Source organism: Oncorhynchus nerka, linkage group LG28 (assembly GCF_034236695.1).
Source record: "Oncorhynchus nerka isolate Pitt River linkage group LG28, Oner_Uvic_2.0, whole genome shotgun sequence".
Classification (NCBI taxonomy): domain Eukaryota; kingdom Metazoa; phylum Chordata; class Actinopteri; order Salmoniformes; family Salmonidae; genus Oncorhynchus; species Oncorhynchus nerka.
In genome coordinates this window covers 50,345,265-50,466,896 of record NC_088423.1, presented here as the reverse complement: position 1 = coordinate 50,466,896, position 121,632 = coordinate 50,345,265, and the positions used below count along the sequence as shown (strand labels likewise).

General features: G+C 42.2%; 3 protein-coding genes, 1 long non-coding RNA gene and 2 pseudogenes across 6 annotated transcripts; 4 read left to right on the top strand and 2 right to left on the bottom strand.

Annotated features, from left to right (window-relative positions):
• Nucleotides 1-8,507: 8,507 nt before the first annotated feature.
• Nucleotides 8,508-40,097, bottom strand: fignl1 (fidgetin-like 1). 3 transcript variants are annotated; one of them, XM_029640926.2, is made up of 2 exons: nucleotides 40,011-40,097; nucleotides 8,508-10,775 (listed from the first exon to the last, which is right to left on the bottom strand). In XM_029640926.2, exon 2 carries the CDS (start codon nucleotides 10,756-10,758, stop codon nucleotides 8,815-8,817), a length of 1,944 nt encoding a protein of 647 aa, XP_029496786.1. In that variant the 5' UTR covers nucleotides 10,759-10,775; nucleotides 40,011-40,097; the 3' UTR covers nucleotides 8,508-8,814. The 3 variants fall into 3 exon arrangements, with proteins under 3 accessions (XP_029496786.1, XP_029496784.1, XP_064868942.1); XM_029640924.2 differs by lacking the exon at nucleotides 40,011-40,097 and adding an exon at nucleotides 17,785-17,861; XM_065012870.1 differs by lacking the exon at nucleotides 40,011-40,097 and adding an exon at nucleotides 15,655-15,840.
• Nucleotides 22,040-23,230, top strand: LOC135565580 (uncharacterized). Its single transcript, XR_010461704.1, has 2 exons — nucleotides 22,040-22,371; nucleotides 22,659-23,230. It is a non-coding gene; the product is annotated as an uncharacterized LOC135565580 (long non-coding RNA).
• A 102-nt stretch (nucleotides 40,098-40,199) lies between the features above and the next one.
• LOC115113367 (tubulin--tyrosine ligase-like) lies at nucleotides 40,200-53,522 on the top strand. The gene is made up of 7 exons (XM_029640928.2): nucleotides 40,200-40,903; nucleotides 41,502-41,580; nucleotides 41,702-41,934; nucleotides 42,191-42,326; nucleotides 42,520-42,789; nucleotides 42,974-43,117; nucleotides 49,117-53,522. Exons 1-7 carry the CDS (start codon nucleotides 40,735-40,737, stop codon nucleotides 49,319-49,321), a joined length of 1,236 nt encoding a protein of 411 aa, XP_029496788.1. The 5' UTR covers nucleotides 40,200-40,734; the 3' UTR covers nucleotides 49,322-53,522.
• Nucleotides 53,252-63,331, top strand: LOC115112728 (DNA-directed RNA polymerase I subunit RPA2-like; annotated as a pseudogene).
• A 735-nt stretch (nucleotides 63,332-64,066) lies between these two features.
• nanp (N-acetylneuraminic acid phosphatase) lies at nucleotides 64,067-65,753 on the bottom strand. The gene is made up of 2 exons (XM_029639742.1): nucleotides 65,559-65,753; nucleotides 64,067-65,403 (listed from the first exon to the last, which is right to left on the bottom strand). Exons 1-2 carry the CDS (start codon nucleotides 65,646-65,648, stop codon nucleotides 64,762-64,764), a joined length of 732 nt encoding a protein of 243 aa, XP_029495602.1. The 5' UTR covers nucleotides 65,649-65,753; the 3' UTR covers nucleotides 64,067-64,761.
• A 47,067-nt stretch (nucleotides 65,754-112,820) lies between these two features.
• The window catches only part of LOC115113365 (cytochrome P450 1B1-like), a 19,685-nt pseudogene continuing 10,873 nt past the window's right edge, over nucleotides 112,821-121,632 (top strand).

The window sequence follows — 121,632 nt, the reverse complement described above, 5'->3', positions numbered from 1 at the left end:
AGGGCTGTGAAGTGACAGGGGCATCCGTCCAGATGGCTGCAATGTGATCTGGCCAACAAACGCTCCCCCTGCCAGAATCTCAAATCTCACCTCCACTTTCGGACAGTTTGCTAAAATAGGATTACTCAACCACTTAAGAATCAGAGTGAACCATTCCATTAGGGAGGATCCTATTTGACAGATTATGTTCAGAGTAAAAGATTGGGCCTGTAACTGAAAGGTTACTAGTTGGAATCCGCGAGCCGACTACATGAAATCTGTCAATCTACCCTTGAGCAAGGCACTTAACCCTAAATGCTCCAGGGTCACCACCAATAATGGCTGATCCCTGGCTGTTACCCCACTCTCCGAGGGTGTCTCAGGGGGAGTTGGATATGCAAAAAAATCACATGACCATTTCACACCACACACTTGTACATGTGTGAAACAGGACAAATATAAGCACCTCCTATTTGACCTTTGAGATCAAGGAAAAAAAGCATCAAAGTTTGACACGCCCACAAGTCACATCTGTTAATCTTATGAATGGATGGAAAGGGGTCCGTCCATGGACTGCAAATGTTAGACTGGTGTTCACAGGTTTAGATTACCTTCATGGACGGTGGGCGGCTGTGATAGCTCAAACTGGGATGAGTTTAAGGACAAAAATACTGTGAAAGACGGATGTATGAGATTATTTGGCAGTCAGCAATACAAATAAAACTTAGAAAACATTTATTTAAAAAAAAAAAATCAGGCATACCTCAACAGGCAGACCAACAGGCAGTCCAGTTCGCGGTCAAATATTTTCAATTTACTGCTGTTGAGGTTTGTAAACGTAGAACGCACAAGGTGCAATTTTGAAATTTGGTAGTGCATGGGCAGTTTTCGTCTAATTATGTCATTCACTGACAGACGTTAGAGAGCTATGTATAACCTGTCAGAAATGTCCAGTTGACTACTAGCTAGATAAGTAAATTAGGCTAACCAGCTACCTAAATATTGTATCATGGCCAGATTACATGCCCAGGGGCTTTTATCCCAAATGTGCCCCGTCACTCAGGTATCATATGAACACTCATAAGACATGGCAGAATTGCAGGAATTTAGCTTTAACTGCTAAATAAATATCTCGGACCCATGGCAAAATGTGTCAAATTGCAGGAAATTAGCTTTCAAATGGAAAAATGCTCTCCGGCCAACAAGAAGGGTATGAGGTGGGCCCATTACTACACCGTTAAATGACAATATACATCCGGACCTTTTCCACCTAGGACATTAGTGTGACCGGACTTTCTCAAATAGCAGTCGAGTACCCCTGACCTATGTCATCTTCAATAAACAGTTAACCCACTGTTCCTAGGCCAGTTAACCCACTGTTCCTAGGCCAGTTAACCCACTGTTCCTAGGCCAGTTAACCCACTGTTCCTAGGCCAGTTAACCCACTGTTCCTAGGCCAGTTAACCCACTGTTCCTAGGCCAGTTAACCCACTGTTCCTAGGCCAGTTAACCCACTGTTCCTAGGCCAGTTAACCCACTGTTCCTAGGCCCCACTGTTCCTAAGTTAACCCACTGTTCCTAGGCCAGTTAACCCACTGTTCCTAGGCCAGTTAACCCACTGTTCCTAGGCCAGTTAACCCACTGTTCCTAGGCCAGTTAACCCACTGTTCCTAGGCCAGTTAACCCACTGTTCCTAGGCCAGTTAACCCACTGTTCCTAGGCCGTCATTGAAAATAAGAATTTGTTCTTAACTGACTTGCCTAGTAAAATAAAGGTAAAATAAAAAAATTAAAATTAAAAACTTGACAGGGGTCCTTTTCCTTTGTAATGTAGCCTAGTACTGTTTAACTTAAATTCAAAGCCAAAACTCAACCCAACATTCCTAGAATTAGAAGTTGTTAAAGCTACAGCGGCAAGAAAAGGTATGTGAACCCTTTGGAATTACCTGGATTTCTGCATAAATTGGTCATCAAATTTGATCTGATCTTCATCTAAGTCACAACAATAGACCAACGTAGTGTGCTTAAATTAATAACACACAAATTGTACTTTTCTTGTCTACATTGAATACATAATTCAAACATTCACATTGTAGGTTAGAAAAAGTATGTGAACCCCTAGGGTAATGACTTCTCCAAAAGCTAATTGGTCAGGAGTCAGCTATCCTTGGAGTCCAATCAAAGAGAAGAGATTGGAGATGTTGTTTAGAGCTGCCTTGCCCTATAAAAAAAACACTCACAAAATGTGAGTTTGCTATTCACAAGAAGCATTGCCTGATGTGAACCATGCCTCAAATAAAATAGATCTCAGAAGACCTAAGATTAAGAATTGTTGACTGGCATAAAGCTGGAAAGGGTTACAGAAGTATCTTTAAAAGCCTTGATGTCCGTTCATCAGTCCACGGTAAGACAAATTGTCTGTAAATGGAGAAAGTTCAGCACTGTTGCTACTCTCCCTAGGAGTGGCCGTCCTGCAAAGATGACTGCAAGAGCACAGCGCAGAATGCTCAATGACATTAAGAAGAATCCTAGAGTGTCAGCTAAAGATGTACAGATATCTCTGGAACATGCTAACATCTCTGTTGACGAGTCTACAATACGTAAAACACATAACAAGAAAGAACGGTGTTCATGGGAGGGCCCCACGGAAGAAGCCACTGCTGTCCATGAAAAACATTGCTGCACGTCTGAAGTTTGCAAAAGTGCACCTGGATGTTCCACAGTGCTACTGCCTAAATATTCTGCGGACAGATGAAACTACAGTTGAGTTGTTTGGAAGGAACACACAACACTATGTGTGGAGAACAAAAAAGGCACAGCACACCAACATCAAAACCTCATCCCAACTGTAAAGTATGGTGGATGGAGCATCATAGTTTGGGGCTGCCTCAGGGCTTGGACAGCTTGCAATCATCAATGGAGAAAATTAATTCCGAAGTTTATCAAGACATTTTGCAAGAATCTGTCTGCCCATGAAACTCATCAGAAGTTGGCTGATGCAACAGAACAACAACCCAAAACACAGAAGTAAATCAACAACAGAATGGCTTCAACAGAAGAAAATATGCCTTCTGGAGTGGCCCAGTCAGAATCCTGACCTCAACTCGATTGAGATTACCTCAAAAGAGCAGTTCACACCAGACATCCCAAGAATATTGCTGAACTGAAAGTTCTGTAAAGAGGAATGGTCCAAAATTCTTCCTGACCGTTGTGCAGGTCTGATCCGCAACTACAGAAAATGTTTGGTTGAGGTTATTGCTACCAAAGGAGGGTCAACCAGTTATTAAATCCAAGGGTTCACATACTTTTCCCACCCTGCACTGTGAAGGTTTAAACAGTGTGTTCAATAAAGACATAAAAAATTATAATTGTATGTGTTTTATTGGTTTAAGAAGACTGCATTTGTCTATTGTTGTGACCTAGATGAAGATCAGATCAAATTGTATGACTAATTTATGCAGAAATCCAGGTATTTCCAAAGGGTTCACATACTTTTTCTTGCCACTGTACATGATGGTAGAATATGACATTATTCTGGGTATCAAGTGTCTGGATCTGCCATCCCAGCACCAGAAGAATTCTGTGTATCTGTCCCAGTCCAGCTTTGGGGAGCCTTGCTGTTCTGACAGGCTTCCACCAACCCTCTGGCATGTGCGCACTACTTGCATTGCTGGCTGATTTTACAAAGTTTCAATACTGCAGCCAACCCCAGAACTCTGAAATATTAATCAGCGACTTGACAAAAATAATGAAAAATACATGAAACCTTTTCATGGTCTTCCAGTTTTTCAAAGATTGTTTTATGAAAATCGTGCGCACAATCTATAATCGTCTCCTTCTCAACCAGTGACAGTCTATTTACAGAAAGGCATTCAACTTAAAAGGAGATAAACTACATTCAAAATCTCTGTTGACTCCTTGTACATCTGGAGAACTAAGACTTGGCAGAGAGGGCAAGTTTCAGCTTTAAGGGGAGGACAGACAGTCTTTAATTTGGTGAAACACAACTGAATAGCTTAGTGAGAGGAGCAGGATACCAAAAGTACTTGTTTTGGGATCATTCAAATATGGATTCTTACAGAAACAATTCAATTACAGTTTTCCTGTCACATACCAGCTTAATAGCATATGGGCACTGTGACAGGCAGAGGCAATACAAGGCAGATCAGTGGGCGAGCCTCATCATGAGATCAGGATACTCCAATCAATTAATTAAGTCAATGTTTCAGGAACATTTTGGATTCTCTGTTTGAGAATTCGTTTTTATTTAAGTCAAATTCGTATTTACAATGACGGCCTCCTGCGGGGATGAGGGCTGGGATTTAAAAAAATATATATAGGACAACACGTCATGACAAGAGACACCACATAAAGAGAGACCTAAGACGACAACACAGCATGGCAGCAACACAACAACAACATGGTAGCAACACAACACATGGTACAAACAATAGGGCATAGACAACAGCACAAAGGGCAAGAAGTTAGAGACAACAACACATCAGGTGACGCAGCCACAACTGTCAGTAAGTGTCCATGATTGAATGAAGAGATGGAGATAAAACTGTCCAGTTTGGAGTGGTTTTTTGCAGCTCGTTCCAGTTGCTAGCTGCAGTGAACTGACAAGAGGAGCGACCCAGGGATGTGTGTTCTTTCAGGACCTTTAACAAAATGTGACTGGCAGAACAGATGTTGTATGTGGAGGAGGAGGGCTGCAGTAGGTATCTCAGATAGGGGGGAGTGAGGCCTAAGAGGGTTTTATAAATAAGCATCAACCAGTTGGTCTTGCGACGGGTGTACAGAGATGACAGATTTACAGAGGAGTATAGAGTGCAGTGATGTGTCCTATTAGGAGCATTAGTGGCAAATCTGATGGCCGAATGGTAAAGAACATCTAGCCGCTCGAGAGCACCCTTACCTGTCGATCTATAAATTACGTCTCCGTAATCTAGCATGGGTAGAATGGTCATCTGAATCAGGGTTAGTTTGGCAGCTGGGTGAAAGAGGAGTGATTATGAATGTGGAAACCAAGTCTAGATTTAACCTTAGCCTGCAGCTTTGATATGTGCTGAGAGGACAGTGTCTAGCCATACTCCCAAGAACTTGTATCAAGCTCTAAACCCTCAGAGGTAGCAATCACACCGGTGGTTCTTACCAAACCACATGACCTTTGTTTTGGAGGTGTTTAGAACAAAGTTAAGGGCAGATAAAGCCTGTTGGACACTAAGACAGCTTTGTTGTAGAGCGTTTAACACAAAATTCAGGGAGGGGCCAGCTGAGTATAAGATTATCATCAGTGTATAAATGGATGAGAGAGCTTCCGACTTCCTGAGGTATGTTGTTGAGAAGACAGTGGGGCCTTGGAGTACTCCCTTGGTGACAGGTAGTGGCTGAGACAACAGATGTTCTGAATTTATACACTGCACTCTTTGAGAGTGGTAGTTAGGAAACCAGGCCAAAGACCCTCAGACACCAATACTCCTTAGCCGGCCCACAAGAATGGTATGGTCTACCATATCAAAAAGCATTAGACTGGCCAATAACAATAGAAGCACAATATTGCTGAGAATAAAAGGCAATAGTGACATAATTTAGGACCTTTAACGATGCAGTGACACATCCATAACCTGAGCTGAAACCAAATTGCATACCAGAGAGAATACTAAACATGAAGAAAGCCAGTCAGTTGATTATTGACATGTTTTTCCAAAACTTTTGATAAACAGGGCAAAATAGAAATTGGCCTATAACAGTTAGGATCAGCTTGATCTCCCCCTTCAATAAAGGATGCACTGTGGCTGCCTTCCAAGCAATAGGAACCTCCCCAGAGAGGAAAGACAGGTTAAAAAAGGTCAGAGATAGGCTTGGTGATGATAGGGGCAGCAACCTTAAAGAAGAAAGGGTCTAAACCATCTGATCCAGATGTTTTTTGGGGGTCAAGTTTAAGGAGCTCCTTTAGCACCTTGGGCTCAGTGACCGCCTGCAGGGAGAAACTTTGTAATGGGACAGTGGGAAAAGATGGAGGAGCATCGGAGCTTGTCGCATTAGAAGGGGTGGGAGATGAGATGTTAGACTGGCAAGGAGGCATGGCTGAGTCAAATAGGAATCCTGAATTAATGAAGTGGTGATTAAAAGAGCTCAGCCATGTGCTCCTTGTCAGTAACAGCCACATCATCAACATTAAGGGACATGGGCAGCTGTGAGGAGGGTTTATTCTCCAGGTCTGTAACCATTTTCCAGAACTTCTTGGGATTGGATCCACAGAGAGAACTGTGCCTTAAAGTAACTAACTTTGGCCTTCTGGATAGCCTGAATGCACTTATTTGCCTGAACGAGAGCTAATTTGTCTGAGTATGCATGTGCCTTTTGCAGACCTGCCAACCCTGTCCAACTTTTTAGAGTACCAGACGCACGCGGAAAATTGGAGATGCAACTCACCTGCATGGCACGCGCTGAATTGGGGTTCTTTCCCCTGCAAGCTCGTGCGCATGCTGTTTGATAGTCTGATCGCAATTATAGAATTGTACCAAATCAAGTATTCTTGACAGCATTCCATTGACACAAAGTCACTAACAAGGCATAATTAGAAAGAAGACACAAAGGTCCTTTATTCTTGGAGATGTTTAATTTTACTAAACAAATAACTTATTATTTGTTTAGGTACAAAATGTACAAACGTCGCATCCACGATAAAACATTTTTAAAAACTCTGATATGATAAGAACGAATGTTTGAAGAGCATCAGTATGAAATAAACATGTTATCCATAATAAAACCGAAAAGGCTATGATAGGAAACAGTGGGTGAGAACAAATATTCGGGAGACCTTCAAATGTTCAGGAAATCATTTCCTAGACCGATTTGCCAGGTAGCTAGCAGATTTAGCCTTACGCAGCAGGGCATCAGGGTAGACTTCTCTGTGGCAAACAGTACCTTTGGCAATCGTTGAAACCGTCGGTAACGAGGGCACTCGGCATGTCTGTACTGAGGGAGGCTCTGTACTGGGTTTTGTTCTTGGAAACGAGACTGAATATTCGATCGCAGTCTGCATTGCTGTGGAATATGACCAATATCCCCAGCATCACAGCCGAAAGGTGGGAGTAGACAAGGCTGCCCCTCCCTTTTCATTGTGCCGATTTCTCTCGGTGCGCATGTTGACCAGACTCTGCTCAAAGGTTGTTGCCTGATAATAGTCTAAACTCCTCTTCCACCAGATCAAGAGAGGCTCCCTCAGGAATAATGAAGGGAAAGCATGCCATGAAAAAGTTGAGGGATGAGGACTTGTCAGTCTGCCTTTTGGCAATGTCAGCGACCACTGCATGCTGAAGGAGCACATCTCCAAATGTATATTTCAGCAACATGTAGTCTACTGCAAAATACATTTATTTTCTGACATCTGCATAGAAGGTCTTCAGATCCAGCTTGCCTTGGCCCCCAAGTTTAGTCTCTAAAGCAGAGGAACGCTTGTGACCTTACAAACAGGGCTAATCACTAGGGCCAGCTCAAAGGTTTTTAGACACGTTCTTAATCAACACTAAATAATTTAGAAAACATAAAAATAAAAACAAATGATCGCATCGACACAGAGCGCAGACTGGTTACCGCAAAGGGAATCGGAACGCTGTTCGCTAGACGTAGAGGTGCCTATTGTATTTCTTTGCAGCGCATACATCAATTCAGATTTTCGAAATTGTCAAAATCTAAAATCTAGTGCAAAGGCATTTTAGAAGCATAGCCTCTATAACTAATACCGGACACTCATTCATTAATCGCGCAGTCTTCTAAATTCCAGACTCCATTTAATGCCAATATATTTATATATATTTTTAAAAAACATTTATTATACTTTTGTAATGCTTTTTGTGACGTGGGTCATAATTACAGTTAGTCTACCAGGTTGTGTGATCCTCGTAATGTTACGTGGAAAATACAACTAATGGGACGCAGAATTAAATGTATATCACACTAGCACAAATGAAGTTATTTTTCGCATTTGCATTTTAATTTCCTTCACTGGCAAATGCGAGTGAACTGCTGGTACTTTAGAGCCCACTGAATGTTCATTTTATGTTCACTAACGTTCGCTTGAAACAATTAGTGTTTACCTTTCCACAACACACCGAGTCAAAAAAGGGATTTCTCCATGTATTTACTTACAGCTGACGTCGGCAAACTCAGCATCATAACAAACAGGAGGGACAGACACGGGGAAGCTACATCGAATAATGATGTTTTAATCTCCATGTCCATTGACACAAACTCCATACACGTCTGTGTGTTGCAGCTCGAGAATCAGGATGTTAGATTTACTCGGTGGATGTATTTTTTAAATTAAAATGTAAATAAAATTACAAAAATAAATAAATCAGGCCCCATTCATTTCTGTGTACTTTTAACTCGGATCTCGTACCTGCATACATGTACAGAGAATTGCGTAGTTGGTACGCAAAATGCGTGCGTGTTGGCAGGTCTGCTTTCGCCAAATGGAATTTTTGAGGTGGAGTAACTTTGCCAGATCACGGTCGAATGTAAACTGTAAATTAGAAAATTTATTAGGAACATATTACTTACACCAACATCTTATTTAGTGAATTAACAGTGTAGAAAAACAAATTGCCTATATTTGGAAATAAACATTGTGCCATGGATTAGTAAATGAAAAATCAAGTTAACATTGAGACAGATTATTAAAATAGTCTCATTTTATGGTGGAGTCTGTTGCAGGAAATCTAAAATGCAATTTTATTTACTCAACATAAACTAAATATATCCCCAACAGCAGTAAATGGCAAATATAGGCTAATATGTGTAATGCGAGTCCATACTGCTTCCCTGATCAACGACCACAACCAAAGGTATTGTTCCACTCCTCATAGAGCTCCAGGTCTTTGGCTGAGACGCTGGGCCTCACGATCCTCAGGGCCTCCTGGAAGTCACAGTGGAGGATGGGCCGCACCTGGTCGGGGGTGATGGTGGCAATGTCACTGAGCTGGATGCTCCGGATGGGGCCCAGCGCTGCCTCCCGGCACAGTCCTGTCATATCGGCCCCGGAAAAGCCCTCCGTCCCTGTGACCACGTTCTCCAGCTCTTCCTCTTCCAGCTGGGCTTTCTCGCAGGCCATGAGGTTAGAGACTATCTGCCGTCTTGCGGCTGCCTCGGGAAGGGGGATGTAGAGGCGTTTGGAAAGGCGGCGCCGAGCCGCCTCGTCTATCTCCTGAGGGCGGTTGGTGGCACCCACCACCAGGATGCGGTCGTCGGCTGAGGTGGCCGCCCCGTCCAACTGAACCAGGAACTCAGTCTTTATCCGCCGGGATGACTCGTGCTCCCCGTCCGTACGCTGGGACAGCAGAGAGTCTATCTCGTCGATGAAGATGACTGCTGGCTGGTGGCAGCGGGCAATGGCGAAGAGTGCTCTCACCATTTTCTCTCCCTCCCCCACCCACTTTGAGGTGAGAGATGAGGCGCTGATGCTGAAGAAGGTGGCGCCTGATTGGCAAGCAATGCACTTCCCAATCAGAGTTTTTCCTGTCCCCGGGGGCCCAAATAGGAGGATGCCTTTGGGTGGACCACGGAGGCCAGTGAAGATGTCAGGCCGGAGCATAGGCCACACAACAATCTCCTTGATGGTGGCTTTGGCAAACTCCAGGCCAGCAATGTCATCCCAGGCTACGGGCGGCCCGTGGTCCATAATTTCACTCATGATCAACTCGATCATCTTTGGCTCAAAGTTTTTCAGACGCTCGTCTACTGGCTGAGTCTCCTGGGCATTGTTGCTACCGACCCCACCCTCCTTGTCCTCTTGCCTTGGCAATGGGGACACAAATTTGGAAAATGTCCCCCGTGGCCTGTTGGCCCCCAGTGACTTCTTCGTGGCATTTCCCATGGCAACCACCATCCCAGGGGGCTGCTGAGCTCTCTGGGGCTGGTTGGAGTGCTTTTTCTGCTGATCAACAATAAACTGCTCCCTTGCACTTTTGAAGTTAGTGCCACCACCACGTGGGTCTTGCCCTCTAGATGCCCCCCCTCTGCCACTCTCTCCACAGGAGTTATAGAATGTCTTCCTTTTGGAGGGGTTAGAGTTGAAGAAGACAGATTGGTTCGCTTCAGGGCCTGGGTTTGGATGTGGTGGAGCTGAGGCGTGCTGGCCAAACAGAGACTGAGCACTTCCTGAGGGGCCAGCAGAGGAATTGTGGTGGCTGGGGAATCCCTCAGGGCCTCTTGGTCTCTCTGCAGTAATACTCTGTAAATTGCTGAAAGTGCTGTTGCCCGCAGCCTTGGGCCATGATGTGGGTCCCAGGGGTTTGAATGGAGGCTCTGCAGCTCTGAGTCCAGTGGAGGAAACAACAGGCAGGGAGCTGCCTCTGCTCTCTTGTCCAACAGTGACGTTAACATCTGCAGGTGCCACCAGGGACTTTCCACCCCCTGTCCCAGCCTGAATCATCTTCTGCACGCACGGCAGCTCCAGGACATTCACAGTCGTCAGGGACGACTCCCATTTGTCGCTGTGGTTCCTCTGACTGCGGGCCAGGTGCAGTGCGCTCTCTGCATAGTTGTTAAGCCCCGTGCGAGGGTCGTCCGAGTCCAGCACTGCGGCATAGCGTTCAGAGTAAGTCCTGAGCAGGCTGGCCGTGCCGGCCTGAGAGAGCTGGGAGCTCGCCCATGCATATTGAATGGCGAGGATGTGCGCCCGATAGGCGTCTGCCGTCTGCTCAGGTGCGCAGGTGCCAGATGAAATGTCAAAGGACCTCCTCTGCCACTCGCCTAGGTGTGCACCACTCATGCCTGGCGTGCTCCAACCTGTTTGAGAAATGAGGGACAGGACTCATTAAAAATGCATGACCCAAGAAGCAGCCAGGCAAACAATAACACACAGAGAGAGAAGACAGTCATTTTATAAATTCCATGAGCCTCAGTAAGTTGTGTTGATAGACTAGACTTAACATAGTAAATCTGGGACACTCAAATGTGTATGATATGTTACATTTGGTATGGTTACATTAAGACAGAAGGTTACTTAAGGCAAAAACGAAAGAGGGTGGTTGGTCAGGGTGGGTGTATAATGCTAATGTCTTGTAACCCAAAAGGTTTCCCGTTCAAATCTCATCGCAGACAACTTTAGCAACTTATTACTTTTCAGCTACTTTAAAACTACTAGCATGTCAGTTAACCCTCCCCCGAGCCTTAACCCTTTAACCAAATGCCTAACCTTAACCCCTAACCTAGCTAACATTATCCACCTAGCTAACGTTAGCATTAGCCAGCAAACCACCTAGCTAATGTTGGCTACAACAAATTGGACTTCGTAACATATTGTACGAATTGCAATTTGTAGTAACATATCATACGAAATCTATGATTGACATCCACAAATAAATACATACTCGCCATAAGGACGGAATTCCCCTCGACAAAAATTGGGGAAAAATAACATTATTTCCCATTGACCCACATTGTAAAAGAGCCATCTTTGTCATCGATTTTTATTTATACAGAAATCACAAAACATACCAAAAAGCTGCTGCGTTGTTCAATGTACAAATCAATACCTACGGTTCACAATGCTCCCAGGTAGGGAAATAGAACCTGTGAGAAGAGCCCTGTGACTTCAGGTTATTCAGCGTAGCAGAGTGGGACATTGTGGGAACCTGGTGTTCAACTAGGCTACACATTGCTATGCGTGTGGAAAACATTCCATCACAGGTAAGATATAGGGGTTAAAGCAACAACAAAAAAACATGGCTGAAACTTAAGTCCATCTCAGATCGATTGTTTGTGGCCAAATTAACCTCTCCCTTTCATGTAAGAAAGTCATGACCATCATGCTTTTAGCGAAAGAGGATCATTTTGTACATGTATTAAACTGCAAGTTTGACCAATTCCAGTCCCCTTGCTTAGAGGGTTCAGGCTCCTCACCAGGATCATTTGTATGTAGGACTGGAGTAGCTTAGTTCTGGTGACTTTTTAAAAATACATTATGTTCCAAAATTAATGAAAATAAAATAATGCTGGCACCATCTAAAATATCATTTGCATCTCCTGAAATGGGCACAATAATTTACTACTAGTAAACACTTTTAAATATTTTAACATATTCGACCATGCATAAGCTTATGCATGGTCTATATTTTCAGATGTGCTGTGAGCAATAGGCATGATCACCTGTAACCAACTGCTGAAGCATTGTTTGTCCATCTGCATTTACCCCATTGGACACAACATCCACATTTTTTATGATTATTATTATTTTTTTAAACATACATAAATACGTTATTATTAAATACTTTTCAGCCAAAAAATGTAAAGCTTTTTGTTTCGAATCAAATGTTATTGGTCACATACACTAGGTTAGCAGATGTTATTGCGAGGGTAGTGGAATGCTTATGCTTCTAGTTCCGACAGTGCAGCAATATCTAACATGTAATCTAACAATTCCACAACAACTACCTAATACACACAAATCTAAGTAAAGAAATGGAATAAGAATATATACATATAAATATATGGATGAGCAATGACAGAGCGGCATAGGGAAAATGCAATAGATGGTATAAAACACAGTATATACATATAGGAGTAATGCAAGATATGTAAGCATTATTAAAGTGACAAGTGATCCATTTATTAGCGGCCAATGATTTCAAATCTGAATGTAGGCAGCAGTCTCTCTGTGTTAGTGATGGCCTTGAGATCGAAAAATAGCTTCCGTCTCTCGGTCCCAGCTTTGATGCACCTGTACTGTCCTCACTTTCTGGATGGTAGTGGGGTGAACAGGCAGTGGTTCAGGTGGTTGTTGTCCTTGATGATCTTTTTGGCCTTCCTGTGACATCAGGTGTCCTGGAGGGTATGTAGTTTGCCCCCGGTGATGCGTTGTGCAGACCGCACCACCCTCTGGAGAGCCATGCGGTTTGGGGCGGTGCAGGTGCCATACTATACGGTGATGCAGCCCGACAGGATGCTCTCAATTGTGCATCTGTAAAATTTTGTAAGGGTTATAGGTGACAAGCCATATTTCTTCAGCCTCCTGAGGTTGAAGAGGCACTGTTGTCTGTGTGGGTGGACCATTTCAGTTTGTCCGTGATGTGTACGCAGAGGAACTTACAGTGGGGCAAAAAAGTATTTAGTCAGCCACCAATTGTGCAAGTTCTCCCACTTACAAATATGAGAGAGGCCTGTAATTTTCCTCATAGGTACACTTAAATTATGACAGACAAAATGAGAAGAAAAAAAATCCAGAAAATCACATTGTAGGATTTTTTATGAATTTGTTTGCAAATTATGGTGGAAAATAAGTCAATAACAAAAGTTTCTCTATACTTTGTTATATACCCTTTGTTGGCAATGACAGATGTCAAACGTTTTCTGTAAGTCTTCACAAGGTTTTCACACACTGTTGCTGGTATTTTGGCCCATTCCTTCATGCAGATCTCCTCCAGAGCAGTGATGTTTTGGGGCTGTTGCTGGGCAACACGGACTTTCAACTCCCTCCAACGATTTTCTATGGGGTTGAGATCTGGAGACTGGCTAGGCCACTCCTGGACCTTGAAATGCTTCTTACGAAGCCACTCCATTGCCCGGGCGGTGTGTTTGGGATCATTGTCATGCTGAAAGACCCAGCCACGTTTCATCTTCAATGCCCTTGCTGATGGAAGGAGGTTCACTCAAAATCTCACAATACATGGCCCCATTCATTCTTTCCTTTACACGGATCAGTCATCCTGGTCCCTTTGCAGAAAAACAGCCCCAAAGTATGATGTTTCCACCCCCATGCTTCACAGTAGGTATGGTGTTCTTTGGATGCAACTCAGCATTCTTTGTCCTCCAAACACGATGAGTTGAGTTTTTACCAAAAAGTTATATTTTGGTTTCATCTGACCATATGACATTCTCCCAATCTTCTTCTGGATCATCCAAATGCTCTCTAGCAAACATCAGACGGGCCTGGACATGTACTGGCTTAAGCAGGGGGACACGTCTGGCACTGCAGGATTTGAGTCCCTGGCGGCGTAGTGTGTTACTGATGGTAGGCTTTGTTACTTTGGTCCCAGCTCTCTGCAGGTCATTCACTAGGTCCCCCCTTGTGGTTCTGGGATTTTTGCTCCCCGTTCTTGTGATCATTTTGACCCCACGGGGTGAGATCTTGCATGGAGCCCCAGAACGAGGGAGATTATCAGTGGTCTTGTATGTCTTCCATTTCCTAATAATTGCTCCCACAGTTGATTTCTTCAAACCAAGCTGCTTACCTATTGCAGATTCAGTCTTCCCAGCCTGGTGCAGGTCTACAATTTTGTTTCTGGTGTCCTTTGACAGCTCTTTGGTCTTGGCCATAGTGGAGTTTGGAGTGTGACTGTTTGAGGTTGTGGACAGGTGTCTTTTATACTGATAACAAGTTCAAACAGGTGCTATTAATACAGGAAGAAGTTACAGGTCTGTGAGAGCCAGAAATCTTGCTTGTTTATAGGTGACCAAATACTTATTTTCCACCATAATTTTCAAATAAATTCATTAAAAAATCCTACCATGTGATTTTATGGATTTTTTTTCTAATTTTGTCTATCATAGTTGAAGTGTATCTATGATGAAAATTACAGGCCTCTCTCATCTTTTTAAGTGGGAGAACTTGCACAATTGGTGGCTGACTAAATACTTTTTTGCCCCACTGTAAAACGTTCTATTACAATGTACAGTGCTTTCAGAAAGTATTCACACCCATTGAATTTTTCCACATTTTGTTGCGTTAAAGCCTGAATTTAAAATCGATTAAATTGAGATTTGTATTTGTCACTGGCCTACACAAAATACCACATAATGTCAAAGTGGAATTATGTTTTTAAAATGTTTTACTAATTAAATGAAAAGCTGAAATGTCTTGAGTCAAAAGTGCCTTCCACAACATTTTAAATTAAGCATGCCCCATTCAAAAAAATGTAGAACCAGGAACATATATAGCCCTTGGTTCGCTCCAGACCTGACTGCCCTTGACAAGCACAAAAACATCCTGTGGCGTACTGCATTAGTATTGAATAGCCCCTGTGATATGCAACTTTTTAAGGAAATTAGGAACCAATATACACAGGCAGTTTGAAAAAGCTAGCCTTAGCTTTCCTAACAGAAATTTGCATCCTGTAGCACAAACTCAAAAAAGTTCTGGGACACTGTATAGTCCATGGAGAATAAGAGCACCTCCTCCCAGCTGCCCACTGCACTGAGGCTAAGAAACATTGTCACCACCGATAAATAGACTATAATTGAGAATTTCAATAAGCATTTTTCTACAGCTGGCCATGCTTTCCACCTGGCTACCCCTACCCCGGTCAACTCTCCTGCAATCCCCACAGCAACTCGCCCAAGCCTCCCCCATTTCTCCTTCACCCAAATCCAGACAGCTGATGTTCTGAAAGAGCGGCAAAATCTGGACCCCTAGAAATCAGCCGGGCTAGACAATCTGGACCCTCTCTTTCTAAAATTATCTGCCAAAATTGTTGCAACCCCTATTACTAGCCTGCTCAACCTCTCTTTCGTATCGTCTGAGATTCCCAAAGATTGGAATGCTGCCGCGATCATCCCCTCTTCAAAGGGGAGACGCTCTAGACCCAAACTGCTACAGACCTATATCTAACCTACCCTTCGAAAGCAAAGTTAACAAACAGATTACCGACCATTTCGAATCCCAACGTACCTTCTCTGCTATGCAATCTGGTTTCAGAGCTGGTCATGGGTGCACCTCAGCCAAGCTCAAGGTCCTAAACGATATCATAACCGCCATCGATAAGACATTACTGTGCAGCCGTATTCATCGACCTGGCAAAGGCTTTCGACTGTCAATCACCGCATTCTTATCGGCAGACTCAATAGCCTTGGTTTCTCAAATGACTGCCTCGCCTGGTTCACCAACTACTTCTCAGACAGAGTTCAGTGTGTCAAATCGGAGGGCCTGTTGTCCGGGCCTCTGGCAGTCTATGGGGGTGCCACAGTGTTCAATTATCGTGCCGCCTTTTCTCTGTATACATCAATGATGTCGCTCTTGCTGCTGGTGATTCTCTGATCCACCTCTACGCAGACAACACCATTCTGTATACTTCTGGCCCTTCCTTGGACACTGTGTTAACTAACCTCCAGACGAGCTTCAATGCCATACAACTCTCCTTCCGTGGCATCCAACTGCTGTTAAATGCAAGTGAAACTAAATGCATGCTCTTCAACCGATCGCTGGCCGCACGTCCAGCATCACTACTCTGGACGGTTCTGACTTAAAACATGTGGACAACTATAAATACCTAGGTGTCTGGCTAGACTGTAAACTCTCCTTCCAGACTCACATTAAGCATCTCCAATCCAAAATTAAATCGGCTTCCTATTTCGCAACAAGCATCCTTCACTCATGCTGCCAAATATACCCTCGTAAAACTGACCATCCTACCGATGGAAAACAAATGATCGCCCCCTTCTCGTCTTGAGTAGTAATAGCAGTACAAGCTCTAGCAAATGAAATTCACATTTGAGACATGTTTGCTTCTATGGCTAAAAGGTAGTGTCATTAAGCATAGAACACCAGACTAGCCTGGCATGCAACTAGCAATATTTATCTCGCATAGCACACACACAAGCCGACTAGGTAAATATGTAAACTATTTTACTATGGGGTTGTCTGATTTTGTTTTAGTAACATTACATTCCAGTAGCACTGGAAGGTTACATCCTGAGTGACAAAGTATAGGCTTTGAATTACTTTGCCAGAAGCTACAGTAGCCTACACGCAGCTGTCTGAGTTGAGCGCATTATTAGACTATTTAATTCCCTTCATCGGAACATCAGTGTCATCAACAATCATGCGGTGAAAATAAAAGATTTGATTATATATTTCATGTAACAGACATGCTTCTGTCTGTATTAGGCAATGCAATTTCCAAAACAGCATAGAACAAGAAAATTGTGTTTGAAAAAGTTAACGTTAAAGGCGTGCGGGGCGCAGACGTTGTGTCTATTATCTGACTGTAAATATACCAAACATAACAGATCATACTAATCTGAGTGTCCTGGATCTACCCCAGAGTCCAGTTGGTGTTGAAGAGATCGTCACATAACTTCACTTATTCAATGTGTCATGTCAAGTAGCTAACTTCACATTTTAGCCATATGGCACATTTCCGAACTCCAGTTGGAATTATGAATATAACGTCCGAAAGTGGAAGATAATGTTTTTGGAAAATATTTACCCAAAACGGGTCCCCTAAATTACTATTGTCATTTCTGTTCAAGGTTGTCTTTATTTTTTTTTACTCGCTCCGAGCATATTTTCGTAACACCTGGCGGGATATCGAGGTGCAGCGCGACTGAAACAAGATGAACTGTAAATTTAGCGGGTACATTTTGCAGGCGACCAGGCTATGCAAATGGACAGCTTTATCAAAAAATAACTGCTTATTCTGTTCACATAGTGGCTAGCAGTATTTCACACTTCTCGATGGAGCAGTGTGGATAAAGATAACATTTGGAATACAGTGGTATTTCCCATCCCTGCATTGACGTACGCGTCGGATCCACGGTGTCTTAATGTAATGTAACCATGATTGCGTTCCGACCCAGTGCACGTCGTAAACAAGCGCGGTAGGGTCGGTATCTTCTAGCTAGCTAGCTAGTTGGCTTAGCTAGCTAATTTATCAATTTAACGGGCGTGTTAGACAGATCTCGACTTACCACAGATACGTAACAAACAGTTGTAGCTGGAAAAATAGTGAATAACTTTTTTGCACCATGGAAAAGTGGTTATATCCCATTCACAGGCCCAGCTGGTACAAAAAATGCTTACCGTCCATAGGAAGAGGAGAAGCGAGAGGTTTTACTCCGCCCACGAAGTGACGAAATGTTGTATGGAGGTAAATGAGTGTCGAATTTGGTCAACAATAAAAGATATTGCTACGTGAGGTTTATTTGTTCGAATATAAGTTTCGTAATGGTTAGGTTGTTACGAATCCACTGATATAAGTGGACGCACGAGGCATTTTGGCAACTTTGGAGAGAAAAAACGACTTTATAGCCTGTTGTCATAGCAACAGATAGAGGACTCGTCAAAGATATTTCAATGTGGAGTGCCAGAGGGCGTAAATTCAGATAATTATCAGATTGTCCGTTCGTAAATTCAGAGCGTTTTTGCTCTGAGCGTTCAGAGTGCACACTGGACGCTCTGGCTGAGGAGAAGCGTTGATCCGAGTGTTCTGACATCACAACTGCAGTCAAGCACCCAAGCTAACTGGCTAAAGTTAGCTAGCTTGTTAGCTACATCCAGACATAAATGAGAGAACACCTCACTCTGACCATTTTACTTGCCCTAGCAGAGCTGGTTGGGCTGTTTTCATGTCATCCAGAGTGTTGGTGACTGTAACTGTGCTGCCGGCAACCATTTAATTATGCCTCTTTGCCGATGTTTACTGACACCAGCCATGTTCAACTCATCAGTTATTCTGCGCTCTGGCACACTCCGATTAGAGTGCTCAGAAATCGGAGTAGATAGCCAGAGGGAATTTACGAATGCACCCTTAAGCAAGAAGGCCAGAGGAGGTGTGGTACATGGCCAATATACAATGGCTAAGGGCTGTTCTTATTCACAAAGCAATGCAGGGTGCCTGGACACAGCCCCTAGCCGTGATATATTGGCCATATATCACAAACCCCTTATTGCTATTATAAACTGGTTACCAATGTAATTAGAGCAGTGAAAGGAAATGTTTTGTCATACCCATGGTACACGGCTGTCTGACAATCAGCATTCAGGGCTCGACCCACCCAGTTTATAAAACACATTTTAGCATGGACATTGCCATTGAGGGCTTCCACTATTTTAAAGTAGTCAACTGGGTGGGGATTCCTATGAGTTGGGAGCAATCAGCCAATTCAAGAATAATACAATTGACTATTTTTAAATCGAGATAGCCTCAATGCTGTCACAGATGCTATAATGGCACAGATACAAAGATGAGTCCTCTATCTGATGTTCTGAAAGGGTTGCAAAATCAGGACCCCTACAAATCAGCTGGGCTAGACAATCTGGACCCTCTCTTTCTAAAATTATCCGCCACAATTGTTGCAACCCCTCTGAGATCCCCCAAAGATTGGAAACCTGCCGCGGTCATCTTCCTCTTCAAAGGGGGAGACACTCTAGACCCAAACTGTTACAGACCTATATCTATCCCAACCTGTCTTTCAATGGTCTTCGAAAGCCAAGTTAACAAACAGATCACCAACCATTTCAAATCCCAGCATACCTTGCTATGCAATCTGGTTTCCGAGCTGGTCATGGGCGCACTTCAGCCACGCTCAAGGTCTTAAACGATATCATATCTGCCATCGATAAAAGACAATACTGTGCAGCCGTATTCATTGATCTGGCCAAGGCTTTCGACTCTGTCAATCACTACATTCTTATCGGCAGACTCAACAGCCTTGGTTTCTCAAATGACTGCCTCGCCTGGTTCACCAACTACTTCTCAGACAGAGTTCAGTGTGTCAAATTGGAGGGCCTGTTGTCCGGACCTCTGGCAGTCTCTACGGGGGTGCCACAGGGTTCAATTCTCTGTAAACATCAATGATGTCGCTGTTGCTGCTGATTATTCTCTGATCCACCTCTACGCAGAGGTATACTTCTGGCCCTTCTTCTGGCCCTTCTTTGGACACTGTGTTAAACCTGTTGCGACTCTAGGGGCAGTATTTTCATTTTTTCTTTAAAAAAACGTTCCCGTTTTAAACGGGATATTTCGTCAGGACAAGATGCTAGAATATGCATATAATTGACAGCTTTGGATAGAAAACACTCTAACGTTTCCAAAACTGTAAAGATATTGTCTGTGAGTATAACAAAACTGATGTTGCAGGCGAAAGCCTGAGAACAATCCAATCCGGAAGTGCCCCATATTTCGAAAGCGCTGCGTTCCAATGAGTCCCTATTGAGCTGTGAATGTGCCATCAACCAGCTTACGCTTTCTACGTATTCCCCAGGGTGTCTACAGCATTGTGACGTAGTTTTACGCATTTATGTTGAAGAATAGCCGTAGGCGGCTACATTGCGTAAGTGGTCACCTGATGACTCCCAGGGTGACTCTCGTGTAAAATACAGAGGTAGCCATTACTCCAATCGGTCCTACTGAAAAACGAATTGTCCCGACGGATATATTATCGAATAGATATTAGAAAAACACCTTGAGGTTTGATTATAAACAAGGTTTGCCATGTTTCTGTCGATATTATGGAGCTAATTTGGAATATTTTTAGCTGTTTTCGTGACTGCAATTTCCGGGCGATTTCTCAGCCAAACATGAAGAACAAACGGATCTATTTCGCCTACAAAAATAATCTTTCGGGAACAAATGAACTTTGGCTATCTACCTGGGAGTCTCATGAGTGAAAACATTCGAAGCTCATCAAAGGCAAACTATTTAATTTGATTGCTTTTCTGATTTCCGTGACCAAGTTACCTGCTGCTAGCTGGACAAAATGCTATGCTAGGCTATCAATAAACTTACACAAATGCTTGTCTAGCTTTGGCTGTAAAGCATATTTTGAAAATCTGAGATGACAGGGTGATTAACAAAAGGCTAAGTCGTGTCTCAACATATTTCATTTGTGATTTTCATGAATAGGAATATTTTCTATGGATATTTATGTCCGTTGCATTATGCTAATTAGTTTCAGGCGATGATTACGCTCCCGCATGCGGGATGGGGAGTCAGTAGAGGTTCTTAACAAACCTCCAGACGAGCTTCAATGCCATACAACTCTCCTTCCGTGGCCTCCAACTGCTCTTAAATGCAAGGAAAACTAAATACATGCTCTTCAACCGATCGCTGCCCACACCTGCCCGCCCGTCCAGCATCACTACTCTGGATGGTTCCGACTTAGAATATGTGGACAACTACAAATACCTAGGTGTCTGGTTAGACTGCAAACTCTCCTTCCAGACTCACATTAAGCATCTCCAATCCAAAATTAAATCTTGAATTGGCTTCCTATTTCGCAACAAAGCATCCTTCACTCATGCTGCCAAACATACCCTCATAAAACTGACTATCCTACCGATCCTTGACTTCGGCGATGTCATTTATGAAAAAAACTCCAACACTCTAATCAGGAAATTGGATGCAGTCTATCACAGTGCCATCCGTTTTGTCACCAAAGCCCACCACTGTGACCTGTATGCTCTCGTTGGCTGGCCCTTGCTTCATATTCGTCGCCTAACCCACTGGCTCCAGGTCATCTATAAGTCTTTGCTTGGTAAAGCCCCGCCTTATCTCAGCTCACTGGTCACCATAGCAGCACCCACCCGTAGCACGTGCTGCAGCAGGTACTGGTCACCCCCAAATCCTATTCCTCATTTGGCCGCCTTTCCTTCCAGTTCTCTGCTGCCAATGACTGGAACTAATTGCAAAAATCACTGAAGCTGGAGACTCATATCTCCCTCACTAACTTTAAGCATCAGCTGTCAGAGCAGCTCACAGATCACTGCAACTGTACATAGCCCATCTGTAAATAGCCCATCCAACTACTTCATCCCCATATTGTTTTTTTGTTGTTGTTGCTCCATTGCACCCCAGTATCTCTACTTGCACATTCATCTATCACTCCAGGGTTTAATTGCTAAATTTGAATGATTTCACCACTATGACCTATTTATTGGCTTACCTCCCTAAACGTACCTAATTTGCACACACTCTATATAGATTTTTTTCTATTGTGTTATTGACTATACAGTGGGGAGAACAAATATTTGATACACTGCCGATTTTGCAGGTTTTCCTACTTACAAAGCATGTAGAGGTATGCCATTTTTATCAAAGGTACACTTCAACTGTGAGAGACGGAATCTAAAACAAAAACCCAGGAAATCACATTGTATGATTTTTAAGTAATTAATTTGCATTTTATTAAGTATTCTCATTTTGTCTGTCATAGTTGAAGTGTACCTATGATGAAAATTACAGGCCTCTCTCATCTTTTTAAGTGGGAGAACTTGCACAATTGGTGGCTGACTAAATACTTTTTTGCCCCACTGTAGATCAAGTTTTAATGGGGTAGGGTGTTGGGGAGGTTTTTTGGGGGGGAGGGGGAGCGTGTGGTAGAAGTTAGTAGGGATTTATTTGGTTCCTATTTTATTTTCATGGTAGTACAGAATTGGGAAGATCATGAGTGATCGTACATTCCAGCACAGTAGTTGGGGAAATACACTTAAACGATTGTTTGCAGACCTCCATGATATCAGAGAAGAAGAAGATAGCTAGCTAGTGACCGTAGACGGAAGTCGAGGAGTAAAGTCGGGCGAGGTGCATCTGTGACAGCCGGAAGTCGGACACTAATGTGGTTTTCTAACAGCAAGGCTCAGATCAACATGGCAGTGTTGGTTGATTTAGTGAGTTTTTTATGTTTTTATTGCAGAATTATAGATAATTTTTAGTCAATGTTTTGTTGATATAAAACTTCTGTTGATTTCAGCTTTATTGAAAATTGCCCTCCCTGGAATCCTGTGTTTCAGACATAAGGAAGTGGATGGCAGCAAATGTTCTACTTTTAAATTGGGACAAAACAGAGATGTTAGTTCTAGGTCCCAAGAAACAAAGAGATATTCAAAGAGATATTGTGAATTAAATATGCTCTCTCTAATTCTTTATCTTTTTCTCTCTCTCTTTTTCTCTGAAGACCTGAGCCCTAGGACCATGCCTTAGGACTACTTGGCCTGATGACTCCTTGCTGTCTCCAGTCCACCTGGTCGTGCTGCTGCTCCAGTTTCAACTGTTCTGCCTGTGGCTATGAAACCCTGACCTTTTCACCGGACATGCTACCTTGTCCCAGACCTGCTGTTTTCAACTCTCTAGAGGCAGCAGGAGCTGTAAAGATACTCTGAATGATTGGCTATGAAATGCCAACTGACATTTATTCCTGAGGTGTTGACCTGTTGCACCCACTACAACCACTGTGATAATTATTATTTGACCCTGCTGGTCATCTATGAACATTTGAACATCTTGGCCATGTTCTGTTATAATCTCCACCCGGCACAGCAAGAAGAGGACTGGCCACCCCTCATAGCATGGTTTCTCTCTAGGTTTATTGCTAGGTTCTGGCCTTTCTAGGGAGTATTTCCTAGCCACCATGCTTCTACACCTACATTGCTTGCTGTTTGGGGTTTTAGGCTGGGTTTCTGTGTAACAATTTGTGACATCAGCTGATGTAAGAAGGGCTTTATAAATACCTTTGATTGATTGAGTGTTGCCATTGTTTATAAAAGTTATTTTTCTATAATGTCGAAATAAACACGTAGCTAACCTCCATATCACACACACAAACAGAAATCATAATACAATAATATGTGTGTACACATAGTACGATCACATTTATTCATATAAATCCATTGTAATCATAAATCACAGCAAATTGGTTCGTGTTTCAAATCCAATCCAATGTTATTTGTCACATGCTTTGTAAATAACAGGTGTAGACTAACAGTGAAGTGGTTACATGTCCTTTTTCAACAATGACGAGTTAAAGATAATTAAAAAAAAACATTATATATACAGTACCAGTCAAAAGTTTGGACACACCTGCTCATTCAAGGGTTTTTCTTTATTTTTTACTATTTTCTACATTGTAGAATAATAGTGAAGACATCAAAACTATGAAATAACACATGGAATTATGTAGTAAACAAAAAAGAAGTGTTAAACAAATCAAAATATATTTTAGATTCTTCAAAGTAGCCACCCTTTGCATTGATGACAGCTTTGCACACTCTTGGCATTCTCTCAACCAGCTTCATGACGTAGTCACCTGGAATGCATTTAAATTAACAGGTGTGCCTTGTTAAAGTTCATTTGTGGAATTTCTTTCCTTAATGCATTTGAGCCAATCAGTTATGTATGACAAGGTAGGGGTGGTATACAGAAGGTAGCCATATTTGGTCAAATACCAAGTCCGTATTATGGCAAGAACAGCTCAAATAAGCAAAGAGAAACAATAGTCCATCATTACTTTAAGACATGAAGGTCAGTCAATTGGAAAAATTTCAACAACTTTGAAAGTTTCTTCAAGTGCAGTCGCAAAAACCATCAAGCACTATGATAAAACTGCCTCTCATGAGGACTGCCACAGGAAAGGAAGACTCAGAATTACCTCTGCTGCAGAGGATAAGTTAATTCGAGTTACCAGCCTCAGAAATTGCAGCGCAAATAAATGCTTCACAGAGTTCAAATAACATACACATCTGAACATCAACTGTTCAGAGGAGACTGCATGAATCAGGCCTTCGTGGTCTAATTGCTGCAAAGAAACCACTACTAAAGGACACCAATAATAAGAGACTTGCTTGGGCCAAGAAACACAAGCAATGGACATTAGACCGGTGGAAATCTGTTCTTTCGTCTGATGAGGCCAAATTGTAGATTTTTGGTTCTAACCTCTGTGTCTTTGTGAGATGCAGAAAAGGTTGAACGGATTATCTCTGCATGTGTAGTTCCAACCGTGAAGCATGGGGGAAGAGGTGTGATGGTGTGGGGGTGCTTTGCTGGTTTTTATTTATTTATTCTATTTACCCTTTATTTAACTAGGCAAGCCAGTTAAGAACAAATTCTTATTTACAATGACGCCCTACCCCGGCCAAGCCTGGACGATGCTGGGCCAATTGTGCGCTGCCCTATGGGACTCTCAATCATGGTCGGATGTGATACAGCCTGGATGACACTGTCTGTGATTTATTTAGAATTCAAGGCACACTTAACCAGCATGTATACCACAGCATTCTGCAGCGATACGCCATAGCATCTGGTTTGTGATTAGTGGGACTATCATTTGTTTTCAACAGGACAATGACACAACACAAACCAAGGCTAAGTAAGGGCTATTTGAGCAAGAAGGAGAGTGATGGAGTGCTGCATCAGATAACCTGGCCTCCACAATCACCCAACCTCAACCCAATTGAGATGGCTTGGGATGAGTTGGACCGCAGAATGAAGGAAAAGTAGCCAACAAGTGCTCAGCATATGTGGGAATTCCTTCAATACTGTTGGAAAAGCATTCCAAGTGAAGGTGGTTGAGAGAATGCCAAGAGTGTGCAACGCTGTCATTAAGGCAAAGGGTGGCTACTTTGAAGAATCTAAAATCTAAAATAGATTTTGATTTGTTTAACACCTTTTTGGTTACTACATGATTCCATATGTGCTCTTTCATAGTTTTGATATATTCACTATTATTATATAATGTAGAAAATACTAAAAATAAAGAAAAACCCTTGAATGAGTAGATGTGTCCAAACTTTTGACAGGTATTGTATATATACATACAGCGCCTTTGGAAACTATTCAGACCCCTTAACATTATCCACATTTTGTTACGTTACAGCCTTATTCGAAAATGTATTAAATAGTTTCCCCCCTCATCAATCTACACACAATACCGCATAATGATAAAGCTTTTTTTTTATCTACTGAAATATCACATTTACATAAGTATTCAGACACTTTACTCAGTATTTTGTTGAAATTCTTTTGGCAGCGATTACAGCCTCAAGTCTTCTTGGGCATGACGCTACAAGCTTGGGTTCTTGGTCACCTCCCTGACCAAGGCCATTCTCCCCCGATTGCTCAGTTTGGCCGGGTGGCCAGCTCTAGGAAGAGACTTGGTGGTTCCAAACTTCTTCCATTTAAGAATGATGGGGGCCACTGTGTTCTTGGGAACCTTCAATGCTGCATAAATGTTTTAGTACCGTTCCCAAGATCTGTGCATCAAAACAATCCTGTCTCAGAGCTCTACGGACAATTCCTTTGACCTCATGGCTTGGTTTTTGCTCTGACATGGACTGTTAACTGTGGGATCTTATATAGACAGGTGTGTGCCTTTCCAAATAATTTCCAATCAATTTGATTTACCACAGGTGGACTCCAATCAAGTTGTAGAAACATCTCAATGAGGATCAATGGAAAGGATGCACCGGAGCTAAAATTTTGAGTCTCATAGCAAAGGGTCTGAATACTTACATATGTAAATAAGGTATTTCATTATTTTAATATCTTTTTATTTGCTAAAATTTCTAAAAACATGTTTCGCTTCCTCATTATGGGATATTGTGTATAGATTGCTGAGGATGTTTTTATTTATTTAAATCAAATCCATTTTAGAATAAGGCTATAACATAACAAAATATTGCAAAAGTCAAAGGGTCTGAATACTTCCCAAAGGCACTGTATGGTTGAATCGTCAGCATACATGGACACGCATGCTTTGTTTAATGCCAGTGGCAGGTCATTGGTAAAAATAGAAGAGTACAGGGCCTAGAGAGCTTCCCTGTGGTACACCACACTTTACTTGTTTGACATTAGAGAAGCTTTCATTAAAGAAAACCCTCTGAGTTCTATAAGATAGATAGCTCTGAATCCATGATATACATTTACATTTACATTTAAGTCATTTAGCAGACGCTCTTATCCAGAGCGACTTACAAATTGGTGCGTTCACCTTAAGACATCCAGTGGAACAGCCACTTTACAATAGTGCATCTAAATCTTTTAAGGGGGTGAGAAGGATTACTTTATCCTATCCTAGGTATTCCTGAAAGAGGTGGGGTTTCAGGTGTCTCCGGAAGGTGGTGATTGACTCCGCTGTCCTGGCGTCGTGAGGGAGTTTGTTCCACCATTGGGGGGCCAGAGCAGCGAACAGTTTTGACTGGGCTGCGCGGGAACTGTACTTCCTCAGTGGTAGGGAGGCGAGCAGGCCAGAGGTGGATGAACGCAGTGCCCTTGTTTGGGTGTAGGGCCTGATCAGAGCCTGGAGGTACTGAGGTGCCGTTCCCCTCACAGCTCCGTAGGCAAGCACCATGGTCTTGTAGCGGATGCGAGCTTCAACTGGAAGCCAGTGGAGAGAGCGGAGGAGCAGGGTGACGTGAGAGAACTTGGGAAGGTTGAACACCAGACGGGCTGCGGCGTTCTGGATGAGTTGTAGGGGTTTAATGGCACAGGCAGGGAGCCCAGCCAACAGCGAGTTGCAGTAATCCAGACGGGAGATGACAAGTGCGTGGATTAGGACCTGCGCTGCTTCCTGTGTGAGGCAGGGTCGTACTCTGCGGATGTTGTAGAGCATGAACCTACAAGAACGGGCCACCGCCTTGATGTTAGTTGAGAACGACAGGGTGTTGTCCAGGATCACGCCAAGGTTCTTAGCGCTCTGGGAGGAGGACACAATGGAGTTGTCAACCGTGATGGCGAGATCATGGAACGGGCAGTCCTTCCCGGGAGGAAGAGCAGCTCCGTCTTGCCGAGGTTCAGCTTGAGGTGGTGATCCGTCATCCACACTGATATGTCTGCCAGACATGCAGAGATGCGATTCGCCACCTGGTCATCAGAAGGGGAAAGGAGAAGATTAATTGTGTGTCGTCTGCATAGCAATGATAGGAGAGACCATGTGAGGTTATGACAGAGCCAAGTGACTTGGTGTATAGCGAGAATAGGAGAGGGCCTAGAACAGAGCCCTGGGGGATGCCAGTGGTGAGAGCGCGTGGTGAGGAGACAGATTCTCGCCACGCCACCTGGTAGGAGCGACCTGTCAGGTAGGACGCAATCCAAGCGTGGGCCGCGCCGGAGATGCCCAACTCGGAGAGGGTGGAGAGGAGGATCTGATGGTTCACAGTATCGAAGGCAGCCGATAGGTCTAGAAGGATGAGAGCAGAGGAGAGAGAGTTAGCTTTAGCAGTGCGGAGGGCCTCCGTGATACAGAGAAGAGCAGTCTCAGTTGAATGACTAGTCTTGAAACCTGACTGATTTGGATCAAGAAGGTCATTCTGAGAGAGATAGCGGGAGAGCTGGCCAAGGACGGCACGTTCAAGAGTTTTGGAGAGAAAAGAAAGAAGGGATACTGGTCTGTAGTTGTTGACATCAGAGGGATCGAGTGTAGGTTTTTTCAGAAGGGGTGCAACTCTCGCTCTCTTGAAGACAGAAGGGACGTAGCCAGCGGTCAGGGATGAGTTGATGAGCGAGGTGAGGTAAGGGAGAAGGTCTCCGGAAATGGTCTGGAGAAGAGAGGAGGGAATAGGGTCAAGCGGGCAGGTTGTTGGGCGGCCGGCCGTCACAAGACGCGAGATTTCATCTGGAGAGAGAGGGGAGAAAGAGGTCAGAGCACAGGGTAGGGCAGTGTGAGCAGAACCAGCGGTGTCGTTTGACTTAGCAAACGAGGATCGGATGTCGTTGACCTTCTTTTCAAAATGGTTGACGAAGTCATCTGCAGAGAGGGAGGAGGGGGAGGGGAGGAGGATTCAGGAGGGAGGAGAAGGTGGCAAAGAGCTTCCTAGGGTTAGAGGCAGATGCTTGGACTTTAGAGTGGTAGAAAGTGGCTTTAGCAGCAGAGACAGAAGAGGAAAATGTAGAGAGGAGGGAGTGAAAGGATGCCAGGTCCGCAGGGGAGGCGAGTTTTCCTCCATTTCCGCTCGGCTGCCCGGAGCCCTGTTCTGTGAGCTCGCAATGAGTCGTCGAGCCACGGAGCAGGAGGGGAGGACCGAGCCGGCCTGGAGGATAGGGGACATAGAGAATCAAGGGATGCAGAAAGGGAGGAGAGGAGGGTTGAGGAGGCAGAATCAGGAGATAGGTTGGAGAAGGTTTGAGCAGAGGGAAGAGATGATAGGATGGAAGAGGAGAGAGTAGCGGGGAGAGAGAGCGAAGATTGGGACGGCGCGATACCATCCGAGTAGGGGCAGTGTGGGAAGTGTTGGATGAGAGCAAGAGGGAAAAGGATACAAGGTAGTGGTCGGAGACTTGGAGGGGAGTTGCAGTGAGGTTAGTGGAAGAACAGCATCTAGTAAAGATGAGGTCGAGCGTATTGCCTGCCTTGTGAGTAGAGGGGGAAGGTGAGAGGGTGAGGTCAAAAGAGGAGAGGAGTGGAAAGAAGGAGGCAGAGAGGAATGAGTCAAAGGTAGACGTGGGGAGGTTAAAGTCGCCAGAACTGTGAGAGGTGAGCCGTCCTCAGGAAAGGAGCTTATCAAGGCATCAAGCTCATTGATGAACTCTCCGAGGGAACCTGGAGGGCGATAAATGATAAGGATGTTAAGCTTGAAAGGGCTGGTAACTGTGACAGCATGGAATTCAAAGGAGGCGATAGACAGATGGGTAAGGGGAGAAAGAGAGAATGACCACTTGGGAGAGATGAGGATCCCGGTGCCACCACCCCGCTGACCAGAAGCTCTCGGGGTGTGCGAGAACACGTGGGCGGACGAAGAGAGAGCAGTAGGAGTAGCAGTGTTATCTGTGGTGATCCATGTTTCCGTCAGTGCCAAGAAGTCGAGGGACTGGAGGGAGGCATAGGCTGAGATGAACTCTGCCTTGTTGGCCGCAGATCGGCAGTTCCAGAGGCTACCGGAGACCTGGAACTCCATGTGGGTCGTGCGCGCTGGGACCACCAGATTAGAGTGGCCGCGGCCACGCGGTGTGGAGCGTTTGTATGGTCTGTGCAGAGAGGAGAGAACAGGGATAGACAGACACATAGTTGACAGGCTACAGAAGAGGCTACGCTAATGCAAAGGAGATTGGAATGACAAATGGACTACACGTCTCAAATGTTATATGGCAGAGGTTGAAAAGCCATAACACATATGTTTTCTCAACAACAGGTTATGGTCAATAATATCAAAGGCTATACTGAAATCTAACAGTACAGCTCCCACAATCTTCTTATTATCAATTTCTTTCAACCAATCATCAGTAATTTGTGTCAGTGCAGTACATGTTGAGTGCCCTTCTCTATAAACATGCTGAAAGTCTGTTAAGTTGTTTACAGAGAAATAGCATTGGTATTTGGTCAAACACAATTTTTTCCCATCAGTTTGCTAAGAGCTGTTAGCAAGCTAATAGGTCTGTTGTTAGAACCAGCTTTACTACTCTTGGCTTCCCTCCAGGTCTGAGGACAAAGACTTTCCAATAGGCTCAGATTAAAGATATGACAGATAGGAGTGGCTATAAAGTCAGCTACCATCCTCAGTAGCTTTCCATCTAGGTTGTTAATGGCAAGAGTTTTTTCATTATTGATTGATAGCAATACATTTTCCATCTCTCCCACACTAACTTTACAAAATTCAAACTTGCAATGGTTTTCTTTCATTATTTACATTTTTATGCATGAGTAAGATGGCTCACTGTTCGTAGTTGGCATTTCCTGCCTAAGTTTGCCCATTTTGCCAATTAAGTAATCATTAAAATAATTGGAAATATCAAATGTTTTTGTGACGAATAAGCCATCTGATTTGATGAAAAATGGAGTTGAATTTGTCTTTCTGCCCATAATTTCATTTAAAGTACTCCAATGTTTTTTTTCCCATCATTCTTTATATCATTGATCTTGGTTTCATAATACAGTTTCTTCTTTTTTTTGTTGAGTTAAGTCACATAAGTCAGCCAGGCAGATGTGCAGCCAGACTTATTAGTAAACTCCTTTTGCCACATCTCTTTCAACCATACAGTTTTTCAATTCCTCATCAATCCACGGAGCCTTAACAGTTCTACAAGTCAGTTTCTTAACAGGTGCCTGTTTATCAATAATTGAAAGAATACATTTCATAAATTCATCAAGTACAGCGTCTGGATGGTCCTTATTAATCACATTAGACCAACAAATAGTTTTTACATCATCCACATCCACATCTTTTGTATGATCTTATACATTATTTTAGGCCCAGCTTTTGGAACTTTGGCTTTCCTGGATATAGCCACTATATTGTGATCACTGCATCCAATGGGCATGGATACAGCTTTAGAACAAAGTTCTACAGTATTAGTAAAAATGTGATCAATACATGTGGATGATCAGATTACAGGCACTGGTTACAGTGAGAAACTTCCTCTTGAGTGGACAGTTTGATGAAAACCCGTCAATATGCTGGTCCACAAGAAAGTACACCTCTCTGTTTACATCACACACACTATCAAGCATTTCACACATTATTTACATACTGACTGTTAGCACTTGGTGGCCTATAGCAACACCCCGAAAGAAAAGGCAACCACAACACTTCACTAACACTTGACATAATATATTCTCTAAGCATTACAGGGACATGGCTCTGAATATATACAGCAACACATCCCCCATAAGCATTTCTGTCTCTTCTATAGATGTTATATCCTTGTATTGCTACTGCTGTATCATCAAATTAATTATCTAAGTGAGTCTCAAAAATGGATAATATATAAATGTTATCTGGTGTTAGCAAGTTATTGATTTCATGAACCTTATTTCTAAGGCTACATATATTAATATGGGCTATGTTCAGCCCTTTCCTGGGTAGTTTATCAGAGAGACATAATATGGAAAAGAGCAAACAAAGCAAGAGAAAAAAATATACATTCGGCAGTCCATTAATCAGTTGGTGTGTGGTTTTAATTTAATTTGGCTGATTAGGGGGCTTGTGCACATTAGTGTTTTGTTAAGTACTTAGCTAAGTTACTGACTAAGCTAATTATTATTAATGTTTTTGTTGTTGTTGCATTTCAAGTGGGCATTGCTGACAGGCCAGGGCCCATATTCCCAAAGAATCCCAGAGTAGTACTGACTTTAGGATAAGTTTAGCCTTCACACCAAGTAAAATTACATTGACAAGGGGGAAGTTATCCTAGATCATTATTCTTACTCTAAGACACTTTGTGAATATGGGCCCTGGAAGAAAGCTGTTGCCCAATACCTTGCACAGCAGTCTGTTCACCACAGGACCCTGGAGCAGGGGTAGGCAACCTTTTTTTCCAACTAGGCACCACACCATAGGTGCGTTCAGTTAGCTTGAACGTTTGTAACGTTGCAGACTGGTTTGTACTAAACGCAACGTTCTCTTAAAACATTATTGTACTTTTTTATAGGAGTGCAACTTTCACTGGGGATGGGGGATCATGTCCCCCCCAATCTGAAATTGCTTTTTTGTCCCCCCCAGTTTTATCATCGCAATGTGATACAAAAAGCGGCAATGGTGTGCTTAAGTACCATGCGGATGCCTTCGAAGTGGTTGGTTGGGCTGTTTAAAGTGTTCAGCCGGCTAGATTTAGGTCTGCATGGACACTACAGAGCAGGCTGACAGGCTGTTTGAAGGCAAAGCTTCTGGAAGGCAAGCAGAGCAGAAACTGGCTACTCTTTAGTTGACTGATGTAGCTGGCAAGGTAACTGCTGTTTAACTTAACAGAATAAACTAAACCACTGTTTATTCGCAGTGCTGGGCTAGTATTGTAACGTTAGCTAATGTTTCATCACCTCTCAACTGAGGTGAATGAATTAGCTATACTAGCTAGTAGCTACAACAGCCAGGTCAGCTCTATCCTCTAGCTCTCTGTCAGATAGTGATATGAAGTGGCTATTATTACTATATTACAGCAGTTGTTTGTATGGAAATGTTTTTTAGCCTTAGTTTTTTCCAGTTTCAACAGAAGTAAATTAACTTGGCTAGCTTTCGCCAGACGATTTACCGTTAGAGAGAAAGAGCTGGCCAAATGTTGGCTAACGTTAGCTATTATTTTTGCCTCACTCACACTAGACCTGAATCAAATGATAAATCAGCCAAATGATTAAATATTGATATTCTGATGTTTTTTCAGTGCAATGTGAATTTTTATTAGACAGTATGGCAATGTAATGTTATTGATCTGTCAGTTTCCCAGCTAATTCCCTACTTTTCACACTAACATAGTAATAAACAGCTCTAACGTTACAGGCTTCACTGTCATGGTGCACAGTAGAGGTCTTCGTGGGACCAATCTCTTCATTCTGCTCCCGCCAGCCTGCATCTACAGCTTTTCATACCACACTCCGTCTAACTCCCACCCGCTACCGCAAGAACTGGTCCCAAACACAACCGCAGTCCCACCATGTTATTTTAGTGATGCAGCTCACTTGCCAGCCATGGTCCCAGCAATTTTGCGCCCTATAGCCAATATCATATGCGCAAAAATAACTTTTTCACCTGGCCCTTACATGGCCCGAACTTCCACCTTGTGTATTCTACTATTCTAACTCAGTAAGTTGAGACCCCGACTGAGTTCCTCCAAAATGTTTTATATATTTTTCAGTTTTAAAGCAAGTTTTCTGCAGTTCCACACATTTTGCCATGGGGCGGAGAGAACATTTAGCAATTTTATAACAAATTTCATGCAATTCTACCATTTTGCCATGGGGTGGAGATAACGTTTTGAAGCTCATTTCCCGCAATTCTACACATTTTGCTGTGACTTAAGCCATGTTAATGATATCTGAGTGAGAGTAACTAACAAAATCAAAAGGGGCCCCCTGGAGGTCAGGGCCCCTGGGCAAGTGCAATGCGTGACCGGTCGGTATTCGGACATGATAGCTGTCTAGACTAATTTACAAATAAAAAAAATAGTTAGCTGAGATGGCTAATTGAGTGACTGTCATTGACTGACATAACCAAATTTAGAACTTGCACCTTGTGCATTCTACTATTCCGCTTATGTCGCTTATGCCTGGAGCCAGCCCTGACTGTACCTGTTTTTTTTGTGTCATTAATTTATTGTGGCCACCAACAATTGGAATGTGCATGCCACCACCTACTGTGCGGGAGTGTGTAGTCCACAGGAGGTTGGTGGCACCTTAATTGGGGAGGACAGGCTTGTGGTAATGGCTGGAGCGGATTTAGTGGAACAGTATCATTCCATTTGTTCCCGTTCCAGACATTATTATGAGCAGTCCTCCCCTCAGCAGCCTCCACTGTTGTAGTCGATCACGTTACACTTACTTTGTGATACAAAAAACAGTGTGCTGGCTGTGGTGAAAAGGGAAGTTAAAAAGGGGGTGGGGGGGATTGCACCACTAACTAACCCTGCACCTATATCCCACCCTTCTATAAAAACATGATGCTAAGAAGCCAACCGTACTGAATGACATATTATTCAGATCACTTTGTATTGGCCTACTACTCACAGGGAACTGATCTCTTATCCTTGGCCATCATCCTCTCCTCTCCTCCATGCATCAGCATACGACACCTTCTGCACTATGACCCTGACAACCTCTACCTGTCTCTCTTGTACCTGACACTTCTGATCCCCAGAGAACCCCCACAGTTGACATACAGCTTTTTCCAACATTCTACACACACTTTTGTCTCCTGCCCTCCTGACCTACACACTTCTTACATCTTGGAATCAGTCCTTACTACACACTGCTGCAACATGTACATAAGCTTGGCATACATCAGGTGGCGTCACTCCTCCCGATTCTCGTCCTTCAACAAAGCAGTGATTTGTAGATCTATGTAGCTATGCGGAGGGCTAGATTGGACTTATGTTTAACACTTATGTAGGATAGGTGTAAAGCACTATACTCAAATTGGGCCGAATCCTGTGCTCTCCCATTTTACAAAGCTCAATGATAGTCCATGGTGCCATCTGGTGGTGAAGATATACTGTGGCAAGAAAAAGTCTGTGAACCCCTTGGAATTACTTGGATTTCTGCATAAATTAGTCTTAAAATTTGACCTGATCTTCATTTTAGTCACAACAAAAGACAAACACACTGTGCTTAAACTAATAACACACAAATTATTTTATTTTTCTAGTCTATATTGAATACATCATTTAAACATTCAGTGTAGGTTGGAAAAAGTATGTGAACCACAAGGTTAATGACTTTTCCAAAAGCTAATTGGAGACAGGAGTCAGCTAACCTGGAGTCCAATCAATGAGACGAGATTGTAAATGTTGGTTAGAGCTGCCCTGCCCTATAAAAAAAACTCACAAAATTTGAGTTTGCTATTTACAAGAAGTATTGCCTGATTGTGAACCATGCATTGAACAAAAGATATCTCAGAAGACCTAAGATTAAGAATTGTTGACTTGCATAAAGCTGGAATGGGTTACAAAAGTATCTATAAAAGCCTTGATGTTCATCAGTCCATGGTAAGACAAATTGTCTGGAAATGGAGAAAGTTCAGCACTGTTGCTACTCTCCCTAGGAGTGGCCGTCTTGCAAAGATGACTGCAGGAGCACAGCACAGAATGCTCAATGAGGTTAAGAGGAATCGTAGAGTGTCAGCTAAAGACTGAAAGAAATCTCTGGAACATGCTAACACCTCTGTTGACGAGTCTATGATACGTCAAACACTAAACAAGAATGGTGTTCATGAGAAGAAGCCACTGCTTTCCAAAAACAAAACAATGCTGCACGTCTGAAGTTCGCAAAGGAACACTTGGATGTTCCACAGCGCTTCTGGCAAAATATTCTGTGGACAGATTAAACTAAATTTGAGTTGTTTGGAAGGAACACACAACAATATGTGTGTGTATGTGTGTGTGTGTGTGTGTGGGGGGGGGGGGGGGGGTACAGCACTCCAACCTCAAAACCTCACCCCAACTGTAAAGTATGGTGGAGGGAGCATCATAGTTTGGGGATGCCTCAGGGCCTGGACAGCTTGCAATCATCAATGGAAAAAATTAATTCCAAAGTTTATCGAGACACTTTGCAGGAGAATGTTAGGTTATCTGTCTGCCATTTGAAGCTCAACAGAAGTTGGGTGATGCAACAGGACAACGACCCAAAACACAGAAGTAAATCAACAACAGAATGGCTTCAGGAGAAAATACGCCTACAGAGTCCTGACCGCAACCCGATATAAAATGCTGTGGCGTGGTCTCGAGGGGTTCACACCAGACATCCCAAGATTATTGCTGAATTGAAACAGTTTTGTACAGATGAATGGTCCAAAATTCCTACTGACCATTGTGCAGGTCTGATCCACAACTACAGAAAACGTTTGGTTAAGTTTATTGCTGGCAAAGGAGGGTCAACCAGTTAATCACATACTTTTCCCAACCTGCACTGCGAATGTGTACACAGTGTGTTCAATAAAGACATGAAGATGTAATTGTTTGTTATTAGTTTAAGCAGACTCTTTGTCTATTGTTGTGACCTAGATGAAGATCAGATCCAATTTTATGACCAATTTATGCAGAAATCCAGGTAATTCCAAAGGGTTCACATACTTTGTCTTGCCACTGTAGCTAATAGCACACCAACCTCAAAACCTCATCCCAACTGTAAAGTATGGTGGAGGGAGCATCATAGTTTGGAGCTGCCTCAGGGCCTGGACAGCTTGCAATCATCAATGGAAAAAAATGAATTCCGAAGTTCATCAAGACATTTTGCAGGAGAATGTTAGGTTATCTGTCTGCCATTTGAAGCTCAACAGAAGTTGTTTGTTATTAGTTTAAGCAGACTGTTTGTCTATTGTTGTGACTTAGACGAAGATCAGATCCAATTTTATGACCAATTTATGCAGAAATCCAAGTAATTCCAAAGGGTTCACATACTTTGTATTGCCACTGTAGCTAATAGCAGAAAAATTATAGTGTACTGTGGGAATTCAAATATACTTTGTTTAATTGGGGATAATCCGGACCAGTCCAGTATGTTCAAGTCTAATTAGTCCAGTCAAGTGTAGTATTTCACTTCATGTCTCATAATTTAATTTATAAGATCTGCTGGGTATTGATTGAATAGGAGGCAAACTCAACTGACCATTATTAGGCCATACTCTCAAGAGAAAAGATACATTAAATCTGCACATTCATTCAGAGATTTCATCTGTATCCATTTCAAACAACCAAAATAGAGGTTTCTTTTAGACAAAACAAAATACTCTCTATCAAAACCTTTTGACCCTTAGAGTTTCTAAACCCAGAGGCGCAACATCGCGAGACTTCCAGGAACGCTTGCGAAAGAGACGATGCAGACTGGTTTGGGGTTTGAGAAGTCAATGGCCATGTTCGAGAAGATCAAAAACTGCAGTGTATCATGGGTATATTGTGACTGACTGATCAACAAATGGAGTAGTTATTTATGATGCAAAGTTATTTGTAGATCAGTCAGTCGGCAGCCAATTGAGAGAAGATAAACATTATTCCTTAGTTGTAAATTGTCATAAGTAGCTGAACATGTAATTTCTCCAACCTCATAAAATTGACAAACTGACACGTTTTTCTTTTCGTAAACAACTTCATATTGGAGTGCCTTTCATTTGACGGCCTTTACATGCGCAGTTCGGGGCGATGACGTATTTCTGCGCATGAGTTTACAAGTAAAAAAAGGAAAAAAGAAGGCCTGTCTACACGACCTACCAGCTGAGGGAGTGTAATAACACGTTTACCGGTTTCGGTATATTTTGAGTTCAAGTTTGAGGTTCAATGGTGCTTTCAAGACAATTGCGAACTTTGGAAAAAAAAATAGGTAAAGTCACGACGGCAATGATCTTTAGGTCGGAAAGTCTGAGTTCTAGAAAGATGCAAGAGTTACCGATTTGGAATTCCAAGTTGGATGACCGTTAAAAACTATTTTTCCCAGTCGGAGCTAGTTTTTTCCCCCGAGTTCCCAGGTGTCTTGAATGCACTGAAATCAGAAGTCGGAGATTTGTAATGTTTACTGTTAATTTTTGTTGTTTTTCACTTTATATATTCACTTTGTATGTTGTCTACCTCACTTGCTTTGGCAATGTTAACACATGTTTCCCATGCCAATAAAGCCCTTGAATTGAATTGATTTCCGAGATCCAAGTTGGTTTGATAGCGACACACGTAACTAAATATGCCAGGTTCAAAACAACTGGGAACCACCAATACATTCGGCAAGGCCACTGAAGTTCATAACATTGAGAAAGGACAAAAGGGTAAGTTGTCTTTTTCTTTTTTAGTTAACTATTATACTAGATATAGCTAACTTGTAACTCTCATCTAAAATGAGCTAGCTAACTAGCACAATGGATTCCATTCCAACCACAGAGTTATTCTATTTGATAGAGCAACATTGTTAGTTTTTAGTTTCTCTACAATACTTTCATTATAATAGTAATATAGCCTATCATATTCTTTCTATATATATTTTTTTTTTTGGGGGGGGGGTACAGATCAGTTTTGATATTGCAGATAGATTGTGGCTTCCATCAATGTAATTGTCTGCATCAATCCCCCATATAATGTATATATATTTTAAAATATATTTTCCTTTATTATTTCCCCCTAATCCTACCATCCCTCCCAATCCCTCGCCTAGAATATTCTTTACCTTCAACAGATGCACAGCCTTTCGAAGGAAACACTGCAAAGAGCTTTGGGTGTTTAGAAAAGTGCCATGCAATTCCAATCAATTATTATAATAAAATGTTTTGCCATCTTCCATAGCCTGAAGACCATGCCTTTGCACAGAGATGGAAACTGGTAAAAAAGAAGAAAAAAAAGACTGCAAGGTGATAATAAACATCTCCCACATTATCTGCTTTACTTTCCTGGTTTTAAGGTAGATATGAAAAAGTATATCTACCTACTGTAAGGAAAAGTCTATAGCTGCATTTATTTAAGATGTAAAACAAATAAATGATCTTAGTAAGTGCCAAATAAATCAACTGGGTTGAAATCATCTTAAATTGGCCAAAAACCAACAAAGAAAAAAATTAATCTGTGAACATTTATGTGAAAGTGTATGTTTTACTTGTGAATTACTTGTCCGTTTGTTTAAATGCCATTTTAAAAACAATGCAGCTGTAGTCAGACACAGCGGCCAAACACAGCAAAGGTTCCAATTGTCTTTCCACCATTCATTTTTTAGATGGTGAATTTTACAAACACTTCAAATTAAGTACAGTATGTGTTTGGTGTAATTCTTTCTCAGACAAGGTGAGTTTTATCAATATATTTGTCTCAATTTACCCTAAAAAAAATCTAAATGCTAATTAGCAACCTCAGCAAGACTACAAATTCCTGCAGGAAGCTCATGCTCAAGCTCAGATACCTGTGCCTAATCCATGTTGAATCCATGTGCTGTATTGAAATAAATACTTTTAGATTTGTGTAGATTGTTGTGAATTGTTAGATACTACTGCACTGTTGCGTCTAGGAACACAAGCATTTCTCTAGACTCGCAATAACATCTTCTAAATATGTGTATGTGACAAATAAAATTTGATTTTGAATTGAATAAAGTGTTTAATTTCTCTGTCTTGGCTAGTCACTGACTACACTTGAACTAGTTAGAAGAGCAGTAGATAAATAATATTTTTGTATTACTTAGCCTAGATAATTGTTTGTACAGTATGTTGACTCTGGTGTCTGTTTCAGACCTTATGACATTTTTCAAGAATGAGCATTAACAGGGGAAAAGACTGCTATAAGTCTGGCCATGTGAAGAAGTGCAGCTATAGTTAGGGGGCAATTTACCGGTTTGGTGAAGGCCAGCATGAGGGATAGTGTATCCTGTGTCGGTGAGTGTAGCTATTAATTTTGCGCATTTTAGCAATACAATGTGTTCTATGCAGCTGTTAACATTCTACAAGGAAAGAGACACTTAATATTGCACTACAATGTTTTGGGTTAAGACAAGTTACTATGAGTAAGGGCAAACATCATGATAAACTTGCAAACTGGGTTTGAATAAGACATCCGATTATCACTTTGCATGTAGAATATTTGTTTTTATTATATGGATCACGCGTTATCAAACATCACACTCCCTCGTCTGATTGGTCGAATTTGTGGCCGTGGTAACTAGTGACGACTGCTAATGTGCTAGTCGGAACTAGGAAGTTCTGAAATATGCGACTTGCTAACTGGTTGTAGTTATACACGTGCCACGTTCAAAAATGAGGCTGATATTTAATCGGATGTATAAATATGACACCCTTTTAAATAATCGAACAACCTAGAAAAGCACTCATCGCTCAGCATTATTTACAAAAATGTAACAGACGTTAATGCCGTAGTAGTACATTTTCTGTGAAAATCACTACAATACATGTGCTTTAGCTAAAACCCTGGCCTGGCTAAACTATCTAGTTACAAAAAATAAAATAACAAATATACACAAAAATGAGTAATAAAAAACAACATATCTAGCAATTTACCTCTCTAAAATGGGGGTCCTCACCGGGATATGCACTTTATAAACATTTCCGTTATAAATTGCTGTTGTTATGAGGAAATATACCGTTGAAATGTAAATATAACTGTTGATTTTGAATCTGCAGAATGTATTTCATTTAATTACCTTAAGTGAGGTACCAGAATATAAAGACTACAATAACCACAACTGGTTATTCCGCCTGGGAACAATCGTTTGAACCGTCATCGAAGTCGAAATTCCAAGTCGGAAACTCTGGCATCTTTCAAGAGCGCAGTCTTTCCGGCCTGATCATCATCGACGTCATGATTTGAGCTCTTATTTTTCGATTTCCCAGTTGTCTTGAAAGCTCCTTAAATAACCTTTACTGGAAAATGTGAATCTCTTTTCATTGGTCGTTGTTTTGTCTCCAAGTTAAACAGCTAAAATCTTAGTAAAGTACCAATTTACATAGATAACGATTTATTTAAACAACACTTAAGAAATATATTCAGCTACGTAACATTAGCAAAGTAAGCCAGATAGGAGAAGCCAGAGGATCTCAGCCAGACGTGGGACCAAGTAACGTTAACGTCGTTAGTCAGGCACACCCTAAATCTGGGCACCCATGACTGAAACGTAACGTCAGGCGAGAGTCATGCAACATGAAGTAGTTTGGACTTTTGTGATTTTGAAAGACATTCACTAGCAACAAGAACATGCGAATCACTTTTTTCAGAACCTGGATATGACTGTCTCATCATGCCACAGACACATCCGTCCGCGAGATAGCGTTTGCCAGCCAGTCTGCTAAATGCAATAGCTACACCTGGGCTAGCTAGCTAATAATTCGTTTTGTTGTGTGCTTTTGCACATATACTATTGTTGTAATATGAATGTACCGATGTATACATTTGTCGCAAGAGACGAGAACAGCACCATTTATGCTGAAGTCTCCAAAATTCTCGTCGCAACTGGACAATGGAAGAGACTGAAAAGGGATAATCCCAGATTCAATTTGATGTTGGGCGAACGGAACAGACTGCCATTTGGACGGCTTGGTAAGAGTAGCACTTTTGGCATACTCAGTAAATGGTATTGCATGGCTTTGAATACCTTTAGTTGGAGTGTCAGTATTCTTGTTCTCACCCTCAAATTGAACCCATGAATTGTGTCGCATGAAACAGCTAATGTAGATATCTATAATGTAGGGCCATAGTAGATGCACACACACCACCAGTACTATTATGGCACTCACTGCATCGTTCCCAGCCTCCTTGTGAGTCTAACCAGGACTGCTGCATTTTCTGCATTATGCAAAGTACAAGAAAGTTATTCCCTTATACCACTAATAATGTTCCTTAATTTTTTTTTTTGTTGCCCACCCGTTTCACGTTACGATTCATATTTTGGGCTTGACTATCCTGGAGCCCATAGTCTAGACTATATTGGCTACTATGTTACGAAATTTAAACCTTATCCTGGTGACGTCACTGAATCACATCCTCTGCGGATAAGTAAGAGAATGCCTCAAGTAGGACACATTGAAGTTTGACTACAGAGAGGGAAAAGGACCAGACACGTGCAAAATGCTTTCCTGTGTTTGCACCGCCCTATTGTCATCACTTTTTTCGTCATGTGTTTGTATATCCTCCATAGGTCATGAGCCAGGACTGATGCAACAGGTGAATTATTACAGAGGGGCAGACAAGTTGTGCCGCAAAGCATCTTTAGTCAAGTAGGTATTTGAACTTTGGTATTGAAAAGGTTTGTGTAATCATTTTCACTCTGATACTGTAACTTACACTCAAATTCACACTGTAAATATCATCAATATCCTCTTTCTTTACATTATTCAGGTTAATCAAGACTAGCCCAGAGCTTCCAGACCCTAGCAACTGGTTGCCTGAATCCTACATCATCTATCCTACTAACCTAAATACCCCCGTCGCTCCTGTAAAGAATGGCATCAGCCACCTGAAAAGTAACCCCAAGACAGATGAAAGAGAAGTTTTCCTGGCCTCTTATCACTCAAGAAAGGAAAGCGGAGAGGGAACAGTGTGGATCGCCAAGTCATCTGCTGGAGCAAAAGGTACATCCCAGTCATCTTGTCTGAAGGCTCGGGTTTCTATTGATAGCTAGTACTGCTAGATACTGTAGTCGTTGGGCACTATGGGGAAAATATGATATTGTTGCCTAAAGAATCTCTTTTTTTTAAGTTAATACTTGCCTCATTTTTTTGGATGTTTTCTTGGACTGCCCAGTGAGTTACAAACTCTTCATTGGCAAAATATGTATTCCAAGGATTGTATACAAAGATTAGGCTTGGGTTGGTTTTCTTGTTCCAGGTGCTGGAATTTTGATATCCTACGATGCAAATCAATTGCTGGAGTTCATTGATAATCAAGGGCAGGTTCATGTCATTCAGAAGTACCTAGAAAGACCACTACTGCTGCAACCTGGCAACCGTAAATTTGACATCAGGTAAGCAGCTGATACTAATATTTTTGTGAGTGATAGCACATCTGTGTGTTTATTACATATTTCTTACCAACAAAATACCATATAGCCTTATAAATACACAATTCGGGCTGTCTGAGGAACAGTAACAGAAGCAATGTTATTGCTGGCGTTTTGCCCAGTAGTCTTTAACTCTGCGGGTTTGTATTGTTCTTAGGAGCTGGGTGCTCGTGGACCATCAGTACAACATCTACCTTTACCGGGAGGGTGTGCTGCGGACGGCCTCGGAGCCCTATGACAGCTCCAACTTCCAGGACATGACCAGCCACCTGACTAACCACTGCATCCAGAAAGAGCACTCCCAGAACTACGGCCGCTACGAGGAGGGCAATGAGATGTTCTTCGACGAGTTCCGGCAGTACCTGCTGAGCACCCACAACATAGCACTGGAGACCAGCATTTTACCTCAGATCAAGCAGATCATAAGGTAGCTAGCTACTTTTCATCCTGTGCTGTGATGTTTGTGTTTTACTTAATTGAAGATGGAAAAATACCCTTTTTTGTCAGATGACCTTGCCCTAACATGCATAGTTCTACAAATAGCTATGTACAGGTATTTGCTACACCACTACTCAGACTCCTGACAATGGTTGTTCTGTCTGGTCTCCTAGGAGCTGTTTGACATGCATTGAGCCAGCCATCAACACTAAGCACCTGTCCTATCAGAGTTTCCAGCTCTTTGGCTTTGACTTCATGGTGGACGAAAGCTTCAAGGTGTGGCTGATCGAGATCAATGGAGCTCCGGCCTGCGCACAGTCAGTATTATTTTTATATCCTTTTCCTCGTAGTGGTCATATACACATATTTTTATTTTATTTTACCTTTATTTTACTAGGCAAGTCAGTTAAGAACAAATTCTTATTTTCAATGACGGCCTAGGAACAGTGGGTTAACTGCCTGTTCAGGGGCAGAACGACAGATTTGTACCTTGTCAGCTCGGGGATTCGAACTTGCAACCTTTCGGTTACTAGTCCAACGCTCTAACCACTAGGCTACCCTGCCGCCCCGCATTCAGAAAGTTTTCAGACCCTTCCCGTTTTCCACATTTTGTTACATTAGAGCATTATTCTAAAATTGATTTTACATTTTTTTTTAACTCATCGATCTACACACAATACCCCCTAACGGCAAAGTGAAAACAGGTTGTTAGACATGTTTGCACATTTATTAAAAATAAACAACAGAAATACCTTGTTTACATAAGGTTCAGACCCTTTGCTATGAGACTGGAAATTGAGCTCAGGTGCATCTTGTTTCCATGGATCATCCTTGAGATGTTTCTACAACTTGATTGGAGTCCACCTGTGGTAAATTCAATTGTTTGGACATGATTTGGAAAGGCACATACCTGTCTATATACAGTTGACAAGTGCATGTCAGAGCAAAAACCAAGCCATGAGGTCAAAGGAATTGTCCGTAGAGCTCCAAGACAGAATTGTGCCGAGGCACAAATCTGGGAAAGGGTACCAAAAAATGTGCAGCATTGAAGGTCCCCAAGAACACAGTGGCCTCCATCATTCTTAAAAGGAAGACATTTGGAACCACCAAGCCTCTTCCTACAGCAGGCCACCCGGACAAACTGAGCAATCGGGGCCTTGGTCGGGAAGGTGAACAAGAACCCGATGGTCCCTCTGACAGAGCTCCAGAGTTCCTCTGTGGAGTTGGGAGAACCTTCCAGATGATCCAAGATGGCGTTTCAGTAGGACGTGTGTATTTGTTGTTTTGTTTCCGTGTCTTATCCCGTGTAAATAGCCAGTCGTTTTCGTATATCTCTTAATCTCACTTTCTATCTACGAACTAAATATACTTTCCTGCAACCCCCCTCACCCAATTTGGTACGGATCTGCTATTTTTATTCCTTATAACTGGAACTTCCATCCGGAGCTAACTAGCTACTAGTCTTTGTTAGCCACGGGCTAGCGGTCTTCACCTTTTTGCCGGTCATCAGCCAGCCTTAGCTCAGACAACACCTGCCAGTCTGCACAGCGCGATATCAACTCGGAACATATTGGACTGCTTCTCTCTACCATATTACCAGATTCCTGCCGCTCTGGATCATTACGCCGGATCATCGCAGCTAGCTAGCTGCAAACGAGGGGCTACTGTTAGCTAACGCCTCTGTCCCGAAGCAAGCACCAGCTAGCCTCAAGCTAGGACCATATACCAGCTAATTCTAGGGCTACAATACCTCCTTTGCTAATTGGCCTGGACCCTTTATTGTCGACATGGAGCCACGCTGATCCATCACGACTGGACTGCCGACGTGATTGCCCGATGTGGTCTCAACAGGTTATTCTGTTATGATGTCACCGAAGTAGAGGTCGACCGATTAATCGATATGGCCGATTTAATTGGGGGCGATTTCAAGTTTTCATAACAATGGGGAATCGGTATTTTAGGACACCGATTTGGCAGATTTTTATATATATTTATTATTATTATTATTATTTACACCTTTATTTAACTAGGCAAGTCAGTTAAGAACACATTCTTATTTTCAATTAGGGCCTAGGAACGGTGGGTTAACTGCCTCGCTCAGGGGCAGAACGACATATTTTCACCTTGTCAGCTCGGGCGATTAAATCTTGCAACCTTAGAGTTAACTAGTCCAACGCTATAACCACCTGCCTCTCGTTGCACTCCACAAGGAGACTGCCTGTTACGCGAATGCAGTAAGCCAAGGTAAGTTGCTAGCTAGCATTAATCTTGTCTTATAAAAAAACAATCAATCATAATCACTAGTTAATTACACATGGTTGATGATATTACTAGTTTATCTAGCGTGTCCTGCGTTGCATATAATCTGACTGAGCATACATGTATCTGACTGAGCGGTGGTAGGCAGCAGCAGGCTCGTAAGCATTCATTCAAACAGCACTTTCGTGCGTTTTGCCAGCAGCTCTTCGTTGTGCGTCAAGCATTGCGCGGTTTATGACTTCAAGCCTATCAACTCCCGAGATGAGGCTAGTGTAACCGATGTGAAATGGCTAGCTAGTTAGCGGGATGCGCACAAATAGCGTTTCAAACGTCACTCGCTTTTACACCATAATTTGCAAATAAATTCATTAAAAATCCTAGAATGTGATTTTCTGGATTTTTTTTTCTCCATTTTGTCTGTCATAGTTGAAGTGTACCTATGATGAAAATTACAGGCCCCTCTCATCTTTTTAAGTGGGAGAACTAGCACAATTGGTGGCTGACTAAATACTTTTTTGCCCCACTGTATTAAGTAAAAATAAGTGTTCATTGTCATTGTCATTTTCACGTAATTGTCATTATTACAAATACATTTAAACAATCGTCCGATTAATCGGTATCGGCTTTTTTGGTCCTCCAATAATCGGTATCGGCGTTGGAAAATCATAATCAGTCGACCTCTACACCGAAGAGCCATCTACTAGCCCCAGCCCGCTAGCTTTTCTGAACGATGTGTCCCCTGCTCGCCTAGCATAGTAGTGACTTGCGAACGGCCCATGGCTCACCTATTGCTGCTCTTTGGACCCTATGATCACTCTGCTACACAGCTGATGCCCCCTGGACTGTTTCAATAACACAGTACCTCATTTTGTTTACCTGTCGGCCCCAGCCTCGAACTCAGGTCCGGTATGTACCTACCTGACCCACTCTGCCCATTCATTGCCAATGACCCGTTGTCTTAGCACTCCTGATTATTATTATTTATTTAATTTGTCCATTATTTTACCAGGTAAGTTGACTGAAAACACGTTCTCATTTACAGCAACGACCTGGGAAATAGTTACAGGGGAGAGGAGGGGGATGAAAGAGCCAATTGTTCAACACCTGTGATTGCTTTATGCCTCTCTCTAATGTCAATACGCCTTGTCTTCTGCTGTCTTGGCTAGTTCTAATTGTTTTATTTCCACTCCTATTCCCCAGCCGCTATCGTTTGTTGACTTCTGTAACTGTAAAAGCCTTAGTTTCATGCATGTTAACATTAGAAGCCTCCTCCCTAAGTTTGTTTTATTCACTGCTTTAGCACACTCCGCCAACCCTGATGTCCTAGCCATGTCTGAATCCTGGTTTAGGAAGGCCACCAAAAATTCTGAAATTTCCAACTACAACATTTTCTGCCAAGATAGAACTGCCAAAGGGGGTGAAGTTGCAATCTACTGCAAAGATAGCCAGGTCTCTGCCCAAACAGTTTGTGCTTCTACTTTTAAAAATCCACCTTTCCAGAAATAAGTCTCACTGTTGCCGCTTGTTATAGACCCCCTCAGGCCCCAGCTGTGCCCTGGACACTATGTGAATTAATTGCCCCCCCAATTTATCTTCAGAGTTTGTACTGTTAGATGACCTAAACTGGGATATGCTTAACACCCCGGCCGTCCTACAATCTAAGCTAGATGCCTTCAATCTCACACAAATTATCATGGAACCTACCAGGTACAACCCTAAATCCAAATAAACAGGGGCACCCTCATAGATATCATCCTGACCAACCTGCCCTGTAAATACACCCCTGCTGTCTTCAACCAGGATCTCAGCGACCACAGCCCTATTGCCTGCGTCCGTAATGGGTCCGCGGTTAAACGACCACCCCTCATCACTCTCCCTAAAACACTTCAGCGAGCAGGCCTTTCTAATCGACCTGGCCCGGGTATCCTGGAAGGATATTGACCTCATTCCGTCAGTAGAGGATGCCTGGTTATTCTTTTAAAAGTACTTTCCTCACCATCTTAAATAAGCATGCCCCATTCAAAAAATGTAGAATTAAGAACAGATATAGCCCTTGGTTCACTCCAGACTTGACTGCCCTTGACAAGCACAAAAACATCCTGTGGCATACTGCATTAGCATCGAATAGCCCCCGTGATATGCAACTTTTCAGGGAAGGAACCAATATACACAGGCAGTTAGGAAAGCAAAGGCTAGCTTTTTCAAACATAAATTTGCATCCTGTAGCACAAACTCAAAGTTCTGGTACACTGTAAAGTACATGGAGATTAAGAGCACCTCCTCCCAGCTGCTCATTGCACTGAGGCTAGGAAACACTGTCACCACCGACAAATCCACGATAATCGAGGATTTCAAGAAGCATTTTTGAAAATCTGGACCCCTTTAAATCAGCTGGGCTAAACAATCTGGACCCTCTCTTTCGTAAATTATCCGCCACAATTGTTGCAACCCCTATTACTAACCTGTTCAACCTCTTTTGTATTGTCTGAGATCCCTAATGATTGGAAAGCTGCTGCGGTCATCCCCCTATTCAAAGGGGGGAGACACTCTAGACCCAAACTGTTACAGACCTATATCTATCCTACCCTGCCTTTCTAAAGTCTTCGAAAGCCAAGTTAACAAACAGATCACCGACCATTTTGAATCACACCGTACCTTCTCCGCTATGCAATCTGGTATTTGAGCTGGCCATGGGTGCACCTCAGCCACACTCAAGGTCCTAAACGGTATCATAACCGCCATCGATAAAAGACAATACTGTGCAGCCGTCTTCATCGACCTAGCCAAGGCTTTCGACTCCGTCAATCACCGCATTCTTATTGGCAGACTCAACAGCCTGGTTCACAAACTACTTCTCAGAATTCAGTGTGTCAAATCGGAGGGCCTGTTGTCCGGGCCTCTGGCAGTCTCTATGGGGGTGCCACAGGGTTCAATTCTCAAGCAGACTTTTTTTTCTCTGTATATATCAATGATGTTGCTCTTGCTGCTGGTGATTCTCTAATCCACCTCTACGCAGACGACACCATTCTGTATACATCTGGCTCTTCTTTGGACACTGTTAAACTTACCTCCAGATGAGCTTCAATGCCATACAACACTCCTTCCGTGGCCTACAGCTGCTCTTAAACGCAAGTAAAACTAAATGCATGCTCTTCAACCGATTTCTGCCCGCACCCGCCCATCTAGCATCACTACTCTGGACGGTTCTTACTTAGAATATGTGGACAACTACAAATAACTAGGTGTCTGGTTAGACTGTAAACCCTCCTTCCAGACTCACATTAAGCATCTCCAATCCAAAATTAAATCTAGAATTTGCTTCCTATTTCGCAAACAAAGCCGCCTTCACTCATGCTGCCAAACACCCTCGTAAAGCTGACTATCCTACTGATCCTTGACTTCGGCGATGTCATTTTACAAAATAGCCTCCAACACTCTACTCAGCAAATTGGTTGCAGTCTATCATAGTGCCATCCGTTTTGTCACCAAAGCCCCATATACTACCCACCACTGCGACCTGTATGCTCTCGTTGGCTGGCCCTTGCTTAATATTCGTCGCCAAATCCACTGGCTCCAGGTCATCTATAAGTCTTTGCTAGGTAAAGCTCCACCTTATCTCAGCTCACTGGTCACCATAGCAGCACCCACCCATAGCACGCGCTCCAGCAAGTATATTTCACTGGTCATCCCCATAGATAACTCCTCATTTGCCTGCCTTTCCTTCCAGTTCTCTGCTGCCAATGACTGGAACGAATTGCAAAAATCACTGACGCTGGAGACTTATATCTCCCTCACTAACTTTAAGCATTCTGTCCAACCGAGAGGTTTGGGTAGAGTAATTATTTTGAAAATGTTTGTTCCATTGTTCAAAGCTTAGAGGGCTATGTTAACCTCCCATGTTAGGTTTAATTCATGTTGTGTCTTTTGATCACTGGCGTCCAAGTGAACCTAAATGTGCTTGTAAAATTGTCCTTTGAATCATTCATTTGTCCAGGTATAATCTCACTAAGCCTGATTTAAGGGGTATCTTATTAATTGCACTCTCTCCATCCTCTAGGAAACTCTACCCGGAGCTATGCCAAGGTATCGTGGACATAGCCATCTCCAGTGTCTTCCCACTGAACATTGACTCCGAACCACGATCATCTTCCTCCTCCCCCGCTCCTTATTCCTCCTCCCCCTCCTTTTCCACTCTCAACTCATCCTGTTCCTCTCCGAAACTGAGAGGACCCCTCCACGTGGGCCCATTCACCCGGTTGTAAGTCCCTCCTCTGCTTCAGAAGTTCCAACCTCTGCTCTCTGCTCCTCACTCCTACGCTTTTCCCGAGATGTCCCACAGGCCAGGAAGCTTTGCCATCTCATTGGTTCTTGCATGGCAAGTTGTCTCGAATGGGAATACCCTTGTGATTGACTGAAGATTGTGTGACTTTCTCGTATGTGCTACCACATTCTCCTCCCCATACCCCCACAGTGGAAGCGCATTTCAGAGGAAAGCCTGGACAGGCATGCAGAAAATGAATGTGTGTAGACTTGGTGAATGTTCGGATGGTGATGAGGATTAAGATTAATTGGCGACAGACTGACAGATTTGGGGGTCCCAGAACAAGAAGATTCCCTTGTGAACCAGTGCTGCCACTGAGGCGACCCTAGACTGTGTATGGACGACCTCTGAAGATGGAGGGGACGCTTCACTTATTATACAGACTTTAGTGCCTTACATCTCCACCCATACCCCCTTAAAGATGCAGCCTGTCGATTTTAGCATAGCGCCTCTGCTACTGCGTGTGTTATGTGAGCCTGTGTATTGTCGGTCAGGCAAGTGTGTATGTCTGTGTGGTCTAGTCTTTTTTTTCTGGGTTTGGAGATCTTTGTATTTTATCCACAAAAGTTAGCATTATGAGGGGAGGGAAAAAAACTTTCCTGCGTCTTGATATGAATACCTGACATTGCCTATAAATCATTCTTCATATCATGGTTATTGACAAAGCCCCAGAGTTTTTTTTTTGTTGTACTGTATTTTAAGAGGATTAAAGCAGAAAATAGGCTATATTTTATTGCTACTGTAATTGTATTATAGCTATTTGATAGCTGTTATTCCATGCTCGCTGTGTAGTGTTAGCTCTACCATTTTGACAGACTTTTATTCAAGTTCATTTAGTCAGTGTTGTTCATTCAGTGTACAAAAGATTCCTAGACAGACTACTCCTTTTTCCTCTGTCAACAAAGAGCATTTGTGGAAGGACTAGAGATAAACCTCCCTTGTTTAATTTGAGACTAGCTTTGCAACTTCTGAACATTTCAACCCATTTGAACCTTCTAAAGGTTCTACCAGTCAAACCGTTACACGGTTATGCATGAGGATCTCCACTACAGCTGTAGATCTGTTTTTGTTTGTGATTTTAATAGAGATTGCATGCCGGTGTGGAAGCATGTTACTGTGTCTGTTGTGTGTCATAATGCAAGTAGGCCGGCTCTCCCTTTTGCCTCTAATACTGATAGTTCTTAGCCAAGAGCTGCCTTTTTAAAATGGTCTTTCATAGAAAGTGAGTTTCTTGTTAGTTTTTGCTTGCTTCCTTGAAAACCTGTAGTAAACATAGTAGCTTCAACCCCACAAACTACTTTGTCAACGCAAGTATAATTTTTATTTTTTAAAGGATTTCTAGACTACTAGCGCTGTTGGTTATGGTGTTGCATAGCTTCCATAATATTACGTGGAGTTGTAATGCATGCATGCTAACAAGTAGTTTTTCCTGCCCTTGTCTGTCAAACTGTAATATTCAGTGTAGACAACCTGACCACGTTCAGTTTACAGAGGCTTTAGCATTATTGCCCACAGTTAACTCTTAGATTAAGTTACTTTGTCCTCTGTTAAAATGTATTTTAAGTATTAGTTAGTCCCTTAAAAGGAGCAATCCGTAGTTGAAACAATAACAAAGTGCATCTGTTTCGGTAAAAGGCTAAAGGAATGCGGCTGGGAAAAATGTAACCACTCTCAAATTCATAGACCGAGCTATGGATGCAAGGACTGACCATCCATGATATCAACATTATAGTTTTAACCATGTTTTTAGGCTATTGTTTGTTTACATGTACTTTGTTTACAAACATTGGAGTAAACCAAGCTTATACACTACATGACAAAGTATGTGGACACCTGCTCGTTGAACATCTCATAAAAAAATCATTGGCATTAACATGGACTTGGTCCCCCCCCTTTGCTGCTATAACAGCCTCCACTCTTCTGGGATGGCTTTCCACTAGATGTTTGAACATTGCTGCTGGGATTTGCTTCCATTCAGCCACAAGAGTATTAGTGAGGTTGGGCACTGATGTTGGGCGATTAGGCCTGGCTCGCAGTTGGCGTACCAATTCATCCTAAAGGTGTTCGATGGGGTTGATGTCAGGGCTCTGTACAGGCCAGTCAAGTTCTTCCACACAGATGTCAACAAAACATTTCTGTATGAACCTTGCTTTGTGCACAGGGGCATTGTCATGCTAAAACAGGAAAGGGCCTTCCCCAAAGTTGGAAGCACAGAATTGTCTACAATGTATTTTATGCTGTAGCATTAAGATTTCCCTTCACTGGAACTAAGGGGCCTAGCTCGAACCATGGAAAACAGCCCCAGAACATTATTCCTTAGACGATTATTCCTCCAAACTATGGATTTTGGCAGGTAGCGTTCTCCTGGCATCTGCCAAACCAAGATTTGTCCGTTGGACTGCCAGTTGGTGAAGCGTGATTCGTCGCTCCAGAGTCCAATGGCGGCAAGCTTTACACCACGCCAGTCAGCGCTTGGCATTGCGCATGGAGATCTTAGGCTTGTGTGCTGCTGCTCGACCATGGAAACCCATTTCATGAAGCTCCCGACGAACAGTTCTTGTGCTGACGTTGCTTCCAGATACAGTTTGGAACTCTGTAGTATGTGTTGCAACCAAGGACAGACAATTTTTACACGCTTCAGCACTTGGCGGTCCAGTTCTGTGTGCTTGTGTGGCCTACCATTTCAAGGCTGAGCCATTGTTGCTCTTAAACATTTCCACTTCACAATAGCAGAACTTACAGTTGACCGGGGCAGCTCTAACAGGGCAAAAAATGTACGAACTGACTTATTGGAAAGGTGGCATCCTATGACTGTGCCATGTTGAAACTCACTGAGCTCTTCAGTAAGGCCATTCTACTGCCAAGGTTTATGTATGGAGATTGCATGGCTGTGTGCTCGATTTTATATACCCGTCAGCAAGGGTGAGGCTGAAATAGCTAAGTCAACTAATTTGAAGGGGTGTCCACATACCTTTGACTATATAGTGTATTTTGGGTTCTGATGGGATACGACAGTTGAACTTAACTCATGAGGCATGTGCAAGTTATATTCTTCAAGAACCAATGGGTACAACTGCAGACTGCCCCTTTAACCACTACCTCTTCATTATCACACATTTTCAAATATTTTAGTTGAGGTCATGCTTCAACATGTTTTGAGTCAAACACCGCTTAAGGGACAACATTGGCACATATTTATATTTTAATCCTTATCTTATGTTTACAAGATTGCTATGGGGAATGATGTACGGACAAGTGAATGACTGCTAAAATCGAATCTATTTGATATGTGCATGGTCAAAACATACAATGGCTATGAATTATATTATATAGTAGTTGCTGTTGAATGTTCAGTTAGATTGTATATCATAGGGGCAAAAAAAATAAAGGTTTGTTTCTAGATTAAACATTTTTTTGGCAAGAGCTAAACTTTATTATTCAACATATTGGAAAATATCCAAAGACAATTATCAGTATTATCAAAATTAGGGAAATGTCTTTCAAGCCAAGGGAAGGGGTGTCAGTGGGAATTGCCTCTTGATGTTTGGAAGATGCAATAAACCTCCTGCATATTTCATTTGTTTGATTGTAAAAAGATACATTTGGCTATTGCTATCTGGTCTGTGTGACTGTTAATTGTTCAATCTCTTGTAATGTCTGGTTCTCTTCAGTTTATTTGCACTGAACTTTTCCCATTTTTAATTACTTGCATTATCATCGTATTTTAGTTGAAAAAGTTGAAAAATTGCTTTTATGTCTAAAATGAATGTCATTATTTTCCCCCATAGTATTACTTATCTAGCTATGAATGTGAGTTTTAGGTATTTCAAGGCCTTTAAAGAGCAATGTGTAACTTCCTTTGAGTACCGCCATGGGAGACAAAGAAGTGACTTAAATCTGTCATTATCAAACATTTTCACTAAACCAAGGCAGCCAAGAAGAAAGATATAAGATATAAGACATAACAGCAACATTGGCACATTTGAAATGTTAATCTCTCCTCCAGTCAACAAGGTTTTACTGTACTGTATGTAGTCAGAGGAATGCCTATGATGTTTTTTTCTTCAGCTAATGTTTCTCAAACTCTTGCATGAAAACTTGATTGGATAAAAAAATGTATGTAGAATAAAATGTATTGTTGAGCTGAGTCTCCTGACTTCTCTTGTGGTGTAAAGGTGATATAAGTGGTGATATAAGACCCAGGGATGTACACTAGATATAACATGAAACAAAATAATATACAGTACTAGTCTAAAGTTTTAGAAAACCTACTCGCTATCATCCAGAAGACTTATCGGCTGCCTTCGATACTGTGAACCATCAGATCCTCCTCTCCACCCTCTCCGAGTTGGGCATCTCCGGCGCGGCCCACGCTTGGATTGAGTCCTACCTGACAGGTCGCTCCTACCAGGTGGCGTGGCGAGAATCTGTCTCCTCAACGCGCTCTCACCACTGGCGTCCCCAGGGCTCTGTTCTAGGCCCTCTCCTATTCTCGCTATACACCAAGTCACTTGGCTCTGTCATAACCTCACATGGTCTCTCCTATCATTGCTATGCAGATGACAACAATTAATCTTCTCCTTTCCCCTTCTGATGACCAGGTGGCGAATCGCATCTCTGCATGTCTGGCAGACATATCAGTGTGGATGACGGATCACCACCTCAAGCTGAACCTAAGACGGAGCTGCTCTTCCTCCCGGGAAGGACTGCCCATTCCATGATCTCGCCATCACGGTTGACAACTCCATTGTGTCCTCCTCCCAGAGCGCTAAGAACCTTGGCGTGATCCTGGACAACACCCTGTCGTTCTCAACTAACATCAAGGCGGTGGCACCTGGTAGGTTCATGCTCTACAACATCCGCAGAGTACGACCCTGCCTCACACAGGAAGCAGCGCAGGTCCTAATCCAGGCACTTGTCATCTCCCGTCTGGATTACTGCAACTCGCTGTTGGCTGGGCTCCCTGCCTGTGCCATTAAACCCCTACAACTCATCCAGAACGCCGCAGCCCGTCTGGTGTTCAACCTTCCCAAGTTCTCTCACGTCACCCCGCTCCTCCGCTCTCTCCACTGGCTTCCAGTTGAAGCTCGCATCCGCTACAAGACCATGGTGCTTGCCTACGGAGCTGTGAGGGGAACGGCACCTCAGTACCTCCAGGCTCTGATCAGGCCCTACACCCAAACAAGGGCACTGCGTTCATCCACCTCTGGCCTGCTCGCCTCCCTACCACTGAGGAAGTTTCCCGGCAGCCCAGTCAAAACTGTTCGCTGCTCTGGCCCCCAATGGTGGAACAAACTCCCTCACGACGCCAAGACAGCGGAGTCAATCACCACCTTCCGGAGACACCTGAAACCCCACCTCTTTCAGGAATACCTAGGATAGGATAAAGTAATCCTTCTCACCCCCTTAAAATATTTAGATGCACTATTGTAAAGTGGCTGTTCCACTGGATGTCTTAAGGTGAACGCACCAATTTGTAAGTCGCTCTGGATAAGAGCGTCTGCTAAATGACTTAAATGTAAATGTAATGTCATTCAAAGGTTTTTTTAAATGTTTACTGTTTTCTACATTGTAGAATAATAGTGTAGACATCAAATCTATGAAATCATGTAGTAACCAAAAAGGTGTTAAACAAATCCAACTATACTTTATATTCTTCAAAGTAGCTACCCTTTGGTTTGCACACTCTCAACCAGCTTCACCTGGAATGTTTTTCCAATATTCTTGAAGGAGTTCCCATATATGAGCTTTTTCTTCACTCTGCGGTCCAACTCATCCCAAACCATCTCAATTGGGTTGAGGTCGGGTGATTGTGGAGGCCAGGTCATCTGATGCAGCACTCCATCACTCTCCTTGGTCAAATTTATACTCATCAGATGAAAGGACAGATTTCCACCAGTCTACTGTCCATTGCTTGTGTTTCTTGGCCCAAGCGAGTCTTCTTATTGCTGTCCTTTTAGTAGTGGTTTCTTTGCAGCAATTTGACCATGAAGGCCTGATTCATGCAATCTATCTGATCTGAATCTGATTCACGCAATTTATTTACTAACTCTATTTTATCAATGTACCAATCGGGCTTCAGGAAGAAGCATAGCACAATTATAGCAGCCATGAAGGTTTTAAATTATATCACTGAAGCCATTGACAAAAAACAGCACTGTGTCTCATTTTTTATTGATATCTCTTTTGATACAGTTGATCATGCTATACTAAGGCAGAGATTGTCGAGTGTAGGTTTTTCAGAGCATGCAGTTGCATGGTTTGCTAACTATCTGTCTGATGGAACTCAGTGCACTCAATTTGATGGGCTTATGTCTGTTAAATTGTCTGCCTTGAATGGTGTGCCCCAAGGCTCTGCACTTGGTCCTCTCTTATTCACTATTTAAATGATTTAAACAAAAATGTCCAAAATGCACAACTTCATTTTTATGCTGATGATACTGTTATTTACTGTTGTGCCTCGTCTCTTACAAAAGCTTTGCAGAACATGCAAACTGCTTTCTATACTGTTCAGCAAAAGGACCTTGTGAAGATGCTGCAGGAAACAGGTACAAAAGTATCTATATCCACAGTAAAACGCGTCCTATATCGACATAACCTGAAAGGCCGCTCAGCAAGGAAGAAGCCACTGCTTTTAAACCGCCATTTAAAAAGCCAGACTACGGTTTGCAACTGCACGAGGGGACAAAGATAGTACTTTTTGGAGAAATGTCTTCTGGTCTGATGAAACAAAAATATAACTGTTTGGCCATGATGACCATCTTTATGTTTGGAGGAAAAAGGGAGATGCTTGCAAGCCGAAGAACACCATTCCAACTGTGAAGCACGGGGGTAGCAGCATCATGTTCTGGGGGTGCTTTGCTGCAGGAAGGACTGGTGCACTTCACAAAATAGATGGCATGAGGAAGAAAAATTATGTGGATATATTGAAGCAACATCTCAAGACATCAGTCAGGAAGTTAAAACTTGGTCGCAAATGGGTCTTCCAAATGGGCAATAACCCCAAGCATACTTCCAAAGTTGTGGAAAATGGCTTAAGGACAACAAAGTCAAGGTATTGGAGTGGCCATCACAAAGCCGTGACCTCATCCTATAGAAATTTTGTGGGCAGAACTGAAAAAGCATGTGCATAATAAAGTGGTGATCCTAACTGACATAAGACAGGGAATTTTTTACTAGGATGAAATGTCAGGAATTGTGAAAAACTGAGTTTAAATGTATTTGGCTAAGGTGTATGTAAACTTCCAACTTCAACTGTGTGTGTGTGTATATATATTTAGTGGGGCAAAAAAAGTATTTAGTCAGCCACCAATTGTGCAAGTTCTCCCACTTAAAAAGATGAGAGAGGCCTGTAATTTACATCATAGGTACACTTCAAATATGACAGACAAAATGAGAAAAATAAATCCAGAAAATCACATTCTAGGATTTTTAATGAATTTATTTGCAAATTATAGTTAGACCTATTGATATAAGTGTTCTGCAGCAACGTAAGAAAACACGATTTTGTTTGAGGAAGTTACTGATATGTATTTGCGAGAAAGTGACCCAGTTAATTGTTACCTGATTGTCTTAAAAAAAACATTATTATTTTTTAAAGGCTTCAATTCAATTTGATGTCATTCTCCCCAGTACGCCACAAAATCTGACCCAAATACTGTTACCTTCCAACTTTGAGCTGATGTTCACTGTGTTCAAGTTAGCTTAGCTAACGCAGGAACTTGGTTGTAGTTATCGTCTGCCATTTAAAACCATGTGGTTAGATGTTTTAGACTCAGTTTGTGAAATGTGGGTTTTCTATTTTCCTTTTCAGGCCATTCCTCCCTTGGAGTTTATGCTTAGAAATGACCGGATCAGCTTGGCGTTAGCGGAGGCCACCATCTATAAACGAGTGGTGGGCAAAGGGAGCATCTGCCGGGACCTGATGGTGTTCCCATCAGAGTGCAGAGGGAGACGCTGCTCATACCGGGAAACGCTTGTGGTTAGCTTGCCAGTAGACCCAACCATACCATATGCGGATCTACCCCATTCATAGACGTTAACCGCTTTAGCCCCTATAGACGATAGTGTCTTCTGGTCGGGCGCTCGTTTTGACCATTAAAACGCATCTTTTGAGAAATTATTGAAGAAAAAAGTAGGTTAAATTACTACACACATTTTTATAGGTTTAGTGTTCCCACACGTCCATATCTCCATGTTACAGTGATTGTTTATTGAAGACAGGCTACCTGTGTGAATTAGCTATATAGCGTGCTACGAACACCTGTGTGGAACGTTAAGTATAACTGCGGACCTGTAGTTATTCAACTGGAGGAATACAGTTGATCTTTCCAAAACTGCTACAGTAAGTGTATATATATTTTTTTGAAATATTATTTATGCTGAAATGAAAGATAAGCGGCATAAGAGCATAGGTTTCAAAAAACATTTCCCAAGCGATAATTATTGACGTTTTTAAACGTTAAATCGCAGCGTCGGACAGATGTCAACTGGTCCGTGAATGGGATTACCAAAGGCATCATCAAGCAGTCCCTGGGCCAGGTGTCCATCATGGTGAAGTCTAGGCTGTGTAACCTGAATGGGCTCCCTCCCAAAGAGCATCACAAGGAGGCGGAGGTAGGAGAATGGCATGCTTCCTACCCCACAGCACATCTGTGGGAACTATTCAATCTAATAATTTGTGCTTCAAAGCAGAAATAAAGGCACTTTTTAGGTCTTACTTCACATTCTAATATCTCTCCTTTTCTCTGCCACACTCTCTATCCTCATTGAAACAGGAAATGGGTGGTTATTTTGTGAATGGGATCTAGAAGGTTATTCGCATGCTGATCATGCCAAGGAGGAACTACCCTATTGCTATGTCAAGACCCAAGTGGAAGAACAGAGGCTAGGGATACACTCCGTATGGTAAGCAAGGCAGTTAATGTACAGTATGTGGAGGGTGTTTATGTACAAGCTGAACATTGCAGTGTTGGAGTATTTAAGACGTACGTAGCCGAACATTGATTTTACATTTGAGTCATTCAGCAGACACTCTTACAGGAGTAATTAGGGCTAGGTGCCTTGATCAAGGACGCATCGACAGACTTTTCACCTAGTCGGCTCTGGGATTCGAACCAGCGACATTTCAGTTACTGGGCCCAACACTTAACCGCTAGGCTACCTGCCGCCCTCATTATCACCTTGATCCAGACAGAAGATCAAGCTATGCTTTGTGTGAAGGAGGAGTGCACAGCTATCAATATGAACCTGCATTACCTGGATAACGGGACTGCGATGCTCAAATTCATCTACCAGAAAGAGCTCTTCTTCCTGCCCCTAGATTTTGCACTGAAGGTGAAATGAAGCAGTGATATTTGGAACAGGAACATGCATGTGACTAGAGCAGGGCGATATATCGAATTAATTTGATTAATTCAAATGTATTTTTGCACAATATTCCCAATGCCTGTATCGCAAGAATTTGTTTTTATGAGCGTTCATGTCTGCTTGTTCTCATGTCTTTTTGGTCTCGTCTCTTTCATTCCTTCTGTGCTGTGTGCATCTTCCATTTACATCAGCGATCTGAATATAATGACGAGATGCTCATGTCGCTGCCCTAACAATTAGAGCTGTTGACCCAAATGGCGCGAAGGGAGGCGACAAGCTTAGGTCCAAAATAAGCTCGTAGAAACGCATTGGGCTTATTTTGGACATATGTTTGCAAGAGTGAAGCCTCGCACTTCTCCTCTTCCTCTGTTTACACACACACACCAAGCCCCTCCCCCTGCCACTCACACCAACACAGTTGAGAGATCACTTCATCTCTGACAAGCGGTTTCAACTCACTATTTGCATTTGAGGTTTGGTTCAATAGAATCGGTCATATGGATACAAACACATTGAGACATTATTTTCTCTAATAGAGAAGTTAACTTCTCTAACAATATCCTTCTTATGTCTCAGCTGCTCAAATTGCACGCAGAGCAGACACTACTAAATCAGGAGTATTAAAGAACGTTGATTCTGGAAAATGTATGCTAGCAGCATTTTAGCCAAAGACTGTTCTACTTGCTGTCTAGTCTGTATTTTATAAATGTGCAATAAGCATAAAACACCATTTATACAAGTAATTGGCAACTCATTCTGAGAAATGAGGTAGGTCACTTGATTTCAACATCTGAACAAAGTGGAAAGGTTAGCATGCTGTTCAAACAGTTGGAGATGGACAGAAAGGTGTGTTCATAACAATTCAAATGTTCTCCCTTGTTAGCTAATCAATACATACAAGTTGGCTAAACTTGAAATATAAAGCACGTGGGCTTGTGCTTGAAAGATTGAGACCTGTGTTAATTTTCTAATGGCTGCTACAAGAAGTTAGTCATTATTAGTGAATTTTCATTATGCATAGTTCTGGTCATTTTTTATATATACAGACTTGAAAGCCAGATCATGATTATTGAAAATAAGCAATGCCTGGGCATGCTCCTGATGAGGTGGCGGATGGTCTCCTGAGGGATCTCCTCCCAGACCTGGACTAAAGCATCCGCCAACTCCTGGACAGTCTGTGGTGCAACGTGGCGTTGGTGGATGGAGCGAGACATGATGTCCCAGATGTGCTCAATTGGATTCAGGTCTGGGGAACGGGCGGGCCAGTCCATAGCATCAATGCCTTCCTCTTGCAGGAACTGCTGACACACTCCAGACACATGAGGTCCTACATTGTCTTGCATTAGGAGGAACCTGCATATGGTCTCACAAGGGGTCTGAGGATCTCATCTCGGTACCTAATGGCAGTCAGGCTACCTCTGGCGAGTACATGGAGAATTTGCCAATCTTGGTGTTCTCTGGCAAATGCCAAACGTCCTGCACGGTGTTGGGCTGTAAGCACAACCCCCACCTGTGGACGTCGGGCCCTCATGGAGTCTGTTTCAGACCGTTTGAGCAGACACATGCACATTTGTGGTCTGCTGGAGGTCATTTTGCAGGGCTCTGGCAGTGCTCCTCCTGCTCCTCCTTGCACAAAGGCGGAGGTAGCGGTCCTGCTGCTGGGTTGTTGCCCTCCTACGGCCTCCTCCACATCTCCTGATGTACTGGCCTGTCTCTTGGTAGCACCTCCATGCTCTGGACACTACGCTGACAGACACCGCAAACCTTCTTGCCACAGCTCGCATTGATGTGCCATCCTGGATGAGCTGCACTACCTGAGCCACTTGTGTGGGTTGTAGACTCCGTCTCATGCTACCACTAGAGTGAAAGCACCGCCAGCATTCAAAAGTGACCAAAACATCAGCCAGGAAGCATAGGAACTGAGAAGTGGTCTGTGGTTATCACCTGCAGAACCACTCCTTTATTGGGGGTGTCTTGCTAATTGCCTATAATTTCCACCTGTTGTCTATTCCATTTGCACAACAGCATGTAAAATTTATTGTCAATCAGTGTTGCTTCCTAAGTGGACAGTTTGATTTCACAGAAGTGTGATTGACTTGGAGTTACATTGTGTTGTTTAAGTGTTCCCTTTCTTTTTTTGAGCAGTGTATTATTAGTGGGGCTTAAATTTAGCCTAATTACACACACCCTGAATTGCTTAGATTATTGCTGACTGTTTGAAATGCAGTGTATTTGAACTTTAATTGTACAACAGCTTCAAACATATATCGTGAATCGGCCATGAATTTGAAAAAAATCGATATGATTTTCAGGCCATATCGCCCAGCCCTACATGTAACATTTTATTAAAAACCTCTAGAGTCGATGTCCGCACCCCTGCATAAACCAAATTAGCATAATACAAAAGTTCTCAAAAATATTACAGTTCATATAAGGAAATCAGTCAATTGAAATAATTTCATTAGGCCCTAATCTAAGGATTTCAAATGACTGGTAACACAGATATGCCTCTATTGGTCACATATGCCGTAAAAATTAAATAAAAATGGGCCTCAGGATCTCGTCATGTTATCTCTGTGCATTCAAATTGCCATGGACTAAAATGCAATTTTGTTTGTTGTCCGCAGGTTATGCCTGTCTATACTATAACCCCACCGCCACCATGGGCCACTCTGTTCACAACGTTAAAATCAGCAAACCGCTTGCCCACATGACACCATACACGTGGTCTGCGATTTGAGGCTGGTTAGACGTACTGCCAAATTCTCTAAAACGACGTTGGAGGTGGCTTATGATAAAATTAACATTAAAATCTGTGGCAAAAGCTCAGGTGGACATTCCTGCAGTCAGCATTCCAATTGCACATTCCCTCAATTTCTGACATCTAGCATTGTGTTGTGACAACTGCACATTTTAGTGGCCTTTTATTTATTAACATTTCAAGGATGATCAATGGAAACAGGATGCACCTGAGCTCAATTTCAAGTCTCATAGCAAAGGATCTGAATACTCATGTTTTAAGGTATGTTTTTAATTTTAATACATTTGCAAACCTGTTTTTTCTTTGTCATTATGTGGTATTGTGTGTAGATTGAGGACATCTAATTTAATCAATTTTAGAAAAAGGCTGTAACGTTACAAAATGTGGAAAAGGGAAAGGGGTCTAAATACTTTCCGAATGGACTGTATATATTAAAATGAACAAGTGTTTTGTTTAATTCTGTGTTTGCATGTTTAGAAGGAATGTGTAGATGAATGCTCATGGTTTCTGTCTTTTCCTACCAGATCCTGAACAAGTCATCATGAGAGAGGAACTTTGGTCGTGGCCGTGTTTACAAGACAGAGCTGGTTGAGAAGAAGGGTGAGGACAACCTGGTGTTTGGGGTCAAACCTGGTGGTCCCAAGGTAATGAGGTAATGGACAAACTGGATGCTGATGGTCTGCCCTCCCACTCCCCCGTCGGCACCATGCTACAGTACTGAGACACCTTCTACAGCCACCTCAACACCGGACAGAGCTTTGTCAACTTCTATACTTGAGCCTGTCTCTGCTCTATGATAATAATGAGTCGGCCAGATGCAGCTGCTAATGCAATTTATAACCTGCTGTTTTCTCTCGCTTGCGTAGGAGTCAAGAAAACTGGTAGACAACATCAAGGTGTACAGCAACAACGCTGGTTTAACCGCATCTGCAATACGGTGCGATGGCCCTGTAAACCCACCATCGGGGACAAGTTCGCCATCCAGAAGGGCATCCTGAACCGCCTGTGGCCTGCCGAGGACATGCCCTTCACAGAGAGCGGCATGACCACCGACATCCTGTCCAATCCCCACGGCTTCCCCTCCCCCATGACCATTGGCATGCTCATCGAGAGCACGGCTAGCAAGTCAGGCGCCCTCCACGGCCTGTGCCAATATGCCACGCCCTTCACCTTTTCTGAGGAGAACTCGGCACTGGAGCATTTCAGCAACATGCTACGCCAGCTACAGCCACTGTAGCACCGAGCGCCTCTCCAGCTGGCCTCAGCGGCCTTGAGCTGGATGGGGACATCTTCATCGGCGTGGTCTATTACCAGCGGCTACGTCACATGGTCTCGGACAACTTCCAGGTTCGGCCGCGGGACAAGGTGACCAACCAGCCGGTGGGCGGGAGGAACATCCAGGGGGGCATCCACTTTGGGGATATGGAGCGTGACGACCCCTGCTGGCGCACGGGATCTCATTGCTGCTCCACGACCACCTATTCAACTGCTCTGACTGCCTCAATCCTCAGGCCGACTCTTTTTCTCTGTATATATCAATGATGTTGCTCTTGCTGCTGGTGATTCTCTAATCCACCTCTACGCAGATGACACCATTCTGGAAACAGCATCTCCAATCCCAAATTTGATCTAGAATCAGCTTCCTATTTCGCAACAAAGCCTCCTTCACTCATGCTGCTGAACATACCCTCGTAAAGCTGACTATCCTACCGATCCTTGACTTCGGCAATGTCATTTACAAAATAGCCTCCAACACTCTACTAAGCAAACTGGATGTAGTCTATCATAGTGCCATCCGTTTTGTCACCAAAACCCCATGTACTACCCACCACTGCGACCTGTATGCTCTCGTTGGCTGGCCCTCGCTACATATTCGTCGCCAAACCCACTGGCTCCAGGTCATCTTTAAGTCTTTGCAAGGTAAAGCCCCGCCTTATCTCAGCTCACTGGTCACCATAGTAGCACCCGCTTCAGCAGGTATATTTCACTGGTCATCCCCAAAGCCAACTCCTCTTTTGGCCGCCTTTCCTTCCAGTTCTCTGCTGCCAATGACTGGAACAAATTGCAAAAATCACTGAAGCTGGAGACTTATATCTCCCGCACTGCCTTTAAGCATCAGCTGTCAGAGCAGCTTACTGAGCATTGCACCTGTACACAGCCCATCTGTAAATAGCCCACCCAACTACCTCATCCTCATATTGTTATTTATTTTTGCACCCCAGTATCTCTACTTGCACAGCTTCATCTGCACATCTATCACTCCAGTGCTAATGCTAAATTGTAATTATTTCGCCATTATGGTCTATTTATTGCCTCCATAATCTTACTACATTTGCACACACTGTATATAGATTTTTCTATTGTGTTATTGACTGTACGTTTGTTTATCCCATGTGTAACTCTGTGTTGTTGTTTTTGTCGCACTGCTTTGCTTTATCTTGGCCAGGTCACAGTTGTAAATGAGAACTCGTTCTCAACTGGGCCTACCTGGTTAAATAAAGGTGAAAAATAAAAAATGGTCTCTGACCTATCATAAATAATGGCTGAGTTAAGAGATAAGTCAAAGGATAGTTGGAATCTACCATTTTTTTTTAAAGATATTGCACAGTAACTGTAATATATAAATAACATTTGTCATTTTGCAGACGCTCTATACACAGAGACTTATAATTAGTACATTCATCTTAAGGGGGCTAGGTGAGACAACACATCACAATCATATCAAGTACATTTTCCCTCAGAGTATTTATCAGCATACAATACTGTCAATCAGTCTATTTAGAGTGACATTCTGTAAGAAAATACACTTTGATGGTGTATTTTAAGCATTAGACAAAGTTGATTCATGTGACCACTAGGGAAAGTGAGTTTTGACATTTACTTTTCAGAATGACAATCACGACACATTCAAGTGGCTCAGTTGTTTCGGACCTGTGCACAGGCTTCAGCTTCATATTTCCAGTAAACTATATGTAATACCTACCTCCACCAACAGATAACATAAATTGACAGAATTATACATTAGCTGCATTAGAGAGTAGAGACAATGAACAATGAAACAGAATTTTGATAGGTAAGCAAATAATTGTTGCTGTAAAGTAATTTTGTCTTTCATCCAGATTGAATATGAAAGAAAATAAGATGATTTTGATTTTGACAATCCCTTTTACAAAAAAAAAAAGTGTTTTCATTAACTCAGGCCTTTGGAAACAATCTTCATGTGATTGGTTTAGACATTGTTCCCCGTACTTTCACTTAAACTTGGCCAGCACCTCAGGTAAATCCAGCACAGAGGGAATGGTGTAGTCTGGATTGACAGATCCCTCAGGTGGACACACCCCTCCGTTATTAATCCACACTGTGGCTCTAACCCCTGCATTAAACCCCCCGACAATGTCTGTGTCCAGGGAGTCTCCCACCATAACACAGTCGTGAGCCTGCACCGCGAGCAGGCCAAAGCAATGGTTGAAGATGGAGCGGGCTGGCTTCTCTTCTGCATGCTCTCCCCCCACCACCACAGCATCAAACAGCCCCTGACACCCCAACGCCACTACCTTCTCCCTCTGTGTCTGGGTCTCTCCATTGGTCAGCAGCAGCAGTTTGTGGCTGGTCCTCAGCTGCTTCAGCAGGGTAAGTACTGGAGGTGTTATGGTTAGAAGCTCCAGGCGAGTGTTCTTCCATTGGTAGTAGCACTCACTGGCAAGGGTGGGGTTAGAGCTGGGACTCCCATCCATAACCTCCTGGATGCTCTCCTCCCAGTGGCTGATCCGCACCTCATCTATTGTCCTACCACCAGCTGGGTCAAAGGTCTCGTGATGGAGCTTGTGCTTAAATCTGTCACAAATGGCAATGGTGTGTTCATGGTCTAATGTTGTCTTCAAGAGCTCCGTGACCTAGGAAACAAGGAAATCAATGCTGATCGTAATATGTGTACATAAACAACCCAGGGAATGTTTTGATCAAGCAAATGACAATCGAATCAAGTACCTGTAAGCCTACTTTACTCGAGGGGAAAAATGGAATGTCATGAAACGGCCGTGCTACTCACTTTTTGAATGGCCACTCCACCGGCACCCGCTGTATCAATGAGCGTGTTATCCAAGTCGAGCAATATCGCCTTGATACCTTCACTGTTCATTGCCGCTATCAACAGGTTACAAATAAATGTAATGTTAGTATAGCTTTTATACGGCGAAACAAGTTAATAGCTAGCTACTGTAAATGCATGCCTTCAATGCGGAAATGTTGGCAATAAAGAAACGCATTATGGGAGCTGTAGGTTTTCAGATCTATTTTTTTCCCGTTTTGGCCACTAGAGAGCGTCAATATATCACGTAAAACAGTATAAATTCCAGATAAATAGGCCTATTTGCAAGTAATTTCAAGGACATCTGCAACCCCAATCTAAAAGCCTTTTAAAGCTACAATATGTAACTTTTTGGGTGACCCGATCCAGTTATGGATCTATGATTCTCATTGAAAGCAAGTTAAGAAGCGGTAGATTGTTCAATGTGCGATATTTTTATTCTTCCAGTTCTTAAATTTAGTTTTTGTTTATTTTTGTACACCAGCAAACAGCTGAAAATACAATATTTTTGGTTATGGAAAATATATCTCACAGCAGTTTAGATGGTACAATGACTCCTTGTTTTGTCACAAACTGAAATTAGGCGAGTATTCGAATTTTAGCAACCAGGAAATGGCAGAGCGATTTATGCATATTGCACCTTTTAAGATTTACACATACATTACTTTCACAAATGTATATAATTTATGATGCATGAGTTGCAATTGTTTTCAAGTTAAACCATTTGTTTTATTTTTATGAAACTCTGCTTGAGTGATCAATTAAAATCTAAGTATACAGTGCTTTGCAGAGTATTCATACCCCTTTTATCTCTTCAAATTGTGTTAAGTGTGATTTAAAATGTATTTAATTGTAATTTATTGTCAACAATGAACTCAATACTCTGTCAGTGGAAAGAAAATAGAGATTAATTAGATATGTTAACTAATATATAGTTATTGCATAAGTATTCAGCCCTTTTGTTAAGGCAAGCTGAAATAATTAGCTCAGGAGTAAAATTTGGTTTAACAAATCACAGAATATGTAACATGGACTCTGTGGGAAATAATAGGGGTTAACATGACTAACCCTTCCTCTGTCCCCATACAGTACATACATCTGTAAGGTCCCTCAGTAAGTTTTGAATTTCAAGCACAGATTCAACTACAAAGACCAGGGAGCCTATCAAAGCCTCATAAAATGCCAGTGATTGGTCGGTAACAATATCAAATCAGACATTGAATATCTCTTTAAGCATAGTGAAGTTAATAATTATGCTGTGGATTATGTATTAAACCACCCAGACACAAAGATACATGGGTCCTTCTGAACTAAGTTGCAGGACAGGAATGAAACTGCTCAGGAATGTTACCATGAGGCCATTGGTGATTGTAAAACCGTTACAGACTTCAATGGCTGTAATGGGAGAAAACTGAGGATGGATCAACAAGATTGTAGTGACTCCACGAGAATTATTTAAATGACAGAGTGAAAAGAATAATATAAATATACAGAATGCCGAAATGCAATGTTGGGGCAAATCCAACACAAGACATCACTGAGTAACTGCCGCCTTATTTTCAAGCAGTGGTGGCTGCATCATGGTATGGGTATGCTTGACATCGGCAAATACTGAAGAGATTTTTAGGATTAAAATAAACGGTGTGGAGCTAAGCACAGGCAAAATTCTAGAGGAAAACCTGCTTCAGTCTGCTTTACAACAGACACTGGGGGATGAATTCACCTTTCAGCAGGACAATAGCCTACAACGCAAGGCCAAATCTACACGTGTTGCTTACTAAGAATACAGAATGTTCCTGAGTGGCCAAGTTACAGTTGACTTAAATATGCTTGAAAATCTATGGCAAGATTTGAAAATTGCTTTGTAGTGATGAGCACCAACATCTTGACAGAGATTGAAGAATTGTGAATATAATAAAGGGCTAATATTGCACAATCCAGGTGTGCAAAGCTCTTCGAGACTTACTCAAGAAGTCTCACAGCTGTAGTCTCTGCCAAAGGTGTTTCTAACATGTATTGACTCAGGGGGTTGAATACTTATGCAACGACTATATTTTGTTATTTAATATCTATTAATCTTTATATATAATAGCCACCCTTTGCCTTGATTACAGCTTTGCACACTATTGGCTTTCTCTCAACCAGCTTCATGAGGAATGCTTTTCCAACAGTCTTGAAGGAATTCCCACATATGCTGAGCACTTGTTGGCTACTTTTCCTTCATTCTGCGGTCCAACTCATCCCAAGCCATCTCAATTGGGTTGAGGTTGGGTGATTGTGGAGGCCAGGTCATCTAATGCAGGACTCCATCACTCTTCTTCTTGGTCAAATAGCCTTTACATGACCTGGATGTGTGTTTGAGGTCATTGTCCTGTTGAAAAACAAATTATAGTCCCACTAAGCGCAAACCAGATGGGATGGCATATCACTGCAGAATGCTGTTGTAGCCATACTGGTTAAGTGTACCTTGAATTCTAAATAAATCAATGACAGTGTCACCAGCAAAGCACCCACACACCATCACACCACCTGCTTCATGGTGGGACCCACACATGTGGATATAATCCATTCACCTACTCTGCGTCTCACAAAGGCACAGCAGTTGGAACCAAACATCTCAAATATAGACTCAAAGGACAGATTTCCACTGGTCTAATGTCCGTTGCTCGTGTTTCTTGGCCCAGGCAAGTCTCTTCTTATTAGTGTTGTTGTGAAGTGACTATCATTCATTTGATGACATGGTATTTATTGAATAATTTGCCATGTTTAATTATTACGTGTTTCAGTTAATAATGTAACAATTAACACATTAGTAACCTGGGGCACCACAGGAAAAGTTTGTTTTAATGAGTTACCGTTTCCAGAATTAAGTCAAGAATATATCAGAATTTCTATCATAGCAGTCAATAATTTCCTTATCAGCAGACATGCCTACATGCACGTATTTTGCATACCAACTACGCAATTCTCTGTCCATGTACGCAGGTACGAGATCCGAGTTAAAAGTACTCAGAAATTAATAGGGCCCAATTTTTTTATTTCATTAAAAATTTATTAAAAAATGAATCCACTCACTAATTGTTTCAAGCTAGCGTTAGCATACATAAGGACATTGTGGGCTCTAAAGTGCCAGCAGGTCACTCGTATTTGCCAGTGAAAGGAATTAAATGCAAATACGAAAAATAACTGGTCGCATTTGTGCGAGTGTGATTATACATGTAATTCTGCATCCCGTTAGTTGTATTTTCCATGTAACATTACGAGGATCACGCAACCTGAGACTGTAACTGTAATTATGATCCACGTCACACAAAGCATTACAAAAGTATAATAAAAAATAAATAGAAACATCTTGGCATTAAATGTTGGGAGTTTAGAAGATTGCGCGATGAAGAATGAATGAGTGTATTAGCTATAGAGGCAATGCTTCTAAAATGCCTTTGCATTAGATTTGAGATTTGATCAATATCGAAAATCTGAAATGATGTATGCGCTGTAAAGAAATACAATAAGCACCTTTACATAGACTGAAACACTGGACTCTTCTAGCGAACAGCATTCAGATTCCCTTTTCGGTAACCTACTTAAGCTTTGCGGTAACCAGTTTGCGGTCTGTGTTGAAGCGATCATTTGTTTTTGTTTTTATGTTTTCAAAGTGATTTTGCTTTTAGTGTTGATTAGGAACGGTGTCTAAAAAGCTCAAACTTGTGAGCTGGCCCTAGTGATTGGCCCTGTTTGAGAGGTGACAAGCGTTCCTCTGCTATAGAGACTAAACTTGGGGGCATGTGCTAAGAAAAACGTTTACAGATAAGTATCTCCATTCTGCACTGTCTGTATGTCTATTCCATTACATGTACAATCTTAGATAATTCCACAAAACATATTTATTTTATGTGTTCTGTACTTATCAGTATGAATCTCTTATGTTTTGTAAATACCTTTTCAGAGGATTGAACTGAACCAGGTGTGATCCATAATGTTTGTCTAAGCACACGAATCTTCAATTTGCCGCCTGCGTCTGGTACTCTAAAAAGTCCGCATAATCCTTTAAATCTGCACAAACCCGGGTCTCACTAAACATTCTGTACCACACAAATTTTTAAGAAGCTAAATGATAACATAAGATAAATACACACACAGTCTAGGTTATTGATTAGAACTTAATACAATGACAACAGGTCCATGGCTGACCAACAAAATATGACAAGTGTTACACAAGATGGAGATTTAAAGAAAGAGAGCAAAAGAGAAAACAACATTAGTAAACTATGCTTAGTTTAGCCCTAATACCTTGCCCTGAACAGCCACCCTCATGGTAAGAAGTGCAATGCATGCATTTATGTGTTGAAGATCTCTGTTGGAGATCTCCGTTGGATGTCTCTGGATTGGCCTGGTCTTTTTTTTCTCTTTCTTTTTTTATCCCTCTTTTCTCCCCAATTTTGTGGTATCCAATTGGTAGTAGTTAGTCTTGTCTCATCGCTGCAACTCCTGTACGGACTCAGGAGAGGCGAAGGTAGAGAGCCATGCATCCTCCGAAACACAACCCCACCAAGCCGCAATGCTTCTTGACACAATGCCCATCCAACCTATAAGCCAGCCACACCAATGTGTCAGAGGAAACACCATACACCTGGCAACCTGGTCAACGTGCACTGTGCCCGGCCCGCCACAAGAGTCGCTAGTGCACGATGAGACAAGGATATCCCAAACCCTCCCTAACCCGGAAAACGCTGGGCCAATTGTGCGCCGCCTCATGGGCCTCCCGGTTGCGGCCGGCTGCGACAGAGCCTGGGCTCGAACCCAGAATCTCTGGTGGCACAGCTAGCACTGCGATGCAGTGCCTTAGACCACTGCAACACCCAGGAGGCCACATTGTTCTGGTCTTTTGTCCTCAGGTGTAAGTCTCTGATTGTTCACAATGTCCTTTCTCTTAGTTGTCTGTTTCCTTGCACTCGTTCTGTAAGAGTGGTCGTCTCAGGACGGCTAATCAGACGTGTAGATGATCCCAGCATGGCAATGAGAGCAGTGTAGACAAACGATGACCTGAAGGGAATAACGGGGTGGTCCTGCTTGAATTCACCTTCCTAGATACAGTACTTAGGACAGCTACGTTGATTGTTAAGAGGTTCCTTTGTCTTCTTCAGCCTGGTGTTGCGTTTGGGTTTGTGACTTATCAGTAGACCTCGGCTGCAGGGCGCGTTCATCTGGTCTAGTATGTTAAGTCTTAACTCGCATGCTTTATACCCTTGGGTAAAAAGGCGTGTTTCCGTCTTCATGACACGCTCTCTGGGTTCCCTTGGGCGTAGCTAGTTACGAGGCAAGGTATTAGACTTTACTATGATCTCGTTTAGACAAATAAAATCACTTACCGTCACAAAAACATTCTCTTTAATCTGGATATTTTCTACACTACGTAAAGTATGTAAACAAGTACACAAACTCTTCAAGTTAAAATGTTTTCATTATAACATCTTCATTGAACTTTTAATAACATCATAAAATAGACATTTAATTTTCATATTCCATCCATCATTATTCCCACCCATTCAGATGATGAAATATATTGTCCCAGGCTCATTTATTTGATCTTGTTTTGGGCTGTAAACTCTTCATAATCCACAAAGACATTCCAAACACCAATACTAGGTGTCATAAAAGCCCCACATTCATCCCTCCCCCCTCTGCGTGAGGGAGAGATCTCTATCGAGCTGATCCACCGTACCCTGATCCTTTGACCCTCCCAGGATTAATGACAGTGTCCTTTAGTAGTGGTTTCTTTGCAGCAATTTGACCTCTGAACAGTTGATGTTGAGATGTGTCTGTTACTTGAACTCAGTGAAGCATTTATTTGGGCTGCAATCTAAGGTGCAGTTAACTCTAATGAACTTATCCTCTGCAGCAGAGGTAACTCTGGGTCTTTCTTTCCTGTGGCAGTCCTCATGAGAGCCAGTTTCATCATAGCGCTTGATGGTTTTTGCGACTGCACTTCAAGAAACATTCAATGTTCCGGATTGACTGACCTTCATGTCTTAAAGTAATGATGGACTGGCGTTTGCCTTTGTTTATTTGAGCTGTTCTTGCCATAATATGGTCTTGGTCTTTTACCAAATAGGGATATATTCTGTACACCACCCCTACCTTGTCACAACACAACTGATTGGCTCAAACGCATTAATAAAAAGGAAAAAACTCCACAAATTAACTTTAACAAGGCACACCTGTTAATTGAAATGCATTCCAGGTGACTTCCTCGTGAAGCTGGTTGAGAGAATGCCAAGATAGTACAAAACTGTGGCTACTTTGAAGAATCACAAATATAAAATATATTTAGATTTGTTTAAAACTTTTTTGGTTACTACATGATTCCATATGTGTTATTTCATAGTTTTGATGTCTTCACTATTATTCTACAATGTAGAAAATAGTAAAAATAAAGAAAAACCCTTGAATGAGTAGGTATGTCCAAACTTTTAACTGGTACTGTATATTTAACCTAAATGTCCACAAAATGTATAAGTATACTTTCAAAAACACAGGTGAACAAAAAATTGCATATTACACAGTATCCTTTTATGCAACTGAAGTTTTGATTTATAATCTGATACAGGTCATACTCATTTAGTTTATTCAAATGTTTTGATGTTATTTTTCATACTGAACACACCAACATCAAAACCTCATCCCAACTGTAAAGTATGGTGGAGACAGCATCATAGTTTGGGGCTGCTTTGCTGCCTCAGGGCCTGGACAGCTTGCTATCATTGACGGAAACATGTATTCCCAAGTTTATGAAGACATTTTGCAGGAGAATGTTAGGTTATCTGTCTTCCAATTGGAGCTCAACAGAAGTTGGGAGATGCAACAGGACAATGACCTAAAACACAGAAGTAAATCAACAACAGAATGGCTTCAACAGAGAAAATAAACCTTCTGAAATGTCCCAGTCAGAGTTCTGACCTCATCCCGATTGAGATGCAGTGGCATGACCTCAAGAGACCAGTTCACACTAGACATCCCAAGAATATTGCTGAACTGAAACAGTTTTGTAAAGAGGAATGGTTCAAAATTCCTCCTGACAGTTGTGCAGGTCCAATCCGCAACTACAGAAAATGTTTGGTTGAGGTTATTGCTGCCAAAGGAGGGTCAACCAGATATTAAATCCAAGGGTAAAAAGTATGTTTACATGGTGTGTTCAATGAAGACATGATAACGTGTAATTGTTTGTGTGTTATTAGTTTAAGCAGACTGTTTCTCTAATGTTGTGACCTAGATGAAGATCAGATCAAATTTAATGACCAATTTACGCAGAAGTCCAGGTATTTCCAAAGGGTTCACATACTTTTTTCTTTCCACTGTACATATTTATATTCCGGACTATGACATTGCTCATTCTTTCTTAATTCCTTTCTTTTTGTTTTGGTGATTTGCATGTATTACTGCACAGATGGTGCTAGGAGTCATTTCGCTACACCCATGATAACATCTGCAAAATATGTGTACGCGACCAATACAATTGTATTTGATTTATATGAAGTGTGAAGGTATGAATAGGAAATTGCATTTCCCCTTTGATAGCAAAAACATAGGACTTCATAAAGAGATCTAAGAAAGTACTAGCATCTAAAAGAATCATGGGACATTCTTTGTCTCCTCTGCTTGCAGACAGACACCTTCATTCCCATTTTATCTCGGTGGGTGTTCATGGCTGCACCAGTCACACACTCGCTTCTCTCTGCTATCCACTCCCCTCTCCCAAACTGATAATGCGGTGTCCCATCACATCCTAGACAGAACATTTAGATAAAACCGGGACATCGGCCACTTTTTTCCACACTCAGATAACTGACAGAGAAAAGGCAGCTAGTCTCAAAGATATCAGGCCTTATTTTCTGTCTGGAGAACTGACCTCTAGGCCCTCACCAGAAAGGGTTAGCTACACAGGCAGGGTTAAAGGGGTTGAGGTGCATACACTTTCAGGCGCTTTTGTAATATACGATCGTATGATATCACCTATAGCATCAATATATAATTGTGAACTTTGTTGGAGGCACCATGAGCCTACAGTAGCATTTCACTCTACATTATTGATATCACATGGGGAAGCATATCACGTTATTGTGTTTATATTTGCCACTATGTGTGTGTATGTGTGTGTGTGTGTAACTTGTTTCTGTAAACTCATAAAAGCAGAATGTTCTCTAAGTGCATCCTGTACATTAGAATCCTTGCCAAGTCAAACAGCACAGCAAGGTTTTTTAGGAACGCACTCACAGAAGAGGTATGGGTAACCAAACACATCTAGATATGGAGAAGCAGGTTTCCAAGAGCTTCACTAAGAGGTGGAGCATCAACTGTCAATTATTGTATGCACATTTTAGAATGGTATGCTAGTTTTGTTGGGTTTGAAAGCAATCCAAAAGTATAATATAGTGGTAGACTGGTAACAGCATAAATTGCAGCTGCTGGGGCAAGGGCGTGTGGAACCCTGGTTTATCAAGAGCATAAATATGGGGGCCACCTCGGGCCTTTCTGTTCTCTCTGTCTGCGTGTAAATATAGGTCTCCACACCCTAGGGCTGACTATGGTTTACAATGGACATTTCTATGGTTCTTTACTCAAGGATCGGGAAAACAAGCCAAGTAAAGTTCCTATTGCTTACGGCCTTTGATTGGATCAAGGTGAGTACAAGTCGTTTCAATACAGAAATCCTTGAGATATAGGAGTGGAGGATGAATGGACGAATGGAACAGATGCTTTACGTATACAGCGGTGAAATTGCGTTCCGATCCAATCCTTTTCCCCTTCATTAGAGAAGGAAAGAAACGTGTGGTGATTTTAGGAGCTCTCCAGATGGATGGTCTGGATGTTGACGTGGAGCAGACGTGACGCCATGTGGATGCTGTGTGTCACTCATCTAGTCATGCTCAGAGCTAACGCTCCACTATGACATCACCAAGTCCTCACCTCTGACATATGACTTAGTGTAGTGAGTCCATCAACAAAAGAGTGGGAGGTTGCAATTTTTTTTCTCAATTTCCACCTGAATGACGACCCAAAGTAAACTGCCTGTTGCTCAGGCCCTGAAGCCAGGATATGCATATACTTGGTACCATTGGAAAGAAAACACTTTGAAATTTGTGGAAATGTTAAAATAATGTAGGAGAATATACCACAATAGATATGGTAGGAGAAAATCCAAAGAAAAACCAACCGGAAATTTTCTTTTTTTGAGAGCCCATGCTCTTACAATGGAAAGTATAGGGGCATACTGAATTCTAGCTCCCATGATGCAATTCCTGTGGCTTCCACAGGGTGTCAGCAGTCTATGTTCAAGGTTTCAGGCTTGTAACTTCCAAAACGATTAATAAATATCAGTTTTAGGACAGGGACACAGTCTTGGAAATCCGTGTATGCGCGCATGATGAAGACAGAACGTACCTGCTAAAATCGGTTTCCTATTAAACATTACTTCTTTCCATAAGAAATATTATAGTTTGATTACATTTTAGGGTACCTGATGAATAAATAGAAATGTATTTTGACTTGTTGAAACAAAGTTTTGGGGTAGATTTTCGGATTCCTTTCTCTGCGAGAAACGAGTGGATTACTCAAATCGATGGCGCCAACTAAACAGACTTTTTGGGATATAAAGAAGGATTTTTTTCTAACAAAATGACACTACATGTTATAGCTGGAACCCTTTAGATGACAAATCATAGGAAGATTTTCAAAAAGTAAGTGAATATTTAATCGCTATTTGTGAATTTATGAAACCTGTTCCGGTTGAAAAATATTTTGATGTGGGGCGTCGTCCTCAAACAATCACATAGCATGCTTTCCCTGTAATGGCTACTGTAAATCAGGCAGTGCAGTTAGATTAACAAGAATGTATGCTTTCAACTGATATAAGACACTTATATGTACCTAAATGTTTAATATCCATAATTTGTATGATTATTTATTTGAATTGTGCACCCTCTAGTTTCACCGGAAGTTGTCCCGCTAGTGGGACACCTAGCCCGAAGAAGATATCAGGATCTAGGGAAAGGGAAAGGGGATACCATGTCAGTTGCACAACTAAATGCATTTTATGGGTAGGAAGTTAGCCTAGTGGTAAGAGCGTTGGGCCAGTAACTGAAAGGTTGCTAGATTGAATCTCCGAGTTGACAAGGTACAAATCTGTTGTGCTACCCCCGAATAAGGTAGTTAACCCACTGTTCCCAAGCCGTCATTGTCAATAAGAATTTGTTCTTAACTGACTTGCCTAGTCAAATAAAGGTTAAATAAAAATTATTCAGAAGTGTTTCTTCCGCATTTAACCCAACAACTCTGAATCAGAGAGGTGTTGCCTTAATCGACGTCTATGTCATTGGCGCCCGGAGAGCAGTTGTTGTTAACTGCCTTACTTGTGCCTTTGGAAAGTATTCAGACCCCTTGACTTTTACCACATTTTGTTATGTTACATCCTTTTTCAAAAATGGATTCAATTATTTCCCCCCCCCTCATCAATCAACACACAATACCCCACAATGACAAAGCAAAAACAGGTTTTTAGAAAGTGTTGCAAATTTATAAAAAATAAACTGAAATTTCACATTTGCACAAGTATACCAACCCTTTACTCAGTACTTTGTTGAATCACCTTTGGCAGCGATTACAGGCTCAAGTCTTTTGGGGTATGATGCTACAATCTTGACACACCTGTATTTGGGATGGTTCTCCCATACTTCTCTGAAGATCCTCTCAAGCTCTGTCTGGTTGGATGGGAAGCATCGCTGCACAGCTATTTTCAGGTGTCTAAAGAGATGTTCGATCGGGTTCAAGTTCGGGCTCTGGCTGGGCCACTGAAGGACATTCAGAGACTTGTCCTTAAGCCACTCCTGCGTTGTCTTGGGTGTGTGCTTAGGGTTGTTCTCCTGTTGGAAGGTGAACCTTGGTTCCAGTCTGAGGACCTGAGCACTCTGGAGCAGGTTTTCATAAAAGATCTCTCTGTACTTTGCTCTGTTCATCTTTCCCTCGATCCTGACTAGTCGACCGGTCCCTGCCGCTGAAAAACATCCTCGTAACATGATGCTTCCAACACCATACTACACCATAGGGATGGTGCCAGGTTTCCTCAAGACGTGACGCTTGGCATTCAGGCCAAAGAGTCCAATCTTGGTTTCATCAGACCAGAGAATCTTGTTTCTCATGGTCTGAGAGTCTTTAGGTGCCTTTTGGCAAACTCCAAGCGGGCTGTTGTGTGCCTTTTACTGAGGAGTCTCTTCCGCCTGACCACTCTACCATAAAGGCCTTATTGGTGGAGTGCTGCAGAGATTGTTGTCCTTCTGGAAGGCTCTCCTATCTCCACAGAGGAACCCTGGAGCTCTGTCAGAGTGAACATCGGGTTCTTGGCCACCTTCCTGACCAAGGCCATTCTCCCCCGATTGCTCAGTTTGGCCAGGCGGACAGCTCTGGGAAGAGTCTTGGTGGTTCCAAACTTCTTCCATTTAAGAATGATGGAGGCCACTGTGTTCTTGGGTACCTTCAATGCTGAAGAAATGTTTTGGTACCCTTACCTGGACCTGAGCCTCGACACAATCCTGTCTCTGAGCTCCTAGGACAATTCCTTTAACATCATGGCTTGTTTTTTTTCTTTGACATGCACTGTCAACTGTGGATACTTATATAGACAGGTGTGTGCCTTTCCAAATCATGTCCAATCAATTGAATTTACCACAGGTGGACTCCAATCAAGTTGTAGAAACAACTCAAAGATGATCAATGGAAACAGGATGCACCTGAGCTCAATTTCGAGTCTCATAGCAAAGGGTCTGAATACTTATGTAAATGAGGTATTTCTGTTTTTTATTTGTAATACATTTGCAAAAATGTCTACAAATCTGTTTTCACTTTGTCATTATGGGGTATTGTGTAGATTGATGAGGATTTTTATTTATTTAATCCATTTTAGAATAAGGCTGTAACATAATAAAATATGGAAAAAGTCATGGGGTCTTAATACTTTCCGAATACATTTTAGTCACTCTAGCTTCGTGTAAAACCAGTGCCAAATATTTTGTAAAATAGAGATGAGTAACGACCCAAGGCAACTTCCCTGAGAGACACCACACTACATATCTGATGTTAGAGAAGCTTCCATTGAAGAACCCACTCCGGGTTTCTATTGGATGTGACGGCAGGTGATGTGAATTCATAGCAAATGATTAGGGTTGCAAAGGGTCAGAAACTTTCCAGTATATTTCCTGAATTTTTCTGGACATTTTCCATGGGAAGTTAAGCCTGTGAATTCCTAGAATTCTGCTTAAATTCATCAAAAAAGTTACTCAAAAAAGCAACTCTAGGTCTTGTGGTATATTTTGGTTAAACTATCCCCAATTCAATGGAATTGCAACCCTCTGCATGCACAGTGCATTCTTCCATCACATGTGCAGCTGATTCTCAAGATCTTGCACACTAGTGAGATGCTATTAAGCCCACACAACTACACTGTCTGAGCCAAGGACTACATACTTTCTGGTAAATTTTGATTATAATACTGGGTGGGGTGAATAGATTTTATATGACATACATTATTTTTTTGTTAACTAGTAATAGCAGTCTACAGCAAAGGGTGTTTAAATAATGTCTAACTTGTTAACAATTTCTGCTAGTTAGTTTTTGCTACCATGTGGGTTTTTAGCTTGCTTGAGCCTGCTAACTGAGGAGTGTCAATTCACCTGTTCCCATACATTTTAAAACATTTATCTTACAAATGCGTTGTTTAATCTAACTGCTTAACTATTTATCTGTACATGGAATTGTATTTTTTATTTATTTTTATTAAACATTTTCTAATCTTTACAGGAAAATGTCACAGGCACTATCTGATGTGTGGAGACATTTCACTGCAGCTAATGTAAAAGGAAAAGCTGTGTACATTTGCAAATACTGTATCAAATCATATGTGAAGAATGCAACAAGGGTGCAGAATCATCTGGCCAAGTACATAAAGTTCCCTCATGGCTCACAACAAGCAACCTCTGACAAAAGTTCCTCTACTTCTATTCGAGGTGAAAATTATGAATCAGACACCTTATCGATAGCAACAGCTCATGGTCCTCCTCGAATCAGAAGTTTTTTGACTCAATGAGAAATGCTGATGAATGTCTTGCTAGAACTGTCTATGCAACTGGTTCCCCTCTGATGCTCACAGGCAATGTGTATTGGAAGAGATTTATGAATGTTCTTTGCCCAGCATACACCCCTCCAACCAGACGTGGTTTATCTACTCATTTGCTGGATGCTGAGTTCAATAGAGTTCAAGTGAAGGTTAAGCAAATCATAGAGAAAGTAGACTGTATTGCAATCATCATGGGTGGTCGAATGTTTGTGGACAATGAATAATTAACAACATAATCTCCACCCCTCAACCAGTATTCTACAAGAGCACAGACACAAGGGACAACAGACACACCAGTCTCTACATTGCAGATGAGCTGAAGGCAGTCATCAATGACCTTGGACCACAGAAGGTATTTGCACTGGTGACAGACAATGCTGCGAACATGAAGGCTGCTTGGTCTAAAGTGGAGGAGTCCTACCCTCACTTCACACCCATTGGCTGTGCTGCTCATGCATTGAATCTGCTCCTCAAGGACATCATGGCACTGAAAACAATGGATACACTACAAGAGAGCCAAGGAAATGGTTAAGTATGTGATGCGTCATCAAGTTATAGCAGCAATCTACCTCACCAAGCAAAGTGAGAAGAATAAGAGAACCACATTGAAGCTGCACCAGCAACACCTGAAGTAGTCTCTCCAATAAATGGCCATATCACAGTCTACCGATATGGACAACCCCATCAAGAGGATCCTCCTGGATGATGTATTTTGGGAAAGAGCGGTAAGCAGCCTGAAACTCCTGAAACCTATAGCAGTAGCCATTGCACGGATTGAGGGAGACAATGCCATCCTGTCTGATGTTCAGACTGCTTGCAGATGTAAGAGAAGAAATCTGTACTGCCCTGCCCACTTCACTGTCACTCCAAGCAGAGGAAACTGCAGTTCTGAAATACATCAAAAAGCGTGAAGACTTCTGCCTGAAGCCCATACTCGCAGCAGCGTACAATGTTGGACCCCAAGTATGCTGGCAAGAGCATCCTGTCTGGTGCAGAGATCAACAAGGCCTATCGTGTCTCGCCAATTTGGCCTGGATGAGGGCAAGGTTCTTGGCAGTCTGGCGAAGTACACTTCCAAGCAAGGGCTTTGGGATGGAGATGCAATATGGCAGTTGTGCCAGCATATCTCATCAGCCACCTGGTGGAAGGGACTTTGTGGATCTGAGGCTCTTTCCCCTGTTGCCTCCATCATCCTCCAAATCCCACCAACATCAGCTGCCTCAGAGCTCAACAAATCACACAATAGGCTGACCAATACAAGGGTTGAAAAATTGGTGGCCAACTGGGCAAATTTGAAGCTTTTTGAGCCTGACAACGAGCCATTCTCATCAAGGTTGGAAAGTGACAGTGAAGATGAGCCTCATAGTCTGATGCTCAAGAGATGGACATTGAGGAGGTCCAGGGAGAAGACATGGAAGCATGAGAGGAAGACAACCAAAGCTTTAGTTTCTAGACTGTCATTTTACAGATGTATGTTGAAAATGTTTTTGGGAAATGTGATGGATCATTAAAGTTCAATTCGTAACTAAATAGTTTTTAAAATTTCTATTGGAAGAATTGAATCATTTGCAATTATGTCTACTTATGATAAGGTAAAAGGTTTATGTTTCTGTCTCCATATGATATGGTAAATATATCCAATGCAAAAAACCTCTACAAATAAATGGTATTAATATGAATTTGCATATATTTCCGTTAATTCCCATATATTCCCGTTAATTCCCACGGAAAGTTTCCACCTCTGAATATTCCCCAAAATGTGCAACCCTACTTATGATCAATAACATCAAAGGGTGCACTGAAATCTAATAATATAGCTCCAACTATCATTATATTACCCATTTATTTTAACCAATCATGAGTCAAATGAGTCAGTGCCGTAAGAGTTGAGTGCCCTTCGCTATGCCTGCTGAAAATCAGTAGTTGACTTGTTCTCTGAAAAATAGCATTGTATTTGGTCAAACACAATCCTCCCTATCAATTTACTAAGAACAGGCAGCAAACTGATTGGGTGGCTGTTAGAGCCAGAAAAGGGTTCTTAACTTTTTTTTGGCACTGGAATGACTTTAGTTTCCTTCCATGCCCGTGGATACACACACTCCTTTAGGTATGGTTAAAGATATATCAAATATATCAAATAGGGGGCGCAATAAAGTCTGCTACCATTCTCAATAGTTTCCCATCAAGGTTGTCTATACCTGGTGGCGTATCATTATTGATAGATAACAATACATTTTCCACCTCTCCCACACTGACTTGACCAAATTCAAATCCTTCTCTTTCATTAAAATATGATGGTTCACAATTCAATGTTGTCATTTCATGTCTTTTTTTAAAAAACTAGGCAAGTCAGTTAAGAACAATTTCTTATTTACAATGACGCCCTATACCCCGGCCAAACCCTCCCCTAACCCGGATGACACTGGGCCAATTGTGCGTCGCCCTATGGGACTCCCGATCACGGCCGGTTGTGATACAGCCAGGGATTGAACTTTAGTCGTGAAATAGTCATTGACAGGCTGCCAATATCGAAAGGTTTTGTTATAAATTACCCGTCAACTTCAATGAACAATGAAGATGAATTGGGCATTCTGCTCAATATGTAATTTAAGATACTCCAAAGTATTTTTCCATTGTGTTTTATGTAATTTTTATTTGCTTGGTAATATAATTTATTCTTATTTTTGTTAAATTTAGTCACAGCATTTCTCAATGTACAGCCTGTCAACCATTCAGTTTGCAACCTCTGCATCATTTCTTTGAATCGTACAATTTTTTAATGAATCATCAATCCAGTGGACTCTAACAGTTCCCACAGTTAGTTTCTTAACAGGTGCTTGCTTGTCAACAATTCTCTTCTTTTAATTTTTTTTTTTTTACAAATACTTAGAATGCTGCATCTGGATTCACTTCCTCATACACATCAGACCAACATACATGTTTTACATCTTCAACATCCCAAACGAAGAGGCTTTAGATGAGGCAGGTAAACTTGCAACCACAGCACTTCAACAACATTTGACATGAGAGCCTCTCTAAGCTTTTTCAGCTAGGGTATTTTTCCACACAGCTAAACCAAATACCAGGAAGTTGTAAATCATTTGGTGAAAGGGACAGACAAAATGGCACCAGTGTTCTTTACCTGCCTAGATGGCTGGTCATGTTTTTTTTTTACTCTGTCCCAAACACTAAGGCAACAAAAACAAAACAGGCACGCCCAGCTCTGTCCCATTACAAAGGGCTCTATTCAATCTGTAAAGCTGAAGCGTTACCGATTCCACGATAGAAATGTGGAGGTAATGCAGCATTTACCATGCACCGTGAATGCAGTCTCTCTCTCTCTCTCTCTCTCTCACCTCCACAGACTGGATATTGACGCATAGAACTCAATACATTGTATTCAATTATCCCTTACTGATGTCAGTTGTTAGATCCACTTCAATTAGTGTATTCGAAGGGGAGGAGAATGGTTAATGAAGGATTTTTAAGCCTTGAGACATGGATTCTGTATGTTTGTCATACGGAGGGTGAGTGGGCAAGACAAAGATTTAAGTGCATTTGAATGGGGTATGGTAGTAGGTGCCAATAACTGCAATACTTCTGGGTTTTTCAAGCTCAACAGTTTCTCCTGTGTATCAAGAATGGTCCACCACCCAAAGGATATCCAGCCAACTTGACACAACTGAGTTACGGATTGGAGTCAACATGGGACAGCATCCCTGTGTAAAGTTTTCGATACCTAGTAGAGCCCATGCCCCGACAAATTGAGACTGTTCTGTGGGCAAAAGGGGGGTGCAAGTCAATATTAGAAAGGTGTTCCTAATGTTTTGTACACTCAGTGAATATTCTCACATTGGATATTGGTGGCGATGACATCAGTGCTATACTCTAGCATGTTTCTAACATGACTAATAACATTGTGATGGACTGAGCTGCCACCAATGTGAAGGATACAAAAACAAAACTTTATTGGATTATTGAAACACATCCTCCTGAGATGTTTTGAAACATTACATGGTGTCTTGCAACCACTTAATCAAGTGTTCTGTAACACCAGTAGTGGTGTATCGGTAAAATCACCAGGGAAGCCAAGCCAGGAAAAAAAATGTTTGGATCAAGATACGCCGTTATAATCATTGGCCAGTACGGAGAATTAAGTAAAACCACAAGTCCAAATCCCTATCTTCATTCATGGCTAATCTCCGGTGAGATACAGCCAAAATAACATTTTGATTTAGAGCAAATTTAAAGAAATTGAATAATTTATCTGAGCAAACCAGAAACCTTTCAATATATACATTTAAAAACTACTTTAAAACCATGTAAATATAATACATAGGACAGTTGTGCTGGAATATGGTAGATGAAGAATCAATCCATTTTTTTTAGACTGTTAGAGTATTATGGTCAATATGTTAGTGTATTATGTCTGTTTGTAACGTCCGTTATATGTGAAAATGTGTTCGTATTACAATTTGTATTTGAATGTTTAAGGACTCTTGGAAGATTAGTCCAAATGAAGACTAAAACAGGTCCTAATAAAATAAAATAAAATCCATGGTTAATTTAGGAAAGGGACGATTTTAGATTTTAGCTAGCTAGCTAGCCACCGGAGGACAACGACACAACAAGATGCAACTATTCAAGTTTCTGTCAATGATATTTGGCTTCTAATGTGATGTGATTGGTGTGAAGACAAATCCAAACTGGCTACACTTGACACTTTTATTTGGTGCGCCAGGACCATTCACAGCTAAGCTCACTCAGTTAAGCTCAATGCTGATTGGCTCTTTTTTAAATTATGTTTTTATCAAGGGAAGCCAAATGCTTGCTGGCTTCCCTTGCATTCAATTCTACGGGCTGCAACAAAGTCATGCTCTTTTTGACCAGACAGCATAGATGGGCTTCACATACAGAGACAAAGCGTCACATATTCGTTCACTTGGATACTTTTTCCGGTGAGATACATTCAGCTTCTTGCGAATTTAAGAACATTTATGAAAAACAGAGAGAGAAAATATAAATAATTTAGAACTTTTTTTCCTAGGCCATTTTTTTGCAGGAAACTTGGCTTCCCTTGGCATCCATGAATACACGTTTTAAACAATTTCATGGTTTTAAAATCCTGTTTACTCCACTTCTTCTGGAGTATTTTAATGTTTAACAATGATTCATATACCAAACAAAAATATAAACTGAATATGCAACAGTTTCAAAGATTTTACAGAGTTAGAGTTCATATAACGAAATCAGTCAATTAAATTAATTCAATTGGCCCAAATCTATGGATTTCACATGACTGGGAATACAGATATGCATCTGTTGGTCACATATACACTATATATACACAAAAGTATGTGGACACCCCTTCAAGGGCTACCAAGTGGTGCAGAAGTCTAAGGCACTGCAATTGCAGTGCTAGAGGTGTCACAACAGACATACCCTGGTTCGATCCCAGGCTGTATCACAACCGGCCGTGATTGGGAGTCTTATAGTGCGGCGCACAATTGGCCCAGCATTGTCTGGATTAGGGAAGGGTTTGCCCGGGTAGGCCGTCATTGTAAATAAGAATTTGTTCTGAACTGACTTGCCTAGTTTAATAAAGGTTAATTAAATTGATTTTGAATTAGGCTACTTCCGCCACACCCCTTGCTGACAGGTGTATAAAATCAAGCACACAGCCATGCAAGTTTCAAGTTCCTTGGTGTCCATATCACCAACAAAGTACCATTGTCCAAACACACTAATTCTCGGGCCGACTCTTTTCTCTGTATATATCAGTGATGTCACTCTTGCTGCTGGTGATTCACTAATCCACCTCTACGCAGATGACACCATTCTGGAAACAGCATCTCCAATCCAAAATTTGATCTAGAATCGGCTTCCTATTTCGCAACAAAGCCTCCTTCACTCATGCTGCCAAACATACCCTCGGAAAACTGACTATCCTACAGAACCTTGACTACAGCGATGTATTTTACAAAATAGCCTCCAACACTCTAGTCAGCAAATTGGATGCAGTCTATCACAGTGCCATCCGTTTTGTCACCAAAGCCCCATATACTGCCCACCACTACGACCTGTATACTCTCGTTGGCTGGCCCTCACTGCATATTTGTCGCCAAACCCACTGGCTCCAAGTAATCTATAAGTCTATGCTAGGTAAAGCCCCGCCTTATCTCAGCTCACTGGTTACCATAGCAACACCCACTCGTAGCAGCAGGTATATTCGTAGCGCCCCAGCAGGTATATTTCACTGGTCACCCGCAAAACCAACACTTACTTTGGCCGCTTTTCCTTCCAGTTCTCTGCTGCCAATGACTGGAACGAATTGCAAAAATCACTGAAGCTGGAGTCTTATATCTCCCTCTCTAGCTTTAAGCATCAGCTGTCAGAGCAGCTGACCGATCACTGTACCTGTACACAGCCAATCTGTAAATAGCACACCCTACTAACTCATTCCCATATTGTTACTTATCCTCTTGCTCCTTTGCACCCCAGTATCTCTACTTGCATCTCATCTGCACATCTATCACTCCAGTGTTAATGCTAAATTGTAATTATTTCGCCTCCATGGCCTATTTATTGCCTTACCTCCCTACTCTTCTACATTTGCACACACTGAATATAGATTTTTCTGTTGTGTTATTGACTGTACGTTTGTTTATGTGTAACTATGTTGTTGTTTTTGTCGCACTGCTTTGCTTTATCTTGGCCAGGTCGCAGTTGTAAATGAGAACTTATTCTCAACTGGCGTACCTGGTTAAATAAACGTCAAATAAAAAAGACTCAAAAGATTTGTTATGGGTGCCCAGATCCTCAAAACGTTCTACAGCTGCACCATCGAGAGCATCCTGACCGGTTGCATCACCGACCTGGTATGGCAACTGCTCGGCATCTGACCGTGCGGCACTACAGAGTGTAGTGCGTACAGCCCAGTACATCATTGGGGCCAAGCTTCCTGCCATCCAGGACCTATATACTAGGTGGTGTCAGAGAAAGGCCCAAAAAATGGTCAAAAACTCCAGAGACCTAAGTCATAGATCGTTCTCTCTGCTACCGCACAGCAAGAGGTACCGGAGCGCCACGTCTAAGTCCAAAAGGCTCCGTAACAGCTTCTACCCCCAAGCCATAAGACTGCTGAATAGTTAATCAAATGGCCACCTGGATTATTTGCATTGACCCCCCTTTTGTTTTTATGCATAATCACTTTACCCCTACCTACATGTACATATTACCTCGACTAACCTGTACCCCCGCACATTGACTCTGTACCGGTACCCCCTGTATATGGCCTCGTTATTGTTATTTTATTGTGTTACTTTTGTTTATAAAAAATAAAAATAAATAATGCCAGGAGAATGATACCTGCCCAAATGCCTAGTGCCAACTGTAAAGTTTGGTGGAGTCGGAATAATGGTCTATTTTTCATGGATCGTGCTAGGCCCCTTAGTTCCAGTGAAGGGAAATCTTAACGCTACAGCATACAATGACATTCTAGACGATTCTGTGATTCCAACTTTGTGGCAACAGTTTGGAGAAGGCCCTTTCCTTTTTCAGCATGATATTGCCCCCATGCGCAAAGCAAGGTCCATACAGAAATGGTTTGTCGAGATCAGTGTGGAAGAACTTGACTGGCTTGCACAGAGCCCTAACCTCAACCCCATCAAACACATTTGGGATGAATTGGAACGCCGGCTGCGAACCAGGCCTAATCGCCCAACATCAGTGCCCGATCTCAGTAATGCTCTTGTGGTTGAATGGAAGCAAGTCCCTGCAGCAATGTTCCAACATCTAGTGGAAAGCCTTCCCAGAAGAGTGGAGGCTGTTAACGCAGCAAAGGGGGGACCAACTCCATATTAATGCCCCTGATTTTGGAATGAGATGTTTGACGAGCAGGTATACACATACTGTTGGTCATGTAGTGTATGTGCCGTGCCGAGTCCATACTTCAAGTTAATCTGACACTCAAACCACTGAGCAAACAATGTAAGCACAAAGCACCATCAATCATAAATATAACAAGGTAGGCGCTGTCTCCCTTCATAACACTACCCCCTTCGGCACCTATACAAATAACTTGGTGACATTTATTTTTCAGAATTGGCAGTAGGAATGACACATAAAAAAAAAACTCTAATTAAGTGTTTATGACTTTTTTCTAGAACAGGTAAATAATATACAAATGTCCCGTGCTCAACAACAATACAATAGTCCTTGTAAGTTCTCAACAGGCTCTCTCAGACTGGCTGAGCAGGAAAGCAATGGACATGGCCACTTTGAATTTTAGAACAAGACAGTGGCTGTTATAGCAGCAGAAGGGGGACCAACTCCATATTAATGCACATGATTTTGGAACGAGATGTTTGATGAGCAAGTGTCCATATACTTCTGATCATGTAGTGTACCTTTAAAAAACGGTTGAGACATTGATCAGAAAACCAGTCAGTATCGGGTGTGACCACCATTTGCTTTATGCAGTGTGACATCTCATTCACATAAAGGTGATCAGGCTGTTTATTGTGGCCTGTGGAAGGTTGTCCCACTCCTCTTCAATGGCTTGCTGAATAGTGGCGTTGAAGTTGCTGAATATTGGCAGGAACTGGAACACACTGTTGTACACGTCGATCCAGAGCATCCCAAACATGCATAATGGGTATCTGGTGAATATGCAGGCCATGGAAGAACTGAGACATTTTTAGCTTCCAGGAATTGCGTACATGTCCTTGTGACATTGGAGCTGTGCGTTATCATGCTGAAACATGAAGTGATGGCTGCGGAATAATGGCACGACAATGGGCCTCAGGATCTCATGATGGGATCTCTGTGCATTCAAATTTGCCATTGATAAAATGCAATTGTGTTCATTGTCCGTAGCTTATACCTGCCCATACCATAACCCCAACGCCACCATGGGGCGTTGACATCAGCAAACGTTGACATCAGCAAACTGCTCGCACACACAACTTCATACACGTGGTCTGCGGTTGTGAGGCCGGTTGGACGTACTGGCAAATTCTCTAAAACGATGTTGGAGGCTGCTTATGGTAGAGAAAGGAACATTCAATTATCTGGCAGCAGCTCTGGTGGACATTCCTGCAGTCAGCATGCCAATTGCACACTCCCTCAAAACTTGAGACATCTGTGGCATTGTGTTGTGTGAAAAGAACTGCACATTTTAAAGTGGCCTTTTATTGTCCCCAGCACAAGGTGCACCTGTGTAAGGATCATTCTGTTTAATCAACTTCTTGATATGCCAAACCTGTCAGGTGGATGGATTTTCTTGGCAAAGGACAAACGCTCACTAACAGGGATGTAAAACAAATTTGTGCACAAGCTTTTTTGTGCGTATTTAACATGTATCGTATTTTTTATTTCAGCTTATTTTTTTAAATGTTTTAATTTATTTCACCTTTATTTAACCAGGTAGGCAAGTTGAGAACAAGTTCTCATTTACAATTGCGACCTGGCCAAGATAAAGCAAAGCAGTTCGACAGATACAACGACACAGAGTTACACATAGAGTAAAACAAACATACAGTCAATAATACAGTATAAACAAGTCTATATACAATGTGAGCAAATGAGGTGAGAAGGGAGGTAAAGGCAAAAAAGGCCATGGTGGCAAAGTAAATACAATATAGCAAGTAAAACACTGGAATGGTAGTTTTGCAATGGAAGAATGTGCAAAGTAGAAATAAAAATAATGGGGTGCAAAGGAGCAAAATAAATAAATTAATTAAATACAGTTGGGAAAGAGGTAGTTGTTTGGGCTAAATTGTAGGTGGGCTATGTACAGGTGCAGTAATCTGTGAGCTGCTCTGACAGTTGGTGCTTTAAGCTAGTGAGGGAGATAAGTGTTTCCAGTTTCAGACATTTTTGTAGTTCGTTCCAGTCATTGGCAGCAGAGAACTGGAAGGAGAGGCGGCCAAAGAAAGAATTGGTTTTGGGGGTGACTAGAGAGATATACCTGCTGGAGCGTGTGCTACAGGAGGGAGATGCTATGGTGACCAGCGAGCTGAGATAAGGGGGGACTTTACCTAGCAGGGTCTTGTAGATGACATGGAGCCAGTGGGTTTGGCGACGAGTATGAAGCGAGGGCCAGCCAATGAGAGCGTACAGGTCGCAATGGTGGGTAGTATATGGGGCTTTGGTGACAAAACAGATTGCACTGTGATAGACTGCATCCAATTTGTTGAGTAGGGTATTGGAGGCTATTTTGTAAATGACATCGCCAAAGTCGAGGATTGGTAGGATGGTCAGTTTTACAAGGGTATGTTTGGCAGCATGAGTGAAGGATGCTTTGTTGCGAAATAGGAAGCCAATTCTAGATTTAACTTTGGATTGGAGATGTTTGATATGGGTCTGGAATTAGAGTTTACAGTCTAACCAGACACCTAAGTATTTGTAGTTGTCCACGTATTCTAAGTCAGAGCCGTCCAGAGTAGTGATGTTGGACAGGTAGGTGCAGGTAGCGATCGGTTGAAGAGCATGCATTTAGTTTTACTTGTATTTAAGAGCAATTGGAGGCCACGGAAGGAGAGTTGTATGGCATTGATGCTTGCCTGGAGGGTTGTTAACACAGTGTCCAAAGAAGGGCCGGAAGTATACAGAATGGTGTCGTCTGCGTAGAGGTGGATCAGAGACTCACCAGCAGCAAGAGCGACCTCATTGATGTATACAGAGAAGAGAGTCGGTCCAAGAATTGAACCCTGTGGCACCCCCATAGAGACTGCCAGAGGTCCGGACAGCAGACCCTCCGATTTGACACACTGAACTCTATCAGAGAAGTAGTTGGTGAACCAGGCGAGGCAATCATTTGAGAAACCAAGGCTGTCGAGTCTGCCGATGAGGATGTGGTGATTGACAGAGTCGAAAGCCTTGGCCAGATCAATGAATACGGCTGCACAGTAATGTTTCTTATCGATGGCGGTTAAGATATCGTTTAGGACCTTGAGCGTGGCTGAGGTGCACCCATGACCAGCTCTGAAACCAGATTGCATAGCAGAGAAGGTATGGAACATGGGGCCAACACTTCACATGTTGAGTTTATATTTTTTTTGTTCGGCGCATATCTGATGATTTGCCAGTTGAACAGATTTTTTTTGTAGGCATTGTTGAGCACAGCGCTCAATGCACCAAGAGTAACTAGGACACCGTGTTTCCAACTACTAGTGGTGGATGTAAATGGGGGAAAGGTTGGTTTCATCATTGAATGCCAATTTGTCTACGCACAAAAGGCTGCTTGATACTAATGTAGAATAATACTTACCTTTTTTCAAAAATGCATACGACATTGTGTAAAATAAGAATCAAATCTAACCATGTTGAATTACCCACAATCCTCCAAAAACTGAGCCACGTGGAAAGATAGGAAGTGCAAGGAGAGTAAAACCAAAGTACCAATGAGTTAAATCACTCAAATGTTCTCTATCTTTGGATATCCTCATGAGAAAAAAAAAATGTAATTAACAAATGACAACTTGCATTCAATTTGTATTAAGTTTTTGTTGGTTGTTTTTTTGAGTGAATTTCAATTCACCCCAGAATATTTTTGTGTGTGTTGACTGTGTAAAATTCTAAAGAAATTCCAATGAAATGTACAATCTTACTGCCCCAGAAGTCAGGGGTTCAATTCCCGCTTCAGCCTTTCCCACTTTCGCTCCTTTTCTGTCTCCTCCCTTTTCTAATCTGTCTAAATAAGGCCTTCAAAAAATGAAGGATGCAATCAATCAATCAATCAATCAATATATAGGCTATAAATAATTTGCATTCCGTAATCATTTGATTATATACATTTACATTTACATTTAAGTCATTTAGCAGACGCTCTTATCCAGAGCGACTTACAAATTGGTGCGTTCACCTTAAGACATCCAGTGGAACAGCCACTTTACAATAGTGCATCTACATCTTTTAAGGGGGGCGGGGGGGTGAGAAGGATTACTTTATCCTATCCTAGGTATTCCTGAAAGAGGTGGGGTTTCAGGTGTCTCCGGAAGGTGGTGATTGACTCCGCTGTCCTGGCGTCGTGAGGGAGTTTGTTCCACCATTGGGGGCCAGAGCAGCGAACAGTTTTGACTGGGCTGCGCGGGAACTGTAAGTGGTAGGGAGGCGAGCAGGCCAGAGGTGGATGAACGCAGTGCCCTTGTTTGGGTGTAGGGCCTGATCAGAGCCTGGAAATGAGGTGCCGTTCCCCTCACAGCTCCGTTGGTCTTGTAGCGGATGCGAAACTGGAAGCCAGTGGAGAGAGCGGAGGAGCGGGGTGAAAGAACTTGGGAAGGTTGAACACCAGATGGGCTGCGGCGTTCTGGAAGTTGTAGGGGTTTAATGGCACAGGCAGGGAGCCCAGCCAACAGCGAGTTGCAGTAATCAGACGGGAGATGACAAGTGCCTGGATTAGGACCTTCGTACTCTGGGGATGTTGTAGAGCATGAACCTATTGTTATTGAGAACGACAGGGTGTTGTCCAGGATCACGCCAAGGTTCTTAGCGCTCTGGGAGGAGGACACAATGGAGTTGTCATTCGAGATCATGGAAGTCAGGAAGAGCAGCTCCGTCTTGATTCAGCTTGAGGTGGTGATCCGTCATCCACACTGATATGTCTGCCAGACATTTTCACCTGGTCATTTTAATTGTGTGTCGTCTGCATAGCAATGATAGGAGAGACCATGTGAGGATTATGACAGAGCCAAGTGACTTGGTGTATAGCGAGAATAGGAGAGGGCCTATTTTGGGGACGCCACGCGTGGTGAGGAGACAGATTCTCGCCACGCCACCTGGTAGAGCGACCTGTCAGGTGAGTTGGGCCGCGCCGGAGATGCCCAACTCGGAGAGGGTGGAGAGGAGGATCTGATGGTTCACAGTATCGAAGGCAGAGGAGAGAGAGTTAGCTTTAGCAGTGCGGAGGGCCTCCGTGATTCTCAGTTGAATGACTAGTCTTGAAACCTGACTTTTGGATCAAGAAGGTCATTCTGAGAGAGATAGCGGGAGAGCTGGCCAAGGACTTCGAGAGTTTTGGATACTGGTCTGTAGTTGTTGACATCGGAGGGATCGATGTAGGTTTTTTCAGAAGGGTGCAACTCTCGCTCTCTTGAAGACAGAAGGGACGTCCATCAGGGATGAGTTGATGAGCGAGGTGAGGTAATACTCCGGAAATGGTCTGGAGAAGAGAGGAGGGAATAGGGTCAAGCGGGCAGGTTGTTGGGCGGCCGGCCGTCAAAGAGCACAGGGTAGGGCAGTGTGAGCAGAACCAGCGGTGTCGTTTGACTTAGCAAGCGGGATCGGATGTCGTCGACCTTCTTTTCAAAATGGTTGACATCTGCAAAGGGAGGAGGGGGAGGGGGAGGAGGATTCAGGAGGGAGGAGAAGGTGGCAAAGAGCTTCCTAGGGTTAGAGGCAGATGCTTGGAATATAGAGTGGTAGAAAGTGGCTTTAGCAGCAGCGACAGAAGAGGAAAATTGAAAGGATGCCAGGTCCGCAGGGAGGCGAGTTTTCCTCCATTTCCGCTCGGCTGCCCGAGCCCTGTTCTGTGAGCTCGCAATGATTTCCGGCCTGGAGGATAGGGGACATAGAGAATCAAGGGATGCAGAAAGGGAGGAGAGGAGGGTTGAGGAGGCAGAATCAGGAGATAGGTTGGAGAAGGTTTGAGCAGAGGGAAGAGATGATAGGATGGAAGAGGAGAGAGTAGCGGGGGAGAGAGAGCGAAGATTGGGACGGCGCGATACCATCCGAGTAGGGGCAGTGTGGGAAGTGTTGGATGAGAGCAAGAGGGAAAAGGATACAAGAGATATATGAGAGATACAGTCTGCAAAAAAATATTTGTAGCTGTTTTAATGCTGCCTTTTACATGCACTGAACCCACAAAAAGTGTTTTGACAACACTTTCCTAAAAACACTAATACTCCGATTGATTAACCACTTTGGACGTTTCAGTGTACTTTTATTGATTGGGGTTTACATTGTTATACATTGGGGTTTACATTCAAACACCAGATCTCAGGTTAGGTGCACTACTTTTCATGGTTTTATGACACAAATCATTATGTTTTGAGTCTTTCTATTTTTACTGTGTAGTATTTTTCCCAGGGTGGGACACACAGCGCAGTGAGTGCACCCAGTATGCATACGCGCCTGTAAATATATACAAAACTATCAACAACTTACATCCCTACATTAAACATGTCTAACAAAACAAAACACAGGTAAATTGTTATAATCTCCACCCGGCACAGCCAGAAGAGGACTGGCCACCCCTCATAAACTGATTCCTCTCTAGGTTTCTTCCTAGGTTTTGGCCTTTCTAGGGAGTTTTTCCTAGCCAACGTGCTTCAACACCTGCATTGCTTGCTGTTTGGGGTTTTAGGCTGGGTTTCTGTACAGCACTTTGTGACATCAGCAGATGTAAGAAGGGCTATATAAATACATTTAATTTGATTTGATTCAAACAGAACCTGTTATTGTTTCTGTCCATGACGATGACATCACTCTCAGAGTTGCAGTCACAAGATGTAGAGATTCACACAAACAAACCGTTAAGTCATGTAGTGATTTTAGTGAAAATGGAGCTACATCCTTTTCAAAACAAAAGTTTGATTTAAATGTGTGTGGACCTGTAAAGCAGAGGTAACATCCCATGCCTGTCCTATAAAAGTGAACCCTATACTGTATTTTGTTGTTGCTGGCCTCTGGTCATTGGTACTAAAATGTAATGAAACTCTCACACTCTCATAAACATAACAGTAACATGAGGTGGAAAATCACAGATGAATTTAGGATATTGACATCAATTAGCAACAAACTAACAAATGAAAACAGTGGTCTGTCACCGAGTCCTGTTCGAAAGTGTTAAATTCAGCACACTCCTCCGAAAAGCAAGGAAGGAATGGTCAGAGCTTACACACCACAATGAGAAAGCTGTCAATGCCACTATCAGCAAGCCGGTAATTAATGAATGCCTTAGTCAGACTTCCAACACCGTTGGGAGGAGGATCTCAGTTACAGATGATAAATCTCTCAATATAACAGCACAAACTACGTTTTAGAACAATGCCTTTGACAGCATTTACGGTCAGCTGTGATCCAAACACAATGTGACATGGGAGAGTCAATCCATTTTAGCACACAAAAAGCTCAGCTTGTAAGGAAAAGTATTGGAAGTTAATCATGGAATATTCTGCATCGCCTCCTTACAGTCAGGTGTTTCTGTCTTGTGTTGTGGTAACCAGCCACTGTTTGTACTGCTGCACAGTTATGCCCACACATTTCCATGTACGCACATCGCAGGGAAGGAAGAGGATTCACTGACTCCTAATAGGCTCTAAACAATTTCCTCCATCAGTCAGAGGTTTGGTTTAGATGTTATGGCTCTTATAACACTATTGTACCATGTATTTGTAAAGCAGGTCGCCACACAGAAGTTATAAAACAGCCAACAGGCATGAATGTTGAAGTGACATATTAGTCAGACCTTCAGAATAGGAAGACAAGGGACAGGTAGGATACCCAAATGCCCATCTCAAAAACGGCTAATCTCTATGCCACTACAATTACAAAGCAATTACTAAACAAATTATTATTATGAAACAGAAATGTTGTTACTGAAGTAATGACAGTGTTATTACACAGGCATATGAGCAATTTAATATAAAGTCTTAACGCTGTTCCTGTGCGGTACTTGCTGAACCAGTCACACCACTTGAAACACGTTTGAAGGTGAAAACACTGCTTACATTTTGTCATCATAAAGATTAAGCCACAACTTTGCTTTTCATTTTATTTAACCATTGTTTAACCAAGTTAAAGCTCAGACACACCGGTAGGATTGTCAAACGTTTTCCCGCTGACAGTACTTAGCACCGCTAAAGAGTGTCGGCAGTCAGTCACTTTAGTTTTCACACAGCAAAGACCTTGAAGTCGTCAGCTACTCAGCCTTGTGAAAATAATCCAAACCAGAAGGTGGCAGTAGTGTTGCTTTGCAATGCATGTCCATGTGTGTTGCTTTATGGTCTAGATTTCAATGTTAGCTAGCTAGCTGCACTAATGTTGCTATTTTGTAGAAAGCCCTTGTTGATACTAGTCAGATGGCCACAACTAGGTAAGTATATAGCAAGATGACAAAGAAACTATTTAAATCACTCTCCATAATCCCATACTGCCAGTGCCAGCCTATAGCCAAATGTTTAGCTAGCTAACTAATGCTAGCATATTCGCTAGCTAGTACAACATAGTATCAGTACCAATGGTATCTAAAAATGAGCACGTCCCTGTTTGACTTCCAGCATGCCCAACTTCTCATCAACCCAAACTCCCAGATATGTGTATACTTTGTCTTGCTCTATGGCATGATCTCTAAGGTAGTAATGACATGGTTTTAAGGGTTTAGTTAAGGAAAATACCATGCATTGGCATAAGACCAAAAAAAGCTCTGAAATCGACACTTGTGTGCTGCTTGTTTACATTGGCCCACAGCACAGCTACCCGCATGAGGGATGCACTATGTACTATCCCATCCTAGGTCTAACAAGAACTGTTGCTGTTTTCATTTGGTTTACATAATTAGCATACAGCCATTTAGCTGTGACAAAGGCCCCAGACATGGAGAAGAAGTCAACATTCAGGGACAATTGGTGCATTAACATGTTTATCACAATCTAAACTGCAATTAGGAATACATTTAGACTTGTTATACTTTTATGCGATATGCTGTCAGAGGCAATTAAATCTCTCTTGATGCCAGCCCAAATTTAAACTCATGCTCTGTCAAACTCAGTTCCCAATACAATACAGAAATACAGTATACACACCGGTATCTTAAGAGTTAAATATTTCACTACATACATACAGTATAACAAATGAAATCCTGAATAGACTATGGTAGGACACCAAATACATAGCAGCTTCCTTTGCAGCTGTAATAAATGCATTCAGATCATATTTCTGTGGGACTGAACAAATAACTGTAGAGGTTGTGCGAGTTCTCTGTCCAGGAAAACTGTCTGACTTCCTCAAACTGTCCATGGCAGCCTGAAGAAAGTATAATGTTGATGAAGATGTCAGATTAGAGTTTGATGAGGTCTTAGAAAAGGACAATAGAAAATGATAGCGTTCTACATTCCATGTCCTATTTCAGAGCATGAGAGATCCCTCTCAACACGTTTCCTTGGGCGCGTTTTCCCCTCCCTCTCTGTATGTGTTCGTGAGAAGACAGTGCAACAGAAAGTTGTCAGGGCAGAGAGCCACACGAGATATACTCTTCTATAACAATAACACTATGGCAGCTCCTCTTACCTCTGTAAACCTTGATGTGTGACTGACATAGAAACGTGTAAGTAGGCCAATCAACAGAGCCAGCAAAGGCACACATTCAAACACAACAATATATCACAGTATTCTATGATATAGTGAAGAGAGCATAGACGTTATAATTTATGACACATTTACTTTTGCATTTTGCATAATGCTATTTCCCCCACACTAAAAAAATGCAAACAAACACAAAAAAGGCTTCCTTTTGAATCACTTGAAATGTTGATACATAAAGAGACGCAACATATTATAAGACATTATAAAGTCTCATACAGTACATGCTTATAATAAGTTGCAATGCTTTAGAGAAAGTGTTACTTATACTCCTAATAGCCAAGTATTTCTTAAGTGTATTCCTGTCTTTAGAAATGAACTGAAGAGTGCGGGTCTGGTTCTGTTGTGAGGGGTGTGTTTGTAAATGTGTTACGTGTTAGCGTGTTAGCGTGAGAGAGTCGGGAGATTACAGAGCCCCCCATGTGTGTTTATCCCGCTGCGACCTTGCCATTCCAGTTTGCCGTGTTTTATTCAGCTGGACACAAAATCCATTTCCTGGTTACATAAAACGAATGTAAACTACAAGGAATGTAATGAACCCTCCTGTAAAAAAGGCACTGTCACATTCTACAGAGCACAATACTTTTATCAATGGAAACACCCCTAACCCCTAACCCTAACCTTAAACCTAAGTCTAACCCTAACCCCAAAGCCATAAAACTATTTAAATCCTAACTCTTAACCCTAACCCTAACCCCTAACCTTATTGTAACCCTAATTGTAACCCTAACCCTAAAATAGCATTTTTCCTTGTGGGTCCGGAAAAATGTTCCCACCAGTGGAGACTCCTCCTCAGAGGAAGAAAATGACCATCCTCCTCAGTGAATTTTTATAAAAATAAAAATAGTGAATCATTTAAAAAGTTATTATTTTTAGTTAAAACTATACTAAATATATTAACTTCATTAAATAATTGATTAAAACACACTGTTTTGCAATGGAGGTCTACAGTAGTCTCAACAGCACTCTGTAGGGTCGCACCATGGTGTTGACTTCAATACAAAACAGTGTGTTTTCATCCCTTTTCATGGACTTACACAGTAATTATGACAACTTCCAGAGGATGTCCTCCAACCTGACAGTGCTCTTGCAGCATGAACTGACATGTTGTCCACCCAATCAAAGGATCAGTGATTTAATCTAGTACTGAAAGCTTAAGCTACAGCTAGCTAGCACTGCAGTGCATAAAATGTGTTGAGAAGTTGACTCAGAGAAAGAAAGACAATAGTTGAACAGTTTTGAACAAATGAATTACTTATAAAAGGAAGGAGAAGCAAGAGCTCTCTCTCTCGCCATGTGTCACCTCAAAATGATCTTGACCTGTGTGCGCCTATGCTGCAAACTTCCATTCATAGGCCAGGTTGTAGCAACCTCATGATGTTTGTTACAGGGAAAATGTGAGTATCATGTAGTAGACTGCTGCGGCATCTTGTTTATCCAAGATGGCGTAGCAGTCGGTCGGTCATATGTTTGTCTTTTTCAAACATAAATTTGCATCCTGTAGAACAAATTCCAAAAGTTTTGGGACACTGTAAAGTCGATGGAGAATAAGAGCACCTCCTCCCAGCTGCCCACTGCACTGAGGCTAGGAAACACTGTCACCGCCGATAAATCCACGATAGTCGAGGATTTCAATTAGCATTTTTCTATGCTTTCCACCTGTCTCCCCCTACCCCGGCCAACAGCTCTGCACCCCCCGCAGCAACTTGCCCCCCGCTTCTCCTTCACCCAAATCCAGATAGCTGATGTTCTGAAAGAGCTACAAAATCTGGACCCCTACAAATCAGCCGGGATAGAGAATCTGGACCCTCTCTTTCTAAAATGATCCGCCGCAATTGTTGCAACCCCTATTACTAGCCTGTTCAACCTTTCTTTTGTATCGTCTGAGATCCCCAAAGATTGGAAAGCTGCCGCGTTCTCCCCCTCTTCTAAGGGGGAGACACTCTAGTCCCAAACTGCTACAGACCTATATCCATCCTGCCCTGCCTTTCTAAGGTCTTCGGAAGCCAAGTTAACAAACAGATCACCGACCATTTCAAATCCCACTGTACCTTCTCCGCTATGCAATCTGGTTTCCGAGCTGGTCATGGGTGCACCTCAGCCACGCTCAAGGTCCTACACGATATCGCAACCGCCACCGATAAAAGACAGTACTGTGCAGCCGTCTTCATCGACCTGGCCAAGGCTTTTGACTCTGTCAATCGCTGCATTCTTAATAGCAGACTCAACAGCCCTGGTTTCTCAAATCACTGCCTCGCCTGGTTCACCAACTACTTCTCAGATAGAGTTCAGTGTGTTAAATTAGAGGACCTGTTGTCCGGACCTCTGGCAGTCTCTATGGGGGTGCCACAGGGTTCAATTCTCGGGTTGAATCTTTTCTCTGTATATATCAATGATGTCACTCTTGCTGCTGGTGATTCTCTGATCCACCTCTACGCAGACAACACCATTCTGTATACTTCTGGCCCTTCTTTGGACACTGTGTTAACTAACCTCCAGGCGAGCTTCAAACCATACAACTCTCCTTCCGTGGCCTCCAGCTGTTCTTAAATGCAAGTAAAACTAAATGCATTGCTCTTCAACTGATCTCTGCCCGCATCTGCCCGCCCGGCATGCATCACTACTCTGGACGGTTCTGACTACAAATACCTAGGTGTCTGGTTAGACTGCAAATTCTATTTCCAGACTCACATTAAGCATCTCCAATCCAAAATGAAATCGAGAATCGGCTTCATATTTCGCATATTTCCTTCCAGTTCTCTGCTGCCAATGACTGGAACGAATTGCAAAAATCACCTAAGCTGGAGACTTATATCTCCCTCACTAACTTTAAGCATCAGCTGTCAGAGCAGCTTACCAATCACTGCACCTGTACACAGCCCATCTGTAAATAGCCCACCCAACTACCTTATCCCCATATTGTTATTTATTTTTGCTCTTTTGCACCCCAGTATCTCTACTTGCACATCATCATCTGCAGATCTATCACTCCAGTGTTAATGCTAAATTGTAATTATTTTGCCACTATGGTCTATTTATTGCCTTACCTACCTAATCATACTACATACTCACACACTGTATATAGATGTTTCTATTGTGTTATTGACTGTATGTTTGTTTATTCCATGTGTAACTCTGTGTTGTTGTTTTTGTCGCACTGCTTTGTTTTATCTTGTTTCAAGTCGCAGTTGTAAATGAGAACTTGTTCTCAACTGGCCTACATGGTTAAATAAAGGTTAAATAAAAATAAATATATAAAAAAAAGTAGCCTAACCCTATTGATGTTGAATTGAACTGGGTGAATGCAATATGAATGACAGTCACTACCAGGACTTCTGGTACTCACAAGGATAGTTAAACAAACAAACAAACAAACAAACAAACAAACAAACAAACAAAAACACACACACATGCACATACACACACACACACAGCAATGTCTTACTATATTTTAGGACTTTTTGTGGACCAACAATTAATTCCCATTCAAAATTATATTTTCCCTAAACGTAACCTAACATTAAACCTAACACTAATCCCAATTCCAACACTAATTCCTCACTTCTCTTTATTTTAGTAGGTTTACTATTCTTGTAAGGACTTCTTACTTGTAAGGACTTCTTCGTACTCAAAAGTATAGTAAAAACATGTACACACACACAACTGCTCTTCTTTCTCCCTCTCTCTGCTACAGATAGGAGCCAATCTAAACACTCGGGGAGGAAGCCTGGGTTCCACAGCATGTGAATGTTGTCTGCTGCTGTCACCATACATCAAAGCTTGTTTAGACAGAAGTGATCCCGACTAACAGGCCAGCCCTTACCTCCACGCTAGAGTACCAAAGCCATGACAGCCTCTTTATTTGAACTATGAGAAACAAAACAATCCCAGCAGCACAATCCTTCCTGGCACAAATCTACACACCTTGTTAACTTCTTAGTAACCGCCACAGCAGTGCTCCAAACACTGAAAGAGAGAATCCATGGTTCTCAAGGATGTGCAAAAAAGTGTGTGAAGCTCTAATCTCAATCCTAGAAATGAATAGAAATTAAATGTAACATAAAACCTTCTATGCCCATCATTTTCCAGTTCGGGCCTGTTTAAAGTAGACAGAAATTGAGGGTTTCCAATTTGTCCCTGGAGCTAGAGCAGTGAAGGTGGATTTTGACGAGGTACATTAGGGGTGTAAGGGGGAGTAATGGGTGAGTGTTTGTGGAGGGTCGTGTGAAGGTGTTCCCTCTCCCTTTGATTGTGGCCATGCGAGGGCAGCTGTGTTTCTTCCTTGCACCCTATTCTAATGACCCTTCTGTCATTCCAGGGGAGAGGGAGGGAGAGACCAAACAAAGAAGAAGTTTCATACGTTTTCATTATATACGTTTTTTATACATTATATACGTTTTCATTAAATAATGTCCCCCAGCCAAATAGTGCACCCCTCATAATCACAATGGGATTCGATATACTATTAGCATCCGTTACTATATCAACACCGTGATGACCAAATTATTAGAATTTTGGAGATCATTACGGCCTAAATTACGTTCTTTTCATCATCGCTGACGAAAGGCAGATTTTTGCGGCAATTTCGCTATTTAAACAAGTTTTGTTTAGCTAATAAAATGAAAACATGAATTTGAACTACTTTTGGGTAACCTTGTTAACATTACAACGTGAAATCCATGTCTTAAACATTGCTACGTTTCGGGAAATGGTAAAGAAAACGTGTAATATACTAAATATACTGTAATATACTGTAATATACATTAAAGTTACTTACCTTACAGATCAGGAAGTCAGCTAATTTCCACTCCATTAATGTGCAAATCCGTTTGATTCATACACTGGCTTGTCTGGCTGTCATGTTTAATATGAACCTGCCCTTCCCTTATCTACACTGAGATCATGTAATTTCAGTAGTACTCTATTATGATAAAAAATATATATATATAACTCGCATAGCTCATTAGTACACCCTTGGGGTTGAATATATATGTATCTATTGTAGGTCCTAGGATACAACAATTAATAATGTAGAGAAAATAAATACAATCAAAGGAGAAATTACAACAATGAACACCTTGTGAAACAGCTGTGAAAACCAACCTGGCAATATTTAAGATTATAATACATCAATTTTGATAGTCTTTGGTACAATTGTGTTGTACACTCACATGGCAATCATAGACCAAAATACTGAATTCAGGTGGAATATAGAGGAGGCAGTTGCGAGGTTCTGCCAGTCACTTGTTCTCAACAGACAGCCAGTCTCGGAAGGGGGACTTGAAGAGGAGACTGGAAAGTCTAGACACTGCTGCTCCCTTTGTTCTGAGTGTTCACAATGCTGCTGTTGTTAGTTAATCTGTGTATCTCACATATTATGTGCCTGGTATGACAGAGCAAGAAAAACTTCTTAGCAGATCATGACAATATGACAATATCAGTAGCTGTAGATGATGTCATGAAAAGTTGGAGGGTGATTGGTGATGGAGGACATCAGGTGGATCCACGTCTGGGTGTTGGGTAGAACCCCTAGGTCCTGGAGAACAGGAGCAGAGTTAAAGGGAACAGGGTAGGAGACAGAGACGCAAACAAGCAAACACACTTTACAGTGAGAAAGTTTGATGGATTAGTGCAGTGTTATAAATGGGAGATATGTACTTTTCAACCCTTTTGGAAGGTATAGCCTACCTCAAGCTGGTCTCCCTCAGACTCTAAGCACAGAGAATCAGACTGATCTGAACTCACTGGTTCTGGAGGATGGGATACATCCTGTGGGGCAGGTGTTGAAGATGTCCACCATCGCCTTGGAGGTGGCCTCTCTAGTCTCGTCCTTGATGAGTATCATACAAAACGAAAATCTATTTTTGGTTCCAAGCACCCTTTTTAATGGGTTTCAGAAGGGAATTTAGATTTAAGCACATACTCTTCCTTTACTGACCTTAATGGGTATTGCTTCCACCCACTTGGTAAAGTGATCGGTCGCCATCAGACACCAGCTGTTGCCATTCCTGAATTTTGTGACGTGTCCGATGAGGTCCACCCCAGCATTTAATTAAAGTGTTAGAGAGATTACTTTATTCTTACCCGTATCTGTGTCATACAGTATGCAGATTTTCATATTTGTAAGGATACTGACACACACATTCTATAATATTGAACTCTGCTGTGGTCAAATGAAGAAACACTGAGGCGGTGCACAATTGGCCCAGCATTTTTAGGGGATGGTTTGGCCGGCTGGGATTTCCTTGTCGCTTCACGCTCTATGAATCCTGATTGTCAAAGGCTCTCAGTAGGTTGGTGCATTCTCCTCGACCAGTATGACAAGAGGATTAACAATGAATCAGTCGACTCAGATCTTTCATTTAATATAGACCCAATCCCCCAAAAAGTCTGTAAACAGCTGAGACATCGGAGAACAGATCATGTATTGTTCCAGGGTCGTGATCTGTATTTTTTTCTGAGAAGTTGGATAAAGTTCTCTTAATGTTCTGAGAACATAACTTTAAATATAACCATGAGGAAAACTGGCAGAAACATTATGTTGAAGTACTGATGTTCCCACAGAAGAACGTTATTTAATAACATTCTCAGAACAATGAGAACATTACTTTAAATAGAACCATGAGGAAACGTTATGCTGAAGTACTGAAATTCCCACCTCAGAAACATATGGTTCTCAGAACGTTGTGGGTTGTATGCAAAAATAACCATAGGACACTCAAACACAACTCTGTGTTTTTCCATTGTTCCCCTCTAAATCAGAGACCGATTTAGACCTGGGACACCAGACAGGTGCAATTAGTTATCAGGTAGAACAGAAAACCAGCAGGCTCTGGACCTCGTTGGGTAAGTTGAATACCACTGCCATAGGACAACCACGATCTCACTATGCTCTAAGAAGCATATGGTTCTCAGAACGTTATATGCTAGCTGGGATAAGACTCATCTCGAGAACACTTCAGATTGTGCAACAGACAAGACGACTCAGGTACCTTGCTTGACTTCACCTCTGCAGGCTGTGGCCAATCGTGCGTGACTGTCCGTCATCATTACCTGCTTGCAAAAACACCAAAGATGGGCTCACATGGGGAGATAGATAAACAGAAGAGGGAGACCACTAAGCTACAATAACAGACTCGGTTAGGGTTAGAATAGCATCATCGTCATCATGCAGAGGCTAGATAAGATTAGGTCTCATCAGGCATGGTAACAAGCCTCTCATTTGCTGCAGAAATCATTTTCTCTGTGTGCACAAATGTTAACATTTTACTGCAGTGGGCTAAATCAGGGTAACAGAGTGATTCTTGGTAGTCTTAAATCTACTTTGTAACAAAAGTACAGACAGTTATGAGCTTAAAAAAAGAAGACACCAGTACCATGACAGATAGAGTTTTAATGTATTTAATTTTGAGTTCGCATCCCAATATTAAACATCACAGAAGACTGTAATATAACAACCATTTGACAATGAAATACAATATTTGTCAGTTTTTTTGTAAATAGTCTAATTATGATTAATAACATTCCACATGAGGCCAAAGAGGGCATTCTTGGTCATTGACTGCAGGAAAGGGCTACAGAGTAACCTGCTATCACATAGAAAGTCTGAGATTCCACTTCAAATGGAGGCAGGGGATCAGCTTTCAGAACAGATCTACTGAAAACAGTCAAGGGCCAAACTAAGATCATGTGGCTTGTAAGTGCTTCCTGAAGGAAGCAACCATTTGAAAAAGAAAAACATTCCTTTCTGATTGTTTTGTGCAAATAAAGTAGTGCCAATCCTCCATTTTCATGTCCTTTTTCTGACTTGCCAACTGGTTTACAAGTCAAGCTTCAGTCTAGAAGGACAGCTCAAAACAGAAACAATCTACCTTTACTTAACCTGTATGATATGCACAAAATATGTGTCTGAGACCAGGCAAAAATGATCTTGCTAAATTGCCTCAGACTGGTTTATACATAGCCTGAATATTTATTTCCGTAATCAGTTCACGAAGTACATTTACAAACAAAGTAGTTCTGGTCGCATTAAGAGCTCTCTTACATGAATTTCTCTACATAGGTCTTGTCAGTGTTTTCTATTAGGACAATGACCAGTGGCCACAGGGAAAGAAGGACAAGCGATGACAGCTTTCTTAGTTGATGTGGTTTCGGTCTGTATAAGGGCACAAAGCGAGATCCAAATGCAGGCACAGGAGGCAGTTGGTTTAACTCTGATATTTATTTTAACAAAAGGGGTAGGCAAAAGGCAGGTCGGGGACAGGTGAGAGTTTATAAACCAGGTCAGAGTCCAAACAGTACCAGGCGATAAGGCAGGCTCGAGGTCAGGAGAGGCAGGTGTACAATCTTCTTAACCGTTATTTAACCAGGAAGGGCTCATTGAGATTTAAAATCTCTTTTTCAAGAGCGTCCTGGCCAAGATAGGCAGCACCAAGTCATTACAAAAATGATCGACAAACATGAAAAAATACAAGTAATCTTGTAAAAACCATAACAAAATCAAAAACAGCATATTAAAAACATTGATTCCCTGACCTGTCAGTCTCAAGATCATTCATCAGTGATTTAAAAATACCAATTGTGACAAGTTCTTCCAGTTTAAAAGTATTTTGTAAGGCATTCCAAGACGATGGCGCAGAGTACAAAAAAAGCCCCTTTACCAAATTTAGTTCGGACATTTGGAACAGTTAGCAGGATAAAATCCAGCGAACGAAGAGAGTACCCACCACATTTCTGAACAATAAAAATGCCCAAATAAAAAAGATAGTAAACCCAAAATGGTTTTGTAAATAAAAGTGTACCAGTGACTGAGCCTACGAGTGACTAGAGAAGGCCAGCCATTCCTTTTTTATATTTTTTATATTTGTTTAACTAGGCAAGTCAGTTAAGAATTTTCTTTTTTTCAATGACAGCCTAAGAACAGCAGGTTAACTGCCTATTCAGGGGTTGAATGACAGATGTGTACCTTGTCAGCTCGGGGGTTTGAATTTGCAACCCTCCGATTACTAGTCCAACACTCTAACCACTAGGCTACCCTGGTTAGAGCGTTTATCTGTGCATAAAAGGGCGCTCTTGAAAAAGAGATTTTAATCTCAATGAGCCCTTCCTGGTTAAATAAAATAATAAAATAACTAAAATAAAATCATTTCTGGGTAAAAAAATAAGTACCTTACTGTGATTGTTTTCAATTCAAATCGTAAAAAATAAACAAATAGCTTCATAGCTAAGAGCAATTTCTCAAGCACGAATTGTGCTGGTGATGTCACCAGGCAGGCTTAAACTCCATCCCACCATTTTGCGCAATGAATGTTACAGAGGGATCCGTGACAATGTTGTAATTTCTTAACGGTTTACCCGATACGGATGAAAATACCCTCAAATTAAAACTGACAGTCTGCACTTTTTTGTATAATTTCAAATCCATTTCAAATCCAAAATTCTGGAGTACAAAGCAGAAACGACAAAACTACATTTAGTAATTAATAAATTGGCAAAAGTTTAAATTGACATTTTTTGGGTATTTGGCAAAAAAAAAAGGTTCTACACAATACCTGTTATCTAGCTCATGGTTAGCTAGTTAGCAGCATTAGCCTGGCTATATGGCTACACTATTTGTCTATCCATTTAAATACACGAGAAATGCATAAAACATGATTTTATAAACCAACAGTCTAGCTTACTAGTTAACTATCTATTAGTGCTGAGCGATTAGTGCTTTTTCTTTAGGTCGGTTCGGTTTCTGTTAGATTCTTTAAAAATAATCATGTTTTTCTATTTCTGTTTTAAAAAATAAAAAATACATTAAATACACAATACATTATGTGGGATGAATGCTGTAACAACACAGAATAAAACAATTAATAATAAATCCATGGTGGTAGTGACTGCCCATTGCTTCTAACTGTCCATAATTTACTCACATGACTTTACTTTAATAAAATAGTTCAGTTGTTGGGTATATCGCATTTGTTTTATTTGATTACTTTAATATTTCATTCCAAGTCATCGTCTAATCTCTGTAGAGCTGCTGCCTATCATGTCTGACAAAATCGCTATTTGAGTAGTTCTTTAGTAGTCAATAAGACATCATTGTATGACTGCTGAACATCAACTATCATTTAGAGCATGCATTTGCAGGTAGAGATACCTCGCGATGCTTTTAATTCCTCTCGATCGCGCGTTCTCTTCTCTCACAGATCTGACAAGAAGCCGGCGCGCAGTGGATTGTGGTCATTGTAGTTAATTACTACGTTTTCTGCAATAATCTATGTAGAATGTGGCCTGTTAGAAACTACAACTCCCTACTACATCGCAGAATTGAGAAACTGCGTGAGCGCACATCATTTATTTTTACGAAATGGAGTTAAAATAATTGAACTGACATCTTTCAATGAGTTGTTTAAAAAAATCACCAACATTTCAGTTATTTGCAAAGCACTACTAGCTAGGTAACTTAGATGGTGAAATATAACGCTCCACTCTCAACTTGAACTTGAACTTGAACTTGACTGATGCCATGGTGGTGGCTGCAAAGAAGAAGGGAGCAGCTGAGTACCAGAAGACTGCAACCAAGGCAGCACTGCCCCATCTGTCAGGTACTATTGGTTGGTACTCTATGTGCCTTTAGGTTCCTCTCCGTGTGTAGGCTATTGTATTGGCCTGTGTGGTACAGTATTTCATGTGTGTAGCAGTTTGTTGCATCCTATTGCTTAGTTTATCATTTGTGTCAACTTTGAATTCAATCTAAGCTACAGATTGTTAAGTTCCTCCATTTTGTACTTGACCTTTATAGATGCAGACCCGAAGACATTCAAGCAGCAGTTTAAGCACAAGTATCCCAAGTCTCCAAAGGTCCCAGTGCTGGTTTATGTGCAGGCCTAAGTGACTAGACACACGCAAATTCATCTACAGCAAGGGTAGGACATAGTTTAAACCACCATGTTGTTAACAAAATGCTGTCTTCAATGCTTAAGCTGTATTGTGTATGGCTCAATTTGTGGAAATCCGTCTGTCCCATCAGGACGGATTACAAAAAGAAAACCAGCCCTGTCGCAGACCAGGATGTCTTGCTCCCAGACAGACTAAATAACTTCTTTGCTCGCTTTGAGGACAATACAGTGCCACTGGCACGGCTCGCTACGAAAACCTGCGGACTCTCCTTCACTGCAGCCGACGTGAGTAAAACATTTAAACGTGTTAACCCTCGCAGGGCTGCAGGCCCAGACTGCATCCCCAGCCGCGTCCTCAGAGCATGCGCAGACCAGCTGGCTGGTGTGTTTCCGGACATATTCAATCAATCCTTATCCCAGTCTGCTGTTCCCACATGCTTTAAGAGGGCCACCATTGTTCCTGTTCCCAAGAGAGCTAAGGTAACTGAGCTAAACGACTACCGCCCCGTAGCACTCACTTCCGTCATCATGAAGTGCTTTGAGAGACAAGTCAAGGACCATATGACCTCCACCCTACCTGACACCCTAGACCCACTCCAATTTGCTTACCACCCCAATAGGTCCACAGACGACGCAATCACAACCACACTGCACACTGCCCTAACCCATCTGGACAAGAGGAATACCTATGTGAGAATGTTCATCGACTACAGCTCAGCATTTAACACCATAGTACCCTCCAAACTCGTCATCAAGCTCGAGACCCTGGGTCTCGACCCCGCCCTGTGCAACTGGGTACTGAACTTTACATTTTACATTACATTTAAGTCATTTAGCAGACGCTCTTATCCAGAGCGACTTACAAATTGGTGCATTCACCTTATGACATCCAGTGGAACAACTGACTGGCCGCCCCCAGGTGGTGAGGGTAGGTAACAACATCTCCACCCTGCTGATCCTCAACACCGGGGCCCCACAAGGGTGCGTTCTGAGCCCTCTCCTGTACTCCCTGTTCACCCACGACTGTGTGGCCATGCACACCTCCAACTCAATCATCAAGTTTGCAGACGACACTACAGTGGTAGGCTTGATTACCAACAACGACGAGACGGCCTACAGGGAGGAGGTGAGGGCCCTTGGAGTGTGGTGTCAGGAAAATAACTTCACACTCAACGTCAACAAAACAAAGGAGATGATCATGGACTTCAGGAAACAGCAGAGGGAGCACACCTCTATCCACATCGACGGGACAGTCGTGGAGAGGGTAGTAAGTTTTAAGTTCCTCGGCGTACACATCACGGAAAAACTGAATTGGTCCACCCACACAGACAGCGTTGTGAAGAAGGCGCAGCAGTGCCTCTTCAACCTCAGGAGGCTGAAGAAATTTGGCTTGTCACCAATAGCACTCACAAACTTCTACAGATGCACAATCGAGAGCATCCTGTCGGGCTGTATCACCGCCTGGTACGGCAACTGCTCCACCCACAACCGTAAGGCTCTCCAGAGGGTAGTGAGATCTGCACAACGCATCACCGGGGACAAACTACCTGGCCTCCAGGACACCTACACCACCCGATGTCAAAGAAAGACCATAAAGATCATCAAGGACAACAACCACCCAAGCCACTGCCTGTTCACCCCGCTATCATCCAGAAGGCAAGGTCAGTACAGGTGCATCAAAGCAGGGACCGAGAGACTGAAAAACAGCTTCTATCTCAAGGCCATCAGACTGTTAAACAGCCACCACTAACATTGAGTGGCTGCTGCCAACATACTCAACTCCAGCTCACTTTAATAATGGAAATTGATGTAACTTGATGTAAAAAATCTATCACTAGCCACTTTAAACAATGCCACTTAATATAATGTTTACATACCCTACATTACTCATCTCATAGGTATATGTATATACTGTACTCTATATTATCATGCCCTGATGAAGACAGCTTGGCTGTCAAAACGTTGGTAATTAAATGTTTGCATCTGAGCTCCTAGAGTGTGCGGCTCTCTTTTATTTTCAAGTTTTCTACTCCACTAGCCAGCACCTCGCCTAAATAGGTGTGCGTTTCTTTTTCTTCTAGATTATACTGTACTCTATATCATCTGCTGCATCTTGCCATCTTTATGCAATGCATGTATCACTAGCCACTTTAAACTATGCCACTTTTATGTTTACATACCCTACATTACTCATCTCACATGTACAGTGCCTTGCGAAAGTATTCGCCCCCTTGAACTTTGCGACCTTTTGCCACATTTCAGGCTTCAAGCATAAAGATATAAAACTGTATTTTTTTGTGAAGAATCAACAACAAGTGGGACACAATCATGAAGTGGAACGACATTTATTGGATATTTCAAACTTTTTTAACAAATCAAAAACTGAAAAATTGGGCGTGCAAAATTATTCAGCCCCCTTAAGTTAATACTTTGTAGCGCCACCTTTTGCTGCGATTACAGCTGTAAGTCGCTTGGGGTATGTCTCTATCAGTTTTGCACATCGAGAGACTGACATTTTTTCCCATTCCTCCTTGCAAAACAGCTCGAGCTCAGTGAGGTTGGATGGAGAGCATTTGTGAACAGCAGTTTTCAGTTCTTTCCACAGATTCTCGATTGGATTCAGGTCTGGACTTTGACTTGGCCATTCTAACACCTGGATATGTTTATTTTTGAACCATTCCATTGTAGATTTTGCTTTATGTTTTGGATCATTGTCTTGTTGGAAGACAAATCTCCGTCCCAGTCTCAGGTCTTTTGCAGACTCCATCAGGTTTTCTTCCAGAATGGTCCTCTATTTGGCTCCATCCATCTTCCCATCAATTTTAACCATCTTCCCTGTCCCTGCTGAAGAAAAACAGGCCCAAACCATGATGCTGCCACCACCATGTTTGACAGTGGGGATGGTGGGTTCAGGGTGATGAGCTGTGTTGCTTTTACGCCAAACATAACCTTTTGCATTGTTGCCAAAAAGTTCAATTTTGGTTTCATCTGACCAGAGCACCTTCTTCCACATGTTTGGTGTGTCTCCCAGGTGGCTTGTGGCAAACTTTAAACAACACTTTTTATGGATATCTTTAAGAAATGGCTTTCTTCTTGCCACTCTTCCATAAAGGCCAGATTTGTGCAATATACGACTGATTGTTGTCCTATGGACAGAGTCTCCCACCTCAGCTGTAGATCTCTGCAGTTCATCCAGAGTGATCATGGGCCTCTTGGCTGCATCTCTGATCAGTCTTCTCCTTGTATGAGCTGAAAGTTTAGAGGGACGGCCAGGTCTTGGTAGATTTGCAGTGGTCTGATACTCCTTCCATTTCAATATTATCACTTGCACAGTGCTCCTTGGGATGTTTAAAGCTTGGGAAATCGTTTTGTATCCAAATCCGGCTTTAAACTTCTTCACAACAGTATCTCGGACCTGCCTGGTGTGTTCCTTGTTCTTCATGATGCTCTCTGCGCTTTTAACGGACCTCTGAGACTATCATAGTGCAGGTGCATTTATACGGAGACTTGATTACACACAGGTGGATTGTATTTATCATCATTAGTCATTTAGGTCAACATTGGATCATTCAGAGATCCTCACTGAACTTCTGGAGAGAGTTTGCTGCACTGAAAGTAAAGGGGCTGAATAATTTTGCACGCCCAATTTTTCAGTTTTTGATTTGTTAAAAAAGTTTGAAATATCCAATAAATGTCGTTCCACTTCATGATTGTGTCCCACTTGTTGTTGATTCTTCACAAAAAATACAGTTTTATATCTTTATGTTTGAAGCCTGAAATGTGGCAAAAGGTCGCAAAGTTCAAGGGGGCCGAATACTTTGGTAAGGCACTGTATATACTGTACTCGATACCATCTACTGCATCTTGCCTATGCCATTCTGTACCATCACTCATTCATATATCTTTATGTACATATTCTTTATCCCTTTACACTTGTGTGTATAAGGTAGTAGTTGTGGAATTGTTAGGTTAGATTGCTCGTTGGTTATTACTGCATTGTCGGAACTAGAAGCATAAGCATTTCGCTACACTCGCATTAACATCTGCTTATCATGTGTATGTGACAAATACATTTGATTTGATTTGAGTTTGTTACCAGGCAACGACCACAAGGGCGTTTCAAAGAGCTGTCAGTCAAGGCGATTTCATGAATACCCACTCAGCCCATTAATTCAGGCTTCCTGATAGTTAGAGATGAGAGAAAAGGTACAATTTCCTTTAATTCTGAGCATTTTAATAGCGTAGAAATATTGAATGATATTTTGGTCATTCAAAGTCTATTTTTTACATGGGAAATAAGATGACTGTGCGGGATCAACAGTTACAAAGTTATTGCATGGATGCTTGAAATCCGGTTATGTTGAAACCCGGTCCCTGTCATGTATTGTAGGCCTATATCATCAGGCCTCAATAAGGGAATAAAACAATGGACTATCAGCTTATAATTATAATTAAAAAATAATGTATGGTTATTATTCATAATTATTACTATTATCATGTTTGTATAGCCTAGAATATTCATCATTAATAATATAATTATAATTATAAATTAATACTGACATATTTTACTTGTTGAAAATTGTAGGCTATATTCCTGTATAATAAGAAATAAAACTACAAGAAAAACCCAGTCAGTCTACAATAATGTTTTTTTTTCTATTCATGAGTATGATCCTCTGTAGCCTATATGTAGGCTAAACACATTAGGACCCTTTTTTATTCATAGCATATGAAAAATAAAAATACATGAATACATGAAAAATACATGTTCTTAGATCCATTTGAAACTCGTTCCCTGCATTTAGCTCAACTGTAAATGACACAAATTAGTTTGAAATCCTTAATAAATTACAATATCAGATCATTTGAAAGAATGGATTAGTACACCCAAGCTTTATTTGCGTAAATTCAACACAGTTCAAATTAAATAAGTCCTCTCTCATTTGCTGCATGTTAAGATATTGAATGCTATTGAATTTGAATAAACAATAGCTTTCATCAGACACTAACTATCATTTTAAAAAAGAATGATATTTCATTATGGTTGTGGATCATCAACTACATTCAGCAGCGGGACGATTTTTTCTTGAGCGGATGGTCAGGGGGCCGGGACATAATTACAAATCATTTGTAGACTGAAATTTGACAGCAAGAATCCCAAAGAGATATCATATTTGACTAAACCATAATCATTTCAAACCTTGCATACATTTGTAAATGTTCACTTGTTTCTCTCTAGTATGTGTGAGAATCCTTGAGAACAGATTTCCAAAATTAAAATTACTTGAGCTGATTTCCTGGTGTTTTTTTTTTTTTTACAGTCTTTTATGTTAAACAATTATTATTGTTATATGTTTTTAATCAAAAATATTCATTTTAGCTCAGAAAACTTTGGGGGACAAAGTAAAACCTCCCGCGGGCCAAATTCGCTCAGCCGGCTGCCAGTTGGGGAACACTGGACTTGGTGGGTCGGAGAGACAGACAGAGAGGGAGAGAGAGAGGGGAGAGTAAAGGGGGAGGGAGGGGAGCTGACAGCTCTACAACAAACCACGACTCAGACGCTGACGAGCTATGATGCTATTTGACACTTCTGTTTAAGATAAATCATAACTTGGGACAACAGAAGGCTATTCACATGTGGAGAGTGGAAGGTCTGGAACTGCACGAGAATATAAATACAGTTACTGGACATAATAACTGCATTTATTTTTCTGTCTATTTTAGCAGGTTTTGCGGATTTCATTCTTCAATAATTCGTACTTTCAAGCTGGATCCGCTATATAAATAAGTGAGACCTAATGAGCGTTAAAACGTAGCCTTACAACCTGCATCGACGGGATAGGAGCTTATTCATCCAAACATTAGTAACAGACAAACTACAATTAACATTAGGCTGTTATTTTCTTAGAAGAAGCAACAAACGAACTGCAAGGTGGTGCTTATTCATTCCCGGTATTTTGTGCCATATTTTGCTCTGTAATAATATTTCCGCTAGACTATATTTGTGTCTCAAAATAATGATTATTGAATTTACGTGTATTTTGCCCTATAATCAATTAATGATTTTTTTAATATAACTAACTTATTGCTTTCTCTAGGCTCCATAATGGACTTGCAAGTTATATTCGAAGAGATGACTCGGCCAATGCCAAGGAGTATCGGCCTGCTACTGGCGTCTTTGACTTTTCTCTTTGCCATGCTCCTGTGGCGCAGGATCAGGCGGAGCTGGGAAGTACACAGCCCGCCTGGACCGTTCGCTTGGCCGGTCATTGGGAACGCAGTAGAGCTTGGCAACACTCCTCACCTCTATTTCTCTCGCATGTCACGGAAATATGGGGATGTCTTTCAAATCAAACTCGGCTGCCGGGACGTTGTGGTACTGAATGGCGACGCAATCAGGCAGGCGCTCATCAAAAAGGGATTTGATTTCGCAGGCAGACCTGACTTTGCCTCGTTTCAATATGTTTCCAATGGCGATGGCATTGCTTTTGGTACATTTAGCGAATGGTGGAAAGTGCATCGAAAAGTGGCCCAATCTACTGTTCGGATGTTTTCTACCGGCAACATGCACACCAAAAAGGCATTCGAAAACCATGTTGTCTGCGAAGTAAGGGAGCTGCTCCATATTTTCCTGGTAAAAACTAAAGAGCACCAATATTTCCAGCCGATGACATACTTGGTGGTATCAACCGCTAACGTAATGACCGCCGTGTGCTTTGGAAAGAGGTATTCATACGACGACGAAGAGTTTGCGCAAGTGGTGGGACGAAACTATCAATTCACCCAAACAGTGGGAGCTGGAAGCATCGTGGATGTTATGCCTTGGCTCCAGTATTTCCCCAACCCAATAAAAAATATATTTGAAAACTTTAAAGAGCTCAACCAGGAGTTCAGTAAATTTATCCTTAATAAAGTTGTCGAGCATCGAAAGACCATTCAGTCAAGCACCATCCGGGACATGACAGATGCTTTCATCATGGCATTGGACCATCCCAAGGACAGCTCACCAAGGGTCTCACCAGGCAAAGATTATGTGCCACCCACTATCGGTGATATTTTTGGAGCAAGCCAAGACACACTATCTACTGCACTTCAGTGGATAATGCTGATACTTGTGAGGTAATACATATTAATTTTGAATCAGCTAAAGTGAAATGAAAGTACTATTTTTCCCACCTGATATGTTCTGTTAACAATCACCTATGTGTCAAATTGAGAAAGCCCAACATGTAAAGTGAATAATTTATATGCGTAAAGTGGGGAAAACCTATGCCTAAAGTGGAGAAAGCAATTTTTTACTGGGACAATTACTTAACCTCCTAGTATGCCACCATCTCACAATCAACATTTAAAAAAAGAAAGAGCACTTATGCTCTGCTCTTTTATTATTGGTAGCGTACTGTACTTGCTCTTGAATTCGGCACTTCAAGCAGAACAATGATGTTACGTAATAGTATTAAATATCAGAAGCGCCCAGGCAGGTATTGGCAGCCTAAAATGAGGACTCGGCTGTTTTTTCCTAAACTATCGCTTCAGGAAATAACGTATTCTGAGCAGTAGAACATGCTGTGTGTTGCCAGTTGGATTAACAGTAGGCATACTGTTGCTTGTTTGCGCAGGAAAAATAAAAGCGTTTACATACCTAGTAATTAATGCAATTGTTCTGAAGCTGATTGAGGACCTTATTAGTGATTCATGTGTTTTGTTTTATTTATATTTTGATGTCTGCATTTTCTGTAATTTCTGTAATTTTGTGCTCATCTGTAAAAGACCGTAGTCTCAGTATGACTCCCTGATAGAGTAAATGTTAAATAAAAAGTAAATAAAAGTGATAATGACCGTGAAGCTAGTATTTGTAGGATATATTGGCACGATTTGATTTCGTCTCAGGACTAACAATCGGGCATTATCACTTAATTATACAAGTGGTGGGTCTAATTTTGAATGCTAGTTAAAAGCGCATTTCAGCCGGTGTCTATTCCACAAGTTACCACCAGCTAAATATATGACATCAAAATGCCCATTAACTCTGTTCCATCTGACTGCGCAATCCACTGTCCCATCAGCCCAGCCAAGAAATTAATACACTTGATCTACACTATAAAAAGCATCTAGATATTATCTCACATTTGTTTTTGACCAACATTTCGTTTTCAACAGCAGAGGTTTGTCTAAAGAGAGAGCACATTTGCTATGCCAGGCGAAATCGTGCCTCATGAGCTCATTGTTATTGATGTATCCAAATAAATGTCTCTAGAAAACAGTTAAACAAGTAAAAATGCAGATACTTTGCTGTTATTCTGGCTGCACTTTTTGACGTGACTGTAAATTAGCCGTAGTTGGCTAGCTACCCAGCTAGCACAGTGGATTTGGGCCGATTCCCGCAGAGTCGGGGCACTCCGCTGAGAGTCAGACTTGGCCGACCTCAGGTGGCCCAGAGTCTGGGCCGCCTTTGGCAGTATTACCACAGATAGATGAGTAGAACATCTTTGGTATTACTTATGGCTAGGATTCCGGGCCGCAACTGGGCCGATTCCTCATTGCTAGCTGGGTATAAAGTAAGGGATAAGAACGTTGCCAGCCAGTATGGAAATGGAACATTCAGAACTAACGACTGGGTCACGTCCATAAATACGGAGCAAAAAGACTGAACAACTGGGTCCCGTCTATGGCAACCAAACCAATAGAACAAATGACTAGCCGGCTTGGGTAGCAACACCAGATTAGTGTTGGGACAACATATAATGGAATGATGAAATAGTATGAATAAATTAATCAAAACAAAGTTTTTAATGAAAATATCTCAATCATTATCTGAATATGTTGGTAACCCATGTTTAAAAGTGATAATGCGATCGAATGTATCATTGGAGGATATATTGGCACGGTTTGCCGGCGCTTGACATCGTCTCAGGCCTAACAACAGCCATGCAAATATATCCTCAAAACACCGGGTTCTCTGCAATTACAGTGCATTCGGAAAGTATTCAGACCCCTCGACTTTTTCCACATTTTTGCACATTTTGTTACGTTACAGGCTTACTCATCAATCTACACACAACACCCCATAATGTCAAAGCAAAAAAAAAAAAAAACTGAAATATGACATTTACAGAAGTATTCAGACCCTTTACTCAGTAGTTTGTTGAAGCACTTTTGGCAGCGATTACGGTCTAGAGTCTTTTTGGGTAGAAAGCTACAAGCTTGGCACATCTGTATTTGGGGAGTTTCTCACATGGTTCTGTACAGATCCTCTCAAGCTCTGTCAGTTTGGATGGGGAGCGTCGCTGCACAGGTATTTTCAGGTTTCTCCAGAGATGTTTGATTGGTTTCAAGTCCGGCTCTGGCGGGGCAACTCAAGGACATTCAGAGACTTGTCCCGAAGCGACTCCTGTATTGTATTGGCTGTATGTTTAGGGTCATTGTCCTGTTGGAAGGTGAACCTTTGCCACAGTCTGAGGTCCTGAGCGCTCTGGAGCAGGTTTTCATCAAGGATCTCTCTGTACTTTGCTCTGTTCATCTTTCCCTCGATCCTGACTAGTCTCCCAGTCCCTGACCCTGAAAACCATCCCCACAGCATGATGCTGCCATTACCATGCTTCACTGTAGGGATGGTGCCAGGTTTCCTCCAGAAGTGACGCTTGGCATTCAGGACAAAGAGTTCAATCTTGGTTTCATCAGACCAGAGAATGTTGGTTGTTCAAAACTTCTTCCATTTAAGTATGATGGAGGCCACTGTGGTCAAGGGAGCTTTCAATGCAGCAGAATTTTTTTGGTATCCTTCCCCAGATCTGTGCCTCGACACAATCCTGTCTCGGAGCTCTACAAACAATTCATTCGACCTCATGACTTGGTTTTTGCTCTGACATGCACTGTCAATTGTGGGACCTTATGTAGACAATTGTGCGTCTTTCCAAATCATGTCCAATCAGAAACATCTCAAGGATGATCAATTGAAACAGGATGCACCTGAACTCAGTTTCGAGTGTTATAGCAAATGGTCTGAATACTTATGTAAATAAGGTATTTTTTAGATTTTGTGTATTGTTTTTGTTGATTTATTTTTGGGGATAGATCCGTTTTAGTAGTGCAGATATATTGTAGATTCCATCAATGTAATTGTCTGCTTCATTTCGAATCCCGCATACATTTTTTTGTAAATATATAAACATATCTTTTTGAAATATATTTTCCTTTCTTTTCCCCCTCTAACCCTACCACCCCTCAACTAATTTGAGTAAACTAATAAACAACACTTAGGCTTCTACTTCCAGCTTATACATACTATATACATTGTGTGTTGTTTTAATTCCATCCTTCAGCTACCATCAACCCCTCCCATCTATGTCTGAAGCCCATCCAGTTAAATTTCTATTTTGCAATATATTTTTCAACTGTGCTGTGATGTTTCACAAAAGTTCCAAACCTTTCTATTCTCATAGTTTCTACAGATTGTAAATTAAAGATAAACATTTTTGCTAAAAGTAGTATTATATTATTGATTGATTATGACTTTTCAAATACCCCAGTAGTGCTATCTGCAGAGTTAGCTCCAGGTAAATGTTGCACTTCTTCAACCATTCATGGACCTGTGACCAAAAACAAGCTACATATGGACAGTACCAAAACAAATCATCTCTTCGCACCAAAATCTGCAGAGCTGGGATGGTTGTATCCCCCATATATATAACGTTCTATTGGTTACAAAAATGTCGTATAATAATTTAAATTCAAAGTTTTGAATCCGGTGTTGTTTTGCATATCAGTTCATGAACTATGTGCCATGGAATCGGTACATCGAAAATCTCTTCCCAACTATTTTGCATTCTACAGTATGTAGCACCTCTGCCAATTTTATGGTCCTTAAACGAAACTGGTATACTGTCACGGTTTTCCTTAGGTGAAAGAGAGTCAGACCAAAATGCGGCGTGGCTATTGCGATCCATGTTTAATGAAACAAAGTACACATGAATCAAAAACAATAAACGTAACACGAAAACCGAAACAGCCTAATACTGGTGCAAAGTAACAAGGACAGTAACAAGGACATTCACCCACAAACACACAGTGAAACCCAGGCTACCTAAGTATGATTCTCAATCAGAGACAACTAATGACACCTGCCTCTGATTGAGAACCATACTAGGCCGAAACATAGAAATACTCAAATCATAGAAAAACAAACATAGACTGCCCACCCAACTCACACCCTGACCATACTAAATACAAAAACACAGGAAATAAAGGTCAGAACGTGACAGTACCCCCCCCCCCCCCCCCAAAGGTGCGGACTCCGGAAAAAAACCTTGACCTATAGGGGAGGGTCTGGGTGGGCGTCTGTCCGCGGTGGCGGTTCTGGCGCGGGACGCGGACCCCACTTCCCCATTGTCTTAGTCCGCCTTATTGTCCGCCTCCGTGGCTTTCTCACCATGGCAACCCCTCTCAATGACCCCACTGGACAGAGGGGCAGCTCGGGGCAGAGGGGCAGGAGCTCGGGACAGAGGGGCAGGGGCTCCTCAGACTCCGGCAGCGGTGCCGGACAGGCGGGAGGCTGCGGCAGCGGCGCCGGACAGGCGGGAGGCTCCGGCAGCGGCGCCGGACAGCGGCGCCGGACAGGCGGGAGGCTCCGGCAGCGGCGCCGGACAGGCGGGACGCTCCGGCAGCGGCGCCGGACAGGCGGGAGGCTCCGGCAGCGGCGCCGGGCCGGACAGGCGGGAGACTCCGGCAGCGGCGCCGGGCCGGACAGGCGAAACATAGAAATACTCAAATCATAGAAAAACAAACATAGACTGCCCACCCAACTCACACCCTGACCATACTAAATACAAAAACACAGGAAATAAAGGTCAGAACGTGACATATACCTTTTTATTTATCACAATTTTCTTTGAAAATCTTTAATGCAGGACTAACAGACAAGTTCCTTACTTTTTCCCGCTTCCACTTGCCTCTTCCATTTTTGTGGCAATGCTGCAATTAGTTGGTTGTAATTTTGGGTAGCACAGACATTTCCATATATTTTTGTTAGCTGCATGTGTGACATAACTCCACCAGTCCTATTTATGATAAAAATTTACAAAGATTATACCTTTAAAAAAAAATTGGGGTTGAAAAATAATGTTTTTTTTAATCAATTAGTTTAACCACAATATTTGCTGTATTATTTGTTCTGTCTTTTCTGACGGAGTGCTATATAAAAGGGAAGTAATCAGGGAGGTGATGAAGTCCAGGTGTGCCTAATGAGGCGCAGGTGTGTGTAATGAAGGTTGCCAGGACCGGTGGTTACAGACCGGCGATGCTTGGTTTGTGACTTTTCAAATCACCCCAGTAGTGATCGGGAGTGCTGAACAAGGGGAGCAGGAGTGGACAAAGAGGAAAACGCTGGCCAGGAAGACGGCCCCAAGGGCTTGAAGGCGGGCCGGTTTGGACAGCGAAGGTGGAAATCTCTGATGATGTTGGGATCTAGAATTCGTCCAGGCTGGAACCCAAAACCGCTCCTCTGGACCGTACCCCTCCCAGTCTACCAGGTACTGTAACCTACCTCCACGACATCTGGCGTTCAGGAGGGAACTGACGGCATAAACTGGGACTACCCTCGATTTCCAGGGGAGGCGGAGGGGCAGAGACGCTGCATCAGCGCCCCGGGACCAGGAACCACCGGCCTGAGGAGGAAACCAAAAAAGAGGGTGAGATCCGGTAGTCATTGGGAAGCTGTAGTGGTAAGTTACCTCATTGACCCTCTGGAGGACTTTGAATGGCCCCACAAACCAGGGGCTCAGCTTCCTTAGGGCAGGCGGAGCGGGAGGTTTCTGGTGGACAGCCAGAAGCGTTCACCAGGCATAAAACGGTGCCTAACTGCAGTGGCAGTCCACCTGCTCCTTCTGGTGCTGGACGGTGCGTTTGGAGCCTCATGGGGAAACGTCCTAAACCTGCCCTGCGCACCAGAACCACTCATCCATCGCAGTGCCTTTGGTTTGGCTCAAGGTCACGGGCCAGGCTGGTGCCCCAGGATGCACTGGAAGCTAGACAACCCCCATGGAGGAGTGAGGAAGTGAGTTCTGGGCAGTACTCTGCCCAGGGGTAGATACCAGGCCCCTTCCTCTGTGGGTCCTGACTGTGACTCCTCAGCAACCTCCCCAGCTCCTGGTTGGTCCTTTCCACCTGTCGTTGGACTGAGGCCGTTACGGATGTGATGCTGAATGTGACTCCCAGCTTCTCCATGAAGGCTCTTCATATATGTGAAAGATTTGGGGACCACGGGTGGCGGCGGTCCTCCAGAAGGCCATAGTGCTGGTGTTTTGCAGGTACTATTTAATGAAGCTGCCAGTTGAGCCATGAGGTGTCTGTTTCTCAAACTAGACACTGTAATGTACTGTCCTGTTGCTCAGTTGTGCACAAGGCCTCCTACTCCTCTTTCTATTCTGGTTAGAGCCAGTTTGCGCTGTTCTGTGAAGGGAGTATTACACAGCGTTGTATGAGATCTTCAGCTTCTTGGCAATTTCTCCCATGGAATAGCCCTCATTTCTCAGAACAATTATAGACTGAAATTTCAGAAGAAAAACATATTTGTTTCTAGCCATTTGAGCCTGTAAATCAACCCACAAATGCTGATGCTCCAGATACTCAACCTGTCTAAAGAAAGCCATTTGTATTGCTTCTTTAATCAGGACAACAGTTTTCAGCTGTGCTAACATAATTGCAAAGGGTTTTCTGATAATGGGCATCTGCAGGCCTAGTAGATATTCCATTTTAAAATATGCCATTTCTAGCAACAATAGTCATTTACAACATTAACAATGTCTACACTGTATTTCTGATCAATTTGATGCCCTATTATTTTAATGGACCAAAAATTTGCTTTCCTTTCAAAAACAAGTACATGTCTATGTTTAACCACAAATTGTTTGAATTTGTTCCCAACTGGAATATGACTAAAGAGTTTCTAGATCATCTATGAGGCTGTGGAGGGATCCAAATTAGGTTAAAAAATGAATCATCAGCCATTGATGACAACTTTGCTTTTAAGCCATTGATTTCTAACCCCTTGATATTATTGTTGAATCTGATTTTAATAGCTAACATTTAGATGGCCATAATAAATAGATATGGCCAGTGGACAACCTTTTTTACTCCTCTTGACAGTTTAATACTTTCAGAAAGTATCATTGTTTACTATTTTACACCTAGGGTTGCTATTCATATTAATATTAATAAGCCTCTCCCTAGGAAGCTCTTTGCCACCTTCTCCTCCCTCTGTGAATCCTCCCACCCCTCCCCCCTCCTCCCTCTCTGCAGATGACTTCTGTCACAACCATTTTGAAAAGAAGGTCGACGACATCCGATCCTCGTTTGCTAAGTCAAACGACACCGCTGGTTCTGGCACACTGCCCTACCCTGTGCCAGACCTCTTTCTCCCCTCTCTCTGAGATGAAATCTCGTTGTGACGGGGTGAGATCCAACAACCTGCCCGCTGACCCTATTCCCTCCTCTCATCTCCAGACCATTTCTGGAGACCTTCTCCCTTACCTCACCTCGCTCATCAACTCATCCCTGACCAGCTGAGCGGACGTCCCTTCTGTCTTCAAGAGAAGAGTTGCACCCCTTCTGAAAAAACCTACACTGC

Coding starts and splice junctions, on each gene's coding strand:
- fignl1 (XM_065012870.1), bottom strand. CDS start 15,691: ATGACCAGCTCTGAAACCAGATTGCATAGCAGAGAAG. Junction 10,776..15,654: donor CAGATTGCATAGCAGAGAAG/GTACGTTGGGAT, acceptor TTTCTCAAACAG/GTTGGAGCACGCCAGGCATG.
- nanp (XM_029639742.1), bottom strand. CDS start 65,648: ATGAACAGTGAAGGTATCAAGGCGATATTGCTCGACTTGGATAACACG. Junction 65,404..65,558: donor GTGGAGTGGCCATTCAAAAA/GTGAGTAGCACG, acceptor CTTGTTTCCTAG/GTCACGGAGCTCTTGAAGAC.
- LOC115113367 (XM_029640928.2), top strand. CDS start 40,735: ATGAATGTACCGATGTATACATTTGTCGCAAGAGACGAGAACAGCACC. Junction 41,935..42,190: donor GTCATCTGCTGGAGCAAAAG/GTACATCCCAGT, acceptor TTCTTGTTCCAG/GTGCTGGAATTTTGATATCC. Junction 43,118..49,116: donor GGAGCTCCGGCCTGCGCACA/GTCAGTATTATT, acceptor TCCATCCTCTAG/GAAACTCTACCCGGAGCTAT.